The 144179-nt window shown below is 41.0% G+C and overlaps 5 protein-coding genes across 9 annotated transcripts; all 5 read left to right on the forward strand.

Annotated features, from left to right (window-relative positions):
* The first annotated feature begins 10650 nt into the window (after window positions 1-10650).
* gga3a (golgi associated, gamma adaptin ear containing, ARF binding protein 3a) lies at window positions 10651-28460 on the forward strand. Its single transcript, XM_084565034.1, has 16 exons — window positions 10651-11795; window positions 12382-12466; window positions 13380-13455; window positions 13556-13654; window positions 13747-13870; window positions 15358-15461; window positions 16746-16826; window positions 17008-17145; window positions 17505-17586; window positions 17795-17914; window positions 18195-18407; window positions 18490-18973; window positions 19616-19824; window positions 26256-26425; window positions 26529-26639; window positions 26910-28460. The coding sequence occupies exons 1-16, from the start codon at window positions 11648-11650 to the stop codon at window positions 27018-27020; spliced, it is 2355 nt and encodes a 784-aa protein (XP_084421160.1). The 5' UTR covers window positions 10651-11647; the 3' UTR covers window positions 27021-28460.
* Window positions 28461-29177: 717 nt separating this feature from the next.
* sumo2a (small ubiquitin like modifier 2a) lies at window positions 29178-32545 on the forward strand. Its single transcript, XM_084566935.1, has 4 exons — window positions 29178-29294; window positions 30188-30319; window positions 30531-30602; window positions 32017-32545. Exons 1-4 carry the CDS (start codon window positions 29274-29276, stop codon window positions 32083-32085), a joined length of 294 nt encoding a protein of 97 aa, XP_084423061.1. The 5' UTR covers window positions 29178-29273; the 3' UTR covers window positions 32086-32545.
* Window positions 32546-35209: 2664 nt separating this feature from the next.
* On the forward strand, window positions 35210-45230 carry jpt1a (Jupiter microtubule associated homolog 1a). Its single transcript, XM_084562119.1, has 5 exons — window positions 35210-35351; window positions 36775-36917; window positions 42892-42989; window positions 43213-43240; window positions 43720-45230. The coding sequence occupies exons 1-5, from the start codon at window positions 35296-35298 to the stop codon at window positions 43842-43844; spliced, it is 450 nt and encodes a 149-aa protein (XP_084418245.1). The 5' UTR covers window positions 35210-35295; the 3' UTR covers window positions 43845-45230.
* Window positions 45231-46075: 845 nt separating this feature from the next.
* On the forward strand, window positions 46076-55985 carry LOC311504006 (T-lymphocyte activation antigen CD80). 2 transcript variants are annotated; one of them, XM_084566946.1, is made up of 9 exons: window positions 46081-46767; window positions 50695-50774; window positions 50865-51200; window positions 51822-52118; window positions 52920-53048; window positions 53554-53586; window positions 53983-54027; window positions 54117-54161; window positions 54304-55985. In XM_084566946.1, exons 2-8 carry the CDS (start codon window positions 50705-50707, stop codon window positions 54158-54160), a joined length of 954 nt encoding a protein of 317 aa, XP_084423072.1. In that variant the 5' UTR covers window positions 46081-46767; window positions 50695-50704; the 3' UTR covers window position 54161; window positions 54304-55985. The 2 variants fall into 2 exon arrangements, with proteins under 2 accessions (XP_084423073.1, XP_084423072.1); XM_084566947.1 differs by lacking the exon at window positions 53554-53586 and having other exon boundaries at window positions 46076-46767.
* A 25800-nt stretch (window positions 55986-81785) lies between these two features.
* septin9b (septin 9b) lies at window positions 81786-139500 on the forward strand. Of its 4 annotated transcripts, none has more exons than XM_084566592.1 (11): window positions 81786-81865; window positions 98436-99116; window positions 121991-122176; window positions 125386-125514; window positions 127510-127591; window positions 128255-128392; window positions 132116-132233; window positions 133884-133979; window positions 134182-134278; window positions 136315-136366; window positions 137425-139500. In XM_084566592.1, exons 1-11 carry the CDS (start codon window positions 81844-81846, stop codon window positions 137639-137641), a joined length of 1818 nt encoding a protein of 605 aa, XP_084422718.1. In that variant the 5' UTR covers window positions 81786-81843; the 3' UTR covers window positions 137642-139500. The 4 variants fall into 4 exon arrangements, with proteins under 4 accessions (XP_084422718.1, XP_084422717.1, XP_084422719.1 ...); XM_084566591.1 differs by lacking the exon at window positions 81786-81865 and adding an exon at window positions 90273-90512; XM_084566593.1 differs by lacking the exons at window positions 81786-81865; window positions 98436-99116 and adding an exon at window positions 111862-111991 and having other exon boundaries at window positions 137425-139489.
* The last annotated feature ends 4679 nt before the right edge of the window (window positions 139501-144179 follow it).

A 144179-nucleotide genomic window follows, 5' to 3' on the forward strand; every position in this document is an offset into this window, starting at 1 on the left:
TATTGATTATTTTGATTACAATTATTGATTACATCCGTCCCCTCAGTGTATGTGTAAAGCATTTTCAGTTACTTTCTGACTATAAACCTGTTTTCCTACAGTTTTCCTACATGACTAAACGTCCTTGGTTGTTCTGCGCTGGTTCCTGAAATCCCCTAGTGCCACCTATGGACGGAACACCAATTACAGTGGTGAAAGCTGATTTATTATATTTGTAGAGTTAAGCCTCTGCAAGAGCTACAGATAATGCCTTGGAATTCAGCCATGAGCTTCCCACAGCTTTGACTACCAATGAGCAGCTTGACACTGAGTTCCCTGTGATGAATGAATGAGTAAATGAATAGATCTGTGATTACTTCACATAAAAAACAAGCAGAGGAAGATCGACACAATACAGTTTACAGAAATTCATGTTTGCCCTTCACAGATACATGTTTTTCCTTATCAGTTGACTTGACATGGGCTTATCTGTCTGATTTTAGACTTTGTAATTTATACTTGAAAAAGAGAATTTGTGGAATAGCAGTTGCTCAAAGAAAGGTCTTAAACTGACATGAAACAGAGAAAGCTTCACAGATTGGGTTGTGTTAAGAATTCAAATCCTGATCTTGATCAGTGTTTCCTTGTCAAGCAAACCAGTTCTACAGAAACTGTGCAGAAGGACTGCTGTGATTCAATCTGAAATGCACAAGAAAATGCTGATCGTTTCCACAACTAAATGGAACAACACTTAAATTCACACCACAGATTTTCTCAGATGTTTGCTCCACCACATGGCCACACACAGTTGTAATATGAAATAAGTGCAATGTTAATCAGTGAAAAAAAAAAAAAAAAAAAAGCATTAAGGAGCAGATTTAAAAACAGCAGAGCATCATGGTACTGGCTGCCTGCAAGAAGTGGGAACCATAAGTACATTTTTACAACAGCCACAACCCCAAACATTTGATAAAGCCTTAATCCATCCATCCATAGATCACTTATTTGGAGTTCGGCCATAGCGGCCAGGCAGTAAGATTTTCTTTCTGCTCCTGGAGGATCCCAAGGCTTTTGCAAGCCAGATGGTATCCATAATCTCTCCAGCTTCTTGTGGTATACCCCGTGGAGTTTACCAGTTGGACTAGGAGGAGACTTAGGAAGATTGTTTCAAATGCTGACTGGCTTCCTGGTTCAAGTTTAGAATGACAACATAGTCATGGTCCACAGTTCTGTTTGAGCCTAACACTGGGGGTCACCACATGCCATTAGGTGCTAGTTTTTAATATACTGCTTTAAAGATGTCTTAAGAAAGTGGTTCTCATCTGGTCTGGCTTCTGGACCACCACCACCCCTTAATAAACAGCCACAATTAAAATTGAGGAAAATGTTCAACTATTTATATTTATTTGATAAAACTAGTTGTCTCCCTGTGTCTGCGTGGGTTCGGCTTCCTCCCACCATCCAAAGACATGCTGGTTAGGTTCATTGGTGGTTCTAAATTGGCCGTAGGTGTGAGTGTGAGTGTGAATGGTTGTCTGTCTCTCTGTGTTAGCCCTGTGATAGACTGGAGACCTGTCCAGGGTGTACCCCGCCTCTTGCCCGATGACAGCTGGGATAGGCTCCAGCAGACCCCGTGACCCTTAACAGGAACAAGCGGTTACAGAAGATGAATGAATGAATGAATGAATGAAAACTAGTTGTTAATTTAATAAAACTTGAACTTGAGATGTTACAGAATACCAACTAAAAAAAAAAAAACAAGTTTAATGATAAACCAAAACAACCAACAACTGGCGATCCTAGAGAGAGAAATGCTTCCCTTTTACACTCGATTAGCTGCATTTTAACTGAAACCAAAAAGTGCATCTTAGGGAGACAAGGTTTCAAGAATATAATGTAAATGTAGCAGTAACAACCCTGTGCCAGTGGCCACAAACTAAATAGCCTTGTATTAATAGTATTCAATCAGTAGCATTTAATACAGAGGATCTACAGAGGATGCAATCTGCTCTGCCCTTCATCCAGCCCTTACTCATCTGGACAAAAAAGACACATATGTGAGAATGCTGTTCATAGACTTCAGTTCAGCATTCAACACAATAATACCGCAACAACTCATCTGCAAACTTGACAAACTAGGACTAAGCACCTCACTCTGCAACTGGCTATTGGACTTCCTCAGTCAGAGACCTCAAGTGGTGCGTGTTGGCAACAACACCTCAAGTAGCATCACACTGAGCACAGGGGCCCCTCAAGGCTGCGTGCTCAGTCCACTGCTCTTCACGCTGCTGACACACGACTGCGCAACAACTCACAGCATCAATCACATCATTAAGTTTGCGGACGACACCACTCTGGTGGGTCTCATCACCAAGGGAGATGAGACTCACTACAGGAAGGAGGTTGACCTTCTGAGCAGGTGGTGCAGGAACAACAACCTACTGCTGAACGTCAGCAAGACCAAAGAGATCATTGTTGACTTCCGGAGAGGTCACACCAAACACCTGCCTCTGTCCATCGACGGTGCCGTTGTGGAGAGAGTGAGCAGCACCAAATTCCTGGGGGTGCACATCAGTGAAGACCTCTCCTGGACCACCAACACTGCATCTCTGGTGAAGAAGGCTCAGCGGCGTCTCTACTTTCTCCGCAGACTCAGGCGGGTAGGTGCCCCACCACCCATCATGAACACCTTTTACAGAGGCACCATTGAGAGCATCCTGTTGGGATCTGAACCTGGTGTTGAGCTATGGATGCTCACCACGCATAATCAAGTTAACCACATGGCTGCCTTTGTCTTGGAGACAAAGGGAAGCCCTGGAAGCACCAGATTCCCACAATCCTCCAGGTGTGAAACTGACCAAGCAGTTCACTGGCTGACAGTGGCATGTGACCTCTGAGGTCATCAAGTCATATAAAATGCGCTGTTTTGCCAGTGTTCTCTCTCTTATTCTCTACTCTTCCACCTCTTCAACTCCACACCTCCACGTGGAGACCCCGAGCGGCTCAGCTGCAGCTGGCTGCCAGGTAGTCTGCTAACAAAGAGCAACTACTTGCAGGCCTGTTCTCCATACAGCAGCGAAGCGAGTTCCTGCTGAGGAATCTACACCAGCTCTTTAGCCAACAAACAAAAGCTTTGCAGGCTAAACTCTCAAAGAACAGGAGCCACATGGCTAGTTAGCACCGAGCTGCTAACAAGCCACTTCAAAGGACTTCAAGGAGCGGCCAGTTTCCCCTCCAACGTCTGCCATCAGGAAAACACAGCAAGGACTACAGCTTTTCCCAGTTTGGCCTTCCATCAGGAACTGCCAGCTAAAGGAGCAACACACCAGAAATTGACTTTTCCACCAAATCTGGTAGTATGACCTGGGCCTAGTTAAGCTAAGCAAAGCATAGAACTTAAACTTTGATTTGATGTGATATTTGTTTTATTGAGTGTTTAGTATAGTGATTTGATGTTAGTTTAGATTATGCAACACATAGACTCAGGGTCTCTTGCATGCTAAACTAACCATCCTTTCTCTAACCTGGCACTTCTTACCACATTCTCTTATCACATTCCACCAAGGCATTTGGCCAGCGCACGGCACATGAGTGTCCCCACTCAGCAGCCATTGTTTCCTTTGTGTTCAAGACCTCAAGGCCCAGCGGCCATCTTGACACGCCCACAACCGGCGGCCATCTTGGCACGCCCACAACCGGCGGCCATCTTGACACGCCCACAACCGGCGGCCATTTTGGCTCACACACAACCAGCGGCCATTTTGGCTCACACACACACACACACACACACACACACACACACACCTGTATTGAGTACACTGTAGTTAGCTTGTATGTTTACTTTTATTCTTGTTAATAAATGTCTTTTAAACATACCTGTCTGTTTAATATTGCACAAGAGTGAATGTTGCCAACCTCTACACTGTCAAGAACTCCAAATTCCTTCAACTGTAACTAGTTGTTAACATGGTAATTTTGGTTATAGTTATTAAGTTAATTATTAATCCGAACTCCAAATTGACAATTTAGTATAATTTATGAGACTGTTTTGATTAATTGGCTATCTTTTCCCTTCCTAGAAGGGTGGTGCCCCGAGGTGATCTAGTAATTCAGATCCAATTATTTAATAATAAATAATTATTTTTGATAATTATTAATTATTCATGATAGCCAAACCCCAATACTGAGTGCCTTAGTACCAGGCCCAACAAATGGTGCCCCGTGTGAGGCAGAGTACTGTTGGCAATTATTCATAATTGTGCAATATTAATTTCAGCATAATTTTGGCCAAAGCCAAAAATATTTTTGAACAACTTTTAGACTTGCCAGAAGTCTTAACGTTCAATCCCACTAGTCTACCACAGGAGTAGATGTCCAGTTGTACTTACGAACAGGTGCAGTGTGGTGATAATTTATGAAATTCATAAATTGATAAATTATTAATAATGCGTTATTAATAACTACCGTTTTCAGTCCCATTGTGTTACATTAAGAGTTGCTTTTGCTGCTAGCTAATTCAAGTTGAACCTACTTTTCGTAGTAAGAATTTCTGCATTCGAATACCACGTATTCATGCAATCCAGTCAAGCTGTTTCCTGTTAATTTAAGTGTTCCCCTGTTGAATTAAACCACAGCGTGCCACCGGCCCTGTGTGAAAGAACTTGTGCCAGCTGTTACTGCCATGCATTTCAGCCTAAGTAAGATAAGGAGTCTGAGATAGAGCCACAGTGTGCTACCAGCCCTGTGAAACAAAGTTATATATTTAGCTGTTACTGCCATGCATTCCAGTCTAAGTTAACTTTAAGAATCACGCCTCTAACTGTTACTGCCCTGCATTTCAGTTATTGCATGTTGAGTTTTGGTGAGTAAATTTGCATTTACTGTTACCAAATTTGTTGTGCCCACTAGAGCCACTAGATGGTGCCATAGCTACCTTTCTAGCCTTAGAAGCTACATAGCTACTTAGCATAACATTGCTAACCACATTGCTTTGTTGTTGTTGTTTTTGACACCTCCATCCCACATAACAATGGAGAACCCCTGTGTAGAGCAATTCATTTCCTCCCTTGCACAGAGCCTAAACCCAGGCTACCCTGAATTCATTAACAAGTTGAATTTCAGTGAGTGCAGGGATGAGATAGATTCTCTACTGAAGGACAGGTGTGATGCACAGACTGCATCCAAGGGCCCATTGTTAAGATGTTTGCTTCTGAACTTCCACAGGCAATCCAGCCTTGCCTCTCAGAGCAAAGGAGCCTTAGAAAAGGAGGTAGAGTCCCTTAAAGCGCAAACGGCTTGTCTCCTCCATGAGGTACAAATGGCCAATAAGAAAGCTATGCGCTACTTAGCAGACTTGCACTCAGCAGAGTCCGATCTTTGTGCACACAAAGAGGAATTGTTAAGGCTTAAATCGGGTTGTCTTTCCCCACCACCGTCATTAAGCCAATGTGATTCTGGTTATTCCGATTCACACTCCTCCTGTAGTGAAAGGTTAACGTCCCCTACAGTTAGAAAATGGGAACAATTTCCAGCTGACCCTAAGTTCCTGGGAATGGAGTCAGCTCCTCAACATCCTCTGAGAGACCGAGGTAACAATTATCTGACGTCCCATCTCCCTGACATAGACCGTGAAGAGATGTGTAGTTTATCCTCCAGAAGATATTCTGCCCAATCTTCTTTTCAGCCTATGATGTATGACACTCCCATCCGTGCCCATCTCTCCGAAGGGGGGACTACAACACCACAGGTTTGCCCAGCCCCCGCCTTTCCACCAGAGATAACTGTTGCACGTGATGCACCTGCCCGGACACCACAGTGTCCCCGCTTTAAAGTGCTTGAGTTCCTTGCCAAGGACATTGAACATTTTAATCCAGACAGTTGTGGTCATAACGTTGACAATTACGTTAGGGATTTAGACCACGCCCTAATTGATTTGCCCCATGCAACCCAAAGGGAGAAGATTAAACTTGTATGGAAAACAAGCTCTAAAGCTGTCCATAAGTTTATCCAGTCACAACCTCCCTCAGTCAGAGATGACTACACCGAGCTCCGTCAAGCACTACGAGAAGAATTCTCTTCTACTGCTGATGAGATTGACTCAATGGTTGCAGCCCTCCAAATTAAACATACCCGTCATGAGCATCCTAGAGATTATTACAAACGTTTGAGACATGTGTACTTTCAGGGCAAGAATGCACCAGGCTTAGAAGAGAACTCCACCTTCAAGTCCGTATTCTTGCAGAACCTGCACCCATGTGTACGCACTCACGTTGTACTCATGACACGCCAAGGTGACCCCTCGATGCAGGACATCAGGAAGATGACACAGGTGGCTTGGGAAACTGTTGTCACTTCCAAAACAAGAGGGAAGACAGTTGAGCCCTCCAGCTCAACCACCAAGGCATCATCCCGATCTGCCACCTTAAAACGTCACCCTCATAACAGACCAAAGGGGGGTGATAAAGGGCCACACAGGGACACTGAGCGTAGCCGCCATGTCCGCCAACTTCCCCGAGATAGGCATTCACACAGTCGGAGCTGTAGAAAGCCTTACTCCGAAATTATGGCCCAGCAGTATGATCAGCCAATAGACTGCTCAGATGATGATCGCAGCATCTCTGAGTGCAGCTTAGATGATCATAATTCAGCAGACAGTGACAATACCTCTGAATACCTCTGTGCCTCTGGCTACACGGAGCGTTACAGCCCTGAGCCACGAGTTCAGAAGAACTTAAGGCAACACAAGCTCAGAGTTCCTTCCTCACGGAAATAATAACACAGTCCATCCCTGTACTGCTAGTAGGTACTAAGTACTTTACTTTCTTTGCAGTTAAGTAGGCAAACTTGTTGATTTGTTAGCAACAGCAGCAAACTCCATAGTTTTCAACTCACTAATAGTCACACCTGCCACTATTAGCTGAGAAAAGCCTAAATTCTGGTTGGACCCAGACCCACTGTCTAACTTTGCAATTACACCTGAACCAACTCCTTGGTAGTATTTTGCAATTTATACATGTCCTTATTCAACACAAATTTTAGGACACATTTAGACAATGATACAGCCATTGACAACCAAGATTTTAAAATGTGATGACATCCTTCCGCAGCAACATCTGCATGAAGGACAAAATTGTTATTTCTGTTAAGATCAGACCGAGTACTGCATTGAATAATGATTATTCTAATAGGATCCAATGAGTAAACCACAAAACTCTTGGACATTTGGAAATGGTTTTATCATTGTAGGTGCCACTCTCTTTCTGTATCTTACCCTAACAATTTACATCACTGACATTCTTCTCTTTCTCACTAACACTGTTAGTAACTGTCAATGTGCTTATGTGTATTTCAGTTTTTCACCTGATGATTTTGTTTGCTTAGCTAAGATAGTTAGCGTTTACCACAGCCCAGTTGGTTAACCGACTGCCCAGATGTCATTACCATGAATGAACTTTTCCAACTTGGATTATACACGGACACTTGTGCTCTCACGACCACACATCGAGTGAGATCGTGAGACCAAAGGGGGGAATGTTGGGATCTGAACCTGGTGTTGAGCTATGGATGCTCACCACGCATAATCAAGTTAACCACATGGCTGCCTTTGTCTTGGAGACAAAGGGAAGCCCTGGAAGCACCAGATTCCCACAATCCTCCAGGTGTGAAACTGACCAAGCAGTTCACTGGCTGACAGTGGCATGTGACCTCTGAGGTCATCAAGTCATATAAAATGCGCTGTTTTGCCAGTGTTCTCTCTCTTATTCTCTACTCTTCCACCTCTTCAACTCCACACCTCCACGTGGAGACCCCGAGCGGCTCAGCTGCAGCTGGCTGCCAGGTAGTCTGCTAACAAAGAGCAACTACTTGCAGGCCTGTTCTCCATACAGCAGCGAAGCGAGTTCCTGCTGAGGAATCTACACCAGCTCTTTAGCCAACAAACAAAAGCTTTGCAGGCTAAACTCTCAAAGAACAGGAGCCACATGGCTAGTTAGCACCGAGCTGCTAACAAGCCACTTCAAAGGACTTCAAGGAGCGGCCAGTTTCCCCTCCAACGTCTGCCATCAGGAAAACACAGCAAGGACTACAGCTTTTCCCAGTTTGGCCTTCCATCAGGAACTGCCAGCTAAAGGAGCAACACACCAGAAATTGACTTTTCCACCAAATCTGGTAGTATGACCTGGGCCTAGTTAAGCTAAGCAAAGCATAGAACTTAAACTTTGATTTGATGTGATATTTGTTTTATTGAGTGTTTAGTATAGTGATTTGATGTTAGTTTAGATTATGCAACACATAGACTCAGGGTCTCTTGCATGCTAAACTAACCATCCTTTCTCTAACCTGGCACTTCTTACCACATTCTCTTATCACATTCCACCAAGGCATTTGGCCAGCGCACGGCACATGAGTGTCCCCACTCAGCAGCCATTGTTTCCTTTGTGTTCAAGACCTCAAGGCCCAGCGGCCATCTTGACACGCCCACAACCGGCGGCCATCTTGGCACGCCCACAACCGGCGGCCATCTTGACACGCCCACAACCGGCGGCCATTTTGGCTCACACACAACCAGCGGCCATTTTGGCTCACACACACACACACACACACACACACACACACACACCTGTATTGAGTACACTGTAGTTAGCTTGTATGTTTACTTTTATTCTTGTTAATAAATGTCTTTTAAACATACCTGTCTGTTTAATATTGCACAAGAGTGAATGTTGCCAACCTCTACACTGTCAAGAACTCCAAATTCCTTCAACTGTAACTAGTTGTTAACATGGTAATTTTGGTTATAGTTATTAAGTTAATTATTAATCCGAACTCCAAATTGACAATTTAGTATAATTTATGAGACTGTTTTGATTAATTGGCTATCTTTTCCCTTCCTAGAAGGGTGGTGCCCCGAGGTGATCTAGTAATTCAGATCCAATTATTTAATAATAAATAATTATTTTTGATAATTATTAATTATTCATGATAGCCAAACCCCAATACTGAGTGCCTTAGTACCAGGCCCAACAATCCTTTCCAGCTGCATCACTGTGTGGGGCGGGAGCTGCACTGAATACAGCAAAAAAGCTCTGCAGCGCATAATAAACACAGCTGGAAAGATCATTGGTGCCCCACCTCCCTCCCTGAAAGACATATACACCTCCCGCCTCATCCGCAAGGCAACCACAATTGTGAGCGATGCAAGTCATCCAGCTCACAATCTGTTCAGCCTCCTGCCGTCTGGGAAGAGGTACAGGAGCCTCCACTCCCGTACCACCAGGCTCAGCAACAGCTTCATCCACCAGGCTGTTAGGATGCTGAACTCTCTCCCCTCAGTCACCAGGCTGTCAAGAAGATGACCCCCCCCCCCCCCCCCCCCCGCCCCCAAATGACTGAATGACTGTTTTGCACACCCATGCTGCTACGACAGAACTGTCCTGCACTACAATGCCATTATGCCTCTATGACCATACTGTCTTTGCACTACAATGCCATTTACTGCACAAACTTGTTAAAATGTCTATTTATTGTATTTATCTTTTTTAGCTATCTTTTTTTTTTAGTTATGTTTAACTCTAGGTTACTTTTTTAACTACATGTCTTGTCTTCACCGTGGGATGGAGGGGAACGTAATTTCGATTGCTTTGTATGTCTGGAACATGTGAAGAATCGACAATAAAGCTGACTTTGACTTTGACTTTGATTTAATAAGCATTGATCACTAGGCAGTTGCAAGTTGCCTAACACTTCAGTAACTTCAGCATTTTTTAACAGACTCAACAGTGGTTTCATGTATAGGTGGGAGGGTTGTGGCCTCCTGTTTAGAACAGTTTAAGACATAGCTACTTAAAATACATATTAAGTGGAGGAGCCATTTTCACTATCCACCTGAGTGGCGCTGTGGGGGATAGTGGAAGGATATTTAAGGTGCCCACTAATTGATTCAGGTGTGGCGCACAGGAAGTCTTTTGTTTTTGAACGCAGGCTGGCGGGATTTTGAGTTCTTTTTTTGACTGCTTTATGCTTTCGTTTTGCAAGTTATTAAATGGATTGACATATAAGAACTAATTTTTTGCTTACAAGAGTATTATTGAGTGTGACTCAATGGAAGTCACGGAAGCAAAGAAGATCCTAACAGCCACGAGTGCATAACGAAGCAAAGTTGTGTCACCATTAAGTGAATCTAAATATTGAGTGTATCAAGCAACTCACAGCATTGATTGTTCACAGAAAGTATGCAGCAGTAAGGAAAACAGGCAGGGCTATATGTGAGTTGTCAAACCAAGCCTAACAATAAACCCTGTGTGTTCTCACTTGTGTACACCTGACCTCTGTGTAAAGGTGGCACAATTTATGGTGGTTAAAAAAATATTTCACACGCTAGAGATTTCACCAAAACCTTTTTTCTCTCATCAGGACAGGATGCACCTCTGCACCACAAGAGATGCTAAAGTTGGCTCATCACCAGCTAAGTCAACATTGAAAACCATGCCATGTCATGTAATATAAAGCCGTCAGAAAAATAGACAAGCTCTCTCGACTGTGAATTTTCCAGGCTCTGCATACGTTTCAGGAGGAAAGGAAGAGGAGAGCACCCTGCACAAATCAGTCATGTTCAAGGGAATACCAAACAAGGACAGCTGTGATTGCAGTAAGGGGAGAAGCTGCTTTGTTCATAGGAGGAGATGACTGGGTAATCAGGGTGTACTATGACCATGTCAAGAGAGACAGTGAAAAGAAGACTGGTAGGTCTCTACTCTACCAGAATCAGACTGACTCAGAAAAGAGCCGTGATGACTGGAAGTCCAGTGAGTAATATAGTCATTACCCTCTTTCTGTCATTCTCATCCCTCCAGATGAGAACCAGAGTTGTCTGTATGAAGGTGTATATTAGAGCAAGCCTTGGCAGGAAACAGACAAGGTGTGGGCTGGAATGATTTGGATAGAGAAGTTCAAAATATAAAGACAGCTATAGAAAACTTTCTCCTGGTACATGTATCCTGGCGGTCACACCGTTTGCCTGAGGAGCACAGAAGGCTGGATGAAGCTTGGCTCTAGAAAATATGTAGTTCGACTCTACTGTTTCCCCAGAAGCTCTGCAGGCTGGTGAAGCTGTCCCACAATCCCCTTCCTGATCTGTCTCTTGAGCTGTAGCGTGTGAAGCCACCTGTTGTTCTTTTGCTCTTATACTTGCGCTGCGGTTACTGAGGGTATCCTGAGATCAAATTCTGCCATTATTATTCTATTCAGTGATCTCGGAAAGGGGAGATACTATGATGTTATAACAATGGCAAAGGGCCAGAGTGCCAGAAAAGAAGGCCAGACATAAACATGCAGTGAAACAGAGGACCACGAGGTTAAATAATAGGTAACCTATCTGACTGAACATATTATTATATATAATTATTTCTATTAACATATCAGCTAGTCAGAGTTTGGTTTTAAAAGCAGCCTTTGAAAGCAGAACAGAGAAACGTTCAATGGACGTTGAATAAACAAGGGGATGTCCAATCCATCCAGCAGCGATTCAGCGTGACGTCTAAAAATGAATGAAAATAGAAACATACGGATACATGACAAGCGCTAAGAGATAAATGTTGCACAAATAGCATTGTTCAAATCGTCACATGCTGACCAGTGAGGAAAATTCGGATTTTACTCGCACATACAAAGCATGTCAGTCACGATGTCAATGGTTCGCTTAACGAGCAGGCACAGAGTCCTATTTGTCCGAAGGCACGTGAAGGCAGCAGGAGTCACGCGTTGTTTGCCTCAAAATACAAATATGGCGGATGATGGAGAGTCGCTGGAGTCTTGGCTTAGTAAGTACATTTAAAACTCTTTTTTTCTCAGCATTATGTTATTATTATTATACTAAAGAAACGCGCGTGTGTGCTGCACCACAATGCGCGTATTAAACGCTAGTTGGACTTGCATGACATTACTGTATTTGAAAATTGCCTTGCTAATTCGTCTGTGTTGTCAGAAGAAGCTAACACAGACAGCTGCTTGCTACTGGTGGGTCTTGATAGTCAAAATAAGCTTTGTGATTTGGTTTACCTGTGTCTTAGGTTTGTAATCCGTATGCCAGCGAGAATAAAAATGATTATATTCTGGTAGCGAACAACAGTATGTCTTTGTGTCTCTTCCTGGAGTTGTACAAACACCTCCAGGCGTTATCCTTACAAAATTACTTCAAACAGCAACAGCAGACTTGTTCAGTGAAGTGTTTTGGGGCCAATTAAGAGAGACAGTTGAGATAAAATTGTGGGATGGCAACGAGGTTGTTTAGAAGCTCAGGAGGTGACTTGACAGGCTTCATGAGCTTCCCAGGGACGTAGGGACATAACTACTGAAATCTGCTGCTAGGTTTGCACCATTGTTCATGAGAGAATGTATCGCTTTCAGACAAAGCTACCAACCCCTCCAACAGACAAGAAGACTGGGAGTATATCATGGGATTCTGTGATCAAATTAATAAGGAGCTAGAAGGGTAGGTCCCCATTCATTCAACAAACACACTCACTCCCATAACGTTGAATTCCACAAATCTAATCCAGTAGTCACTGCTGTTATGGTAAAGAACACACTGAGATCTGTATTGCTTGTGTTAGGGATGTTCTGATGAAGTTATTATTTTTATTTTTTTTTGGCTCTGATTCCCATAGTTTAATATTGAGTGTCGGCTGACGATTTGTGTGTGTGTGTTTTGTAAATTAACAGAATTTCCTCCCCTGGAGATTCGTGAAGGCAATTCTTTTCTTACTTTTATTCTCCTAGATCATGTGTGAACTGAGCAACTCTATTAAGTGCAATACATTTCAAAAACAATCCAATGTAGGCTTATATGTAACAGTTGAATAGCTCTGCCATGCATTCAGCAAAAAAAAAAAAAATAGATTTTATTTTTATATTACAGTGTAACAGTAGAGCCTTCTTTGTTGCCCATAAATGATGCTAAAGAAACTAAAAGCACAAAAAAGACAATGTTCAAACAAAGACAACACTTGGAGCTGGATGGTTTTAACAAAATTAAAATGAAACAGCTAACAAATTTAAACATCTTATGCTCTGTGGTGTACAGCTTAATTTGAACTTTTATGCTGTCCCAACAAATACTGTATCGCAGTACTGTTTAGACCAGCGTTGTAAAATAATACAACAGAAACTTTTTCTCAGTTCTGTAAGGTACGTCAATGCAGCAGACATGTGTAGACTTAGATAAACTTAGATAAACTTTATTCATCCACAAGGGAAATTGCTTAAATTGTAGTCATATTCTTTCAACTTTGGTCGCCTTGATTGGACTGGTGACCGATTGGGACACCCCTAGCTTGTGTTTTTCTTTTTTGTTTGTTTGTTTTTTAAATTTGTATCACATTGTTTCTTTCTGTAATATTTTTCAGTCCACAAATCTCTGTCAGACTACTGGCATACAAGATTCAGTCCCCTCAGGAATGGGAGGCGATGCAAGCATTAACGGTCTGTATCCTGTCACTCTGTTTTTCATTCTGATGTCCTTCAGCATAACATAACTTGCAGAGGTCAGAGATATTTATTTAAGCATGCTCTGCTCTTTTAGGCTCTTGAGGCCTGTATGAAGAACTGTGGGCGAAGGTTTCACAACGAAGTGGGGAAATTTAAGTTTTTAAATGAATTAATTAAGGTGGTTTCACCCAAAGTAAGTAAATGTTTAACACCCCTCTAATGTGGATACAATTGTTTGAATTCATGTTTGGTGTCATTCTAAGCTGTGCATCCGTTGTTTTACAGTACCTCGGAGATAAAGTATCAGAAAAGGTGAAGAAAAAAGTGATAGAGATGCTGTATAGTTGGACAGTGTCGCTACCAGATGAAGCAAAGATTGGTGAAGCGTATCAGATGCTGAAGTCACAGGGTAAGAAATCTGACATTTTGTACTATTAATTTGTGGTCATGAGGTTTAATTACACAGTAAAACTATATGCAGGGTTTCAGCAGACTCTTAATGAAGTCTAAAATTTAATAATCCCAATTTAAGGCATTAAAATGTCCTAAATACAAGCGTATTTTGCATTGTAGGTCTTAAATTACATTTGGTTAAGTCTTAAATCCTTGCGTCCATTTACCGCTTTAATCGCTTTTTGTTCAATGCGGTGGTGGGAAAGCGGAGAGATTCTTTCGTCACGTAACGTTTGTTAGTCTTATGGATTTTGGCAATCTTTTGGATTTGAGACTTCTTCCGTCACATGAACCTTGTTGTCAACTTGGGAAATGGGCAAATGTAAGTTGTAATGATTGCTGGCTTGAACTCAGTGATTTTTTTGGTTGGCTGAAACGTGTGCCTAACAGTTCTTATGAGGTGTACTGCACATTGTGCAAGAGGACACTCAAACTCTGAAGCCTGGGTGTGAAGGCACTGGAGTCTCACTTAAAAGCAGAGAAACACCTGACTGTCTTAAAAGTCTCCAACAATCTCATGCGGTCACCCAGTTTTGTTCACCGTTGCCAGGTCCAAGTACAGCCAGAGACAGTGTTAGAGCCAACTCTGTGCGAACTGTGCAAAACACAGACTCTACCGATTCTGCTGCCTGATCGCCATCAAGTGATGTGTGGGAAACCTTTGATCATCTGCAACTCTGAAAGCTGAAGTCTTGTGGATTTTAAACACCGCAACAAAGCATCATTCGAATAAAAGCTTATTGAGGAACTTTTTCAGGATATGTTTCCCTATTCAAACTGATCCAACCGATCCAAACCTTTCCTAACGTCGCTCTCTCACTGAATGTGAATTGGAATGTTAACATTGAAAATTTTGGGATGCACTACCTGTTTCAGCCCCTTGAATAGCTGTCCATTGAAAAGCAATGTGTTTCAAAGCCATTTAATTCCACTGAAATACAATGCAAAACTGTGCATGGCCCATGGGATGGAGGAAGTTGGGACATGTCTCAGTGCATGTTAAATCACTTCTAGAAGGTATAAGCTTTCAGAAAATGTATAGTTCATGCTGTTTTAAGATTTGTGAATCAAGAATGGAAAAAAAAAGTTGGTTTTTGGGTGGGGGTTGAAGTATGACCCCCTCTGGCCCATGGCCTACTATGTTTCTGTTCCTCATTAGTGGAGCCCACCCCAGGGATGTCCTGAGTTGATAGTTGCAGTAAGAACGACAATAAATGTTGTTATTTTGAAAGTAATTGTGGGTCTTTGATTTTCCTTATTTTTTGTACTTTGTGTAGGTTTTAACTTTAACCCATACTGGTCTTAAAAAGGTCCTAAAAAGTCTTAAATTTCACTTGTTCAAACCTGCAGAAACCCTGTATATGAATGTGCGACATTGGCACTCAGAAATTATACAGACAATTTACCACTGTCTTTTTTAAGGTAATGTTGTGTTTATTTTAGGTATTGTTTTAGCTGACCCAGAAATCCCTCTTGATGCTACTTTAATACCGTCACCTTCTCCACGACCCAAGAATCCAGTATTTGATGATGAGAAGAAGAGCAAGGTAAGAGGAACTATTTTGGGAGGTCTTTGTGTGAACACTACAGCATACACACTCTCTCGAATCATGCCTGTTACAGATACAGATTTTCAATAAACTGTTACTGACAATGACTGATTATTAAAAACTGACTTGTTGAGACAACATCTTACCCCAGATATGCCTAAATCATTCATGCAACCCTATTCAGACCTTGCATTAACATCAGACCAGGGCTATCTGATCACAAGTGGCCAGCTTTTAGTACCTGTGTTTAGACATGGCATTAACAAATGCGTCTCCAGCCAGCTCTGCAGATCCAATTTCAATTTCGTGCTCAGTATGTAAATAAACTGCGACATCATTTGGGGCGAAGTAGAATATTTTAACAGCTAATGGATGTCTACCACTGTTTCAGAATCATAAACAGCACTGTGTTTTGTGTGTGTGTCATGACTTGGACAAACATGTTAAGTTATTATTTATTGATCTCTGTTAGACCTGCACAAACTGATTAGAACTCCAACCCTCTATATGCGCCCTAATCTCTGGTGATAAAGGGAAATGAAGAGACCAACAAATGAGGAAATACGTAACACAATCACATGCAGCTCCTTATACATCAACGTGATCCTGTCAATAATTAACCACATGCTAATACCTTATGACAGAAACACGCACAGTGTCCTCATATGAAATGCTTTCAGTTGCATATTCTTGTTCATATTTATTCATTAATTAGTTAATGTTTAAAAAGCAGAGTTTCCCCTACCATTATATTAGAGACTAAGTAGCTCTGTATACTTTCATTTTAGACAGCTGAAAGCTAGCAGTTTGCCCATCCTAATTGTTTATAATAAACTGTCTATCACATAGAGCTTCAGAATTTTACTGATAAATGTTAAAAAATGTCTCAACTAACTTTAAATGGAATCATAAATAACTCTTTCATAGCCATATACTTTAATGTTGTTTTCATTCTTGAATGTGAATTTTGCTTAAAAGATGATATACTGAAAATTGAGAGGAACAAAAAATGAATGAGGATTTCTCTCATCTCTAACTTTTGTTGTCCCACAAAAATAAATACCAAATTTATGTGCACTTGTGACGCAGCTACCTCATTAGATACTGCACAAAAAACAAGTTATGACTATATGTTTACTTAGTGTCTACTGGCGTTGATTTGTGGATGAAGTTGGTGTTTTTTTAAGGTTGTGGGAGCTGGAGTTGTTTTGCTGCTGTCTGGTGATCTGTGGGAAACAGGCTTGTCTGTTTGGTCACTAATGGTCTCTCATCTCTCTGCAGAGATTAGCAGAACTGCTTAAAAGCAAAAAGCCTGAAGATCTGCAAGAGGCCAATCTGCTCATCAAGAACATGGTCAAGGAGGTGTGTCAGTTCCAAATGAAAAGTTTTAATTGTTGTGGTTGAGTTTTCTTAAGCCCGGCTGCTTTCTAATTTTTCACCTCAAACTAGTGTTTTCAACTCGTTATCAGGTTTTGTGAGTTTGATAAACAAATTCCACTCAACAGTTTCTTTTTTACTTGTTTTTTTTTTTTTTTTGCATCAGGATGAGGTGAGAACACAGAGAGTAACGAAGCTAAAAAGCACACTGGAGGCAGTCGACAACAGTGTCAAACTTCTTAATGAGATGCTTGCTCACTTCAGCCCGGAAGACTCCACAGATGGAGACAAGGAGCTTATTAGGGTTGGTTCTCTGTTATATAAGTTCCAAATGACCTTTTTAAAGCAATTCACTTGTTTTTTTTGGCCATAATTGACCTTTCTGGAAACACTTGCAAATGTCCAAATGTTAATGATACAACCTCAAGACATTCATAAAATAATTTGGTGTGGAGCAGGAAGTCAAAATGGTATATTTATTAGAAAAACAGTTTTTGTATAAGTACACTTATAAAGAAGTAACACTTTTTATGAAATTTATTGAAATATAAGGACTATATGCAATACAATTATCCTATATATTCTTTGTAATGGAGCTGAGTATGAGAAACATGTTACATGATACAGCAGTGGTTATTTTTTCGTATTTTCCTTTTTTTTCAGGAGTTATATGGTGATTGTGACAGGCTAAGGCAAACGGTGTTTAAGCTTGCCACTGAGACTGAGGATAATGACAGCAGCTTGGGTAAGAGATCCTGTAATTTGTTCCTGTTGACTGTGATGACAGTGAGTTTTGCTATTTTTGCTTGCGCTGACATGAGACCAACATCTATCAGACCCACTCAGCCTCTAAAAATAGTCTGCTTACATTTCACAAATACTGTGGGAAAAATTGCTTTTTTTTTTTTTTTTAATAACAAAACTTTCATAAATCTCACCCTGGTCTACTTCAGGAGACATTTTGCAGGCTAGTGACGATCTCTCCCAAGTCATTAACTCCTATAAGAAGATTGTGGAAGGACACACCATCAATGGGGATACTGATGAAGCACAACAAACATCAGCCAGACAAGGTAAATTAAAACTGTTAGGTCATTTTAGTTTACAATTAGACATCTTCACTGTAGGTTTTGCAGGATTTCATTAAATATTGTAGCATGGTAGTTTCTTAGCAGTCACAGTATTGGCTCACATTTTAAAAGCTAAAATGTCATAAGGAAGTTATTTTCATATGTTTGTGTGTTTGGGCGAAGTGTCCCTTTAAATTGTGCCTGACAGATGGCTGTATAATCTTTTGAGTACATTTGGTTACATACTTCTTTGCCAGTTCTGATGTTTTGCTCTATCTGATAGGCACTGGACGCACAAATCAGTCAGAGATTCTGATTGACCTGGTGGGTGTGGACATGCAGAGTCCCTCTCCAAGCAGGCAGCAAACCCCAGTAACTCCTCTGTCATTTCCTGTTGACCTGCTGTGCGGATCGGCAGCCACAGATGCTCAAACCCAGAGTCTTGGCACACCCTCTGCAGCATTCTCACTGCTGGATGAAGAGCTGCTGTCCTTAGGTAACAGGCAGTACGATGTACGTATGTATGATTCTTTTCTGTTATGTATGACATGTTTTTCAATATATTTGTGTATTTACAGGCCTCAATGAACCTGTTCCTGATCCAAGTGAATCAACACACATAAACCTGAGCAATCATTTGCAGGATTCCAGTAAAAATTTGGGCCTTTTTGACACCAATTTACCTACAGTTCCTGGATTCTCCACATCCTCACTCTTTCTAGATAGCCTCTCTACAACAGTTGCCCCAATTAGTCCTACCAACACTTCTACAACTGCCTCTGGCTTAAGCTTCCCGGGCCCTGTCTTTTGCACACCTCCGGTTTCTACAGCATCTGTCCCGACCACAACAGTCATTCTACCACAACCCCTCAGTTCAGTACTGACCTCCATGGCCCCGGATGCTTTTCCTCAGTCATTCAGCACGACTTTGCCTCCTCCGCCAGCCGCACATGTTACCCTACAGCAGGTCACCAGTTCACCTGGAGTCTTTCACTCACCCTCGGCTTCTATCAGTAACAATCTGCAAGACCTCACCTTGCTGGATATGGGCAGTACTAATAAGTGAGTAATGCATGTGGCATGAAACAAACTTGGGTAGAGTAGGTGTCCACCTGCCACACAAAATATCTTGCATTCTGCATCCCCTTTTCATGAAATCTCATTAAGTGCCTGCCACAGTTCTATTCTAGTGTTTTGTAAAATTGCCCTGGTTGGCCTGAGTGGGTGTCTAAACAGTCAATACTTTAAAGGTACTTCTGCCCAATGAGATGCTTTCCAGTGATTTCTCTGTTTTGCCAAACACAGGTTTGCAGTTGGCAAGATGATTGGCAAGACTGTCTTGTCCTCTGATAGAAAGTGACACTAGTAGCCACTTAACAAGCTATGTTCTGTTCACTGTGACAAAGAAACATTACTTCATGTGGTAAGATATTTTTTGGAACACAGTGCAAATTACATTTAAATAAATAACTTTTAATAACAAACCAAACTGCAATATTGGTCTGGAGTTGCAGGTAATATTTAATCGTATTCCGCTTTCTTCGCCTTGTTATCATACAGGTATATTCTTGTCAATTTAAATTTAGACATTAAGGAAGCTATAATGTCCTTGAAGGTATCAAGATCTATACAATAAAACTGGTATGATAGACTTTGGTAGCTTGTTCAAGACTGAATATCTGAATTCTCTTGCTTCTCTTCCAGTATTGGTGTTACCGCCACCACATCCACATCACTGATTGCAGGAGGACTGCAAGAGTGGTCTACTCCGCCCACAACCAAGAGTCAGGCAGATGACAGCCCTCCGTTGCGCTCTCTGTCCCCCATCCTTCCCCTGAGCCAAGTCAATCCAGGCTGGGGACAAGAGGTGTCCCTGGCCAATGTATTTGTCCCTTTGGATGCCATCAAGCCCAGTGAGTTCCACAAAGTACAGTTTATGATTTACGTGTCTTTTAAGGAGTCAAACTTTCCTTATTTCATTATTTATAATCTGCAGAAAAGCCTTTGCTGTTAATAAAATAGAGGCAGGAAAATGTGATATGGTACATTGAAGGTAGTCTTTAATCAGACATTTATGAGGCCATTATTGTAGCAAAACTATCTACAAATGTGTATTTCAATCCGTGTGTGTGTAACTGGATTTGCAAATGTGTGAAAAAAATCCGTGTGTGTAACCAGATTTGCAAAAGTGTAAAAAACATCTGTGTCTATAACTAGATTTGCAAAAGTGTAAAAAAAATCCGCGAATGCGTACATCGATCTGTATGCGTAGATAAACCTGTAAATGTGTGATCTGTAAATATCTGGCCTCTCCATTGGATGTGTTCTTACACGTGACTTTTGCTACACTTCTGCCGCGGCAGATCCGCAAATGCGCGCAGCGATTTGCAAATGCGTGTGGAGATTTGTCTGTGTGCCTCCGTAGCTATACAGCTACATACCACCAGTGGGCGCTAGGCTAGCACCCAATGATATTAGCTACCGGCTACCTGGGCTGGCTGGTACCACAGACCATATACTGGTCCCGATCCCGATGCAATGGAGGCTGGATGTCGTGCTGTAACTACATAACAGGGCTCTCAAATGAGACACACACATTCAATAAGTTCACACGCTCACACGCCACGCTGAGAAGTGATAAAATTCGCCGCAAATTATTAACATAGGCTGTTTAAAATGAGTAATGAGGCGAAAGCAGACTCCTCTGCTTGAATCAGCGACCTATCTATCAGCAAATCGATGGGACAAAATAGTATTTTTAGTCGCCAGGTGAAATAGTAGCGCGTGCACACGTCAAAGAAGAGCTGGAAGTGGAAGCCCGGGAGGATGAACTTATTTTAATGCGTGAGAGCCCTGTTATGTAGTTACAGCACGCCATCCAGCCTCCATTGCATCGGGATCGGGCCCCACCGTTCGTCCCAGCCATACAGTCTGTGGTACCAGCCGCCCACCCCAGGTAGCCGGTAGCTAATATCATTGGGTGCTAGCCTAGCGCCCACTGGTGGTATGTAGCTGTATAGCTACGGAGGCACACAGACAAATCTCCACACGCATTTGCAAATCGCTGCGCGCATTTGCGGATCTGCCGCGGCAGAAGTGTAGCAAAAGTCACGTGTAAGAACACATCCAATGGAGAGGCCAGATATTTACAGATCACACATTTACAGGTTTATCTACGCATACAGATCGATGTACGCATTCGCAGATTTTTTTTACACTTTTGCAAATCTAGTTATAGACACAGATGTTTTTTACACATTTGCAAATCCAGTTACACACACACGGATTTTTTTCACACATTTGCAAATCCAGTTACACACACACAGATTTTTTTTACACATTTGCAAATGTAGTTACACACACACGGATTGAAATACACATTTGTAGATAGTTTTGCTACAATAATGGCCCCATAGACATTAGTCTATGCCATTTTAGAAATGTGAGTTTCTGTGTCCTTGAATATACAGTTCTTTCTAAAGTAGTATGATGAAAAGCATGTACTTGTATTAGAATAAAATAGGAAAAAGAATGCACCTAAACAGCACAGCTTCTCCCAGGTACAGTTGTATCTCGGAGAAGCCAGAGTTCTTCTGGATTAATAATAATAATAATAATAATAATAATAATAAATTTTATTTATAAAGCACTTTACATCAAATATCTCAAAGTGCTACAGGTTAAAAAGAAGAAGAAAAGGTTTTAAAAAAGAAAAAACATCTAAAGGGGACCAAAAGCTTTGCTAAAAAGAAATGTCTTAAGACCTTTTTTAAAACAGTCAGTGGATTGTGGTGCCCTCAAGGTGTCAGGGAGGGCATTCCACAGACGTGGGGCAGCAGCACAGAAGGCCCTATCTCCCATGGTCCTCCGTCTGGTTCTGGGTATGTGGAGGAGGTTTGATTGAGTGGAGCGGAGGGAGCGTGTTGTGTTTTGTGGATTGATGATTTCTTTGAGATAGGGGGGTGCGTGTCCATGGATGCATTGGTGAGTGAGGAGGGAAACTTTGTACTCAATCCTGGTGGAGACGGGAAGCCAGTGGAGTGAGTGGAGAATGGGGGTAATGTGCTCATGTTTCCGCACTCTCATCAGGATCCTAGCTGCAGAGTTTTGGATGTACTGAAGCCTCTGCAGACTCTTGCTAGGAATCCCGATGAGAAGTGCGTTACAGTAGTCCAGTCTGGAGGAGACAAAAGCATGAACCAGCTTTTCAGCATCTGAGAGGGAGAGAATGGGGCGGAGTTTGGAAATGTTACGGAGGTGGTAGAAGGAGGTCTTGCAGAGGTGATTTATATGGGCTTCAAACGTGAGTTGAGAGTCCATTTTTACACCAAGATTAGTGACTGTTGATGAAAGGGGGATGTTGGCGCCAGAGAAGGTGATGCTGGTTATGGATGATGATTTGGTCTGGTGAGGGGTGCCAATCAGTATGGCTTCGGTTTTGGAGCTGTTTAGTTGGAGGAAATTGTGCTCCATCCATGACTTTATCTCCTCCAGGCAGGAGGTGAGTTTTGATGGGGATGACAGTGAGGATGGGGTTGCAGCTGTGGCATTTACATAAAGCTGCGTGTCATCAGCATAGCAGTGGAATGAAATTTTGTGACGGCTGATGATTTGGCCAAGGGGGGTGAGGTAGAGGATGAAGAGGATGGGGCCAAGGACTGATCCCTGGGGGACACCGCAGGTGACTGTGTGTGGATGTGATTTGGAGTGACCCAGGGAGATGTATTCTGTCCGGTTTGTGAGGTATGACTTGAACCAACTGAGAGCAGTGTCATTGAGTCCAGTGGTGAGGTGGAGCCGGTTTAAAAGAATGCCATGGTCGACAGTGTCAAAAGCAGCAGAAAGATCCAGGAGGATGAGGAGGGAGGGAGAGCCACCATCAGATGACATGAGGAGGTCGTTTGTGACTCTGACGAGGGCGGTCTCTGTGCTGTGAGCGGAGCGGAAACCGGACTGGAATTTTTCAAAAAGGTTATTATGTTTGAGGTGGTCCAGAAGGTGGGTGGCAACTGCTTTCTCAAGTACTTTCGATATGAAGGGGAGATTAGAAATGGGCCTATAGTTGGATAGGACGTCCGGATCAAGAGTGGGTTTTTTGAGTAATGGTCTGATTATGGCATTTTTTAAGGCAGGGGGAACGTGACCAGTTTGGAGGGAATGATTTATAATAGCGGTGATCAGGGGGGTTAGGACAGTGATATGGGTTTTCACCAGGGAGGTTGGGAGAGGGTCCAGAGGACAGGTCGAGGATTTCATCTTCCTGATGATGTTCTGCACCTCTTCTGATGAAACCACAGGAAAGCAGATTAGGGGTTGTGAGACAGTATACGCTGTAGGAACAGTTTGGGTGGGAGGACCAAAAAGGGCAGAGCGAATATGTGCAATTTTTGATGTGAAAAAATCCATGAATTTATTGCACTGCTCTTCTGTAGTGGCAGTAAGTGGAGGGGGTTGTGGTTTGAGAAGGTGATTTACGGTGGAAAAAAGCTGCTTGGAATTTCCTGGACTGTTTCTGATGGCATCGGAGTAAAACTGTGACCTTGCATCTTTGAGGGACTGAGCATATTTTTGCTGTTGCACCCGGTACATTTGTTTGTGGACAGTGAGGCCAGAGGCTTTGAAGCGCCGCTCAAGGACTCGCCCTGCTGCCTTCATCTTACGAAGCCCATCTGTGAACCAGGGAGCTGAGCGGGTGAAGGTGACTGTTCTGGTTTTAACAGGGGCATGGAGGTCCAGGAGGCTGCTCAGATGGCTGTTGTAGTAGTCCACTGCTTCATCGGCTGATGAAAAGTGTGTGGAAAGATGTTGAAAGTCTGCTGCCAAGAGTTCTGGGTTTATGTTTTTTAGGTTTCTGAAACAGATATTCCGCTTAGGCTTGGAGAGGCTGGATGGGGATTGCAGATCCATAGAAATGGCCTTGTGATCAGACACACCTAGGTCATACACCTGCAGGTTGGTGAGAGGGGCAGAATTTGTAATGACCAGGTCCAAGGTGTGTCCCCTGGTGTGCGTGGGGACATCAACAAGTTGTTTTAAATTAAAACAGTCCAGTATCTGAAGAAATTCAGCTGCAAAAGGGGAGGAGGGGGTGTCAACGTGGATGTTCAGATCACCTAAAATTATGACATCGGCAGAGGATGTGCAGAAAGTTGTGAAAAGATCTGACATCTCAGTGATAAATGACGGGTTTGGTTTTGGTGGTCGGTAAATGAGGAGGAACAGCACAGGGGAAGGGGACTTAGATTTAAATGCAAGGCATTCAAATGAAGACAGTTCAGGTAATGGTTGCAGAGATAGCTCCAGATCGCTGCGATAGATAACTGACAGGCCGCCACCGCGTCCTGTGCTGCGAGCTTTCTGGAGGTAGCTATATCCCTGGGGACAGCTCTCATTTAAAGAGGAAAAAGTATTTGGTGGGTGCCAGGTCTCTGTAATGCACATATAATCCAGACGTTTATCCAGGATATGGTCATGAATAAGGCAGGATTTGTTTGTAATAGACTGTGCATTTAAGAGTTCAATTTTGCTACTTGATGATGCAACAGGTCTTTGCACTGGCCGTAGCAGACTGAAATCCACTCCGCGTTTCCCATTTAGCTCACTGAGAGGTGTTGCCATGGAGACGCCCAAACTACTTATCCGGTGGGAGACAGCGCTCTGATGACGTATGCATGGACCGGGATGGACCGGGATGGTAGGACTTGTCTGTGAGCAGACAAACTTTCTGCGGGAACTTCTATGGATGTAGCGCGGGCGGCGGAGAAGTCCAAGTTGCTTAATCACTGCAGTGCATGGTGGAGTGAAAAAACTGTTGAGATTCATCAGCTGGTTGGGGGTGTAACTCAACATAGTGGTGGTGCCGGCGACAGCGTGGAAGAAGTGCAGGTTGTTTTTAGCCGCGTAGCCAGGATGCTAGCTACAAGGACTTCCAACTCTGCGGCAGGGGCGATGGGTGGTTTCAGACTTCCCAGATGCACTTCACGATGGCAGGGACAAGCTGAGCCCAGGTTGTCCTGTGTCCACTTTGCCAGCTGAGGTAGCAGCAGCGATGACCAATTCCAGGGAGTCTCCGAGCAGGTGTTGTACGAGCAGCAACCGCTAGACTCGAAAACTACCTGATACTGACGTTATTTTGGCCCAGCGTCAGGATGGAAAAGGAGAGACACCAGCAAGCTCGAGTCCAACACAGCTCCCACCACACAAGCAGACAGCAAGTCCAACAGCAGTGAAATAGGCCTCGCCGATGGCAACCAGCAGAAAAAAAATAAATAAAACAGTTGATCACCAAAACGACCAAAACGCGAACCGGAGACAGACCCCACAAAACGCAACAAAAGTGTGGAAAAACAAAACAAACAATCAAAACAAAAAAGGCTATCTATAACTGTACAGCTAAAGTAACGAATATACAAGAATTTAAGAAAAATAATCGGGAATAAAATAGTAAAAAATAAAAAAATCCAAACAAAAACAGGTCAGACGGAGCGGCTTGAGCAGCCAGCGTCCCCCGTTGCCATGGTTTGATTTTTTTGTCTTGATATCTATCAGAACTCTACAGGGTCTATACCACTTATTGCAGGACTCTTTGTTCCTCTTGTCACCATAGATGGTTGTATATGACTGATTGTATTTTAAGGGTAATTTTCTTGTGCTGCATTATGAATTTGGGGCCAGTCAGAGGCCTAAATGAGGATGGCTAATTACAAGGCTTTAAATGAGGCTGTAAAAATTGCATATTTTTTCTGGTAGCTCTGAAAAAGGCAAGACCTAATTATATGTGGACATATAAGTTTACAAGAGAAACAGAGTAGTTAAAATAAGATAATCCTTTCATTTATCTCACAGTGGAATAAGTGTTTTATAACCTTTAAAGTTTGACATAAAGATGGCTATTTTTCCTTCAACAACCACAGTGACTTAAGGAATTGATTGCCATAACAGTCTGTTTTTCTTGATCTCTCCACTTCATCAAAATATCCTGTGGACAAGGTAATCACAAAAAAAGATTCTGAAAAGACTTAATGGCAAAGAAACAGCTTTTTCGTGTGTACTTGACTGTAGGTTGGAAACATTAGACATTAGTGCCTCTTAGTGGCTACAGTAGCAAACTGGAAAAAAGGTTTGAGGTATTGCGTGCATTTGTGTAGTGGTCTGAAAGTAATTATCAGAGCATGTGCAAATAAAATGATGTGCATAATAAATGATTGCTCTGGAAACAACGTTAGGTATTTGTGAGTAGACTCTTTGCTGCACAACACTGGCTCAAATTTCTTTGTGCCATGTGGGTCCTTTCTACACTGCATTAATCACCTTTTGCTTTTCTCCTTTTTCTTCTGTCTTTAAGGTAAAGTGTGTCCTGTGACAGCATATGACAAAAATGGTGTTCGTCTATTGCTGCATTTTGCTACTGACTGCCCACCTGGCAGGTCTGACGTGTTGGTGATGGTGGCATCCATGCTTAACACAGCCCCGCAACCGGTTAAGAATATTGTTTTGCAGGCTGCTGTGCCCAAGGTAAAACCTTTAAGTATTAACTTAGACAAATGTTCAGCTCTGAACAAAGATATTTGAGTGAAAATGAAATTGATGTCTATGGATGTCTATGCCAATTTTCCAGTCGATGAAAGTAAAGCTGCAGCCGCCCTCGGGGACAGAACTGGCTCCTTTTAACCCAATACTTCCCCCTGCTGCCATAACTCAGGTCATGCTGCTTGCCAATCCACTTAAGGTAGAGCTCAGCCTCAGGCTTTTTTTGACGTTCATACATTTGTTAATACATTCAGCATTCATTGTATTCACTGAAAGAACACCTGCTTGCTTCAGTTGTGTCTCAGATCTGAACGCGAAGCAAAGCATTACCCTCTCTCACAGTCCTATCCCTTGTTCCAGTCTCATCCTGTTTTATGACCAGTGGCATTGTCGGTGCAGGAGATATTGTGTGCTCCAAAAAGCCAATGACAGCTGCCAGCTGAGTGTGTTATGTGTTTATGTTTTGCAGGAAAAGGTCCGGATGAGATACAAAGTGACATTCAGTCTGGGAGAGCAGCCACTCACAGAAGTGGGGGAGGTGAATGAGTTTCCACCTGCTGAAACATGGGGGGCTCTATAGCCCTGACTAGCCATTTAGGATAGCAAGACACAACACTTAATATTTTTCCCACTGGCACTTAGTATGTCAGGGGAAAGGGTGGGAAATTTATATTGTATACTTTAATTGAGAAGCTTGAGATGACTTGCTGAAGTAGCCAAAGTCCTGTAGTGTATATCCAACTTAACTTTATGACAGTGCCGGGTGTAGTTGGTGAGGTGCAGTAACAAATCATAAAAAACTGGTTGAACATGGATAAAGTTTTATTTTTTTGGTGAAGTTTAATATTGCTACGTTATTACTATTTTGCCCTTTTCCTATTTTAATGTCCACATGTACTCCTGTCTCTCCATCATATCAGAATATATTGGACTTAGACTTAAATGAAGCAAAAACACACTCTGAAGGAGAATGTAAAGCCATGGTTTTATGATCATGTGACCATAAACTCAGTTTCATGTGATTTTCTGTTGATTATATATGTTTGAAAAATGTTTTGAAAAAATGCTGAAGACTTTGGGCTGGAGCAGACAAGAGCCCCTCTGTTCATAGGTTGGATTATGGATTATATTAAGATGTCATTTCTCACAGTTGCTACTGCTAGTTTATACTAAATCATAGCTCAGACTCTCATCCTTACAACTATGTTTTTAGTATTTCAGTATTTATGGTCATGAATGTATTATTTATTTTTGCTTTGGGAGAATGATATCAGATCTGTTAACATACTGCATAGTATTGCCATCAACAGCTGTGTTTCTTCAGCAGACTCTTGGACACTCAGTAATGCTGTGAGGGATTTACAAGTCTGAAGCTGTGTCTCAGAGGCTAAACTGTTACTAAATATTCAGACAGTCATGTTGAATTATGTTACATTATTTATTGGAATCCACACCTGGGTTGCTAAGCTACATGTCCTATTCCATAACCAGGCTGTAAATTCTGGATAGTGTTTTAATGTAGAAATTCCTGCGAGATATAACTGCAGCTGGGTGCGAGAGATTTGTGTGCTGCTAAGGGCAAGAATCAAGTTTTGACCCTCTGATAATTAACCCCTGGAGGAAAAGGGGCACATTGCTGGTAATCAAATTCCATATATACATTTGACCTGTAAGACAGTGTGAAAACCATGCTGATCATTTTCTCAGTATCAAGCATATGTTGTGTTTGTGTAGGAGTGTGTGTCAAACTAAGAAAATATTCTTGTGAAAGCCTTGAGAAAACAAAGTACATCAGTGGTAAAACAAACAAAAAAGGCTTGCAATGTCACCATCTAAAACCAATTTATTTATTTTTTTGTCTTTCTGGGGTTATTATTTCCTTAGATAATAGATAGTTTTCTTATAAAATTATTTATTTATCTTTGCGTGTTAAGCTAACTCATCATTGCATATTTTTTATTTTAAAAAGCTACTTCTGTGCATGGAAAAAATAAAGACTGGGAAGGATCTATTTCTCTTACCCTGTTAACATGTCTTGCCTCATTTTCCAGTGTATAGAGACCCCTGTGTGAAGCACAACATTAAGGTATATTTTAATGTGGCAATCCTCATCAGATTAAGTCAAATCTGCTGTATCCGGGGTGTAAAAACGCTTCATTACTCGTAAAGGTCCTGCACTTGACCTTAACAACAGTAACGGTGCAGGAGAGGGATCCCTTGTATTGTGATATTATAAGATAAGATTTATTGATCCCTAAAGGGAGATTTATGGGTTACAGAGGCAGGACAAGACAGTGCAAAAATACAAATTAGATAAAATATAATATTTACAGCTGTTGCACCAACCCTAAGTCAAGTGAAAAAAATGTAGAAGTGGTGGTTAGGTATACACTTCAGACATGAATACCATGAATAATGACTACTCTTACAGTAGGATTGTACTTGAGAAAACAGTATGTATACAGTCCTGTAAGCATGGAGGAAAACCAGCAGCAGTGCCGAAATAAGGTGATGCTGCACTGAGCAGATGCATTAACGTGCAAGGAAATTATAGTAATTATCATTTTCGTACACTCCATTGAAAAAAGTCGTAGTGTAGAAAAACGGAACTACTCTATTCCCTCACAATACGGCCACGTTACAATAAAGGCAAGAACTTGCTAATGATGGATCATTACAATGTTTTTCTTTGTAAGTTGTACTATGGAAGACTTGCTACAGAACATTTCAGCAGCGCTCAGATGCACTGCATTGTCTGCAGCCGACGCAAAGTGCCGCGCAAGACAGCGCAGCCGCAGCAGAACAGGCGCAGACAGCTACAGCAGCAGCAGCCATGGCAGACGAAAAGCCCAAGGTGAGGAGCGGACTTTGTCTGGTGGTTTGGGGTTTTTTTTTTTTGTTTTTTTTTTGGTGTGTGTCCTCGTCGTCTGCGTGGTAATTGTAGAGTGTGTACAGTGGACGGCAGTCTGTGGGACCTGTTGGTCAGCGGCCGTGTAAACCAGAAAACGCTTCAGCCCAAACCCAGGGTAACGTTAGCGCGTTAGCTACGAAGCTAGGTATTAGCATAATGAGCTAACGTGCTAAATCCCCGGCGGAATGAAAGAAATAATATTATCTGTCCGTTTTACATGCTCTCAGTCGCCACTCCCCAAACGTTACCACCAGTATTAATGGCTCGAGTTGATATTAGTGAAGCGATGAAGTTATTGTATATCCAGGGAACTTTAGCAAGTATCAAAGAAAAGTGAGTTAACGGTTAGAGCCCGCAGTGTGCAAAGGGTCGGCCCAAAATGAATTGTTTGAGTTTAAATTCTTAGTTGTAAATTAATTCCATGTGAACTAGTTTCGTTGTGTTAATCACCAGCTCAAGGCAAGCGTATCTGGATGTGGAGGATTGTTGATGGTGAACATTTCCAACTTGGCTAGGCCTCTGGGCATCGATGTTCTGCTCGTAGGCCATTGTCGGTTTGCTTGTTTAATGCTAATGCTAACGTTGTTGAAGTTGTAATCTCGCTCCGTTCTTCGTTCAGTATCCTGACCAATCCTCCGATCAGTCAGACAGGTGTTTCCGTGGTTTAAAACGCAATTTCGAATTTGAATCATAACATTTGACTGTAGTCGCAGATGTAAATATCATATGCGGACTTAAATTGTGTATGGCTCCGAGGTAGCGGATGTGGAGTTTCTTTTAATCCTTTCTTTTTAAAGCGATTTGACTCCCTGTTGAACTTGTTGCTGTCCTTTCAGGAGGGAGTGAAGACGGAGAACAACGAGCACATCAACCTGAAGGTGGCAGGGCAGGATGGCTCAGTGGTGCAGTTCAAGATAAAAAGGCACACTCCTCTCAGCAAACTGATGAAAGCTTATTGTGAACGGCAGGTGAGGCAGCTACACTACTTTAGTGCTTCTCAGAATAAGTCTCCGTTGCATTTCCTCATTACCCTCGACATCACAGACTAAGGAAGTATGACAAATATGTGGCTTGTAAAACTGTTTACATTTACGGTCTATTCCTTAAACCCGGGATTACATCATTGCCCATGAAGGTGATTTGAAGTTTTAAACCTAATTCCTCTGTCTGTCTACACAGGGACTGTCAATGAGGCAAATACGGTTTCGATTCGATGGTCAGCCCATCAATGAAACAGACACACCTTCGCAGGTAAGACCACAACATATTTTCCAGTCTACAATTGTTTGTGTGTAGCTGTGGGAAACTGTATACATTCATCCTACTATTCTTCAACCAGTAAACATATCATATGTAATATATTTCAGTATCATTTAGTAACAAAGTTAGCAGGTGTGTGCTATTTTACATTACCTGGCTCTTCATACCTTTACTAAGACCTTGTAATTTCCCTTGCATTCCTATTGGAAGTTACATTAACTTGCCTCGATGCATACTTTGTAGCCTGAAATTATTCAGACTTACATGGTTTAGTTGCTCTGTGTAACCCTGTAGTGACCGTGAAGCTTCTTATCAAGGTAAGATTAAGTTGTACCTTTGTTGGTCCTCTGTCAGATTGAGGGGGTAGATATGATGGACAGCTTTAGAAAAAGAAGACGGAGGAAAACACAACAATTTGCAAATATACATTTGTTAAGAAAATAACAGTAACGATTAGAATAACAAACTATGTGTACACTAGAGGTATATTAATACGCAGTTTTATATGTACATGTGCAAGCAAGTTTAGATCGAGTGGGAACATGCTCTTGTGTTGTAGTGCGTTTTATTGTTTACAGACAAAGCACAGAATTACCAGCACTGAGGAGCTGTGAACAGATTGAAACTCATGTTGCAGCTGCAGCATCCCTTTATGTACATAGAGCAGGTATTATTCATGTTAGAAAAGGTCTTGTTTACTTTCATGTGGAAAGTCAATGACCGTCTGAAACTCTGGTAGACAATAGGCGAGGATGAGGCAAAGCAATATGGTGATAACCACGGTAGTGTTAGGGCTGGGTTTACAAAACTGATTTTCTGATTCAAATTGATCTTTGTGAAAACCACTATCTATTCATATAAACCTTGGATTGATTTGTTTGTAAAATATATGCCATTACCTACATTCCAATTACACTACATCTTGTTAGAAATCTTGCTGCCGTCTCGCAAGATGGGTTTCGTTTGGCTAGTCTTGCAAGATTGTGTAACGAGATTGATCCACGTGACGGAAGCTACAGATCTTGAGAACATCGTCAGGCTTGAAAGCCAATGTGTGGCAGCGTTTTAAAAATAGATAAGAGCTGGTCAAAAGAAAAGCCATATACAAGACGTGAAAACTAGAGATAAAATACTGTGGATTTACCACAAATCTCCAAAACCAATGGCAGCATTATTTTGTGAATTCTCTTTCATCTTGAAAGATCTCTAAATTAATAAATAGAGATGAGCTGGATTAGAATCAAATCAATTCTGGAAATCTGTGACGATTCCCAGCCCTAGTTAGTGCGGGCAGATGATATCTATGGAGGTCAGCATTCATCCAGTGCATGTCTATACCTGAATGACTTGCTTACATCTTTTATGTTGCAAACCACTACTAAAATTTCAACGTTTGTTTTTACAGCTAGAAATGGAGGACGAAGACACAATTGATGTGTTCCAACAGCAAACCGGAGGATCCCTCTTTCTTTAAAGACTATTTCCTATGAACGTCCCTACCTCCCCTTTTCGCCCCCTGAAGATCTTTGTTATGCACAGTCTTCACATGCTCATGACCAGTGTTAATACCATCCAGTGGGAAACTTATACAAAATGCTCAAATGCAGCAGGACAGTTGGTGTAGAGTTTTGTCACTCTCTCATATTCATATGTTAACGTGTGTGAACTGCGCAGTGTAGACAACTTGTGAGCTGCAGTGAGTCTAATGTGCCGAAGAAATTAAAAGCGTGACATAATGATAAGTTGTTGCTTTTTTCTCAAGACTTTTCTAAAAACAAATCCTAGACCTTGTTTTTGTTTTTATACTTATGTCATTGATGGTTTGATTCAAATAGAATTTTGTCATTGTTAAGTAAGCCTGTGTTTGAAATTCACTGACATCTGTTGTTATTATGAAAATGTATTGGAATAAACTGAGTCTTCTTTTTTTTACACATTTTGTTTTGTCTTTTTTATTTTTTTATGCATCATAACACACCCCTATCTGAACTTTTCCGCCACCATGTCTGGAGGTTTGAGATTCCACTGATCTTTCTGAGATGCTAGGCTGCATTTGTAAGGCTGTATCTTTGTACAGTCAGTAAACAGGGCCTGCTTCCAGTCTACAAAAGCAGCCCGGACGTCCCGGATGTCTTCAGAATTATTACTGTTCACCCTGCAGTTGGCCAAGCTGTAGCTTTACAAGCCGTATGTCATCAATTTTGCCTTTTATTGACACCAAAAGAATTTGGCCTCAAACTGCATTCAGTAAAGATTTAGTTTTCACATTTACTATCTGTGACAGCATGTCAGTGTATTGACCCAGTGTATTGACCCAGCAGAATAAGTCCGTACCCTAACAGCAGAGAAGCACGAGAAGTGACGAGTTATATCAGTAAATAAGTATTTTCCCTACAGGAACCATGTGCATCACTCCACCCAGTGCCCAAATTTGGCAGTTTCCAGGTGACAAATGCACCACGTATTCGTGAATTTATGTGGTTGGTCTGAGCAGCGTGAAAACAGTCCCAAAACTTAGTGTGCGTGTGCAGCCTGATCGGTCTGCGTCATAGACTGTGAATAAAGATTAGATTTCTATACAGTTTATGTATGTCACATAGTGATGCTGAAAAACTAGTTCATGCATTTGTGTCTTTCATGCTGGATTACTGTAATTCATTACTGTCTGGCTGTCCAAGCTCATTAAATAGACTCCAATTGATTCAAAATGCCGCAGCAAGAGCATTGACAGGAATTAGCAAAAGAGAATTACGTACAAGGCCCTTAAAGGCCTAGCTCCATTGTATCTTAAAGACCTCATTGTACCATATCATCCCAACAGATCACTTCAGTCTCAAAGTGCAGGCCTACTTGTGGTTCCTAGAATTTAAAAAAGTAGAATGAGAGGCAGAGCTTTCAGCTATCAGGCTCCTCTCCTGTGGAACCAGCTCCCAGTTTGGGTTCGGGGGGCAGACACCCTCTCTACCTAATTAGGGCTGTACTGAACCATCCCTTTGTTATGCTGCAATACACCTAGCCTGCTGCCGGACAATGCACTGAAGCACATGTTGTGTCTTCTACTCTCTTTTCTCTCGCTCCAGGGTTCTGTCCTCTCCTTTCTTTTCTCTGGCACCGAGGTCCCCTAATTTCTTATGATATGAAATATGATGAGCTGGGTTCTGCTCAAGTTTTCGTTCCTGTTAAAAGGGAGTTTTTTCTTGCCACCATTGTCTTCAGGCTTGCTCTGGCCGGGTTTCAGACCGGAATTTGTAGACAATGAGACAATGTGTATTGTTATTAACACAATATAAATAAAATTTTATTTAATTGACATCTGTAAGCAAGGGAAGCCTTTTGAAGTAAAAAATAATGGGCTTTGTGAAGTCACATTTGTGAATTTGCAATGATAAATGTCCATAAAATAAAATTTGTTCAGACTGCTATATGTACATTTGTGACATTATTTTGCACATGTTTAAACTGCTTGGATCATGGAACACGCATTTATGACCATTTTAAGACTATTTTCACTCCATGCATCTGGGCCAGGATGACTTGCTATCATTGAGCAGTGAAGAACACAAGTCGTTCTACAAAAGATTGGTTAAAGAAGAACAAAGTGAATGTTTTCAAGTCAAAGTCCTGACCTTAATCCAATAGAAATGTTGTGGAAGGATCTGAAGCAAGCAGTTCATGTGAGGAAACCAACCAACATCTCAGAACTGAAGTGGTTCTGTTCTGAGGAATTGGCTAAAATTCCTCCTGGCTGCTGTAGACGACTGATTAGAAGTTATTGGAGACATTTAGTTGCTGCACAAGGGGGTCACACCAGATACTGAAAACAAGGATTCGCTTACTTTTGCACCTCAGAAATCTGTACATATAATTCATTTTCCTGATTTAACAAACGCAAAAGCACAATATTTTTGTTTCATTTGTTTGTTTGGGTTCTCTTTGTCTACTTTGAGCACTTGTGTGAGTCCACTGTGGTTTTGATTTTTTTTTCATGCAGAAATATAGTAAATTGTGAGAGGTGCAAATAATTACGAGTGGCTTATATATGGCTGTATCTTCACCATCTATTTGGGACCTAAATAAGTCGTAGCCTGGGGCTAGGTACAAGACGGTGAAAGAGGCATTTGTTGACTATGCTACTGATGTTTAACGTCTAACCGTATTTGCTTGTCATGTAAATAAGTTGTCCAATCATATGCTTGGTTAATGTCGCAGGATCCAATCATAAAAGGAACTGTACTCTTGTGGGTGGTACTTAGACTGCCGTCTTATTCCGCATCGCTGTAAATTGCAACCGAATGAGCAATGGAAAACCGGAAGTGCGGAGAGTTTGCCTTCATATTATAAGCCAACATGTTACCTTTGTTCAAGTATGAATTCTTTAAAAATATATATATCTTAACTGAAAACTCGGTATTATTATTCTAACCTATTTATATACATGTTGTTATTACTTGGCATGATCATACAGTCGAAACATTACGTGGTATTGTATTTTATTTAGAAAATTCCACCGGAAGTTATATATCATCTTCTGGTTAATTTGACACTGGTCCACTCAGACAGGAGGCAGGTTGATTAGACCACCAGCTAGAACAGACAATGATGAGGTGGTAAAGTACTGCTTATGAAAGTGTAATTCGCGTGTATCCAGAGAGATTTATATATACTGTACGACATATTGTGGAAAATGACGACTACAACGACATTTCAAGGGATGGAGCCCGGTGCAAAAAACAGTTCCAGGTAAAAGGCGTCGTTTGGTACTCGTTAGCATCCATGAGGCCAGTAAGTCCAGCATCTTCTGACTTCTGACAAAACCAAGGCTACACATCTTAACGAAAATTATAAGTCAGTTTCCTCTGACCTTTTCGTGCAAGTGTTACTTAAGTGTTACCGCTTTGAAATGGTCTGAAACTGAACATAGGGCTACGAAAGCAGGACACCGCTCGTTACCACACCTTCTTGTTTTGTCCGTAAATATGGACCATTCCCATTTTAACGTTAGCCTGCTATCTAGCAAGCTAGCATGCATGGTACCCTCCCTTTTGTGGAGGAGCTCCTCAGCTAGTACACACTAGGCGGCTTAGTGATGGTACCTCCAGAGGCCTTTTGTAGTTCCGCATTGGTTTCTCGTGTTTATTCTCCGCAAAATGGGAGAAGACATCGCATCTGTCACTCCGGTTGGGTGGAGCCCTCGTAAATTCACATCAGCTGTCGATATGATCCTAAGTCTTCCTCTGGCATTTCTTTCACATGGCCTGCGAGGCCCACGGTACAGCTGGCCACACCTGACATTACCCGAGCTACATTTGTACTGTATTCCGTTTATTTTATCATCGTCATTTAGGGAGATGTATTTGATATCTGAAGCATTCTGCTGCTACCTCAGACATAATAAGACCAGAATAATGCAAGTTGAAAATTCACAATGTTTAAATGAACGAGTTTTCAGTAAGTTATATGGTAATTATGGTGGAATCATATGTCATATATGATGAATGATGAAATTTACCACAGCGTGTATACACTGTCACGTGTTAGCTCCTGGAGAAAAAAAAAAAAAGACACTTGAATGGATGAATTTACTATGTATGCAGTTCAATAAATAACTCAAAGGATGTTGAAGTTTAAAATAGTACAGTCTAATACACCCGCCCTGTAACGGATTCCACCTTTCTGGGTGTGATTTTGTTGATGAGAGTCAACATTGCTTTTGAACTCTACTTGCAGGTAGTGTTTCATCTACCTCTGTTGATTTGACAAAATATTAGAAACACATGCAATAATAACAGAATAACAAATACAGTTGCAGGCATTATCATTTTACAACTTCAATTGTACACAGCATTCATAAGGAATTAAAATACTGTGGGATTTGTGCATGATATGGCGTTTTACCTCTGCTTGCAATTTAACCACTTAGATAAGTGAAATAAATGTGTCTGATAAAACATCATTAGATTATCTCCAAAGGCTCTGAAAAAATCCAAAGTATCATTAATTCATATTGTATATATTAAATGAATAGGTATTATCCAGCATGTCCGTGAAGGTTCCCAGTCATCCAGGTCATGGTCTATCCAAAGAAGCGTTTAAAAAACGCTTTTCAAACTTTTTTGGATGTATTATCCAGCTTTTAGTAATACTGTTATCCGTATCTTTTTAGGGTTTTGCGCCCTCCCGGTGGTGGCTCCAACATTTCACTTGGTGCAGATGAGGAGAAACCTCCTGTTCGGAAAAACAAGATGGCCTCCAGTGTTTTTGCTGAGCCAGAGGACCCCTATGCTAATCGAAGGAACAACCCGCCAGGTAGAGTTTACCTCACCTCCAAACATTTGTTGCTTTAGTGTTACTGCTTAAAGGTTGCTTTGTCGTGTCTCTCTGATCTGAGAACTTAAGATTTAAGCTGCTCCAGCTTCTTGTTATCTTGTTGCCACAGGATTTATTCAAAAATTTGAAAAGTAAGTTTCATAGACGAATATCAAGTTAGCCTGTAACATGTCAATCCCAACTCAAGATGGCCTCGTATGACATTTTTTCAGTGGTGGGCTTTCCATTTTCTCTCTAGATGTTGAATGATACACAGCAGAATGTCCAAAAAAGAAGAAATTAAACATGAATGGAAGGAAATGGGATACTTGGCAGGCATATTTTATTTAGATTAGATAGAAACTGGTGTATGCACACATCAAAAAATAATTTAAGATAAGATCATTTGCTACAAAACATGTCTGTTGGACAGAGATGTTGCTGCCTATCCTAGTTGCAGATGAGGCTGTCTGGCATATAGAATGTCCAGCTCTATGTATTTGTAACAAGCGATAACCGCCAGCTTTCCAAGCTGACAGGCCAGCTTTCCAACCTTGGAATTATTCCAGGCTGTAATGACTTTGTAAACTTTACCACTGTACTCTAATATCTACAGGGCTCAGGGTCTGTAGTGAACTCATTTTAATGTCTAATTTATTAGAGGTCTGTATCATTTTGGGAAACTGGGGAAAGAGCTCAATTTTAGTAGGATCTTCAATCTCCTTAGATGTTTTCTCTTCTTGATGCATGCCAAGTATGTGACCCTTCTCAAACAGACTATCATCTTTTCCATGACCACAGGATGTGTCTTTCGACATGGTTGTTTAAGAAATGAAAAGCTGCTCATTCCATCAGTTGGGGTTAAATAACTTGTTGCCAGCTGAAAAATGATAGGAGGCTCATACCTATTTGCTTAGTTAAATCCAGGTGGCAACTTTCTTTGGCCAGGCGGTGTATCTCTCCAAGGCAGTTTTTATCATCCACATAGCCTGTATAAGGAAGAATGAGGAAGTAGTCATTTAAGTCATTGATCCATGTGGGGGTAAGGCAAACTGTTTCCAGAATGTTCCTTGGCACAGTGCAGTGTATTACCTCCTAATCTAACACACACTGATTAACACATATACAGTATCGTTAAAAGAATCTGCATAGCCACTGACTTAATGCATATTGAGGAAATTTTCATCTGCCATTTCCTTCTTTCTTTTCTTACTTCTCACATTATGAGGTAGAAAGGAACTTTAAGCTTGAACAGTATTTAGTTTTATTCCAGTCATTCTCACTTCCTAGTTTCACTTTTGGTGTTGTTGTCTATTGAGAGACATGCGCCACAAGTCCTGACATATTTTGGATGTTACTTTGACATGTACCACCCACTTAGACCAGACCAGCCACCCCCACCCCATAGCTATGACACTCCTTGATGGTAGCAGCCATCCCCAGCAGGATGCAGCCTGACACAGACACACACACAAAAACGTTTTAGGATCAACTCAAAAAACATGAAGAACAGCACAAGGTGTTGACCTGGCCTCCAAATTCACTAGATCCCAAACTGATCAAGTATCTGTGGGATGATCCACAGAGGCCCCTCCCCTCAACCCATAGGACCCAAAGGCCCCCACTAACAACATTCTGTTGCCAGACACCACAGGACACCCTCAGAAGGCCCATGTCCATTCTCTGATGAGTCACAACTGTTTTGGAGACACAAGGAAGACTTACACAATATTAGGAATGTTATTAAATGATAAGATGAATTACTACTGACAAAAGCAGCCCAGAGTCAGTCTTGATTTGTGTGTGTGTGTGGGTGTGGGTGTGTGTTTACATATGTATGGCTAAGAGCAAAACACTGGCCTATTCTGACTTGTCAGTAGTAAATCATCTTAACATCACTTAATAACATTGTTGGTTCTCCTTCTCTCCCACACACAACTATAACATCTGTTCCTGGCCATCTGTTGTGTAGTCAACAACCGGAAATGTTCTTTGTATCACATCAGTAATGTCTGAGTAATCTGTGATGAAAGCGTCTAGCAGACTCTCTGTGACATATCCTACAGCAGGGCCATTCAATTAATTGGGAATAGGGGCCAGCTCATGAAACTGAGGCAAACTAAGGGGCCAGAGAATAAAAGTAATCACGGTAACAAATAAAGAAATTACAACAACATACTGAAGGAATCAATGTATTATATTTTGTAAATGGAGAACAACATATGCACAAAGGGTTGCCAACTCCCTGAAAAATAAATAAGGGACACCTCATTGGCAGGGCCAGCTGACCTGATTGCCTTCACCCTTCCCAGCGTGGTGAATTTTTTTTTAGCTTTTTTGTGTATGAAACGATTTTTGAACTATTTCACTCGAACGTGAATTGAATTAGATTCATATTTTTGAGTGATATGAACACGTTCAAAACCAATTATTATTCAACAATTTATATTTAATACAAAATAACAAAATGAACAGAAAACTGTCCTGCTTAACTTAAAACTGTATGAATTAATATAAAACAATAGAAAGCAGAGCATTCCTCTTGTAAAAGTCCAATAAGAAAAGTTCAAACAGAAAGTGCGAGTAAATATTGTTTGCTTTGTTGTCTTCCGGTATCTTCTTCGCAAACAACAGTCACAGAGCAGGAGACGGCCTGGGAATAAGTTTACCGTAAATGTTCATATAAAGCGCCCTGTTGTTCATTCATTCCATTGACATTTTACACACTATTTTTGATTCTCACTGTAATATGGGACAAAGTGCGTCCTGTTTCAGCTCAATACGGGACATACTTTTGTTTGTAAATATGGAACAATTCTGTTTTCCAAGGGACGGTTGGCAGCCCTCTTGATGTGGACAACTACTGAACTCATTTTTTTTGACAGTAAAAAGAGATATTTTGTCTTGATAGCCAACCTTTGTGCTTGAAAGAAATAAGTCAGAGCGGTCAGAGCTAGTCGCATATACAGTCAGCGCTCCGAGCGTTGCACTCCAGCGCGAATGGCTAACGGCGACTTTGATTGGTCATGTGCGGTCCCTCAAAATATAGGTCCGACAAACATGTGCATACCATCTCCTACTGCACGAGAGAATATACAATTAGCCGTAGTCATGCGCTGTATTAGACTAGCCATATGTAATAACTACACTACACTGTAAGGGCCGGTACAAAATTCCTCAGGGGCCGGACCCGGCCCGGGGGGGGGGGCGCCAATTGAATAGCCCGGTCCTACAGTGTCACTTTCCAGAAAAAGTTCTCAAGTCATTCCTGCAACATAACCTGCCTCTCTACTACTTTTCTGTATGCTCATTAGGCTCTAAATATGTACACACTTTGTTGGAACCTTTTCATAAAGAAAGAAAAACCCACTGGGGTCACCGAAATAACTTGAAACTGACAAAAGTAATAATGAATAAAAAAAATACTGTTAATTTACTTATGAAAATCAGACATTGCTTTTGAATCATTGTTCAATAGAATAATTTAAATAAATAAATAAATAAAAAACTAATGAAACTGCCCTGGACAAAAATGATAGGGCCCCTAGAAAAGATTGAAAATATGTACCACACTGAACATGAAACACAGAATGCTAAGGAAAGAGTCGTCAGGAGATTTGAGAGAAAATATAGACAAGCATGATAAAGGTAAAGGCTACGAGACCATCTCCAACCAGCTAGATGTTCCTGTGACTGCAGCTCCACATATTATTCAGAAGTTTAAGGTCCACGAGACTGTAGCCAACCTCCTGGACGTGGCTGCAATAGGAAATTGAATCTGTGCAGTGTACAGTGCAATCTCAAGACTATCAAGGCATTCTGGAGCGTAATGTGCTGCTCACTGTCAGAAAGCTTGGTCTCAGTCGCAGGTCATTGGTTCTCCAAAGGGGTAATGACCGAAAACACACAGCTAAAAGCACACAAGAATGGCAAAGAACTAAACATCGGCCTCTTCTGAAGAGGCCTTCCACGATCCATCTGTGGATAGAGCTCAAACATACAGTCTGGACTAGAAGGCACCCTCCAAACCTGAGACAGCTGGAGCAGTTTGCTCATGAGGAGTGGACTAAAATTATCTGACAACAGGTCCAGAAGTCTCATTGAGAGTTACAGAAATGGCTTGATTGCAGTGATTGCCTCAACAGGTTGTGCAACAAAATATTACCACAATTTGACTGGGGCCTTTCTGTGTGGAGTGTGCATGTTCTCCCTGTGTCTGCGTGGGCTCTCTCCAAGACATGCCAGTTAGGTTCATTGGTGGTTCTAAATTGGCTGTAGGTGTGAGTGTGAATGGTTGTCTGTCTCTCTGTGTTAGCCCTGTGATAGACTGGAAATCAGTCCAGGGTGCACACCGCCTCTCACCTCAACATGTTGGTGGTGCACTTTGCCCTGGGTTCTTTCCCCCATCAGTCATGATACAGATACTTGCTTTCTGTGTGTGTCCCACTCACAGGACGATTGATAGAATTTGTGAGTATTTTGTCTGAAAAGAGACGCCTTATACAATAGACAATGTGATCGTGACAATAAATAAATAATGATATTTGATAAAGACTCTGAAACAACCCACTGCTCCCAGGGGTTTCCCTGCCTACACAGCAGGACATGAATGCATATCTTTATTAAAAATGAACATCACTGTGAACAGAGCTGTTGTGCGAAAGAGCAAGTGAAACTTCCAAAATTTCCTAAAAGCGAATAGAAAACTAGATGGGGAGAGACTGATGTAATTTCATAGTTCATAAGGTCAGGTCATTTCGCCAGCAGACTGCAGCTGTCGGTGTTGTTCGCCTTGTGTGAAGCTTCAATTCGGGTTGCATCACACACTTCAGTAGAAACTTCTCTAATCTATACAGCATATTTATTAGATTACTGCATCGGGTCAACACACCAACCTGCTATAAATCTGATGATCCACACTCTGCTCTACTTAGGCAGCAATAATACACCTGCAAACTGGTTTGACTACTGCCCATGAATTAAAAGAAGAAGAAACTGCAGCAGAAGAATAAATACTTCCTGTAACTTTGTAACCAAACCGCCTTAGACACTCTTGTCTGTCCGTCATTACACAGATTCATTTGTCTTTATTTCTGCGTGTCCATAAGGTCAAAAAAAATGCAGCTGTCATGGTTGTTCCCCTCATGGAATTGTAATTTCCCCCGTTACCTTTCAATTCCTGCATTATGTATTAGGTGTGCAACTACTTGTTGATGCCATCGGCGATGATGACTACATAAATACATTGGTTTGTGTAGAATACATTGATGCGTCACATTATTTATGTCCATCCTCAATAAGTGACTTCTGCTGCTAAGAATGAGAAATAACAGGAAAAGCCCAAACCTGAACGTCAGAAGCATGGAAACTCTTTAAACTGAGACCCAACATGTTGCACTCTTAGTAAAGATAAAACCACCTGCCACTATTGCCACGGCTGCTTAAGAGCTGTTATTTGCATAGTTAATGATTTTACAACTTTTAGCAATATTGCATAGGCCCAATAAATCCTGGACTTTGTCTTCAAAATTGACTTTGGCTTTTTATTCATTAATACACAGGATTAGATGTTACAATCCCTTGTGCCAAAATCCCAGGCAAAACACATTTAGAGGCCCTGTCCAACTAAACTAACTAACTAAATTAATGTGTTTGAACTGTCACCATGTCACTAAAGGTTCCTCTTGTGCTGAAAAATACCAACCTCAATAGACTTTTGTAAAAAAAAAAAAATACTGAAGTGGGATTTGCAACCTGTGTTATTTGTACATTTGCACAGTTTTCTGACAGCTTACATTTTCTGAAATATCCCTTTGCCTGATTGGAGGTTTCAGATAATGCTGATTACTGATGTATATTTGACATTCTATTTCAGCTGCCACTTTTGATCTGCCTCTGTGTCAGACATGGTAATAGTGTCACAGGGTGTCTTATTTTTAATCTTCTAACAGATTATGTTTCCTTTCTCTTCCAGGTGGGAAGCCCACAGGTGTGCTGTGTGGTGAGCCATCAGCCCCCCTGAGAAGAGGAGGAAACCACACCACCAATCACTCTGGAGACGACCCCACCACAGTAAGTCCATGTCTCAGATCATGAGATCATAAGATAGAAATGAACTGAAAGTTGAGGCCGGACAAACATAGAGGGAACTTGACCTATTCTCAAAATCTCACAGTGTGTGTGTCAATAACAAGGAAGTGAGAGATTAACAAATATCATTTAAGTAGTAAATACCCCTTTCCTAAATTTGTAAAGGTTGTTGAATACTAATCAGTTCTCTTCTGCTTATTTCTAGGATGGAGAAAGTATTGTGCGTGATCATGGTAAGCATCTGTTTGTACTTAATGCGTCATAGCTCATGGAATTTCCCTATATTCTACCCAAAGTCGGTTTTAATGTAATGTACCCAACACCTGAGCTGAAAAGGAGGAAATAAAACAAATTCTAGATAGAGAATGAAATCATATCTATGTATTTATATATATCTACACATTTTAAAAGCGTGGGTTTGATTTCTACTAACAGCTCATTCAATAAAAATGGGATGTGGGAGTCCATGTACAATCCGTGTACCATATGAGAAGAACAACACAGGAGAGAAATAAAAACTTATGTGAGCTGTAGCTGATACGCCTGGTGCAGCTGAAGTGGTTATTCAGTAACTATTCCTTTGCGATAATGTGTGTTGTAATAAGAGTCATTAGACTGAACTGGCAAGATTCCAACGGTTGTGTCTCCTGACTAAATTGTATACACTGTGTACCTGTTTATATTTCATCATTTTTTCCACATCTGTGTTCAGAAAATAGTGCTGCTGAACTGGAAGCAGTTCCAGAGCAGGAACTGCAGGCCGAGGAACCCCCTGCAGGAGTACCATCTGGTCGCCGAAATCCTCCAGGGGGCAAATCTAGCCTCATCCTAGGCTGAGTGCCACTCTACCACCCCTGCTTACCTCCACTCGTCGAACTCATCTTTTTTTTTCCAAACAAGAAACCCCATTCGTCTGTACTGCATTAATCCTCTGATGTCCAGCAGACACCAGTCTCCTCCACATCCCCAAGTGCATTGTTTTGATACCTCTTTTTTGAAAACTGTTTTGTACTGTTTTTATTGTTTGTTTATTTTGACAGAAGCACTTTATGTATTTCTATGTAAATGGTTCAAAGTCGACATTTGCCCCTGAAATGCATCAGACGTGCCATGAAGGGTACAAGGTTCACATTTCTCATATCAAACAATGGTAAAATTCCCCTAACTTTATGGCAACAGCACAAGGCTGTAGAGGATTACACAAGCAGTTTGGAGAATACAAGCAAAGAAAACCTTTGTGCTGTCTTTATTTTGGGCCCATCTTGCATGCACGTCCGGTCTTTAACGTATGAATGTGACAAGAAACATAACTGTGAATTTATTTTGACTTGTTTTTTTTTTTTTTGTTTGTTTGATTATTTTTTTTTTTTGTGGACTGATTATTGTACTGTTGTTGCATGAAGTCTTTCTACTGATTATGGTATTATCCATATAGGAGCCAAATAGGATCCATATAAACTACTGTAATTGTGATCTGAGAGATGCAGACATTTGTATTTAGATGAGCACTGTAGGTCCCATGTCCAGTAACAAATTTGGAAACAAGCCTTTTTTTTATATTGTAGTCACTAACCTTAGGTTATTGTAACCCTAGTGCCAGTTTTGAGTGCCCCATGTTTTTATAGGTGAAATTTACTCTAAAGTGCACCTCTTCGTGTGTTAGGGTACAACATCAAACAAGGTTGGGTTTCCCGACTTCATCCAACCAATGTCACAACGACCAATAAGTGAAAAGCTGTTGGTCATGACGCATGAGTGATGAGTCATGAGTGTTTCTGGTAAACCCATCCTAGATTTGACAAGTGACCTTAAGACAGCTCAGCCTTTTTCACTGTTTCCCTGATACGTTTACGAGTCTCACTGCAAATCTAGAACAATCCTTTTGTACATTTCATGTAACATTGTTCAAACCAAAACAACTTCCTGCTTCTGTTCTGTTCAGTCACGTGTGACTGCTACGTCCACAAGTTGTCACGCAAGAAAATCCACATTTTAGGTACATGATATGTCTTTCCTGTGGTGTTTTGTTTTTATTTATTTTTATTTTAAAATGTTATTTTATTTTTATTTAACGTGTGTAATGATGCCAGACGTGTCTGTCAGCATCATGTACCAATTCCTGTTGCTGGATGTAAGTCACTGCAGAAATTTGAATTCAAGAAATGGCACAAGTGGAAATTAACATTAAAATCAATTTTGACCATGCATTTTATTTGCTGTGTGTAGTATCAGTCTGAATGGTTATCAGTCATTTCATGGGATTTTTTTATTTTTTTTCTTAAAATCCTTAGGTTCACAAGATTTCAAAGTTCAAAAGGCCACTTGATTTGACTTACTGTCTTTGAATCTGTTTTTATTTAAATGATTGTTCTGGTTAGGTCCATATGCTGTATGTTTGGATAAAAAAAATGTATTTAAGCTAGTTTATCAAAAATTATTCAAGTTTTACATGATTTTGTAAGAAAAGTGTCTCAGCTTAAATTTGATGGTAAGTGAATCCAAATTGGAGGAAAGGTGTAGGAAGTGTGACCACCTGTTTAATGGACAGGTATGTGATAATTATTATTTATTCATCTGTTAAGGAGATGAAAAGGCCGGAGGGCTGGGAAGTGTTGCATTACTCCTGAAAACTGCTGCTGTCTGTGAACCCACAGCTTGTTTTCAAAGGAGCTCTCAACTTGAAGTGAAACAGACCGTGGTTAGTTTGCACAAACAAAATAAATTCACTTGGGGGGTGGGGAGATAACATGAGGACAGCTAAAAACAAAACAAAAAACGACACACTGATGAATTTGACAACAAAAAAGGCCTGCATGTACACACAAAAGACAAGGATGATTACAGGATCCTTTCCATGGTTGAGAAATCTCCATTCATTTCATGCGGCCAAATGAAGAACACTCTTCGGGAGGCAGACCATTACCCAGGTCTACCATGAAGACAAGACTTCACAGGAACAAATGAAGAGGGTTTAGCACATGCTGCAAACCATCCATACGCCTCAAGAATAGAATTATATATCATGTTCAAGCTGGAATTTTAGACTTATTTTAAACTTATACACTGACAGCATATTTGGAGATGATCTCATAATTATAAACGGGTCACGTTAGTATGAACATCATAGCTGGCAGACTTGGGCAGAAATAAAATGTCAGTCATCCCTTTGCTACTTGAGCTGAATGCAGATGAAACTGAGGGGTTGGTGGTGGATTTTCGCAGCCACAGACACATAGCACACATACTGGTGATCATCCAGAGAATAGCATTGAGACAATGGACTCTTACAGGCATCCAAATAAAAGTACACCAAAGTAAACACAGAGTCAACACAGCAGCAAGAAAAGCAGCTGGTGTAGTAGCTGCAGAGAGTGTTGAGGACTGCAGGAAAGATTATTTACATCTCACTTCCTCCCATCCAGGACACTTTGCAAAATCAGAAACACAATGTGCAATATGTTTACTAAGTGCAATACACCAGTATATTTTTGTACACAGACACGTGTTAATAATTATTATTTCTTTATTTTTGTTTTCCAATCAGTGTATAGCTGCTGTTGGGAGCCAGCTTGATTTCACTGCTGGTTTACAGCTTTGAATAAGCCACACTGAAAGTACAGCCCAGGTTGTTGGTGATTTACATCGTTTGGCCAATCATGCATCTTTCTACTCATAACGAAAGTGAAAGCAAGCATATTACCAAAGGCAGAGGGGTCCAAGCGACACATCCACATAATCCCACCGAGAGGAGCGTGTTAAGGTGAGTTAATGGGGTCATATCGATGACTAAATGTAATGTCATGTAAACATAGGCTGTTACGTTGAAGGCTATAGATAGACTACCAGTTGCGACATACATACGCACCGTACAAGATACGTACAAGATACGAACATTAAGGTTAGAAACAGTTCGTTGTTTTAATCTATTTAACTCACTTATTTAATAGTGTCTGTTTAGTGGTGTATTCATTATTTATGTGTTTAATATTGATCACACTGAATTGCGTAAATGAAACAAGTCGCTGCCGTCTACAAGGAAATAACAGTCAGCAGCTCGACACAGCAGAGAGAGAACAGGCGGTCGTAAATCTCCTGCATTCCTTCTCCATACGCTCCAGTTTCACTTGAACGGCACATTTAGACGCTTCTCATTCAGTTGAAATGGTGGGCAATTTGTTTTTTGTTTGTTAAAAGCTAGACGTATTTCCTTACAGCGCAGCAGCGCACAGCGTCGACAGGCAGTAAAACGAGGTCATAGTCTTCCGCGTAATCTCAAAGCGAAAACATGCGTTAGTTGGATTGAGCTCATATGTAATATATATGAATAAAAAGCCTGTTTTCATGAACATCTATTATTACCCGCTGAAAATTTGACATCCAAATTCTAAGTTTGCGTTCAAGTTCAAATTTTCCACACTTCCTGGATTAACATTCAAATTCTACTTTGAATGTTAGATCCAGGAAGTGTAATGCAGAGTACTGATAAGGTGTATACTGCAGTAGATAATTTAGTAGTGTGGCAAGTAATAAAACACTACTATCCTGCACAACTACACTGTTGATGCATTTTTATTTTAGATTGTAAAAAAATCTCAATAAATACTGCACATGTTTAGCCTCGATACTTCATTTGACAGCCATATTACTTTTACCTATACCCTCAAGCATGAAATAAAAGGGTCCAGGGTTTTTGGACAGGGTTGAATATAAAAATAGAGTTAGGGTTTAAACATCTTCTTGTTATTCATCAGAAAAGAATGGTCGTTTCCTCCAGGGCCACGTCATGCATCTTCTCACAAAAAGGAAAGACACTGAGAAAAAAAAAAAAGCTTTGTCTCGTGGGATACTACTGACATGTAAACAATGTTGCTACAGTAATAAGACTTTCATCCGGTGTTGTCCCAGTTGATGTTTGAGAGGATGTGCTATGGACGTGGATAGATCCCGGTGGGGTGAACTGGTGTGGGGATTGCAGATGCTGATTCTGGCATCCAACACCACGCAGCTGCCGTGGTGAAATGATTCCACTGGGAATGCATTTGAGAACAGAAGATTCTTATATTGTGCTTGTACATCTAATTGTCCAGACTGCCGCTTGTGTCATGTTTGTCCAGTTTAGTCATTTAGGAAATTGTTTGGGGTAAGTGGTCTGTCCCTGACCTTTTGTGCTGGCATAATTGTTTCAGCTGCTTAACAGCTGTTTTGATTTGAGACTGCTGAGGAAAGCCGTGTCACAGATGACGCACACATTCATGGGATAGTGGGCCAGCTCTGATTAAAAATGTGTTTTGACTGCAGTTATGCTGTGCTGTGAACATTGTTGAGGTTCAGGATGAAGAAATATTGTCAAAATGAAATAAAAGTGGGCAAACCTATAACACGAGCTAAACAAGAATAATGTTAGTGGCATGAGCAGCGTGTTATGCTTAAACTGACTTAAACCTTCTTTTGTCCTGGCAGCCATTGTCCATTTAGACTCAGTAAGATCTTTTTAAATATTGATGTGCGTTTATTGATGAACACTTGTACTATGATTATACGATTGCTGCTAGCTGAAAAAAAAAATGTTTGCCCTCTAGTGTAATAAGGGTATCCTTGATATCGGATCCCAGAAAACAAGGACACATGAGGACAGAAAGATAAGGAACTAAAAACAAATCCAGTCAGGCTTTGAAGAAAAACTCAAGCCGGAGAACTCGCTCTGAATTAAATGGCCTTGTTTTTATATAGCGCTTTTCTACCTATTACTCAAAGCGCTTTATAGTCACAGACACATCTACCCATTCGCTCACACAAGCACACACTCATTCACACACCATTCCCATGCACTGGGAGCAACTGGGGGTTCAGTGTCCCAACACTTTACAATCTGAAAGTGAAGAAGAAAGATAAACAACGGACATGGGCAGGGATGCATTAGAGATGTTAAGAGAGGATATTGCTTCATTCTTGGCAAGGTTTACATGCATACTCTGCAGCACTGGACTTTCCCTTTCAGTATGACGGCTTTTAGTCCAGAGCAAACAATGAGAATAGAAATAGGGGGTCAAACTGGCCAAACAGGTTTCTGTTAGTCCTGGATTTAAGTTACACTGATATACACTGATAGCCCTGCGTTAGACTGGCGACCTGTCCAGGGTGTACCCTGCCTCTCGCCCGATGACAGCTGGGAGACCCTCATAGAGCACAAGCAGTTACAGAAGATGAATGAATGATATTTCCAACACATGAAACAATGGGAAAACCTATAGAAGCTTAGTTGCTATGCTTGCTTCAAAGATTGACCAGGAGAGCAGTAATACGATCAGTGGTCTAGCCATCAGCCCATCAGGGCAGCAGCATGGCAAAGTAGTTCAAGTCAGAACAATTTTTTATTTTTTTTTTTGTGAATGTTCTGTCCTCATATTTGTTCCCTTTAAAGTAAACACACCCACACACACACGTAAACACACAGAAAGGGGCTTTTTCTTGTCCCAAAAAAAGAACTGAAAATGGATGTTTCTTGGAGCAAAGTGCATCTTACAGCTTTACATGACAGAATTTTTCCTGAACAACTATTTTTGGTAGTATCTGTTCCGTTTTACTGGCTTGTTTAGGGTGATCAGATTCAGCCTTTAGCAGCACACAAAAGATACTGTTTAAACAGTTTAATGCAAGAAAGCAAAATCTTGTTCGTTGATCAGTTACAGCTGTACGAACTAAATGGTCCTAAAATGGTTTATGCCAGTGTAAACACTGAACCAGGCTGTTCTCATCAGTCACAAAAAAGCCATTTGAATCTCACCCTGATCACCCTTTCTTTTTTTCTTTTCTGTCTGTCAGCTAGGTGATTGATCTCTCCCCTTTTTGTGCCAAATCAGTCATGCCTGCAAGGAGTTTCACCCAGCAGGCATGAAAAGAAAAAAAAAATAGAAACTGATTTTAAGTTTGCTTAAGACTGTAATTAAACCTGTTAATTAGACCATGCTGAAACGGTATAGTTGCTCTAAAAGATTTGAAAGTTGAAAGAAAGAGTTTTCACATGGTTAAAGTTAGCCATTATAATTTTGGTTCTGGACAAAGTCGCTGGTCCCGTTCCCATGAAAAGGAATGCTTTCAAAAAGGGAAAGAAGAAGAGGAATGTTTGCCGGGAAGAGAAATCTTCCTGTGTCGGTCTTTCAGCCTTTTATTGCACTCACGCCACATGAACACAAATTCAAGACTCTTTTTGTAAACAACTCTTAAAAGCCTTTTCAACCAGACATGCAGCTAATGAGAATCATTTCTCAGTACTCCAGCCATAGTACAGATAAGTTATAAATTATGAATCCTCAGTAGACGCTAACATAAAAATATTCATGCATATTTGTGCATGAATCGACCACTGGGTTTCCCCTAGTTTAGTTAATGATAACCAGTTATATTGCTGTGTTTGGTGAAGGTGACCTGACTGGTCTTATTTCTATGATACTTTAATAGATTCATCCCTATCCCATCAGATGTTCCAGTGAAGTGTACTCCGGCTGAGCTCCTCCTGTGTGGTGCTTTCTGTGGGTTACAAAACTACCAAAAGTGTTCTTGGTACACCTGAGTGTCCTTTGCACCTTAATTCACAGAGATACATCCATGTGAATTAAAGCGGCTGCATGTGATTGTTACATCTGACCTGAACGGCAAATAAAAATCTTCACTCCAAATGTCGTTTTAGGTAATGAAGCATGGCCTCCAGTGGTGCCATCGCCTTGATTTTCAGTGTCATCTTCATCACTGCAGGAAACGCAAAGAATTGTAAGCTCTTTTCATACGCAGACAATATCTAGTATCTATAGCTGCTTGTTAATCACATAAGTTTCCATTTATGTTTTTTCATCTTCACAGCTTTCGTTGAGGTGAAATGCAATGCTGAAAATGTGGGACAGCATGGCCAAGAGTCACTGTTGAACTGTGCTGTCCAAACCGCACCTGAGGTAGTAGATGCACAAATCCGAGCGGTTGTGTGGAAGAAGGATGGAAGGAAGGAGCCTGTGCTTTTTTATTATCAAGGGGAGATGACTCTGACTCCAGGCTATAAATTTGCGGATCCTTCCTGGAAGGACACAAAGAACATATCCCTGCTCATAACCAACACTGTGGTGGCAGACAAAGGCAATTATTCTTGCGCAGTGGTCACAGACAGTGGGGATAACAAGAACGTCACCAGCCTCAAAGTCAAAGGTGAAACTCAAACACTTTTACAACTATTTGGCAAGCAGGATCAGTACTTTATTTACCAAACGAAAATGTTGTTTATACCCTTATTATGGAAAGGATAATACTTATATGCAACAATTTACATAAAAGTAAAATATTCAATTCTTCTTCTTGAAACGTTATCATATCAAAGCTCACAGTAGGGCAATACAAATTAGTCAAAACACCTACTGCCTAATGTGTGTGCCTCCATTTTAAAGTTTTACACCTAGTGAGAACATTTAGCAAGAGAGGAAGCAGAGTGTTTGAGCACCCTTTCCCATTTTAGGGGCACACAATACAATAACTCCTCTCACTTTTTAGAATGATGTAATGTAGATACATTGTCAGAATTCTGTGTATAACTGGCTTCTCTAGAGATCATGGGACTTTCCTGGCCAATCAGATTGGTATTCCCCTTAAGCGTGTATACTTTCAGTTTCATTCTGACACATGCAGATTCGCTTCCTTAGAGAAAACATTTGGCTGGCTGTTGGATATGGTTAACAAGATAATATGTTATATGTACCACATCATTTGATGTACCACATCATCACATTTTGCATTGCTAAGTGATATTGTTTGCTTTCCATTTTGTTCTTGCAGCCAAATACAGCAAACCCAAACTCAGCTTCATCTCTGACAAACTCACCCCAAAGGCAGTGACCTGTGAAACTGAAGGTGGCTATCCACAAGCTGAGATTCGCTGGTTTGACGAAGGCTGGTTTGAGTGGACAAAAAGCTCAGAAATGGAGGTGATAAAGACCAACAATGATTTGTATCAACTCAAAAGCAAGCTGCCCTTGCTGAATGGACCCAGTTTCTCCAAGCTTACCTGCGTCGTGTTCAATTCCAGTGGAGGCAAAGAGGAGGAGACCACGTACATACCATCTGATTTTGATAGTATGTTACTGAGCACCACACTTAATACTTTGTAGGCCCATCAGTACTTGCCTGCTCCTCAGAATCGCATGCCGTCCTGTAATTCAGTCACCACACTTAAGTACACACACCTTGAAAATGTTTTTGTTGGCAGCATGGGAAGACGTAGGTGGCTGAATTTTTCAACAGACGCCAAGAGCACAGGAGCGGTTAGGTATTAAAAAAAAAAAAAGTTCAACTACAACAGGACAGAAAAAAATACATGTTGATAAAGCGTGTTTTTGTGTTATCCATAACACAAGTATTGGTGCTGTTGCTGTTTTTTGTGTAGACTTCACTAAATGGACAAGCTGGGACGTGTCTTTGTCCTAAAAACTTTAAACATTCTCTGAGATAAAACACCAGCATGCATGATGATAAGATCCAAATAAGACTGAGCAATGTGTCTCGTGTTCAGGAACTTTCTTAAATACAATTCATTTTCCTTGATGGAAAGGAAAAAAAAAACATTAACAGGTTATTTTTTGCTTCTATGTGAGCCGTTATCTAAGTTATCTAAATTCTCGGAACTACCAGATCAGTATCTGTTAATGTCTGTCACGTTGTAACAACAACAGTGACAGTGTGGTACTCAGTCAGCAAGGGAGGGATTATAACTTAGAGCTACTGTCCACACTGTGCAGACCCCCCTGTGGAAGTTAAAGTTATTACACAGGTGCCTTTGCTGCTAGTACATGTTTGCCTCGCTGAATGAAACAGATCATCCACTCTTTTGGGTCATGATTTGAATATGTTTTTTTTTTTTTTTATTTATTTACTCAGTGTGGGGCAACGAACGAGAACCAGAACCAGAACCGAACGGGACCTCCAAAATAGTGGCTCCTATAGTGGTCATTGGATCGTTGCTGGTTGGATTGCTGATGGTGCTGCTCTGGAAAAAACGGTCTCGACGTGAGTATGCTCTCATATTCTTTTTCTTTAGTTACTGTCGTATATGAAGTAAAACAAGTGATACACAACAGAACAACAGCAATATAAATCTTTTGGGAGTATGGTGCGGGGTCTTAAAATGCTACTTGAATAGTAATGTCCCCAAATGTAGTATACGATTGCATCACTTGCTTCCTGTAAACAATAAAGTGCTAAACAGAAAAACCGACCAACAGGTGAGGGGTGATGCAAATAAAAAAGTGGAAAAACCTGATGAACAACTGGCTAGCAGCCAAGTTATTCAGTATGGGAAAGTACAATGCTTTGTTTTCTTGTCATTCAGGATTGAGCAGCTTAGTGTCGGCTGTTTTTTCAGTGGCCTAGACAGATGGTCATATTTATTTTCATACCCTTATTCATTCAGAGACAATGTTCTCCAAAATGTCTGATAAATGTTAAGTAGCAGATATCTGCAGTGAGTGTGGGCTCACTGTCGTGTCTTTTCTTTTTGTTTGTTTGTTTACAGAGACACGAAGGCCCTCAGCAGCACCCCTTATGGGTTAGTCCATCTTTGGACACACTTTTACAGCTGTGATAGTTCTTTTCTACCTAAAACTTGTCTACTTGTCTTCAGCTGCATGATGCAGAGACCTAATCTCACTCCAATTTAGTTGCTCATCACTGTCTAAGAATCTCTACTGTTCTTGCACTAACTGGGAAACTGAACTGAATTTCTTCTCCTGGGAAGTACAGTGATATACCACACTATGTTTCGTGGTTAACTGTGAGCATTCAAAACTTAACCTTAAATGACTTACTTCTCCTGAAAACTTATTGCCGGTGGTTTATCTGTGCTCGCATGTCATGAACTTGCTGACAGTATGGTGATGGTTTCACATTCTACCGTTGTAATGCGCAGACAAAACTTATATGGCGTTTCCATTTGTTCCAAAAGGTCCTTACGAGCATGGAGCGTGCCCCCATGAAGACTGTAGGCAAGGTATGTACTGTATGTCTAAATCTGTCTGACTTTGTTTCATTACAGTTACTATGTGCCCTCTGTAATGCTCTATAATCTTTCACCCGTAGCTGAAAAGATGATGGACAAAGAATGCACAGACAGCCCGGCCTAAGGTAATTATAATTATTCAAACTACTGAAAAGACTAGTTTCACCTCCTTTTTGTAATGTGTGCACTGCTAGTCAGATATCAGTAAATAGACAAGACTAAAAAACATAAAATAAAAGCTCTTTCTCACACGTGCTCTCTCTGCAGGAGACATGGCATGCCACAAAAATAAACCAATTCACTGGCAACCTCCAACCTTCAACAGTTCCACTCCTCTCACTGTGATTTTCCTATTGCTAACAGCTTTGTATACCTAGGAATAACTTGTATTATTGTGATTCATCAGAAGAACTATAAGCTGTCCACTCTTTATAGCATGACTAAACACTCTTCCAGTCTAAAAAAGATGTGGCCTGAGTTTGAATTAAGTGGAATCATAGGAAAATGATCAGGCTCAGGGAAATCGAGCAGCAACATCAGACATACATCCATCTGAGGGAAATAAAGAAAGTGGTTTTAGGATGGTTGTTGGAGCGTGTGTTTTCATGTAGGTTTGTCTTTGCTCTGCCCACGCAGCAACTGTAGCTAATGCCGACTTGGCAGTTCCTCTTCTCGTGTTACTCAGTTATAAAGATTAGAGATCATGAATCATATTGTTGGTATAGTGGGAAGTTGTCATGTACACTATAGGTTTGTGTGTGTGTCTTGCAATCAAATGCAACTGAGGCCAGTATGTTGATTTTAAGATTTTTTTACAGTTTATTTTTCACTTTTATTGTGGCTCAGTCATTTTTCCAGCTTTTGTCAAGATGCTCACAGACAAGGATGATAAAGCAAATACAGTCAAAAAACCAAATGCATGTCCTCTTAAGTTGTAAAAGTTGACTGTCCTGAACCGCCTGTGGCCAGGCTCCTTTCCTTCCCGCTATAACATGGACATAGGTTCATTCTGGTTAACACTGAGGTTATTCAAACAGGATTAAGAATTGCGGAGGGGGTTCATTTATAATAAACCACATGTTTGTGTTTCAAGGATGAGGGAATATGTCATCCAGTGCAATGAAAAATACTGAACTCTATGCTATATTAAGACAACGCCATGTTTTAGTTGTAATTGGACAACAGTTTAATCAGCATATTAAAATAGAGGCATCCCACCTAAAGATCATCTCAAGTAACTTCAAAAATGATTTATCCTTTTATGGATGTATTATAGCTTTGAGGAAAACAGGAAGATGCAAATTCAGATTTCTAGTCACTAAATAAATAATGAGATGTCTGAGTACACTACATATTTGGTTTGGATTAATTAATTTATCAGAGCTCTTGTCATTTATGTTGGTTTTGCTCTTACTAGCTAACGTTAAATAGCATATGAGGGATTTTTACCCATGTCGTGTCTGATAGCTGACCACACTTTTTTGTTTCTGCTTTTGTGTGATGAATGAAACTGTGTGCTTATGTAACTTTTGGCAGTCACACTGCAACTTTATTGCCAAATCAACATTTAATCATGCCCCCTCAGGCAGGTGCCATCTCCTCTCTGGGAACTTGATTGTTATTCTGTCAGAAATTAAACAGGTCACGGAAAAACAACTCTATTATCCAGGTCTGTCACTTGTTGTGATTACGAGTGATCTGAGTTCTTTACTGACCTGATTGAGGAAAAGCAACACCAGGGTAACTGTTAACAGTTTTGAGCTTTAAGTAATAAATCTGTGAAATGTTCTTGCCTCAAATCATGTGTTGCGTAAATGTGAACGTGACTTGGGACAGCTCTGTTTAATTGCTGTGTATTTGTTTTTCTGTGTGGTTCATTTGCACTGTATACACTGTGATTTATGGTGTTAAGCTATGATTAAAATGTTTTTAACGAAAAAAAAAGAGAATGTGTGAATGATTTCCATGTATGATAATGTCATTTCAGTTTTACATGAGATACAGACAAACAATTTCCAAGGTAAATGTTCTAACTGTTTACAGCTTCATTTTCCTTGGTTACATGTGATAATTGCTGCAAAGGCCTATCAACATATCTGGAGTCTGGATGTTATGACCCTGTGTCTAACTGCTTCAGTTGGTGGCTGTTTTAAAGACGTTTGACCACGAGCTGGTTTCTGTTTTCTTCTTCATCATCATAACACCATTTGGCCTTGTTTAACATCCTGCTGATCCAGTGATTCAGATCTTTCTTTCTCTTTCTCTTCTTAGTTCACTCTCTCTTTCCATGAAACTGTCTCATGTGTGCATAAAGCCATGAACAGTAAGTGTCCAGTGGTTAGCGATGCTTTGTTCAAACCTGCAGTTTGATTTTCTTTTATAGCTTGAATCTGGTTTCAGTGGCCCTGTCTGCTATTTAGGTTGATTAGTAAAAATAATTATCACAGGATATATTAATGCATTACATGAGGTATTGATCCAGTTATGTGAGGATGTGTTGACTATTTTTTACTGTAGGCGATACCCTCACTATGGAAAAGTACCACATACTATTAAAAAAAAAAAAACGATCCCTTTGAGAGTTTGTGAACCTTCGTTGTGTCTCAGTCCTGCCATCTGTTGGATAAAAAGCGTTAGGACTGAACTATAATTTAAAATCTAATGATATTGCATAGTGTTGGAAGATGCAGAGGCAGTTCTATGCTGTTTAGCAATGCACCACAAGTAATTTAAGTATCGTACCAATGTCACAGTCAGTACATTTACAGGCAAATTCCCACAAGAGTCCTAATTTAACTCAAATCACGACAAGCATCTTTCTTAGCTTCTACAGTCATCCTTCTGAAAGAGTTTCATGTTATTGTTGGGACCCTGCACATCAAGTCAGTCAAGCAGAACAGGTTTAATAAGCCACTAATAAAGGGAAGGCTATTTAGATGGCTTCTGAAAATAAACAAGGGCACAATAAGATCACGTGCAGTCTGAGACACAAGCAGTCCACCTTTTGAGAGCACATACCAAAGTTCCACATCATTAAGGTAATAGACAATAGAAGTTCAAAGACCTTTGTAAATCAGTACCTTAGCATGGGATTAAAGAAAGTCTGTCCTCACTTCAGGTTTCCCAGCAGACACAATAAGGCCCACATTCACCTAGCCAAGTTTGATTTCCTGCACATTGCGTAATCACGTACTTCTGAACAACTCCTTATCTCTGTCTTTGAAATCTTGGAAATTTCTGCATTGTAAACTTGTGCCTACTTTTTGTCAAGACAATTTTGGTTAGAACAACTCATTTGTGTTAGGATTAATATATATACCCTTTCTTTCTTTCTTTCTTTCTTTCTTTCTTTCTTTCTTTCTTTCTTTCTGTTGTTTTGTAGTTTCCCCCCTCACATTTATAAGAGATGTGGAAGAAAATACTGAACATAACATTTATTAAAACTTTACATGCTCACATGTTCATTCCAGGGTTACATTTTATATGCAAGTGATCATCCCGTAATAAGGGTTTGCATTCCACAGTGATTCATTCATTCATTCATTCATTCATTCATTCATCCTCTGTAACCTCTTGTTCCTGCGGGGTCTGCTGGAGCCTATCCAGCTGCCACAGTGATTCATCTAGTAACTATATCATTTATGAAAAATGTCCACCAGAGGGTGATCTGGTCTCAGTCTTACCCAAGGAGAGACAGCTTGACTGAACTCACCAGGCAGCAGACACACTTCTTTCTACAATATGACAAAATGCCTACAAAGTTCTAATGAGGATGGACATGTATGTGGAGTATTATGTAGGGAGAAATAGAGATAAAGAATTAAAATTCATTCATAAAAGCATCACCCGTGTAACATTAGCCAGTCAGCCTCTTCAGTATACATACAGTATGAGTATATAAATATGGGCTCCACCACCTGTATGCCAGATTCTTTATATTTTTTCAGCCTCATTCTCCTTTGTCCTTGTTTCCTAATGTTTCCAGTGTCCACTTTGCATAAATCATTGTCTTTATGTTTTGACTTCAATTTGCCTTGAACGTAATAAACATTTAGAATTTGCTTCTTTCTGGTTCTTGTCTTTTGCTTTTTCTTGTTTTTGATTTGTTTTTCGAGTCAGATAGATTCCAACCTGTTTCTGTGCCGCAGTAAATATACGTTTTTATCAATGACACAGGGAGAACATGCAAACTCCACACAGAAAGGACCAGTCACCAAGGGAATCGAACCCAGATCCTTCTTGCTGTGAGGCATCAGTGCTAACCACCACTTCACTGTGCTGCCTCCACACTCAACACATTTCCTTATTTTTTTGTTGACTGGACTGATACAGGTAAGGCAACCATTTCATCCCCCTACCAATGACCCATCATCATAACCGGTTTTGTTTTTAGCCTGTCTGAGCTAGTGTCTTATGTACTTTAGGAAAGTTGGTGCTGTACCTCCTCGATTCATACAGGAGATTTTTGCAACTCTTGGAGCAAACATTCAGGCCATTATAAACGGTAGTCTAGCCTCAGGGATAGTGGCAGGGAATTTTAAACATTCAGTGTGGCAACCATTTACTAAAAATATCCGAGTTGGACACGTTCTAAAATTAGTACAATCTCAAAACTCCCTTCTCTAAGATATTGTAAAAAAAAAAAAAAAAAAGTACTCTCGTTGTAAGCTTATTTAAAATATGCTTTGTCCCTTAGAGGTGTTTCAGTCTGGTTTTAAGTTTCTTTGTATCACTGAAACTGCTTTTTTTTTAAAAAAATGTTATGTGATTAGTCACTGGCCTTGGGCAACCCTGCCATTCTCATGCTTTTAGATATCACAGCTGCCTTTGACATTGTAGACCACACCATCCTTACAACTCGCTTAGAGCAGTGTGTGAGTGTTAAAGCTACTGCTGTGGAGTGGATTAGGAAGGTTCTCTGTTGGCCTTTGTGACTGTAGCTTCCTGTGTATCTTACTCAGCACCTCCCTATATTCTGGACCAAACATATTCTCCCTGTACATGCTCCTCTTCGGACACACACTTTGGAAATACGGCATCCCATTCCATTCTTGTGCAGATGATGCACAAGTTTACCTCCCATTAAAAAGGAAAAGGAAAGATGCTGACTTTCTAAAACCACCCCTCAAATGTCTCATGGATGTAAAAGGTTGGATGGTTCCCTGTTTACATATGTCTCTCATTTTAGGATTGATTTTAGATCCTAGATCCAGATTTTAGAACCGTTTGTAATAAAAATGAATTTTATGGACTTAAAAACTGCCTTTTGTACAATGTTTTCAATAGTACATTTACGCATGTTAGCATTTTAACAGCTTCATATGCCTTGTTTTCCTAATTTGACATTTGTTTAGCAGATCTCATGTGCATGACCCTCATGCGTATACAGGTGATTTTTCTCTCTCGAATTTAAGAGAGGTTAGACAAGTGAAAGTCCAGTCCCAAAGATCAGCTTTTTGTTAATTCCTTCTAAACCAGGGGTACCCGATATGTCGATATCGACCGGTAGATCACAAAGGTAGTGCGGGTAGATCGCGTGCCATTGATAGTTGTAAGTCTGTCATTTATCTGTTGCACCTCCAGAACAAACAGCAAGACAAACTTTCATCTTGTCTTTTTATTGCAACATGCCATCAATTCAGTGGCACACAGCCATGCACAACATCATAAACAACACCTCAAGATTACCGTCTCTCTTAAAGGCTTAAATACACTCATCAGTGCTGGCGCAGTACTGTGGTGGGTTTTAAGCCCAGACTGGAACACCTTGAGAACGTAGTGTTCGTCTAAGAAAGACTTCAGCTGGCAGTAAACTATTTTCTCCAGAATCTTAGAGAGGAAAGGGAGTTCAGAGATTGGCCTAAAATTTGAAAGTACAGATGAGTCTAAGCCAGGTTTTTTAATCAGTGCTGTCACCACAGCATGCTTTAAGATCGCAGGTACAATCCTGTTTGCTAAGCTGCCATTTAAAAAGACGAGGTGGAATTGGATCATTGGGAGACCCAGCAGGCTTCATGTGACCAATTATCTCTCTCAAATAGGGCAGGCTGGCAAGCTCAAACTGGTCAAAAACAGCAGAGCATGTGGCAGATATGGAGGGGTCATAAGAAGGAGGACTAATGATGGCCCTAATGTTTGTGACCTTATTAATAAAAAAGCAGAAGAAGTTCTCACAGACGCCAGTTGAGTTCTCCAGACAGGTTGATTGTGGGGCATTAAGAACAGAGTTTACAGTTTTAAACAGAACACCAGGATTGTGACAATTAGACATAATGATGTCAGAAATGCTTGGACTTAGCAGCTTTCACAGTTCTCTGATTAAAACGAGAACTGTCCTTCAACATCTGGAAGGACACCTGTAGCTTGTCCTTCTTCCACTTCCGCTCGGCTCTCTTGCACTCACACCTGACAGCGCACGTAGCATCATCCATCTAGGGCTCAGGTCTAGGTTTGGAAAGCCTTGATTTTAACGGGGCCACAGCATCTAATATAGTCTGACAAGATGAGTAAAAATAAGAGTATAAGGCCTCAACATCTGAACAACATCAAACAGGCATGCATGAAACGCACGAAAAAAAGGCTTGGTTATAGAACAGGATTGAAGCAGCCTGTTATTAAAGGAGCTGCCCAGTGCTTTCAGAGTACCATCATCCCCATCTCCCACTACCGCCTCTGCTGGACGAGAGGGACATACCAGAACAGAGCTTGCCTTTCTGACCTCACTGAGTCCCTTCCTGTCAGCAGTTCAGATGCTGCTGCTGCTGCTTCAGCTGGCTGCACTGGAGTTGACAGCTGATGCCACTACAGAGCCATGACAGGTAGGCAAGAGTGTACCCACCTCCGACTCCAAAGAACCTGGGTAGAAGGTCCGCTATGTCCTTCCCTCAGAGTGCATTAGTGTTGACAGTCCAGTCCTGTTCACCATCTCGTTGTCTATGCCCTGGGTGCTCATCAGTATGTTGGGATGTATTTAACCCTGCCCTCTGTTTGTGCCATAAATGACAACTTCATTATTCGTAGGGACATTTTTCCCACAGAGGCAGACAGAATTCCATAGTGAAACCAAGTCTTAGAGTGTACAGATCTAAACTTGTTGTTGTGCAATCTATTTACTCTCTTTAGCTAACGCAAAAAGCTAAAATTGCATGCTATTCAGCATCCTAACATTATAGCATGATTTACAAGCAAAGTCATATCACTATATGAGGATGATAAGTAAGTAACAGAATTTAAATAATTTAGTTTCACAGGACGCACGTTGTCACGCCACATCAAACAATACAGGAAGCACTGTTTGCTGTAGTGCATTGTCTCTAGGTACATATAGTGTGTGGGTCCAACAAAGGTGGAAGATGCAGTCATACACTCACTGCTGCGAGATGATGCTACTCTGTCTGTCCTTAATGTTGCTCTGTGTTTCTGCCAATTCAGGTATGTCTATGTACTCACACCATCTTAAGCTTTTAATGTAGTTGAGGTCTGCCTGCTTAGTAGGCCAGCTGCAAGGGATGTTTTCTTTCACTGTTTCATCTCTTAACCAGAGTCTGCTCTGTGCGTATCTGAAATTAATGCAGCAATTCACTTCCTGCTGTTTCCAGAAGAATATCAGAAGTATATCTAGTTTGTTAGAGTAATGCAGATGTGTATGTCTTGGGGTTTGTTCTTTAGACCCTCTAATGACTTTTTGTCTTTTTAATGACAGACAACATCATGATGTTCAAAGAGTCTGGGGAGAACATCACTGTCAAGTGTTCCTGTAATAATGGTAATGAAGGAATTATTGCGATGTATCTGTTTCACCATAACGAAGACAATAAAGAAGACAATGAGGTGGTTTTCTGCAATGACAAAGGGTCACCTAAAATGCGACCAAAATACCAAAACAGGGCTCAGATAAGTGGCTCTCTCATGGACCGGACCATTACCATCATGAATCTGACCGTGGATGACTCCGGCGTCTTCAGATGCATCTACAAAAATGGTGTCCTCGTGCATTTCTGCAAAATGACCTACACAGTTTTTGTGAAAGGTGTGTTTCCGTTTTATTCTCAAAAACTCTTTTATGTATTTACTTTTTTCTTGAGTAACTCATAGTGGACTACGGTCAGACTAGTGCAGGGGCATTGCGTACATGCAGTACCTTTGCAGACTTACAGTGAGAAGTGGCTGTTGTCCACAAACACGGCAGCCACACTGATGACGGGAATGGTAACTTAGCCTTAGACTTAGATAAACTTTATTGATCCACAAGGGAAATTGCTTGGTCACAGTAGCTTAGTTGCACATAAAAAAAACACTCTTAAGAATCACAGATAAAGGAAATATTAAATAAAATAAAATAAAAATACGTAAAATAAAAAATATAAATAGTATAAGCAAAAATGTAGAAATTAGCATATGGACAAATGTACAAGAAATAGGATGGAAGAATATCTATTATATACACAGATAGTAAGGTGCAATAGTGTCCATTAACATGAACAACATCTACCTTGTGTTTATTGTGTTTACCTACCTGTACCTGTACTCGCATTACATCAAATGGGGTGTTAAGAGGTTTAACTTAACATTTTATTGGTGTAAAACTCCATTAACATAAATCCAAATGGGTGTGGGAGGAGTGGCACTTTTAAGTAATCAAACTATCAAAAGTTATGTACGGTTATCTCAGTAAAAATATGCACATACAGGATTTGTGCTTGTTGTCAGGTCTTCATTATTGTGTTTTTGCAACTTCCACTATGTAAGTGATTTGAATATATGCTGCATACAAAGAAAATATGAATATTTTCTTCTTAGTTCTAGAAGACCTCTTCTTCTAGTGTAAGTATTGTCAAAGCTCTGCCCCAAATGTTGTGGCACCTAAATTTGTACAACTTCTGAATGATGGCTGAACATTTTATTTAGCTTAACCTAAGCTGCCCTTTATTTCACACAGGAGTGGCACCATGTCCCAGAGCAGAAGCTCCTCCAGCTCAGTTTTTCACTTTCTCTGTCACCTGTGTCATTGGCGCGCTTGCTACTGTGATCGCCATCTTACTGATCCTACTGATCTACAGGAAGGTGAGTTCTGATGTTTCTTCTCAGAACTTTGTAAAGCATAACCAAAGTTCAAAGAATCAAACGCTGGAATGCAGTAATGACCATCTCAAGTATTTGCAGAGGTTATTAATGGCACCTTTATCAGTTTATCGCACAGCATCCTTCAAAAACCACAGAACTTCTGTAAACACAGTTCACTGTGCTCACACGCTGATTATATCTGAAACGGCTGCATGCTGTCTGCATCTCAAGCGCAGACATGGAAGTGAATTCTCAGAATGTAACATACCGCTGGTAAGAAAAAAGTAATGACAACTTTACATCAGGGCTTTCCCCTTTACTGCCTCTGAAGATGAGATATTTACTGGTCTCCATAGGGGATATTTAAAAAGACCTAACAGCAGCAAATGGAGTTAACTCCAAGAGTGTACAAAACTGGAACAATGAATTGGCATGTATCTCCATTATCTCTTAACCTTCTTTTTCCTCACCTTCACGCCAGCTTGAGTTCCTCACCTCGGTATCCTTAACAAAATCCTTGTAACTGGCTTCCTTTACTTTGCGTAATAGCCCGACTAGAACCAAAATACCTCACGTAACAAAATCAGTCAGAACTGACTGACATGACTGGAAGGAACTGATAATCAGGTTGAAGAAACATTGTCCATGCGAACGTAATCTGGTGGTTGCAGCATCCGTTGTGCCGCATCCTGCGACTACAAACTACTAGTTAGAAACTAAAATAAAATTAAACTGAAATTATGAATCCCCTTTATTTGATAAATGTATCATGTGATTTAATAGAGCTAAAGTGAAATGGTGCAAGAAAAGGAAAAGTGGAGCTGCTGCCTCTCGCTGCAGTTGATCCACAGGTTGTATTTACTACAACGCAACAGAAAACAAAAAAATTGCCAACTTTGGCAGTTGTGTTCAATAGCATTGTGTATCGACAGTAAAATCAGGGGCATTAGTGAAACTGTCCAGTTGGCGCTTTTCAGGTGATCATGGTTGAATTTCATCTACTGTTAACATTTGTCTGAGTTTTCTTTACATCTACTTTATTTGTAGTTTTTTTTTAACCTTCCACAAATCCTCTTAGTATACAATTAATCGATACTGTGATTTTACACTACCAAAAGGTGAAACGATCCAGCAGAAGAAGAAGAAGACAGGCCCCGCAAGTCTCCAATGAATATGTGTATGAAGTAATGACCAAGAAGGACTCCATTACTCCCCCATGAAGTCTATATGATTTTGCAGAGCAATCCAATATTACTGGGTTCTTTCTCAACTGTTCCAAGGATTCGACTTTTTAAGGGATTCCAGTCAACATAGATGAGAAGTGTTTTCTGAATATTCTCAGTATTTGAACTTCAGCATTTCATTATTTGGTCTTTATTTTGATTTGACTGATGATTCATAACTAATAGATTTAAGTTTTTTAATGGCCTCAGTGCTCATAAAAAGAGTGTTTTATTCATTTATTAACCCAAACATTATTTCAGCATTGACAAAGACACATTTTAGATATCACTGGGAATCACAGTAATTCCCTAAGATTGTAGAGGCAAACAGAATCAAATTAACACACGTTAATTGTCAAAACACAACTGAGCAACATGGAATAAAAGTAAAAGGCAGTAGAGTTAAACTAGAGCCCAAGGGCTGAAGCTATTAAGATATAAGACATTGTTTATTTATCCCACGTATGTGACATTTCCTTGTCACAGTAGCGTGGAATTTGGCAAAATATATACAAAAAATAATAACGAATTTGACAGGAAAATTACAAAAAAAAAAAAATAATAATAATTTAAATATGTACAAAAATACCAACACTCAAAATATAGAGAGAAAACTAGAAATATAAAGACATTCTGTATGTACAGTGTGGTGGATGGAAACTTTACTTTTACTTTACTTTACTTTACAAACCTTAGCTGTTCTGTTATTGATTTCAAGCATGTTTCACCTAGACATTTTTAGATATGTTAGGAGTGCGTAGGAGGAGGTGTGAGACCAGTTCAAAAACCACACTGCATGTTTTCCAGTTGATTGCATGTTTATGGGCAGAGTTCTCACATAAATGTACATATGTGTATACACATATAATCCATACATTAATAATCAAGATGTGACTATACATGTTTATGGTAAGTTTGGAGAGGATTCTGATGGATGGTGTAGGTAGTGATGCTGAAGGTGGAAGTCATTCTGTTTTATTGTCAATAATGTAAAGTGTTTTCAGCTACTGTCGTTACTCCTGCTTATGATGGATATTTCTTGTCTATTGTTTTAATAAAGCTACTGATAATCCCTACTATGTGTGATTTATGCCACAAGTGACAGCATTGAATAAAAGAAAGAAACTTATCAGAGACAGAGTGTGTTGTGTTGTTTTGTTTTTCTGTAAGAAATTTCTTTGCAGCATGCTATCTTTCTTAGTCAGCCTCGCTCAGACTGTCTCTTCCTTGCAACTCCTGATATCTACCCTGCATCAGGCTCTTGTGGTCTGACACCTTCCACTGTGCGTGACACACTTTGCTGATTTTTCACACTCTTTTATAGACGCTTACTTTTAAGCCCCAGTGTGCAGAATACTGAAAACTATTTGTTTATGCCGTCATTTGCATGTACCTTTCACCTGGTTTCACACCACTGCCATGTGGCTTTACCTTCTTGATTTTAAAAGCCACACTAAAAGGGCACCACTTCATTTACAGTTGCCATGGTGGAAAAACAAAACTCAAAATACTAAGTCAAATAACACAGGTTAGTAATCACAGGCAGCATTTTAGATTGTAATTTTAACTGAAGTGCTTGAACAATGCCTAAACAACTGTAGAAGTCCCAGTTTCAAAGGTTAACTTTAACTTGCTGCAGGCATGATATAAATGAGACATCAGGGAATAAAGTCCAGGTTTTTATGGCTGCTATAAACAGGTTAATTGTTACCTGAGTCCAGTGGCTTAGCGGGAAAGGCGTGCAGTCTGCTTTCTTGTGGTGCAGCCCATAATAAGATTGTTATCTATTCGATTTACTGTAAAAATAGTATGACACATTATTGAGGTGTGTGTGGTGGTAAATACTGTAGTGTAGAGCATTATTTCAACTCCTCAACAACCACAACCAAGATATGATCACATAAAGCTAAATTCACAAACCAGGCTTCATCTTTTCAAGGGGTGACTGCTGACAACCTCAACAATAAGACGTCAGACACTCCTTGAACAAGTGCGTCACAGGAATTAACTTGGCCTAACGACAACAATGTGGCCTGTAATAGTTTTGGAAACTTGCATTAAACATTGGATGTGCACAACTGAAGAGCAAAATACTAATCCACGAAAATATAGCCTGGATATTCTAGCATCAGTCATGTCATAGAGGAAAGTAAAAATACAGGCGCAGGACGTTCCAGCCACTGAAGAACTGCGAGTCTCACTTTAAACCGGAAGAGGGCAGCATTTCACAGTAATTTAACTGCAGCACTCAGTCACAAACCGAAACAGACACCTTTCACACAGAGGTTTGTATTTAAATGGCTCTAACACCTTCTAAATACCCTATAGTCCACTGCTGGGTATTGTTTCTTCAAAAAATTTGATCTAATTTTTTGGGGGGGCTTCAGTAGAGCACAAAAGTGTCCCACAGCGTCACGCATGTGTTCCTGATTACTCAGTCACATGTTTGTAATAATTAAGCACAATTAAAAAAAAAAAAAAAACAGTTAATTTGTCACGATGTGCAGTGTCTTTTTTTAATCCACCTGTAATAGTGTATGTTGAGTCTGTTTAGGAATGTTACCTTAAATGAAAGGATAAGCATCACCACACAACATGTGTCTGGTTGCGTGAGGTCACTCAGTAAATCTGACAAGTAAGAAAGTTTACATGTTTTTCGTAGATTCGTTACTAAACACTAAACATTTGTCTTGGACTGAGTAGCCCTACACTCATAGTCGGGATCCGTGCGTAAAAGCGCGTCAGTGGACCTCTCCACCGCCCCCCCTCGTGCGCTTCTTTAATCGTGACGCTCTCGAGACTCTCAGCAACCCACTAAAGCACATATCATCGAGCTTGACGGATTTCACGGTATATCTGCATCTGCGCTGCCTCCAGTCACACGGTGCCATCACGCACTGAGAGCTAGCTGCACGGGAACAAGTGCAGAGGAACGGACAACCAACTCGACTCCAGTTCAAGGTTTTCCTCTGAACACCAAAGCGCTGCTTTTAGTGACGAGTGAGTGAAGTGGACCAGCTGCTAACCTAGAGTATGAAGAAGACTCCAAATTCAGGTACAAATATTGAAAAAAGAACATGCGTGGACAGCATGGCGATTACATGCCGAATTCTTTTAACATGTGTAGTTCAACTCTGCAGAAAGTAATTACAAGTATGAATTATGCATGTAAAAATATGACCTACTTTTGACGCAGGATCTGAGTATGACTTCATGAAGTACTTTAAATGGTTTACCATGCTCTAGTAGGACACATGCTGTATATGAATCAGTGTATAATATTTGAATGTCTATACAACAGATTATCCTGCTTATCATATTTCACATAATCACTATTTTTTTCTTATCATTCTCCAACTTGTTTACTTAGGCTTTACCATCTCTGTGGTTTTATGCCAGTTTGTTTTGCAGCTGAGTGTACAGGACTCGGGGGAGCCCCTCAGGGTCTCCCAGCTAATACAGTCTGATGTGCATCATCATCTTACCTCCTCAGCCTGACCTTCTGTGCGGATGCACTGGCTCCTCCAGGCTGCGCTCTCTTCCTGGACTCAGTACTGTGTGTGTGCACGCTTTTCAGATGCTTTAGATTTTTTCTTGCATTTTTAACATTCGCTGTCTCATGACGTGAGTATGCACGCGGCAGACGAGCTACTGCATCAGAAGTGTGGGGCATAATATAATGTGTTATGAAACACATCTCGCGCTTTCCACAGACCCCATCTGCATGATCACTCTCTAAACATTTGGGATCTCGGGATGGACTCTGGGGAGAAAAATGAATCCCTCTAGGTTAAACAGACCCAGCAATGTGGCACAAACCAATGCTGCTGAAGCTTGTGTTGAAAACAGCTGACAAAAAGTCCAGGTTGTGATTATTTGGACAGTTACACGGTTTTTGTTGCTTTCTAGGCTCTGAGGACACCTATTTAAAGACAAAATAATATCTACTTTTTGAGAGTGCCAAGAGTTGGCTTTAATTGGATTCCATTTACATATAATTGAAGGAACTGTGTGGGAGATTGCTCCAAATTTCTATCGTCCAAAAGTGAATGGACACTTGCGTAGCGACTATCACAACACGGCAGTAGTCTGGCGTCTGGAGAAGTCCATGCTTGGCCATTTAGGGAATAGAAATGTGGGGAAGGTCAGAGGAGGTGAAGTGCTGGGCCGTTTAAGAAGTCTTATCAGTGACTGTCTGGAGATCCTCAGTGCTACACCTGCACTTACACAGCATGACTATACAAACACCTTCAAGCTTTCTGTGTTGTCTTTAGGGACTGGCGATGTGGTAGCTTAGTAGGTGGTCAGACCGCCGAGGAGGCTGTTACACAGGCTTTGTCCCATTTGGCGTGTAACGATCACGGCTTTCTCCGTCTTTTCACAAAAAATAGTTCAGATCTTTTTCGAGAGTGTTGGTTATCACTGTAAATAAGTATGCTCTTTGAGATTTTGATCAATAGTCTCTGGGATCTATGAGCAAGACAAACCATAATGCCTGGCTGTGTCACGCGCACCTCCTCAGGCTCAAAGTATTTAGCTCCAGGGGTTTTTCTCAAGCAACATCATAACCTCAAGGTGGCAAGTCATCTGTCAGGCGGGCACTTTTTCATGGCTGAACTGTGAGCGAACCCGATTACAAGTAGAAGGCTTTAAATGGGGATTTTTTTAAAAAACTTCCTCCTCCTGCATATTTGTCACTTACCCCAAAAGCAAAAACTGATGTTTGAGTGGGCAGTCCCTGTGGTAATGCTGGTGTTTGCAGCAGATGTGTGAAGCTGTGCAGATGTGTCACTGAGAGTAGCTATTATCTGTTAAAATGGTCAGCCCAGACCAAGATGAAGGAGAACTGGTGTGAAAATTCTTTCATAATGACTCTGTCCTATATTTTCCTTCAGGAAAATATCTTAAATATGTCATAATACTACCTGGAAAAAAAAAACAGCTTCAAAGCTTTTTAGGAAGAGTGCATTACATTGTGATTTTGTTGCGATTTCTCAGTCGTGCTTAATCTTACCCGTCTAAGATCGCTAACAAAATATGTTGTTGTTCTTAGTTAACTGCAAGAATCCGTGTAGTTCCGTAGTTATGTGACCCTGAATTAACAGCGATACCCAGTGGAGTAGAAGCACTGTGTTTTTTTCTTCTGCGCTTTTTTTTTTCTTCCTCTCTTCCTACGCATGAGAGATCCCAGTCAGCTGTGCTATGTATTCTGATGGATGGGCCATTTTTGAAAGCAAGCCTGTACTCAGCTTGAACAGGCTGCTTTGTGGCGGACATTTGCTGTGGGCTGGTTGTTTGTCTTTGTGGAACTTTTCATCTTTCATAGAGGATTTGAGGAAAAAGTGCAAGGGAGCATTCGTGATATTAACATGTAGGTGGAATACAAGACACTTGGCCTTGTCTGTAGGCCTATGTTTCTGTCAGTGTGATATTTTAAAATGCATTGTGCCAGCAAAAAAAAACATCTTCCCTCAAGTATTTTTTAGCCTCAGACATGTTGAAATCAGACTCCACATAAAACTTACAGTATAGACTAATATATATACTAATACATGCCTTGGGGAGACATTCTCATCCACATCGATTATACTTGGAAATGTCAAATCATCATAGTGACTCTACATGCCAGTACTCTGCAGGTGGTGATAGCCAGGATTTATCCTGCTGGATTACGTATTGTGGGCAGCATGTGCAGACTTTGGCCCACACACTACAACACAGACTGAACTGAATTTTGTCAGTGCATGCTGTAGTGTGAGCATACTTTATGTGTGAATGAGCCACTCTCATAACACAAGTTTGCCTCCAAGCTGCCAGATATTTAGAGATTATTATTGTTGATTTTTTTTGATGATATGAGCACATCATGGTGTCATTTTATCGTAAATGATTTCAACATTTTAAGTTAAACTTGACCATATGCGATATTTTAGGCTTTACAAATATTAGGACTTTCTTTTAATTTCATAGAAGGCTGCAGCACACAGCACACTGCAGTAAATATTAGAATATTTTGTATGTGATCTGCCTATTTGACATTCCATGCCAGCGTCACAAAAAATAAATCCTGTAATGTGTATTAATATTGTGAGTTTTCTTTTCTGTCAGTTTTTAGTCTGTTCTAAAACCAGAACCAGTCACCCTTCAGAACAACAATAGTTGCAAACGGAGAGAAACTGGAAGCGGTGTAATGTGTGTGTGTGTGTGGGGGGGGGCGTAAACAAGCAGTAAATGGCACAGGCTGGAATCATACTTGCGTCACTGCAGTGAAGACTATGGCCTCAGTTTATGGGGCATGACTCAACTTATCAGACATCACTGAAACAATGTATTGTCAGTTGTAGTACTAGTTACACATTCAAGTTCATTACGAGGCTGAACTTCACCTAAACCTGGCCTTCTCCACCTCTTCAGCAAGTTCTGCATACAATTCAGGTGGGGCTTTTGAGCTTCTGCTAAAATTCAGCAGATGATATTGAGATTAAAAATGTAGATTCTACAGATGACCAAGCAACACACTCGGTTTTCTCAAGTGTTGTACATCCCCACTAATAAAGTTAATGTTGTCATGACTGCCATTCAGATGTGACTGGCATCTGGTCCTCACTTTGAAGTAGTGGTATTTTATGTTCCGAACGGACCTGTTTTTGGCTGAAATACCTGGAACTTCATTTAAGAATAAGAACCAAACTATTCAATTCAATTCAATTTTATTTATATAGCATCAATAACAATACAAATCGTCTCAAGACGCTTTACAAAAACCCGGCCTGAAACCCCCAGAGCAAGCCTGAAGGCAACGGTGGCAAGGAAAAACTCCCTTTTAACAGGAAGAAACCTCGAGCAGAACCCAGCTCATATGGAGGGACCCATCTGCCTAAGGCCAGCCGGGTACAGACAGAAGAAAGAGAGAAGAGAACAGCAAAGAGAGAAGAGAAGAGAACAGCAAGATAAACATACATCTGTCATAGATACACATATCTGACTAAAGTGTACATGTGGAATCTTATGATACAAACTGATGATGTTACATGACAGTTTGAAAATGTAAGAGGAATCATAGGCAGGTTGGAGAATTGTTCATTCAGGTAGGAGTGGAGAACTGCAGGATTCCATGAAGACTGGGCAGGCTGATGAGACCACGACAACAGATGTAGTATAGAGCTCCACGGGAAACACACCACTCCAGGCCAGAGATACTCACAAGAAGAGGGGGGAAGAGGGGGGAAGGGGGGTGGGACACACACAGCAGTAAACATTCTACATAGTAATAGCACAGAATTGTATGACTAGTAGTATATAGGAAATTAGAGGGCAAGAGCTCTGTGCCAGAGAAAAGAAAGTGGAGGATGCGAGAGAGGAGAGAGAAGAAAGAAGGAGGACATGTGTTTGGTGCATCGTCTCCCAGCAGCCTAGGCCTATAGCAGCATAACTAAGGGATGGTTTAGTCCAGCCCTAACTATAAACCTGATCAAAAAGGAAAGTCTTAAGCCTGACCTTAAAAATAGAGAGAGTGTCTGCCTCCCGAACCCAAACTGGGAGCTGGTTCCACAGGAGAGGAGCCTGATAGCTGAAAGCTCTACCTCCCATTCTACTTTTTGAAATTCAACTAGTTCTCAGTTGATCGAAAAACCCTATTTGAAATGAAGCTCAGATGCAGATGATTTTCTTGAGGACTGGCCACAGTGATATGGTCTAACTGGTTTCTTTAAAAGCCCTTAACACTTGAAACTGCAGAGTCAGTCACATCATCCACCCCCCCTTAAACCACACCAGTAGGTCCCACAGAGAAAGAGCAGATGAGAAGAGTCAATACAGCTCTTTATTTCTCCTTAACAAAGGCTCCTCAGTGACAGCTAAGCTACATTCCCCTCAGTCTGACTCATATATTGGCTTGAACTAACGCTGCATTCACTACAACTCCCTGTGATAATAAGACTTTCTTTGGAGACTTTGGTATTCATTGGCGAGTGTCTGTTTAAGTGACTACATTAAAGCAGAGCTCTCTGGTTCATTAATCCATATCATATTAAAAACTCTCCTTCAGTATTAGCTGACCTTTTATCAGTCTTCTTTCATAAGTGCTAAGTACAAAAGCTCTATGCCTTTGATTCCAGTTATTCAACCAAACTTTCTCTCACTGACAGACTAGAACTTCCGAACTTTTCAGCTTAGATAAACCATCCCAGAGCCATTAGCCTAATGCTTTTCCTCCCACTACAGGAAGTGACATGTGTTTTTTTGCTCGGATTTTATCTCTCACTTTTATGCCTCTTCACAGCTGTAATTCCTATCTGATTAAACTCTGAAGTGCCTCAACAATGCAAGCATACAACAAGGAGATCAGATCTCCCTCTCAGATGAATAGTCCCTTACACCCTTACTTTTGTGAGTCCATTCATACACAGTCAGTCACGCACACATGTGCAAGCATGACGTCATTTGCCAGTGTTTCACAGTTTGGCTATAAATAGATATGAGGCTGATGATGACGTTTCAGCTTAACAAACCCCCCCCCGCGAGGAACATAAGGTTGAAAACGGGCCATGTCACTTCTGCTTATCGTGATGAGCAGCCATCCAGTCATGTGTAATCTCGCTGCACGTTCATTAAAGAAACACCTGATGTCAGGAGCAGATGCCGTTAAAGGGGAGGCGTCAATCATGACGAGAGCATCGCTGTCAATTTGTATGCTGATTATTTCATGTAGTACAAGGAATAACATTAATGATGTGTTTTCCCAATTCTTATTTACATTATTGCATTATTGCATCACCCCTGTTATTATTATTTTTTTATTCCTTTGAGCCATTTAAAACTCATCAACTAACAACACCAGTGTCTGCCTTAAAAAATCCAGCATGAGTTGGCCTCTACCAAGAATTGTTGTTTTCTAGTCATCTCAGGAAATCATAAAGCTGATGACTTGGACTGGATTAATGAATCATGTATGACAATGATGGCTCTGTGCAGCACAGATACTGTATGCGTTTCACCCTCGCTCATTTTGCATTCGTTCGAGATGTGCTCCTTTTCCAACCTCCACATGAGCAGCGATCACCACAGAGCTCATGTGTCAGGAGCTCGCTCTGTGTGTGTCATTGTGTGTCTCTGTGTATGCATGTGTGTTGAGCATGTGTGCCGTCTGGGTCTGAACTGTGGATTTAGACATCAGGAGCTTGGCATGCTGATTACAGAGGTCTGAAGCCACAGGGAACCACAGGAACTCTCCTCTCTTTCTGTCTTCGTTCTCTTTCCAGCACCATCCCTCCATCAGTTCAGGCTAATTTGCAGAGTTGGAGGTGGGTGAAAGCAGGAGGCCTCGGGCTTTTTCAGCGGGATTCAATGCCTTACGATAATCAGCTGAACAGCATAGCTTTTTCCTCTCATCCACGCTTTGTCTAAGTTTTCCTCCACTCAATGACATAACACGTTGCACGGCTTGTAACAGCACAATCCACAATGAGGTATGTTACACACTGTAGCTGGCACTAAGCAATGTTGACAGACTGTTTGTTGTTCCAGCTTAACAAATTTCATGTGGATGTGTGAAGCCAGCATTTCAAGCAGTTTTTAGTCTCGCTTCAGTGCCACTCCAAACCCCAAAATCCATTTTTTTCAGGCTGGGTGAAAGATACCAGGACATCCACAGTCACTTCTACTGTATCTGCAGTATCCACACGGTGCCCGCATATTTATCAGTCAAACTCTGAGGATATACCGTTTTATGTAGGCTGCTGCCAGCCCCCTCTCACATCTAATGATTACCTTATGGTGAAAAGGAAATAGCCAGCAGAGTTACTACAGCCATGCTGGGATGGACAGACTCACAGACTGCACCACGAGTACTTTTACAGCCTCTGACAGCCCAAATGACCTGAGAATGGGATTTAAATTGTCAGGGAACTGGAAGAGAAGGGCCTGTGTGAGTTATTGCCTAATGGAATGGGGATTTCTGTGAACTAGATGGACCGTGTGCCTCTGTATATGTGTACTATGTGTTTGTCTTGAGTAACTGGGTCATAGTTATTGTCATGATTTCTTTTCTCACAGATGATTGGTTGAGTGAATCCTAGCTCTTACTTGCCAGCTGCCGACTCAACATTGGAAATGTCTCTGGCCTTGAGTTTAGCACTGTGTTTTGACTACTGACTTTATGAGTTGTGAAACATCTTCTGGGGTTGAGGATTTGTAAGTGACTGTTGGTAATTCTAAAGCTCTTTGTTTGTGTCCACTTTTTGTTTATCTTTTGCTCAGTCCACCACTTTTATTCAGCCTGAATCATATTATCCAAAATTATTTACAGACATTTATGCTCCACAAAGGAGGAATACTACAGGATTTTGGGATCCCATTACATTTTATTATTTACTATCACCAAAAGGTCATACGTTTGCTTTCTCCAATATTTTACTTTATGGTTAAATACCAGATATTTGTAGTTGTACTGTCTTATGTCTGTGTAGTGCTGTCTAGGAAATGCTAGCATGCTAGAGTGCAGACTACTCTTATTCTCAGTTCTGATCAGTGACAGAAGAACCGCTGGTTTAAATCAGGCTCCTGCCATCCACCCTGGCATCCCTCTCACCATGCAGCTAAATAGAGAGTATTGTCGCCTAAAAATAGAGGAAATGTTAATGAGTATGATATAACTAATAGGAGACCTTGCTCACCACTATCTAAGTGTTTTGTGCTGATCTAAATAATCAGACCAGGAAGTGCTGTAGCTTCAAAACCATTTCTCTTCACTGAGCTGTTTGTCCTTTGTTCGTGAAGAGGTGCAAAAAAAAAATCAGATATCTATAAAAATCAGTGCCTGTACTTCCTCTTGCTGTACTTCCTGAGCTTCCTCAAACAATGTGAAGTGGCGTCAAGATGAAAGGGTCAAAACTATCTTAAACTCCTTCTCCTTACTGTTGCCACTGCAGCCACCGTCACCTCCTCGGCTGCACCCGTATCTGCAACATCACTGAGATTTATGATTCAGGAAGAAAAAACATTTTAAAGGACAGTAGAATATCACATAGTCAGATTCAGTGGGAATTACATGCATGCATGTGACTTCCATCAGATAGGATGGCCAGTCTGATTGGAAAATAGGGAATAAAAAGGACTGACTGTGTCTTTAATTGCTGTAATGATGAGCTGTCTAAAAGCATCCTGGGTTCATAGTGATTTAGTGCTGTAGAAGGTGGGTTGCTGTTTTGGGGTATTTTGTGTTTCAGTTCTACACAAAAGCACTTACAAAAATGAAAGTGAAATCTCTCTGGAACATGTGATAGGAGCTTTTCCGTTTACAAAAATTTACTTCCTTATCCTTTGTATGAGAGCATGGGATCCAGTTTTAAAATTGGCTCATGGAAATGAGTGACGTGAAGAGTCGTGCCGTCCGTGTACACGCCCCGGGTTGTATGTGTAGACCGGAGCAGCCGCTGTGAAGCGACGCAAATGAGGAGGACAGGGCCTTTCTATCTCTCTCCCTCGTTCTCTGTATGGGTATGAAAGAGATGATGCTGGGGGAAGATGAGTGCTGCGTTTCTCTCTGGTGAGGTCATCAGACTGTGGCTAGCAGCACCACATTACGCTGTTTTCCCTTTTTCGCTGTCCACCATCTCCTGTGTGCGCACTTTATTCTTGAACCTCTGCTTCTGTGTTTGGAGAAAGAAGATGTTTTGAAGACTTAAGGGAGCTGAGGGCTGCTGCTGCTGTGTGTGTGTAGTTAAGCATTCCCCTGTGTTATATATGAATTTGTGTTTGCGTCACAGTGTTGATGCACAGTGTGAATTTCAGTGTTATTGTGTCTGTGTTTTGATAGGTGCTTGTCTGGAAAGTAAAATTTATTCTTGTGTGTGTTATGATGTAACAGCTGAACTTCCTTAGATGGAGTCCCAAGCAATAAGCTATAATATGGCTAAAGTACACCTCCTCACACATCGAGGTTAAGGCAGCTACGTTTCAATCAGGAGAGATTTACTTCTGTGTGAATAGTGAAAATTTCTTTGAAATATTGTGCCCACTAAGACAACAGTGATTAGAACCAATCATGACGCCATGATTGTATTTTAGGGGAAGAGAGTTAAGGCCGTGCTTAGTATAGGAAAAGAAAAACGGTAGGGGCGGTGGTGATGAGAAGGCTGGAAATCTGGGTGGGATGAGTAGCAGACTCTGATGAGCTGGAGCCTGGATATAAAGACCAGAGGTGGAAGGGTTGGAGGAGATTGGGAGCAGTTTGGAAATTTTATGACGGCTGAGGACAGCAGAGGAGAACATAAAGTCTGACAGCAATGACACGATTGGCTGATTGTGATTGTGTCAAAATCGTAATAATTGCTATGCATAGTCAGCTGGTGAGAAAAGGAGGAAGAGAGTGAATGAGAGAGGAAGAATTTCAGTTTATGGTGAGTGTCATTTGTTGATCAGTTATGATTTAGTTTTTGACTACATGTCTCCATGACACCAAGCAAGTCAACTCTTTTGTTCTACTCGCCTCGCTCTCAGTCCCACTCTCTCATTGAATTCAAGTATGTCAACTCGATTAGTGACTATCTCTTATTAAAGAACCAGTGTGTAGTATTTAGTGACATGTAGTGGTAAGGTTGCAGATTGCAACCAACTGAATACCCCTCCCTCTCAAATAGGAGGAGAATTCACAATGGCCACTACTTCACACAGATCCCCCTGTATACACTCACTTTGGGATATACTCTGCAGTGCACCCTTTCTTCATAGTAGATGTTTTGACTTGTCTGAGCTGATGCAGCGTTCTTTTCTCTCTACCAAGACAACCCAACCCTGAATCTAAAGCAGCTAAATGGAATTCAGCCATCATCCATTGAATTATTTACTCCTGTGCTTTCCTGCTGTGACTGGTTGAATATGTCTTCCAGTGAAAAGCCTTATAAAACCACAGTATTGGTTGATTATATAAAGCCATTCTTTGACTCTTGCATATCATAGCACGCAAGAAAAATCCTGTCTTTAGAGTGTGTGTCAGTTCCTCCCACACGTGTTTTCACCCCTGAAGACACACAAAGCCCTCACCTTATCTCCTTTCTTCTTCCCCTCCATTTACCTCTTTTTCCAACTACCTTTGCTCGCCCCTCCTCTTTTCATTTTATCTTTTATCTTATTCTTAGTGTTCTTTCTTCTTCAGTGTGCATCATTGACCCGCAGGCATCCCTTTAGTGTTGGCTGGCATGCTGGTGAGCTTTTTGTCCGACTGTTCTATGTTGTAGCTAAATTTAGCTTGTTCAAGTCACGCGTTCGGCCATAGGTCACGCTCTGAAGTGACGGCTTACATTAATGTGCACCCCAAGGCTCACCATCCACTCTTAGTCAATGTGCAACGCACAGTTTTTATTTGGGCGGGGCGTGAGGGCCGAGTTTGTCTTGCATGAGTGAACCAGCGATAAGTGTACGCCTGCCTCATGACCATCTGCCTCGTCTGCCGCAAATATAGGCTGCATGTTTGCTGTACGAGTATGTATGTCAGTGAAAAAGGGAGTGTGTGTTTTTCAATGAGAGGAATCTGCTTGGATAACCCTTGGAGTTTGGGCGTGTGTGTGTGTGTGTGACTGGTTTGTGTGTGTGTGAGTGGTAGGAGGGTCTGGCTGTATCTCGCCAGCAGGTTTGGATGATGGAGAGGAGAGGTGGTGAAAGGTATGAGTGAGGGAGGCCCTCTCAGTTCTGTTATTTTACAAGTCAACTCAAACAACATAATTTCCCAGAACCTGACATAAAATGTACTCTCGCAGCAGAAAACACTACAAAATTTTCAAATGAGACAAGATATATTGAAAAGTATTTATTTTTTTTAGGTTTACCAAATCCTGCAAAGCAGTTCCACAAATAAGCCATCTTTCTTTTTGAGTAAAGTAGGTCTTTTCTGGGCAAATATACGTATGCTGCTAAAGAAAATAATAATAAATAAATCTGAAGGTCAGTGTCACTTTGAATGAAGCCCCAAAGCAGTGCGGTGAATAATCTAAATGAGGTTATGTAAGATTATTAGAAAAATGAATAATAATGAAATGAATGAATTATGTTATAAAATGTCAGAAACACCTTTAAATTAAAATGAAAAAAAAAAAAAAACATGCAAAAACATGCACATTGAAATAAATCATGTGCCCTAATCCTCCTTACACATTCCACAATTCCTTGATTACTTATTCCTTAACTATAGCTTCTGTCCAAATCACCGTTAGGTTATTGATGAATTGCATTCATCCAAAAATCCAAAAATCAGGAAAAGAAAAGAAATCTTCTGACACTTTTAGGTAGAACAGTAGCAGCGCCACATGTGCACACAAACCCACCTCACATGGTGGGCCCTCCATGTTTACGTCCACATCAGTACCGTGTTTGTGTGTTATGCAGATGAGAGTGAGTCAACAAATGCATAAGCGTATGTTCTGTGTTTTATGTGTTTTTTGACCCTGACCCTGTGATTAACTGCAGCTTTGTAAGTCTGGAAAATAAGCACGAGGCAGAAAGAGCCAATGGCCATCTGAGACATGTGTCTATTTTTAAAAGCGCGCTTTTGTCACAGTACCAACATCCTGTTTTCCATATGGACTCAGCACCAAAAGCACCATTCATAATTTACTCTGTTTTTGATCTGATCTCTGGTTTAAAAGATCGCTTTGATCAGATATTTCATCACCATCATGTACACTTACAATGGAATTCCTTCCTGGGTCTGTGATTATCAAGTTCAGCCCTTCAGAATAAGACCATTCAACTGTGACTGTATATAAACAGTGCTACTGCAGGTTCCAGCTAAAACATTAGCTGCCTTGGTGTATACTTTTTTATTCCTGTGGCTAGAGATACACCTGGTTTTAAACCAACAAATTGCAGTTTCTTGAATGACCACTTGAGGCCAAAAAAAGCATGTTTGCAACCTGGCCCCATAAAAAAGTTTTGGTCCCTGTCACTTAATCCCACTCCTGACAACTGTATTGGGGATCCATTTTTATATCATTTACCAGTTTAAATTATATCAAGGCCTGAAGTTATGCACACTATGGGGTGTGGCTGCTCTGGGTGACAGGCAGGTGCTGTCTCGGATTGCTAGCTCTGTGCTGCAGTGTAACTCTCTCCACTCACGCTCCACCTTCTTTGCTCTTTTTTGGATCAGCTGGGAGATTGCAAGCGTCATGTGCTGCCAAGATGGCAACAGCCAGTTGCCGTTTCAGGAATCCTGCGGGTAACTTCATGGAGGGTTTCTTTCGTCTTTATACACAGCTTGTGATTTGCTCACATCCTTGTCTATGTACAGACACATTACAGGAGGATTCCACTGGAAGGCACACCAGTTAACTCAGACTGTGCATGTCCGTGTTCGTCTCACTGGATTGGTGATTGACAACAGTGCTTAGCCAGTGTCAGACTGATGTAACAAAACTTTTTCCAATATTTTACACCATTCACAAACATAACAGTCTCAGGCTTGTTTGCATTTATTTGTGCAGGTTTGGATGTTGACCTCTAAATTGTACTGATTTCTCGCTGGCCTTTTTGTGAAAATACAGGTAACTGCAGACTAAGTCTTTAAGGTTGTCCTCATAATCCCTGCACTGCCTGGACTGTTCATGTGCATATAGCATCTTGAGGATGCATATGCTGTGGGACCCCAGAACAGAATCTCTAAGCGAAGGCAGGTTATGTGAGGCAGCCAACATATGTAGGTAAACATGTAATTAAAAGATGATCTCTGGCCTCAGTGCCCTTAGTTCATTTATTTCCATTCTTCTTGTACTGTAATTGTATGATGTCGTAACATGAAGAATTGTGCCATATACTGTAAAAATAAAGACTAAAATAAGACTAAATTAGTATTTTTAAAATCTTAAAGTAAAAGAAAAATGGCACCTAATACACTTATGTAAATCCTTTTTTAATCTGATCTTTAGAATCAGGTGCCTCGCTGGGGCCAAATCTACTCAAATTCTTACATTGCACCTACACTTGGATATCCCTTATCTGCTTCCTCTGCTCTGCTTCTCCTCACTTCTCCGTTGCAGATGTCAAAAAAGGCCCCAAGGCTGCAGGGGAGTGAGAGCTGTGTGTTCATGTCTTTGTATGTTTGTGGATTCTCCTGCATCACATCAGATGATCCAACCATGACTTGTGTTCATTTCTTGTATTGATATGTGGGAATTAATGTGAAATTCTTTCTGTTAGTAGCACCAAAATTTAAAACAAACTGAAACATTTGGCCGCACGGAACATAAATAGTGGCCTCACTGAGTATGTTTTGTTTTCCTCCGTCCAAGTGTGTTCATACATGATTTTGTGGGTAGAAATGCCTGCATGTGGGTGAAGTAAGGTTTATTTTGGGCCACACTTTTGCTTCTGTAGCTATGTGTAAATCTGGAAGACTTGTCTTAGAGGAGGGATGTTCCTTGTAAGAAAGCAGAAGAGGAAGTGAGTTTTAGTGTGTTACTCCTCCTTCTGTCTCTTTCTGACTGGAAATCACAAATTTGTGTGTGTGTTTGTGCTTTGTTTTCTCGTGACTTTCTCACTAAGACAGCGTTTCACTTAAGTGGCTCTTGACCTTGTTTAGCAGCAAGAAGAGAGTCAGGCATGACTCGTGTCTTTGAGTGGTTTTTGCTATGAAATCTTGTTAACAGAATAATAGCGCATTCAGACGATGAGAGGTGTTGAGTCATTTCCTATAGACCTCAGCTGAGAGACACTCATAGACATGTGCAGAAGGTCAACAAGCTTGTTGGCTAAGTTCTTGTAATGATGATTATTTGCTGCTTGTAAAGGAGCCTTAATGAGTAGCACTAAATGTATGAGTGCCCTGGACTGAAGGATTCTTGAGAATTCTCTTTAATCCATTTCGACCTAGTTGTGTTCCTTGAAATGATGGCTTTCAGCAGGTTTGTACACTGTGATGGTGAAATTAGTTTGCTGATGATAACATGGCAGGAATGTGTATTGTTAATATAGTAACAGGATCTCCTTGTAGTTTTTCTCTTGCAATATGTGGAGTGGGTTTATTTTCCGACAAAGACCTTTGACCAAATGGGGTGAGGCTTTATTTCAAATACAGCTTTGGGGTCAAAGAAGCAGGAGAGCGAGAAAGGAAGAGTAGCTGTAGTAGTCAAGGGAATAAAAGAGAGAAAGGGGGATGTTGAAAAAGTGTCCACTCATATGTCTCTGTGATAAAAGCCAGAAAATTCTGTGTGTAGGAGAGAACGAGAAGGTTATGAGGGAGAAATCAAAGAAACCGAGGCAGAGGGACTCCATCTGACTTGCACATGGCTGTGGACGTCTGTTGTGTTCACTTGTTATCCTGACAGACTGAAGACATTAAAAGTTGGAGGAAGTAAGAGCAAAGGAGACAGAGGGAGGAAAAGGTGGGAGGAGAGAGGGAGGGTTGAGAGAGGGGGACAGGGTGACTAAGTCAGGAGAAAGGGGAAGTCTCCATGCAGAAAAAAAAGGGAGGGAAGGAAGGAGAAGAGAGAAAAGCAAGTTACATGTGGCTTTTTGACGTAGCCGTTGAGTTATGGAGCGAGACAGAATAGCCGGTAAGTTGCAGCTTATTCCAACTTTTTTAACATTTTAACACAGGGTTTTCCGCCGGACTGTGTTCCTTTTTTCTTTGTTGGAGTGCAGAGGAACTCTTAGCAGTGTGGCAACAGCCAGCTTGAACCAACCCTGCTTCTGTTTGCTTGGTCAGTTGTCGGTGGGTGCAGCTGCTTAGAGTCCTGCGTGTGTGTGTGTCTGCGTGTCTGTGTGTGGGTGTGTGGGTGGGTGTCTGAATGTGTGTCTACATGCCAACTTCACCCCTCTTGTTTGTTTCTCATACATGTTGTCTGAGCAACAAAACTTAACAGAAAGCTCCTTCTTTCCTCGCTCTCATTTATTGAATGTACAGCCACAGGTACAGTAAGCTCATTGTGAGGAGCCATTTCTGACGGCGAGTAAACCTCATGTGATGTGCTGTCAACTATGACTTCCCAGAATGAGAAAACCTAGTGTTCCAGTGCAAAGCGGCTGCTGTACTGTAACTGGCAGGAGAGGATACTGTTTTGTAATTGACCCACATTCACAGATATAGTTAAATCTTCATGCCATCAGCACAGGATTGGACTTGAAGCCGAGCGGTCCAGTTGTCATATTAATTCTAACTGACACACACGGTTTATTTTAAGCCAAGAGCCGCATTAAGAGCAGAGCTTGTATGTCTGCTAATATGATTTTGCTTTTGACAGACAGCGGGCTCTTGAGAAATATTTAGCATGCATCAGACTATTTGCCGTCCTACATCTGCTCTGTTGTAACTATTTTAGTGAGAAGCTTCTGCTACGGAAGTGTCTCACAAGAGACTCACCATGATTATTTTAAATTTTAATTTGTGCTTTGTTTAATGCTGATGGAGATCGGGTGGAGCATCTTTTATGGAACGCACATAAATAGTGTGCTCTATGAGGATAAGACTAATCGTACAGTTATTAAAGCTCAGCAGCAAACTGACAGGCACTCTGGAAATTACTCTTTAATTTGACTCTTAATGAGGTGTCCCAGCTCAGCGAGGCTCATTATTCCTAAACTCATTGCACACTGATTTTTATTTCCACTTGGTGGCACTGTTGCAGTGTCATGTGTTTCCTCTTTAGTGCAGCCACCATTTCCCTCCTTTCTGTGAAATGTTCCATGTGCATGATTCATATTTTGCAGACTCAGAGTTTTTTTATGGCCTGTGGAAGGTTTTAGTAATGACTGACAGCAGGGGGTGAGGACAGTGGAGTAAAGAGAAGAACATTAGTTTGCTACCAAGAAAACATTGTGATCAGGAATGACTTCACCCCTCACTCTTTAAGAAGTCTTGCATGGTCCAGTTTACTTCCTGGTTTTCAACCTGTGTCTTTGTATTTATGTTTGGACCAGTTGTCTCGACAACTGCCACAGCCTCTACCCCACCTACCCCTGAGCCCTTCAGACTTTGCTTGGATAGTGATAAGAGTTGGGACTATGGTGTCTTAAGTGTAACTTCAGACCCCTTTATTGTGTTTACATCAGCAACATCACCATCTTGACTGAGTGTCTCCTGCGTTCCTTTTCCTCATCTGTTCACGGTTACAATAATATGTTCAATATGGCATGTCATCTGCCACGGCTGTCACGTATGGTCACCACATTGGCTTGTTGTAATTGCTAATTTGTCATGCGCTGCTTTTAAAATATGACAAAGGAAAGGGGATACAAAGAATTTAGTTTAAAAATAGGAGAAACAGTTGTGTCATATTGCTTTATGTTCTGCCAATTAAACAGGAAGTAAGTCACTGTCCTGTCTGTTGAGTAACTGCCAGTAACTGCAGTGCTTGTGTGGCCTTTTTAGCATCAGTTTGGCGACAATAAAAGTTATCAAGTAGCTTAAGCTGGCGGCCTGTGGGACAACCCTCTTTCATAGATCCTGAAATCCTACTTACATTCATGAACATGAAGCAACCAAGGTCAGGACCCACACAGAATTGTATCACTCTTACTGTCATCAATCAATCAATCAATCAATATTTATTTGTATAGCACCTTCCAGCACCCAATGGTTCACAAGGTGCTTTCCAGGGTAAAAACAAGAACAAAAGCAATATTACTAAAACATAATTAAGACACAGCTGCACCGCAAAAAGGTGCACAAAGTGCATTCAAGTGTAAAAACAAGAATAAAAACAATACTACTAAAACAAAATTAGAACACGACTGTAACATAAAGGAGCAACAGTCCCAGTTAGTGGCTACGTGTGAAATGCCAGCCTGAATAAATGTGTTTTTAACTCTGACCTAAAAGTTGTGAGCTCGGTGGCAGATTGAATATGAGCTGGGAGAGCGTTCCACAGTTTAGGGCCTAAGACAGCAAAAGACCGCCCCCCCAAAGCCTTGTACTTGGACCTAGGGATGACCAAGGTGGTGTGATCTGCGGAGCGCAGATTCCTAACTGGGTTGTACAGGGTTACAAGTTCACTAAGGTAGGCCGGGGCCAAGCCATGAATGGCTTTAAACACATATAAAAGGACTTTGAAGTCCACCCTGTACCGCACCGGGAGCCAGTGAAGGGAACAGAGGACTGGTGTGATGTGTGAGTGTTTGGAGGTGCCTGAGAGAAGGCGTGCTGCTGCATTCTGTACAAGTTTTACTGTATAATTTTACTTATTCTGGTTCTTTTTGTGTTTTGTGCTGCTATAAAATGCCCCCCCCCCCCAAATTTTGGATGATTTCACTATCAACAAACATCCATAAGGTTCATACAGGTATTTAACAATGATCACTTTCTACATAGAAAAAAAGCATTTAGTCGTCTTAAGAAAAATATTTGGCTACATCGAATACATTTTATGTGAGAAAATATGGACCTAACCTCCAAATATTACATAAGATACATAAGAGTGTTGAATTATTAAATTGATTTTGCTTTAACGTTTCTATTGTTCTGTGTCATGAACTATACTTGTGATTATTCAGCTAGGGGCACCTGTGTGAACTTAAAGCCAACTCATGTATTTTTTAGTTTTTTTTTTTGAAACTTTATTTTTCAAAGTTTTCACAGTACAATTAGACAAACAACAATACCGATCCCACCCATCCACCCAAGGGTACACATAATACACACACATACACGGTTAAAGGGAAAGAAAATAAAAAAATAAAAAAATAAAAAAGTCTTCCACCTTTAAGGCTAAATTTTACATACTAAAAGACACCCTACAAGTTTGTTAGTGGGTGACTGTTCATACATAATATAATCGTCAACTCATGTATTTTAAATGGAACTTGAGAACTTCTTGTTAAGAAGTTGTATACTCTAAACTTGTTAGCTTGCTAAACTGGATCAGTTTAGCAAGCTAACAACTGATGTCACCTTGAGCAAGACCTGAAACCCCAAGTTGCTCCAAGTGCATGTAAATGTGTGTTTGTGTGAATGAGTGGGTATATGTGCTGTTGTGACTGTAAAGCGCTTTGAATATCAACAGGTAGAAAGTCAATTTATAGGCCAATAAAAGACCATTTAGACCATAATGAAAAAATAAGGTAGTTAGAAATATCATTGTTTTACTCACTTCTTCATTTTTTCATCAGTAATGGTACAAAAGGTCTAAATGCTTTACACAACCCTAGTCTGAACTCATGCATATATAAAATTACAGAGAAACCTTCATACAGCTAAGTTGCAATATATTGCAATATACGAACTCACCATTTACTTCCATCACAACCAGTGAACTCTGACCTCGTAGAAATTGTCCAGTTACAAGGTTGTGAATTACACAAGAGAGGGCAAGTTCATGGACTCTTCTGGCGAACTCAGTCCCATTCGAAGGCAGCATTCATCTACCACAAATTACCTCAGAATTTGTATATGAAACGCTACTGCAAAAAAGTGGCAAGTACAAGACAAGTGATCTCAAAGAAAAAGAGTTGTTTGTTCAGGTTTGCAAAAAACTCATGACTGTGTGTTGAGATCAGTAGGAGGAAAGGCAGATGCAGAAAAAAAATAAATAAAACAAAAACAGGCGAGTAACAGCAGCAATGACGCCATTTGAGGTCAAGAATTTCCAGAAAAGACTCATGTGCTGACCATTTGAAAGAGACTTAACATGTATGCAGAAGGAGAGTGACACAGCGAAGCAGTTTACTGTATACTCTCACAGAAAGAGAAAGAGAGGATTAAATTTGCCGAAGATACACAGAATAGTAGCTTTGGAGACCTGTAGATGAGTCCAGTTTTTAACCGACGTGGGTCTGATGGTGGAAGGTTAGTGTGGAGAGTCTAGGATTGTCTTTCTTACAGCTCTGACCTAAATCTCACCTATGGGTTGCCATGGAGAAATACATATTAGGTCACTGATGCTCTGAAAGCTTTGCTGCCTGAAACATTGAAATCAACTTCACCACAAATATTACAGGAGTGTCTGGATACCTTTATAGGCCACTGCTCCTGTACGTGGACAAGCTGCATTCATAAAGGGAAGAGCACCGCTTTAAAGTCACAACTTTAATGGAACTTAAGTATGCAGCATCTGTCTTTAATTCACTCTTTTTGCACATGAGTCTGCGGTTTTACAAGGCCTCTATACCCTCACCGTAAAACACACGTGCACATATACAGTAACCACACCCACATCCATAAATATACACCAGCCCAAAGTTGGAGGAAATCAAGGAAATCACTCCGCTCACCATGTTCCATAAAAGAAGTGTACAGGATATCCTCTACTAGTAAACGCCTCACGGTTCTCCTCCCACTGCCCTCCCAGTATCTCACCTCATATTGTTTCTCAGATTATCATTCAGTAATGACAAATGAGAGAGCCGTGAAGGCAGCCAGCATGGGAGCAAAGGAAACGGACTGGGAAGCCCCACCTTCATTCCTCCTGACGAAGGATTTGTGGCAGGTGATATTATTTAGTGTGACAGAGCCACGGGTCAGTCGAGGCCAGGACAGGACATAGACACACTCCTCTGCGAAGGTTAATTTGAGAGATGACTTAACGCAGCCACTTATGGGTCAGCTAAAGGTGCAAAGAGGAAATCATCTTGAGTCAAAATATTAACACAGAGGGAAGTGTTGGGGGAAATGCATTTCATTCCCAAAATAGTCAAAGTGTTACTTTTCATGCCACAGGGTGCATGTCTCACCCTAAAACACATGTGTCCATAGCCCCACCCACACATGAAGCCAGAGTTAAAGGAGAATCACAGTTTCTGTTGCGATTTTTTTTTCTCACATTTCTGCCCATAATTATAGTATTACTGCTTCATTAAAATCCACCTTTCATGTGATGCTTGGGGTTGTGTGCGCGGACCAAGATATCACAGACTCCACATGTCTGTGTTATAAATGACACTTGGGCTTAGGAGAACAATTTCTTGCACAGCGAAAACCGCGGCAGCCACAGTCCTTCCAGCATAAATTGTCCACACAGCTTTGAAGCCAATTTAAAAATAATAGTTTTTCCGAAAGCACTGTGATACTAATAAAAACATGGATGAGTGAGTAGAGGCATAGCTTGAACTCGCTTAAAGCAAGGCCCTATGTGCTACAGATAACTTCTCTCAGTTAACTCTTTCTAGTTCTCCAAAAAGCCATCAGATGTTTCTGTTTCCTTTTGGATTTGTGCCACGTTTGCATGATCTCGTTTCACAGCACGACTACACAATGCAGTGAACAAAGTCAGGTGTGATTTTCTCATTCTTCTTGGGCACGTACTTCAAACTGATCAGCTATAAAAGGTGTTATTTACATAAACCACACACATTGCTCATCTGTGTAAACAGAAGTAATGCTCAAATTAGAAAGGCTGTTTTTGTGCAACTTCCTGCCAATGCATGTTTGTGGTTGTGCTGAATTCCTGTTTGTCTTAAACTGACCAAGCAACAAAGCTTACAATGTGAGCTGCATAAAGAAATTTCTCTGGCCTTGATGTCACTCTTGTTCATTTACAAAGTGACTTAATTGCTGGTGTGCATGAACGTGTGCCATTCATCACATGAGTTCACAGTTGTTGTAATGGTCTTGACAAGATACAGTGTATAACATGATCATCAATGATAGGTTCGGCATGATACACAGAATGAATTTTACTAATTTGGGAAACATTGTGTTTTAACTTTCTGTCTAACTCAGGCACAGGTATAAGATACAAAACAAGCTTAATTGGTCTCCCCCAGCAGCAGAGGGAGCTGAATGGTTTTGGTTAGATTCATCCTGCTATGTGCAAAGGCCTCTGTGTTTACAGGGCTATTTCAAGGGCACAGACGCGCACACACGAACACACCCGAGTCCGCAGTCATGTAACCACACGAGCACATGTATACACACATATTCAAGTAATGTTAGTCACAGTGTAAACACGCACACGCTTCCCCAGATTTTGGAGCTTTCCCTCATTCTGTCGCCCAGCTTCGCCTCACAGCCAGACCAGAGTGTGTATCCATGTTTGGATAAATACACACTGGCTGAAGGAGGTGTGTGTTCCACACAACGTGTGCTTTAGCTTAACTACCACAGAGCGTTGTGGCATATGGTTTACAGTGCAGCCCACTGCACTGCCTGCATGGTTGCAGAGGGCCCACACATACACACGCACACTTGTGTCTTTGTGAGGACATTCACTGACATAACACATTGCCTAGCCCCTCACCCTAACCATAGCCACCACAACTAAGTGCCTAACCTCAAACCTTGCGTTAAGCCTAATCTAAACCTAATGCTAAGCTTAACTCTGAAACCCAGTCTCAACCCTCAAACAGTGATTTAAAGGGGTGAGAGAGTAAAAGCCAACCAAAATGTTGACTATATGACAAAATATGCCTACCAAGTGGTCTAACACTTAAATTGGTTCTCATAAAGATACCAAAAACACACATATATGATTATACAAAATGCTTTCTTAACTTACTCATTACTCAACTGTACAACATATGACAATAAGTGTCTGAGGGGACAGATATTCCACTCAGTTAAGTTTCTGTTGGATACATGCACACCATACTTGCCATGCTCTGTTCTTTGTCCTGAGACACCTTCTCAACCTTTATGTGAAGTAATGAGACTGTGCCACAAACACACAGGGTTATTCTGTGTTACCAACGACCTCTCAGGTGTTAGGGTTAGGGGCCACTGGGTGGGCTTGGCATCCTGTAAGTGCACCTCAGAATGGAGTTTTTCATTCAGATAGGATTCCCCAAAGCCTATAAGCTCATAAATGGGCCAGGCACTGTTTTGTGCATGCTTGCCTTCCCTTGCGGTGATATCTGACTCGTGACAGTGTCCCTTGACTATCTGAAAGTGGAAATACATGCTATCCATGGCCCAAGTTTTAGTTTTAGGTTTTGTTTGATTGCTGACTGGGGATCACCCTCTACATTCACTGTTATGACCTTAGCCATTTTTATGGAAATGGAAAAACTAACCCTGGATTATTCATTACAAATCTCATCTGCAGTCATGTCTGGCTCCAAACAGGAAGCTGGGAAAAGCAGCTCACTCATAATCAGTCAGCAATTACACTGATACTATTGCGTTGTTTCAGTAGATTGCAGTACATTCACGGAGAAGAAATTCTGCTGCACATCCCACAGGGAGATAGTAAAATTGGTTAAGCAAACACAGAGCTGACTTTGATATTTCATCACTTTGGAATATTTTATCAGCACCTTTTCAACAATGTTTCTCCGTCACAGCAAAGATCAGTCACTAAATTGACCGCAGCAGCTTCAAGGACGAGCAGTGTAACCATAAGTCACCACATCAAAAGCAGGCTTTTCATCAGCTACCCTGTCTAAAAAGTGCAGCGGTGCTAGTTTCGTTGGTCAAACGTGTCCGCAAAGCTCAAATTCCCCCATTGTCACTGATAACACATTCACAGAGGGCGGGTTGGTGCACGAATCACTTGTTGATTGCCCAGAGGCGCCATTGTATATCCCTAATGTCAACTTTCTCCAGGAAGTCTCTCAGGTTTTCATGTCACAGGAAGTCAGTGTACAGAAGTGACTGCACTTTAATTAGCACGCCAGACAGTTTGTATGGGGTGTTTGCTCTAATTTAAATATAGTCCCCTTTAAGTGTAGCTGTGACTAAGTGAAACTATTCTTTATGAAGGCCATCTGAAGAGCCGCAGTGAATAGGTGGTTGTCTGATTGCAAATTAACTTGGTTAAAGTGACTGTATGACATGTTGTCCACTTTCTCTGTCAAAGCTGCTCAGACTCTTAATGAGGAAATCGGACCTGAGAGCCACTTTGGTTGAAAAAGGGTCTCGGGGTATGACAGCGCCTGTTGTCTGAACGCTTGTGTATGCATGTATGAGTGTGTTGGGGGCAGGGGAAATACACACTCACACACACATACACAGGACACTATGAAGGGGGGTGTGTGTCTAACTCTAGGGAGGAGGAGAAGGGAGGAGGCTTTCCTTTTCACTCCCTCTGAAGTCAGCAGTCAGCAGCACAGAGAAGTTAGTGGAAAGTCAGAGAAAATACGTTGCTCCTTTAAGAGAGAGTTGTGGGCTCAAACTTGTTTCTCACTGAATCTATTTTGGACTTGGTTCAGAATTAACAGGGAGTCACTTCACAGCTCAACGAAAAAGAAGCTTGGTGAGGTTTTGTGCCTGAAAAAAGATGTCTGATTCTGGAGTCAACCCACACTTGGAGGGAATTATTTCAGATTTTGAAGGTTTGTGATGTATACTCAGCATTTCTTTCTCTTACGGTGTTCATACAGGCACTTTATTGTAAGCCACAACATCTGTCAGCCATATTGTGCCTGTAAATGGTATTGATATTGACCAGCATCTTTCCTCTTGGTGTGTGTGCAAGTCTGTGTAATATCTCACATGTATTTTAATAGCTGTACGTGTGTGTATGTGGTTCTGGCTGTGTTAAAAACAGGGCGGTGGTGATACACTAGCCAAGTCCTGTAGCGTATCGCCTGTTATTGATTATGCCCAAGTTACGTCAATAACAGAAGGAAACACAGAACTGACAACACACTATTCCAGTACCGGAAAGCTTTCAGCTAAAAACACTAAGAGGGAGACAGTGGAAGCCTCAGCACTAAGAGCTAACATCTGGCTAACCCCTCAAACTAAATCCACAACTGTGTCTCTCTTTTGTTTGTCAAGCCTGTGTGGAGCTGGCATTGATTCCCTTTATCCTCCTTTTCCTCTGCCATTCTATCTTTCTTCCTTCCTCTCTTCCTGTTCCTTCTCCAGCTGCTCTTTGGCCTGATGCTTACTGTCAGATGTCATGGACTGATGACATTTTACGTCAACAATAGCCAGATTATTGGAAGTGCTCTGTTTTAGGTAGTATTGATGGCGTGGTTTGAATAGATCCGGTAACACAACTTATCTTGTGCTCTATTGTAACGACTCATAGAGGAAATACTGCTTCTCTATCAAATCACCTTTGTGTTCTCTAAAGTGATGTACTATGTCTGACATACACAGATGGAAGAACTGGAAGGTGTGTCAATAGAGGCATGGCTATTGTCTCATTTGTCACTGTGTTCCTGTATCTGACTTTACTTCCTATTAATTTAGCCAGAGCACTTTTTTAATGGAACTATTTAGACCAGAACTATTCAAGCTTTCAGTCTATTTCTGCTAATATATGTACTGAATATGTACTGAACTTTTGCTAAAACAGTTTGTTCTAGCAATATAGTTAGAAAGACATAGAGAAAACAAATATTTTGTGTAACCGGATGGGAAAGTCTGTGAACAGACAGAAGAGTTTTACATTTCATATGATAAAACTTTACATGTGATTTCATCTAGTACTCAGTTAGTAGTGGCCAGACATTCTCCTGTATATTTTGGTGGCGTTTACTGCCTTATGACAATAACGTGAGAAGTAAGGCCATGCATGATCAAATGCACTGATGGCATCTAATATTACATACTGTACGGTTATAAGGTTCTAGATACAGAAATATAAATATCACTTAGGATATAGTCTCCAGCCACCTCATTAGATACAATAGTGCAAACAAATGCCTTCTAACGCAGCAGTCCTGGATTTCATCTTGGCTTAATGAAGGCTACGGCATTTAGTATTTGTTTAAAATAACGGAGAGAGCTGTTGATTCAACTTTGTTTCCATTGTGGAGGCTGTGGTTTGTACTTCTATTTAATTGTATTGTGTGGTACAGACACGTGTTTCTATTATTTTGGCAACCCCATTTTAGTCAGTGGGCTAACTGATTAAACTTGTGTTTCTTTCAACACAGTTTAACAGCACCACACACTATATCCTTCAAAATGACCATATAGTTGAATTGTCACCTTTCTGATGCTGCTTCAACATAAACGGAACATAGTGACATGTCATGAAGTGGTATTTAATACAGGACTAGTGGGTGTATGTTAATAAATCAACTTTTGATTATGTGAACAACTCAGGTTTTCCACAGAGGGTTAAAAACAACCATACAAAGAGCTGCAGTGCAAACACACGACTGAGTAAATCCTCATTTTATCCCACATCATTGTGTTTTCCAGTACATTGCACTGCAGTGTATCTCACAATGGGGAGGAAATGGGCTCAGAAAGCAATTTAATTGGTGAGCATGCCGAATATGTAATCATACCTCTGTGGATGGACACATGTGTGGGACTATTATGGAAAATGGGTGATAGAGACTACCATAGAAACTGCACACTGGAACAACATTGTGATTTTGTAAAAGGTAGAAAATGTCTCTGCTGAACATAAACGTATGAGTCACCGGGGAACAAGCTCAGAGAAAGCCCTTATTTGTATATCCACGGAGGCTTTGCAGACTTGTACTTGAGCTCCTTCTGTTTTTGCCAACCTAAACTGAGCCAAGTTATTTGGACTGATTGTCTGCTTAAAGGTGCCATGTTGTTGCTCCAGCAGGACATGTGGACACAGAGAGGAAATTAATATTGAAATGAAGAAGGTGCATGTGTGGGGTACATTTCCTAAAGCTGGCAGAGAGGCTGGTGTGTTATTAAGTGGGTTTGAGAGTGTAAATGCAACACATTCTTAACTGTTCTCTGTGGTCCCGTAGTTTCAGGGCAGATATATTAGAGCACAGGTGGCATGTAATATAAGTCCTTGCTAATAGGCCTTGTTAAACGAGTTCAAGAAAAGGGCAATTTGTATATGTACTGAATGTATTTTCTGACATGCAGTGCAAGTGGTTGTTGTTTGTTAGTCAGTCTGTGTTTGCTGCTTGTACCATCATCAAACAAACACACATAAATGTACACACACACATTAAGCCCCCGAGGCTGCAGATAGGGCTGACAGCTGTACATCATCACCTAGTAATATACTGGTAGATCCAGTGTACAGCCTTCTTGAAAAATGACTTTTTTGACATGTCGTTCTGTGTGTTGTGATGTGATTCATACTGTAAAAAGTGCTTGGTCTGAGTATTATCATTTATGCTTTGAGGTCACCAAGCTCCAGTTAATCACATGATAAATCTTTTCTGCTTTAGTTCATGCTGCCAACCTCTATCTCTCCCCCACACTCCCTTTCTATCTAGCCTTTACATGAAGTCCAAACACTGTGTGTTAACAGGTGGTAAGTGGAATGCAACCACTCCTTTTATACCTTCACCTGGACACCGATATAAATCAATCAGTTCATGTGGAAGATGGTTAGGCTGATCAAAGGAGCAGAATGAGGCTTTACCTGTCAGAGGTTGAGGCCTGGGAAGCCTGAAGCTAAGAACCAGGCCAGTTATTTAGCAGTTGCCTCAAGGACTTTGCAATTGTTTGTGTGTGTGTACTCTGAAATCTGCAGTCAGGGGTGAAATTGCCTCTTGATTCTGATTAGGGTTCGGATCCTCCTTTTAAACATCTGGTTCTTATATGTAACAAGAACACAAAAAAGGGAAATGTTCATGTGATTGATCCAAGCTGCTAACTTTTCCTATCACGTCTTTCCACTTCACCAAACACCTATAGCTCTCGCAGAATTTAATTTTGTCTACGCCCTGGACAGCAGCCAGACCAGTAGGGAACCATGTAATAAATCTGACACAGTGAGCTATGCTGCTGCTGGGCAGCATTAACAACTCAGGAACCATCAGTGGGCAGTGAGAGGAAGTGTCTGCTTGACAGTGTAACATTAAGGTTTTCTCTTACCAAGCAAAATACCCTGGTAAGAAATTGTATCGTTCATTGTTTGGCCTTGTCTTGTCAGTTCAGAGGTTTGGTTTTTCCTTGTCTGACCACATCGACTTGTATTCTGTGGCTACTGACATCAGTTAAACTCCACTGTGTACTAAATTGTTCTGTATAGAAGCAGTGTGGGACAGAGAGTAACTGTCTTGATCACTTGACTTATTGCCTGAAGCTAGAATTACAAGGCCCAGTCATGAGTTCAGGGCTATGTACAATGAAGGACATTCTTTATTAAATAGCGCTGTCTTATTTACAGTATTTCACATGTATTCCTCACCCTCAAACATTTACAGATGTTGAACTAATCAAATAATTGAAGTGTTTACGTCTGCAAAGTGGAGCTTGCAAATTCTTAAATGGCTTTGATCCTTTATTCAATTTTCATTCTGTTCAAACTTTCCCCCGTTCGTCCATTCTGTTTATGCAGTTCCACATTAAAAGCCTTCCACCTGTTCATGGGAACTTTCTTTTCACGTTCCAAAAAGACTCTTATTGTGATAGATCTGGAGGATCTGTTAAAGCTTATTAACAGGAACTTGACATGTTAGAGCAGCTGAGGGGTGGGTATGACCTGATGATGTCATACTGCATGAAATAATGTTGTTGATAACAATGTTGCGTAATATTCTGGGTTTACTGTATATTGTGACTCATCATAAGACCGATGTACTGCAGCTTATATGATTTTTCTCTCTCCTTATATGAATCCTGGCCTTAATCCGAGAATTCCATAGTTATTGCTCATCAGTTTAAATAATACCGTTGCCATGTTGGTGCATTATTGTTCTAGCTTCTCAAAACTAATATTTTGATGTTTATCTTATCTGTCATTGTCAGTCATGTTGTAACAATGTGTATTTTTAACCTCTAAAGAATTAAGTAGACTGTTAGCGTTCTAATCTTTGCTGACAGCTCAATACCAACTCATTTTGGTTAAAGACCACGGCTTGTCACTTGTCTCACGCTTACTTGTCTCTAAGCTTGACCTGTTTTACCCTTGTCATTCCTCACCATGCAACCTTTTTGCCCCTTTATCTCCAGTCTCTTTTTCTTCCTTTCCCTCCTGTCTCTCCTGTTTGTTTTGCTCACTCCACCCCATGACGATGCCTTATTAGAGCATCTGGGCTGAGATGATACTGAATGTTTGTGTTCATTGCTTAGACTGTCCTTGAGTGTAAGTGATGACACTGATGATAAAGAGGCAGCGTGACCCAACACCTGGGCTGCAGTAGGATAAATGACTATGAACAGCTGCTTCCATCTTTGTTTTGTTTTGTATGCAAGTAATCCTAAACTATATTGTGTGTGCTGCATTATCTGGGCAGTGATACTAGGTAGTGGAGGGATGTGGGGATGGGAGGCCTGTGGCTGCTGTTAATAAGGTTGCTCTGAGGTAGACTTCTCGTTTCTAGCTCATAGTCTGGGAATGCTGTTTCACTGGGAACCATTCTCCATCCATCTGTCAGTCCCACACAAATACTCTTCCTATCGCCCCACCATCATGTATTTAGGATATTAATGTGAACAAAGTCCCTTTTTCCCCATTTTCTTGAGACAGCGAACTACCACTGACCACATCGATAAGCATGACCCTTGAAAATAGAAGAGCTGACTGATTCAGTTCTCTTGTCACTGCTAAAATTGAAGCCCAGATAGATTCAGATTTTTTGTTCTTAAACTATGTACACTTGGCTGCACAAACTTTCAATACAAACAACCTAAGAGCAAAGTATTCAAGTCCTGCAGGAAGTGTCAGGAGAAGTCGCATTGTACGGTTTCCTAAAGTGTTGGCTCTCAGAGGAGATTAAAATGAATGTTTCACTCACTGCACTAAGGCATGCATTGCAGCCTCTCAGTCTCTCATGAAATCTGCAGACCAATTTTGGCAGACCAACTTTTTTCTTTCTGGCCAGAGTTGTAAGTAGCCAAAACCTTGGACTTCATCTCAGCAATCATAAAACACAAGACAGGAAAGCATGGGTAAGAAGGACACAGTCCAGCAGTGGCATGGGTTTGAACACTGGTTACAAATTGCAGGTTTGTTATACTGTGTACACTGTGTATACTTTTAGAAATGTGATGGAAGAAGTATTTAGATCATTTACTTGTTTTAATACTACTGTATAAAATACTGTTACAAGGAAAAATTCTGCATTCAATATCCCACCCAATTAAAAAGTATTAGCATCAAGTTAAATAAAGAAGAAGCATTTAGTATGCAGACTAGTCCATTTCACAATCATCATTATATTACTGGTTTATAATTAATGATTCATCACTTTAAAGTTATATATTATATTATATTATATTATATTATATTATATTATATTATATTATAGATAATTATCCAAATCTGCAAAAAGCTTTAAACATGGAGTGTAATATTTTCTAAAATATAGCGGTTAAGGTAGAACGTGATGTGACATGTAAGTATTTTCAGAACTGACAGAAAAGTACTAATTACATCTGACACTGGATGGATTTAAAAGATGATGTTTTGGTGTGTGGCTGGATAATAAACTCAGATCATTCAGCACAGAAAATAAGAAATGGTATTGAGAAAAGTACTTCTAAAGTTGGGAGTATTAGTTTACTGTTTTTGAAGATTAATAAAGGCCATTCATGGATGGGGGTTGATGAGAGGGGGTAAGGCAGATCATCACCAACTCCAAGATGTGAGATCAGACCTATTCATTTAAGAGTTGAATGAGAATGTCCTTGGCATGTCAGACTAACACTAGACGTTGGCTGTGGAATGAAGTTTTGTTCCGGAGTTAACTGTATCATATGTCCATTGTGTTACAGTGAGGCATCTTATAGCAGTAAATCAGATTAGTGATGCTGGCTGATGCGTGTGCAAAAACAGCTTTGATGTGATGGTGTGGAGCTCGACATCCCTAACAGAGATTCAGCTTTACACAGACAGCAGCAGGGCTGGGGCATGATGGTATTCTCTGTAAGCTGTGGGCATAGTTGCTTAAAAATAAATGTGTACAATCCCGTGACACTTTTTTTACAAGCATTCAGAACAAAGCTACAAGTAGTTACATAAAATCCTAGGCGCACATGAGCACGCCACAAGCCACAAACAGATCAAATGATCAGCACCGCCTTTTGGATGGAAGAAAACTGGAGAAGTTCTTAAGAGCCTGCGTGAGTGGACTAGTCTAACTAGTGTGTCATTACGATGTGGCAGCTCCTGGCCACTGGCTTGGCACAGCAACTCCTCGATGGAAGTCAAATTCAAGTTGACTTTCAGCTATTGCACTCTCCTCTTAGGGGTTATTCCATCCCTTAGTATCTTTGTCTTGGACAGTGCAGCTATTTTCTCATGTCACAAGTAACCTTGGGGAAGGATGTGCCTCTGTGTGTGCTGATGTTGCTCTAAAACAGGGAGTCCTGGGACTTTTTTGCCTAAACGCTTGGCAAATCATGTTTGGCTGATTGCATGCATCATAACATGCCATGAAATGCTTCAAGTGACTCTGTGTAAAACCACTTTATATTGTAGTGTACCACACACATAGCATTCGAGTCTACTGATACATGTTAGATGCTAGTGGAAAGCTGATGGTGGATGCAATGAAACTGGAAAGGGAAGGCTTAATAGCTAACTTTTAACTTTTTACACTGCTCAGTTAATTGGTATGACCTTTTTGATGCATATTTTATGATATTGTTCCTACTTCATATAAACACTAATTGCCCCATAAATTGTTTATAAAGGAAAGATTAGTTTGCTTTGGTTGAGGAATTGTAATGGCAAATCAATTTGTGTTTAGTATATTGTGTTCTTTTTTTAATGGCACTCTTGGAAAGTACCAAAGTCTGTATATTTATGTGTTTCTTGCAAAAACAGGACGCTAGGATGTCTGCTCACCTCCCAAAAAGCCTACTCTGGTTGGTCGCTGCAATGGCCTGAGAAAGCGCTGCCCTTAAATATGCTGACGTTTGAGAAAGCATTTCATTGGACGCAACATTAGTATACGCCCTCTAGTACAGGATGACTCGTAAACATTCTTAGATCATCAAGGAAACTACAAAACAACTTTTTTAATCATTGAGAGTATAATTAGAAAGTATGCTGCCATATATGACATGTATGGAGCAGAATTAGATTCTGTTACGTTTCCTACTCCATAAATTAATCTACAACTCCTCAGATTTGTTTTGTGACACATCTGTAAGAAGTAATCAAAAGTAGTTCCACCTCCACCAGCTACAGTAAAACAGTAAAATGCTGCTTATGATGCTTGTGCACTTATGTGTCACTATAAACCCAGTTATATAATTCATTTTCAATGAATAATCAATTACATTATCCATATAAATCTGCGGAACACTATAAATTTTTGATACTTCTGTTTATTTGAATGACGGTGTTGGCTTGTAATGACCTAATTACTGATACCCTGTATCTGTTCTTCTTCATGCAGCCCTGAAGAGATCCTTTGAGGTGGAGGATGTTGACACCTCATCTCACTCTTCACCCGGATCACGTCGGACGACCAATGCCCCTCAGCGTAATGCCATGTCTCCCACCAGCATCTACTACCGAGACCTGGGCACCGCCACCCCTGCCACCAACAACAACAACCTCAACTACACCCAACCCCGCTCAATCTTGGGTGGAGGAGGCACCAAGACTCCAGAGCCTGTGTCACGCCGCTCTGAACTATCCATCGACATCTCTTCTTCCAGCAAGCAGGTGGAAAATGTCACCAGCCCCGCTTCCATGCGCTTCGTGAGCAATAGTGCCCTGAAACGCCCTGAAGTCCTGGGACACTCGAGGACCCCCGAGATGAGCCACAAGAGGGAGGTAACATTTGCTAAGGCACCTACCGACTCCCCAGTGATACGCCGCAATGAGGGCAACAACAACAACAACGGTAGCAGCCGAATCCCTGAGCAGAATCATGCTCGCAAGTTTGAGCCCCCCAGTCCCGGGGATGTCCGTAAACCTGACATCAGCATCACCAGAGCTCCCCCGGAGAACAACGGACACCATCCAGCAGTGCATCACCCACACCACCCCAACCCTCACCACAACACCATCGTCACCACCATCCGGTGCTCCTCGCCTAACCACGCTGGACGCAAATCCCCCAACCCTGAGAGTAAGTCTGCTTTAATGTTATATCAGTCCAACTCACTGGTTCTGGGCATACATTACCTTAGGTCATATCCTGAAGGACACTTCTTCTAAACTCGTATTATAACAAATCAGATGGGGATTTCTTTGTTGGTAGTAAGTGGTAATACTGACAACTACAACAGATGTTTTCTTCACTGCTTTCTACAAAGAAATGGTAAATTGTTTGTCTTTTACAACCCCACAAGAAAGCAAAAAAAAATGATCCACATATGTGTGACTGAAAAGAGGGAAAAGAGTTTCTACTGTGATTGAGTACGCTGAAGTTCAGTCCCTGTTTGTATCAATTTATACCATATAGACCTACATCGTAGCTTTGTTGTTATGGTTCCTGCTGTTGTGGATGGATGTTGGTTGTTGTCGGTAATTTATTAACTGTTGTTTTGAACCTGTTTTTGGATGAAATGCTCCCATTTATACACATTTGTTTCTTTTTTTTCCTATGTGTTATGTAAGTACTTTAGCATAGCGGTGCTTTGGTTCTATGATTTGGTCCACCAGCTTTTGTGATTTCTTTTGCATAGACCTAGCAATTTGGTGTGGCAATGTCATCAGTGGAAAGTCAAAGAGATTAAAGTGAGTCGTGTCTTCAACTCAAATAAAACCAAGCTACATTTTCTCGTGTGACGAGCAAACAGCGACTCTTTGCTCTTGGCTGTTGGTTTCCATTCACACTGAACTGGGTAAAAAAAAAATTGACACATTTTCCAGACTATGTTAGATGTTGACTTCCTGCTGGACTTCAAATCTTTCTGCTCATTCTCCTCTCACATTACTGTAGCAGCCTAAACGAAGTATCAGGTCTCTCACAAAGAAAAAAGCCAGGATTGGGAGCTGCTTGTTTGATTAATCTGATGTCTGCATGTCTGTCAGTAATATAAGTAGCCATGTCCTTGGAGGCTTGTGCAGACTGTCTGTCTGTATTTGCGGTAATCCATGTCTCTTCTTAATGCTGTACTGTAGCCTCTGTGGTTTTTCTGATGTGATGAAAACTTAACCTTTGCAGCCCCAGCACAGTAGTATGGAAGTTAAATAGTAATTGGTGTTGTCTCTGAGCAACTTTTTGTTATTATTTTAGTTTTTGATCGTGCAGCTTAAGGCTTTATTTAGTTAAGTCCAATGTGTAAAATAAGCACACACATTATTTTCCCATGAATGGAACACGTTTACGTGTTTTAACATTTACCAGACATTTTTCTGACATTTTAACAGCAGCCCACTATACTGTAAAGTTAACCTTTTAGGGTATAAGCTTTAAACCTCAAGTACCAGCTTTACTTGGAAGCAAATAATGCGCACTACTGATACATCTAGCTTTCAATATCAAAAAACAAGCTCCAATAACATTTCCTCATGTGATAAGCCAACAACACTGGGTAATAAAACTTTTCACATTTTCTAGATGTTGACTTTGTGCTGGAATTCAAATCTTTCTGCTCATGCTCTTCTCACACTAGCAGCAGTAACAGGAGCTGTTGGTTTAATTCATTTAATTTTCCATGGCTAACAAACTAAGCAACACTAACATTCATTTGTAGACTGTGGTTCATTTGGCGTTATATGGTCCTAGTTTGTACCGTAATGCGAGCTTCAGATGAAATACCGCGCTTTGCCATTTGGCAGATGTTTTGTCGACAGCTTTTGAGCAGTGTCCCATCAGCCATGTGCCTGTGCTGCTGAATATCACGTTGTATCTGTGGTGTTTTTACAGCATATGACTGTAAATCTCATGACAGTTTCTGTGGTGAAAGTTTTACACGGTTCTCTTCAGGATTATGGGGGTTGTAGCCACTTATTTGTCCACAGGGAGAGGCCCTAATAGGGGTCTGAAATGAAGGGTGACCTGCCTGGAGGGCCCAATGGCTGTGACTGGGGCCCACCCTGTTATGCTGTAACTCACGAACTGGAGCTGCCCCTTATGTCCACCGTATATCTACTTCAATTGTAAATGCTTTTACTTTACTTTTTCTATAGTGATATATATGTATTTTCATGACACAACAAGCAAATATCATTTCGTGTGGTTCTATTATTTTTCCACATGTTGTTTGTGTTTTGGGAGTCTCAGATAAGCTGCTTTCCTGCCCAGATTTTCCAGGAGGAAATGACATCACACACCATCCGTGCATTCACACACACATGCACATAGGGTACGCTGTTCTTCCTTCCGTGTTCTGTCAATGTGATTGTTTCCCCTGCAGTGTGACCTCACTGCAGAGCACTTCCTCTCTCAGGGGTCATGTGATCTGAGTAAGTCAGCTTCCTAACCAATATCCCTCTTGACTTTGATGTAAGTATTTCAGAGAAATGAGATATACCAGGATGTTTACGTAAAAGGTCAGCATGAAAAGAGCTGTGGACATACATTCACACAGTTGTTGGTCGTCATTTTGAGAGATTAAAGAGAACTGATGTCACAGAGTTCAATTAAATTTCATTTATGTTAGCAACAAATCATAGCATATGTCATCTCAGGAAACTGTACATAGTGAGGTCAGCAGTGTAGAGAAACCCAACAAGTCCCACTTTTGAAGGCATTTGCGGCTGTGGAGGAGAAAATATCCCTTTTCACAGGAAGAAACCTCAGATAGAACCAAACTCAGGGTGGGTGGCTTTCAACCTCAACAGAAATGCAAAGACACAAATTCTCTTTTGGACATGAAATTAGCACAAACTGTATGTCGTGACACAGACACACACAGAAAAATGGTTTAGGAACAACTCAAAAAACATGAAGAACAGCACAAGGTGTTGACCTGGCCTCCAAATTCACTAGATCTCAAACTGATCAAGTATCTGTGGGATGATCCACAGAGGCCCCACCCCTCAACCCCTCTGGGTCCTATTTTTAAGCAATAGGACCCAACAGCTCCCCACTAACAACATACTGTTGCCAGACACCACAGGACACCCTCAGAGGACCAATGTCCATTCTCTGATGAGTCACAGCTGTTTTGGAGACACAAGGGAGATCCACACAATATAATGTCATAATGTCATGCCTGATCGGTATACATGTTATGACTTCCAACTGATGTTAAATTGCTTTAGCACATTCACTAAGAATGACACGAAAACCCAAGCGTCACTTCAGGCTACAGACGCTAGACTCATCCTGATTGGTATCTGGTCTAGTCCTTTGTGGACAGCCAGACAGGCAGTCTTATCTTGACAGGCCTGCCTGCTGTTCATCAGTTTATCAAACACTGCAGAGAGACATCTATCTAACTTCTCTAGGCAGAAACGCTTGAACCACGTGTGGTCAGAGATGACACATCTCTCATAATTTTTCAGATCCAGCTTTCATATTTAAAGCAGTTTGTCTCATCTGGAGACCTTTATTTCCAGCTTCTTTACGTTTTTTCTATGGAAACATAGAAACATAAGCTGCAACATAAGAAGGCTTGTGTCCTTTATGACATTGATAGATTGGAGCATGAAAACAGAGAGCTGCTTTCATTTTAACACTAAAGAAGGACTTCCTCCTTTATACAGCAATGAAGAGGTCATTAAACAGAGCAGCTGACCATAAATACTGTCCTTATCACTGGGGTGATGGTACTGCTAGGTTATCATTAGGGTCGCATCCAGTAACTTCATTTAGTAGCTTCTCTAGTGTTTCGCAGTGATAAGGGCTGTTCAAAACATCAGAAATTAGTCTTTTCACTATCATCTTGTTATAGCACTAAAGAAAGTTTAAAAGGAAATGAAGACTGTAGATGTTTCTGCTTTCCGATTAGAAATGTTTATTTGGTGGGTGTTACTGAGGAGTCACGGCATTGCCATTGTGTCCTGTCTTCCTGTTGTGATGGTTAAAAAAACAAAAGATATATTCAAATTTTCAGCTGAACAGATCCTTGATGCTGACCTGGAACAAGTCTTTATGTGGCCTAAATAAACTAATTATCTATATTTGTTTTGTATAGTCATTATGGAAGAAAGTAGCAAATGAAGCTATTTATCTTTTATTTGGAATGACCTTCTGAAAGTGCACAGGAGAGGTTTGTAGAGAGTGGAGGGTGATTTGTCTCTGCCTGTCCATGAGTCAAAAAAGGACACACAAACACACACAGACACACACACACACATGCACACTTTCTTCATGTCAGATTTAGTTTAGTTTTTTTCTCATCTACACACCTACGCAATCACAATCACAATCACACACACGCACACACACACACACACACACACACACACATATGCACCCTCGGGCAGAGGCACATCCGAGGTCAATCCTCTCCCAGTGTAATTACTCTGGACTGATCCCAGACCATTACTCAGTGTGACCTGTTGGCTAATTAGCCAGAAAAGAAAAAAAAAGAAAGAAAGAATTGCAAAGAATAGGAAAAGAGGATCTTGCCTACGTGCTTGTGAGGAGGAAGTGTTGCTGACAGCAGAATAACATTAAGTTTCTAATGTGGTGTTTTTCTCTGTTATGTAATTTAAGATTTTTGATTGATTCTAATGATTTATACCATGTTGCTTAGTTTTGTGTGACATGTCTTAAATTCTTAATGTTCTCATTTTCATCAGTGTTTAATGCTATAAACCCCAAATGACTCTTTTAGAATGAGAATGAGTTTAATACTGTGGTGGTTGGCACTGATGCCTCACAGCAAGAAGGTTCTAGGTTCGAATCCATGGGCCGACTGGACCTCTCTGTTTGGAGTTTGCATGTTCTCCCTGTGTCTGCATGGGTTCTCTCCAGGGTTAGGTTCATTGGCGATTCTAAACTGGCCGTAGGTGTGAGTGTGAGTGTGAATGGTTGTCTGTCTCTCTGTGTTAACCCCCCTGCGACCCTTCACGGGACAAGCAGTTACAGAAGATGAATGAATGAATAAATGAATGAGTTAAATACTATATCATCACCTGACTGTTACCAGCAGTTCCGTATTAATAATGGGCAATTTTTGAAGACTCGTCTGATGAGGTAGTATTCATAGTATTGTGACTGATTTTTATGAACAATTTTTAATCTGCAAGCCTTCTTATCTGTAATAAGTCATCATCATCATCACTGAGTATCAAAATAAGTAGATGTATGTGGTCTTGCACTGAAGCACTGAGTATCCAAGACTATGTGTGCCAAACTGAGTGCAGTCTTTGCTCACTTGAAGTGACTGAGCCTATACCCTGCTATATTTTCAGTTAAAAAACGCCCTGGAGTGGCAACAGTGCACTCCTCGTTATCTTGAATAAATGATTGTGGAAGTGATTCCCTTACGAGCCACCAGGAGGCAATGTTTGATAGGTGCTGAACCAGGTTGGCAAGTTAAAAAAAAAAAAAAAAAAAAAGTATTTCTTCTGTTTAACTGCCCGTTTCATTTTCAAGTGAAAAGGAAACATGTTACTCTCAGTATCTCTGTGCTTGCTGTCATGGCTCAGGCTTGCAACAGCTCTGGGGTCAGAATACGGTGTGACGGCTGTAGAGATGCAGCAGGTCAAGTTTTTCCATTCGTATCAGATGAAAGATTTTAACACTCCAGTATATCACTATGCTGTTTTGCAGCTCTTTGAAGTGTGCAGACACTAACATGGTTTTACTTGAAATATTTTCCTTATTTGTAATGAACATCTTACACTGGAGGAAGGGGGTGGAGCTGAGTAATGGGAAAGGGACAGCCCTTCTGCCCCAGATAAATAGACTTATGAACACACACACACCACCACCACCCTCACACACACAGTTCCCCTCTCCCCCAGATAAGGCTTTCGGAAGTTGAAGTTTACGTTGAGCATCTGGTGGAAGTCATGGGTTAAAGAAGTTTCCCACCACTGCAGAGAGACCTTTGTCATCATGCCAAATCCCAGAACTGCTTTAAACAGCTACTTTTCATCCAGTTTGCACGCTGCAGATCTGACATACTTACACATTTTAACTTGCATACATTCAAAAGCATACTCAAGCACAACTTTGGACACACACAACGTGCAACCGCCAGCCTCGCCGTAAGATAAAAGACAGTAGGATATGGACCATCTGAGCCTGATGAAGGAAATCAAGATCGTGTTTAGTCTCAGCTGACACTATCTTCATTTATCTGGCCTGTCTCTGTGAATCCTCCCTCATGTTTATCCAGATACAAGGCTCAGCTGTGATTCCTTTGTCCAAGAAAATGATGGAAATATTAAGTCTCTTATATTGGCAATGAAAATGAAGAAATTAAGTTTGGTCTAGCTGAAAAAATGACCATGGCAGCATGAGCCATTGTGTGTGTGTGTTTTTTTTTTAGTGTCATCTGTCAAACTTGCTGACTTGGGAGAACTGAGATGGAGACCAAATATACTAATACTCTTGCGTGGTACACATGTAACTCAAGAAGAGTAATAATAATAATTTTCTCCTTAGCAATCATGGAGTTTTGACATATTTTTATTCATCATTTTGGAGACTGTATATGGTTGACATGCTCAGACAGTGTGAAAAACAAGCGGTTCATACTCAAAGTATTTTTAATGAGGAAGAAAAGTTTTCAAAGTCTGCTAATGATGTTTTGCTCACTTGTTAGCTGACAGAGAAAATACTAAAAAACAACAATTGTGTGTATGTGTGTGCACGGGCAGACAGATGGCCTTTTGTGCCACGGCCCTGCCATCTGCTGAGATGAGAAGATAAGGGAGCAGAGGGATTTGAGTGTGTTCGTCTGAAGTGAATGAAAAAAAAAAAAACGAAATAAGAGGGTACAGTTTTGTCCCTTATGTTGTACCAGCTACAAGTGGTCATCTAGTGGAGTGTGTGTCCTACGCGACAATGATACAACAGTTTGTGTTCTCTTGACACCAGGCTAAAACTGGCTGGTGGGCTTGCCCTGTCCTTGTTTTGATCATTGTCAGTGTGTTTTCCCTGCTTGTTTGGTCAGTGCAGCTGAATAAAAATGCGGTACAAGGTTCTCATCCGATGCACCCGATAGTGCAGATTGATCTTACGAGCTTGTTTAGATTCAGCAGGAGGTTATCACACATTTTATCTGTTGGTTGCATATTTTTCTCTTTTCTGTTTAAGAGAGAAAATATCTCAAACATGGTCATGTAGATGACTACGTGATCTTGGAATGTGGGAGCACTGGTTCAGCACAAGTTATAAAGAACTCTTAACTTTTGAAATCTACTGTTAGACTACAACTGTATTAGATCTACGGAGTTGGTTTTATTCAGTGGGTGCAGCGGGCTGCAATGCTCCTCAAGTGTCATTTTAGTGCCATTCACTCTGCTTCCAGGCTGTTGACTTATGTGAAATATGAAATGTATCTCTTCAAATTCTCATCTCTCTGTACATAGGCAACACAGTGTAAATAATACAAATGACATTTGTTAAGCAACAGTTCAATCTTACCTTTATTCATTATTAACCCATGTTGCCTCTTCTTTGTTTAGGTGGTCTTACCATTTTCACCTTGCAGATTACTGCTTTCAGCTGAGCAGACCTGCATGCAGACACCCTGCTTAGCTGAGTGATTTGTTCCTCTGTTGGGAATGGAAATGCTTCAAAGTATTAAGGATGCTCAAGTCTCAACTTTGTGATAATTGGCAGACATTTATAAAATGTCTAAAACAGATTTGGGAATGAGTCTAATGCTAAAATTCTATAATTTAGGGACTTATATAATAAAAATGTAGCTTTGCGGTTTATGGGCAACTAGCTTCAATGAAAAATGCCATCATCTGCTGTGAAAAGACAACAGATCTTGGGGGAACTCTTGGTGAACTTTCACCTCCAGTCTCAGTGGTGTGAGGTTGGTGATGCTACACAGCACACTGCAGACATCAACATCACTCAGGACGAGAAGAAGCAGACAAAAGAGAAATGCATAACTGAAGGGGGAAAGGGCAAATTGCCTCGGATGAGCTCTTCTTCTTGTCCAGTCCTGACAAGCAAATTCTGAATGTAACACCACTTCAAAAAGAGTATGGTTTATAATCTAAGAAGCAGAAATTCTCCCTGTCTCTATCTGCTGCCTTGCCTTGCCATGGAAGGTTTCTATTATAGATAATTAGCATCATAACTTGGTTAGCTGTTTCTGGAACGCACGCAGTGACCGCACAAAGAGTTTAATCACAGAGCTCCTTCCGTCCTGTCTTCGTTTTGGAGTTGAGTCATCTTTATCCCTCGCCCCCGCAGTTCCAGCGAGGGGCCAGGGATTCCCCACAAGGCCGATCCCCTGGAGTCACTCTGTTTATTGTTCATGAGGGAAGGCTTCTACTCCAGAACATCATGAGAGAGCACATGTTGGTGCGCGTGCATTAGAGAGGGTGCTTAGTTCGATTAGTTCTTGTTCATCTACAGAGTTCTACAGAATTTAACCGCAGCTGCCACATAGATTAAAGCTGGGAGGGTTGGAGTATTGCTTGTTAAATCCGTCGAGAGAGAGAGACGAAACAGGGCTTACAGGAGAGATGACTTCTACTTGCAGTGAGATATACAGCAACCACATGACGGAAAATCTTTGTGAGTATCTGTTCGGTTGCTGTGCTTTGTGTCTGTGGGAGAGCTTGGCTGTTCTAGACCATCACTCTACAGAGGTAGGAGAGCTGCTGGTATCCATTAAGGCCAATCAAATCAAGGCGTGATGAATCCTCTTCAGATGGGGATGTGGGAAATGTATGCAGAGAATGCTAGTTGAACAGCTAGTTTCCACTTTCTCTCATAATCCTTGTTTTATACTCTTACGAAACCAGCTCTTATTGCTTCAGTGTTGCTGTGCTTTCATTTAAGAGAAAACTTCAAGCATGGGAGCTGAAAATGGTACCCTCACCTATTTTTCAGTGTCCTTGGTGCTTGCTCTCAGCATTAAACAGTCCAGCTGGGAAAGCTTTTGGTGGCTTAAAGTGGACAGAAAGTTATAACAGGCTAACACTTCCTCATAAACAAATGACCAGACCACAGTTTATCTTCTTGTGTTTCTCTGTTAATGCAGTAAAACCCGACTGAAAAGCAAACACTGCTTTTAGTTTTTATAACCTTGACATAAAATGTTCAAGATGGGGTCTGTAGTATGAACCTGGACGAAGGAAGTGTTTTACTGTCGACATGTGAAGTGGCTCAAGATATATACACAGATGAATCCATCTGCACTGTTAATATATGTTCAGTGGTTTCAGGCAGAGTCTTGGAGGCCACTTCAGGGTGTCCTCACTCATCGCACATGCTGTCTCCATCTGCACCACAGGGGAGCCGAGCAAAAAAACACAACAGGAAGTCTCCAGCAGGCCCAGCTATCTTCCCTGTCGATATCCAGGCCAAGCCAGATGTTCTTCCTCTTTCCCCTTCTCCCTCTTGCGCTTTAATTTTCACCCCCCCGTCCTTCTGCTATTTCATCTCCTTTTTTTCCTCTACCTCCTCTTTCCCTTAAATCCTTCCTTCTTCTTGCCTTCTGGCCGTCCCTCAGCTCTCTCCATCTCTAGGCAAGGATGTGTCACCAAGTCACTTGATCCGCTGAGTCATGGAGGCGACTCTTTTAATCAGCTCCATATGTGCTCTGCCCTGATTGGGTGGCCTTCAGCAATCAGCCCTGACCTTTGGGCCAATAACTGATTCCCCCCAATTGAGTTTACGGCATGCCACTTATCACAGCATAATAGCTTTCAGTTACCTCTTCAGCCCACACGCTTTGATGATTTGAGCTGAAATGAACAAGGCAATAATTTCAGTTTTGCAAAGCTATATGAGTGCATGGCTCGGGTCACTGGTTGAATTGCGCGCTTCAAATATGGAAGGACACATTGATGAGATCTTGTGTACTATATTCTTTTTCAAGTGTTGCCACCAGCGCTTGATCTGTTGTGAGTGGTGGTGCTCTGAACAGAAAAAGAGCACATACATTAATGCTTATGCATGTGCATGAAAATGATATTCACTGTGTTCATGCACAAATACACATCCTGTACACCTCCTGCCTCTGCTCAAAGCTGCCTTTAAAACTCATCTCAGAACTAATGAACTAATGTTCCTACCATACAGCAGACATCTGCTTTGATCTTCGGTTCCCACAAGAGGAAATGGCAACTTCAGGCACAGGGTTGTCGTGAAGTTCATACTGAAAACATTGTTTATTGTATGGTGACAACCGTATGGAAAATATTTTCTTCGATTAAAAGAGATTTATAGATGGAATTGATCAAAATTTGGCTGCCTTGTTCTGAACACGAGTTCTTTTTGTAAACGTGGTTTGTAAATGGTAACTGATAGCAGTAATGAACATGTTCGGATTGCAGTGCAGATTACCTGGTACACCCTGTTAGATGCTTTCATGCTTTCGTACATCGCAGGGAAACCACAGCCAAGTGTGAGATTCAGCTCCAGTTTTAACAGGAAGGAAGCGTTTCTGCTGAATGTTATGAAAACCTCTCTCAGACCTTCAGCCCGTGCGCTGATGGAAAAACAAAATGTTGAGCCATGTCAACAAAGGAACAAATGAATCACTCTCTGCTTCTAGTCAGTGCGGCCCAAATCCACTTTGTAACCCGAACTTTTCTTTAATCGTAAAATCTATTGTTAGAAGACGTTTCTTCACATGTTGACTTCATTAGTATTTTACAGTCAGTGGGTTGGATGTGATAAATGTGATTCTCTCTGTTGTGGGAGAGCTGAGACACAGGAAGTAGGAGCAACACAGATTTCACTTTAATTTGTTGTGCAGCCAGTATTGACTTCAGAGTAGCTTCACTCAAGAACAGCAATCTAAAATACTGGTTGCCATTGAGACCCAGATCCCTGTCAGATTCAAGTGAGAGTCATGATGACATCGGCGTCACAGGAAGAAGTGTGGTTTTTATTGTCAACATAGATGTCTGCTGAATAGTATGCAGAACTTTATAAAAATAAACAACTGAGTGCCTTGTAAACAGGTTTAACCACCTACTGGACTGCAGTGCAGAAATGCATTGGTTTGCTGCTAGGTTACTGGTTCTGGTGCACAAAAATAAAAGATTCTTTGTTGGTCGAAAATGTCCTGTGATTGGTCCAAACGAAAAACTTTCATCGACAATTTTGCTTGAACTCCTCTCTTAAAGGAATAGTTTGACATCTTATGAAATATGCTTATCCAGTTTTCTTAGAAGTAGATCAGAAGACTGATACCTTCCTACATACCATGTTTGTCCCTTAAACACTGTTGGGAAGGATACTTTTAAAATGTATTACATTACAGAATACAGAATACATGTCCTAATATGTAATTTGTAACGTATTCCGTTACATTACTCAATCTGAGTAACGTATTTTGAATACTTGTATTACTTCCACGTTGAATTGTATTTTATAAGTGTACGAATGCAGCAATCACACCCTCCAGTCTATAAACCCACACAAGTTAATTTCATCTAACATTAGCTAGCATGTCAAATAGCCACAGCAAATCACCACATAAGAGACTGTCATTTGGCGTGTCAACTAAGCATGTAGCTACATACAACAATTTTAAAATATAGCAAGGTAACCAGTAGAACTGCAGATGACTACTCCTGACTAATTAAAAAAAAAGTTACTTTAAGATGCTTCTACGGGTTGGAGGTGGGGTCTTTGGATGCTGAAAGGAGGTTGGCTGCTGGCAAACAGAGGTTGGACTGCGCAGTACTGTTACATTCTCCATCTCCTGCTCCTGCTCCAACTCCATTATCGTGCTAATCATGGAAATAGATCAGCTGTTTAACGCTGTAGAGTCTTTGGTTGCACGCTCTACACTAGGGCTTCTGGGAGATGTGTAGAGTTGCCCAAATTTATTTAGGGAGTGACTAAACATGTAAACATGTAATCCATTGATTTCAACGATAGCATCTATTTCAATACAGTTGCTTTTAATTGGTATTCTAAATACGTAACGCCGGTACATGTAATCCGTTACTCGCCAACGCTGCCCTTAAATGTAAAACTAAAATCTGAACAGCCTTAGCTTTGTAATTGGAAACACAGCGGACACAACCAGTCTGGCTACACTCAAAAGTAAGATCTGAAGGGTCTCGGAGGCTTAAAAAGTCATCTTATGGAACCCTTTATTGGGATTTTCTGATCTTTAGTTGTGCTGTTAGCGGACTTACTTAAACCTCAGCTGTCTCCTCCTGCTCCAGGTGTTTACACTATGCTAAGCAAAGCTAATCCCCTGCTTTCTCTAACTTTACAGAGGAGTACAAATAAGTTGCAAGCATTACAATGTGCTCTTTTAAGGATTGCTTTATTTCTCTAAACTTAGAAATGTTCTGAGTTAGTCATGGTCATGAGTCAGCCACAGTACGAGCCATGGAGACATGTGAATGTGTGTGTATTTCTCGGGAAGAGAGAGAGAGGGAGAGAGAGAGAGAGAGCTGTGGAGAATTGAGGAGTGATGACCAAATGTTTTCAGCATGTACACACACACACCCCCACCCTCACACACACACACACACCCACACACACACATAATCTAATACCCTCCTCTAACAAAGCAGTGGGAGGGCAGAGAACAGGGACACGGAAGTAGGGTATTGCTTCTTGTGCAAACATACAGTTACACAGACACACTTTTACGCTCCCTCCCTCACGGACACACTTTGCCATAAACATACAGTGTCTTTTATTTGGATTCAGTCGCACACACGCGCATATGTATATACGGCTCGTGGGTTTACTGAATCACACGTGGTTTGAGATAGCTTGCTATATCCACAGTACTCTCCATTCACTTTCTCTGAATGGGGGGTGTGGCTGCCGAATGCCTTCCTAGCCACTTGGGATGGTAGTCACATGAGCATGTGTGGGCGTGGCCAGGGAGCAGCAGTAGCCCAGCCACACCAGCTGGAGCTGTGATTGAGAGAAGAACAGAGTGGGAGAGGAAGAAAGAGAAGAGAAGGAGAGGAAAGGGTTGGGTGAGTCCTTGATTTTTGTGTTTGCTGTGTACTTTTCTTCTTTGCGGCGAGGAATATTTTCTTGGAGAAAGGGCAAAGAGGCAGAGTGAGGTTTGAAGAGAGAGGGAGGGAGGGAGGGAGAAACAGAGAGGGGGGAGAAGAATTTGTGTTAGTTTGCCAGGTGTTTCGTGTGTGCTGTGCTGAAAATAAAGTTTTGAGTCTGGGAGGTGGCGATGTAGCATGTTTTGGCTATGGAAGGACCCCACTTTAACATGAAGGCCTCATGCTTTCTCTCTTTTTTCTTTCGTTCCTTTTTCTTTCCTATTGTTCAGCCATCAGGGAGAGTTTGGGGGGTCAGCCCTACCACTCACCCCCTCCTCCTCACTCTCATCCTCCTCCCCTCTCCTTTTTTTTTTTTTTCTTCCTTTCCCTCCCATTGTGCCTTCAGCTCTGGAGCATGCATGGATAGTCTGTCTCCCATAGCGTTGGCCAAACAGGATGGCCATGTTACAGGTTTCCAGGCTTCTCTGAAGTCAGGTTCTCTTCTTTGGCCTCCGCTCCAGTCACATCAGAGTTTCCAGGCCATGTTTGATCCAGTGCAGTGGATTAGCCAAGCATTGATGGAGCCAAGCTGTTTTGACGTGATTTAATTTTGACAATCCCTTGTGTCTGCTCCCTAAAGAGTTTGTTGCCAAGTTCAAGGAGAGTTGAAGAGCCCTACAGGTCCTAGCCCGAGAGTTGCTCTTCCACAGGGAGTACAAAGAAGTCATCTCTCTCACTCAGTTGCGGTTAGTCACTAAACTTTAACTTCACCCCCTGGAGGCAGGCATAACTTTTGAAATATCAGTTACATCCCACGTTTTCAATGCGTCACATGGTCTACTTTTTGCAGTACGTAGGCTGAATAGTTGCTTTGTTGGATGCTACGCCCAGAAAGTCTAAGCTAAAATAACCTAAAAAAATATTGCAAAAGTATCTTTCTGTTTCTTTTGTAGTGTGGCCATGTAAATGCATGCTACCCTTGAGCCACATTAACACTGTCGCAATACCAGTGGAGCATTATTGAATTAGGAAATTAATTTACATGAGTTTTCTCACAGCAGGTATCTGTGTCTTGCAGTTTAACACAAAATACATTTGATATCACTAATTAGTAATGCTGCCTTCAATCCGATATACAAAATGCTTGAAGCACCAAAATCAGAAAAATTAGCAGCAATTTTGTGACCACTGATAAACACTTGGTTTGTTCAGGTTCAGCAGAATGAAAGATGGGATAAATAAAGAATTATCGTATCGTATCTTATCTTAACTTGTCCTGACTCTTCAGGAAACCATATGCTGTGCTGCCAGTACACACAAATGGATTTCAAAGGTGATTGTTAAAGACAAAACCACCCGTATTTTGACGTCTGTTGTTGCCATCATGTTGGACATTTAGTACACATTTGGCCCATGTGTTTGACCAAAGAATTCTCCCTGAAGGCAGCAGTGCTAAGGGGGGGGGGGGGGGGGGGGGGGGGCATGAACATGTTTCACAGTAAACAACCTGACTGTCTGAAAATATTCTTTCCCACATTACAGTATGTCTTTACAGTCCTTTAGCTAATTGAATCCATGTGTGAGAAGTTCCTATAGACTTCCTTTTCCTCTCCAGTTTGTAGTTTTTATAGATTTGTTTGTGCTTTTGTCATTGGGTGTTTGTTGTGAGGAATAACTTTCTTGTTCAATGCACTTCAAAGGTGACTAATTTCTGCATTCGCCTCTTGTATTGTTGAACACTGTAGCTTCCCAAGATGACATTTTCTTCTACATGTATGTCAGGGATGGGAAAAAGTCAGACATGCCATCTTCTGTTAAGGTTTGACAGCTTGTGGACTTGCCAGCAGTGGATTGGGGGAGGGGAGATGGCTGAATGTGCCAGTTTGTGGTGGTCTCTTCTATGTCAGTGTAATGGCTTGAGGCGGTATAGGTCATCTTTGATTCTGGGATGGTAATCGGAAATTGTGGTTATTCACATTAGAATGGATATTCAGTTTGAACTTTGTACTTTCATATTACACATTGAAAGTGACTCATTGTCACTACATAGTTAAATATTTCAAAGACAAATGCACCTTGGACCTTAGTACACTGTATCTGCAACAGATCTGTTGGCAAACGAATTAAAATTTATTTGTATAATTTATGAACAACTAAAGTTTTATTTTCACCACAGGAACTTTCCCCAGGGACTAGGAACCTTGAAGAAATTCTGTGTTTTCACTGCTTGGGTCTAAATTAAGTTAAAAAAAAAAAAATCGATTTTACCCCCCCCAAAAAATAACAAACTTACGCCAAATTTATAAAGACACATAATTGTTGCCCAGACACCAGTAAACTTTTGAGAAACTCCAGAGCTGGGGTCTAAATGAATGAAACAACAACAACAAGAACAACAACAACAAAAAACACTGGTTCCTGGGTTAGTACTTTTCAAACGTACGAATCTTTAGGGGTGTGGCTTGTAGTGCTGAAGAAGTACTCAAAACATTTTTACTTGTGGTCAAGATCTGTCTTCTTACTTTAAATCTAGCATTTTAGAATTTTGAATCCCCTTCTGTCATTATATGGTAGAGTTGAGTATGACTCCATCTGCAAAGCAGTAAATCACGTTCAACAGCATTTTTCCATGGCGTAATTGTCGGTGTGGTCTTCTGCATTATCGCCACCTACTGGATTTCAGTGGAGCAGGTTGTATTATAGTCGTGTGTAAAAAAAAATACAGATAAAGGCAGCCATTGCTTCATCATATGTTGGTGGGCTAATTAGCTGTGTCAGTGCAGGCTAGACTGTGACTGTTAGACTGTGGTCTGCAGAAAGTCTGAAAGAAGCTTTAAATTCCTAAGACCAAAGGTTCTGGGTACTTTCGGTAGAAACATCCTCATCTTAACTGGTGCAAGTTGTAATAAAGATTCAACCTACCTTCAAGTAAAGAAGTCATCTCTGAAAGTGTGATGCTTCTCATTTCTTCTCATTAAGTGCTAGGCAACGTTCAGTATTGAAATATGTGAACCAGTCGGCCCCTTTTCCCACTCGATACTTAGTGGTTGTTTGATTTACTGTACTATGGGCTCTGTTTGTCCTCTACCCTATACCAGTTCCCTTTCTGCAGCTGTGGATAGGTCTGCGGCGGGACCCTCCTAGTTCCCCTTCCATGTTTCTCAGAAATGTTTGGGCTTTGAGTTACAGCTGTGGTCCCTGAGTCTGCAGTACTGAGGGCTGCCCAGACCAGCGGGCTCTCACAATGGTACTCAGTCTTCCCTGCTGCGCTGTGCTTTACTTTCACATTTTCTCAGTCTCTGCTTACAGCTATTGATCCAAACCATACTCAGTCTTGTTAATTTTTTTCAACTTGTCACTGTTATTGTAACACTCATCTCTATATCTCTTTATGATTGAGCCCTTTGCCTCAGCGACCCTCCACTTACAGCTCGTTTTCTCTGTTTCTTCTCTCTCTTTAACTCTTTTTGAGGTGTTTTTTAGACAGGTCGTTATCTACACTACCAGAAGTTTCCGTGTAGAGAGCTGTATTTTAACACCGAGCAGCACACCATCTGCTTTGCTCCACATTAGGCCAGGGGTTGCATTCTCAGTGGGCCGTCACAAGTGACAAGACTGAAAGATGAAGTAGGCCAGTAGCATTCTTCAGACCCTTTTTGAAGTACTGATTCCTGTTTATGTGAGCTGTAGACATCACCGAACCTCATCCCCTGACAAGTCAGGGAGGTGTTATTATGGAGAAAACACAGTTTGATTTTTAATAAAAGCTTTCCTTTGGATTTAAAGTACAAATGTGGGACTGAGCGAGAGGGATTTCCTCGTGGATGCACATGACAGTCCTTCCAGCTTCCTTCTTTTGACCTCACTCTATCCCTACCTACTGTCAACACGGCATAACATTATCGGCATCAAACAGAACGCGGTGCAGAATTGAGGCTAAGGGCCTGTTCTCCTAAAAGCACGCATGCACTTGACCTTGTAGTCCGCAACACTAGGCAAACACTGACAAATGCTTTCCTAGAGACTTAAGAAAGCCTGGCTTCAGACTTGTGGTCGGCATAATATTAGAGAAAATGAGGGTGTAAACTAAATAGAATAAACACCTCCAAGAAAGAAGGAAGAATTATGAATATATGCGTTGTCAGTGTAAACTTGTGACTGCCACCCTGGGTTTGTACTTAGCTGTCACTGACAGTCACTTCCTGTGACTTGGGTGCAGATGAAGTCTTGTGATTTGTTTCTTTGAACACATAAATACTTTATTAGTTCTGAATAAGGCCTCTATGTGTCAAAAATGCTTCTAGGTATTGCATCCATTTTTATTTTTAATTTTGCTTATCAGCTGCTATAATCATCATCGGAAAAATAAGCATTTAAAATAGGGCTACATTTAGTATTGGTGTTTAGTGAACTTCTCCCAAGATAAGACTGTGTAACTACTGGATGCTAAATGGTGCATATGTTAATGAGTTGACTGTCTTCTTCTTGTCGGACTCTCTACCCAACTCTACAGCAGTGAGCATAAAACTTGATTATCTCTTCCTCTTTAGAGGATGCCACCAAAGGGCCAGTGGAAATGTCATCTCCGGTTTTGAAGAGAGCGAGCATGGAAAAATAAAAGACAGTGACAGAAAAACACATTAGCACATGGGACAGGAAAGGAAATTTAAGTAAAAGGAAAGGACAGAAAAAAGGACAAATTAAAAGCAAAAGAGAAAAAGGAAAATGCAACTTAACTGCACCAGGACAGATAACTGGAGGGAGCGTTCATCTCACGGGAAGCATGTTAAAAAAATAAATAACGGGGCTTCCAGATAGCAGACGTTTTTTAAGAGCTGTCAGTCACAGTGTGTGAGTGGAAGAACAGACGTTATACTTTGTTTTTTCCAAAGATCAGCCCCATTAAGAGTGACTGGAAAGCGTTTGAACACAATGAGGATAACGAAGAACACAATGAGGATAACGAAAAACACAAGTTTGTCTACAAATTCCGAATGACTTGGCACATTTTAAAGTAAAAAGTTCATTTGGAGAAAAAGAGCTTTTTCAGGGTGATGATTATTAAAACTAAAGATTGAGATTTTGGTATCCCGTTAATCACAGTGTCTGATCAAATTTAATGTTGCTTGATAGTTTCCTTTGTCATGTTTAAGTCTGGTTCTTGGATGAGCCCAACAAAGGATGAGCACAACACAACTTCTTGACACAGAACGTTTAAACAAATGCTTGGTTAATGTTGAGCATGTACCTTAAACCTGCAGGACGTCCATTATGGTCAACTATAAAATCCTCCCACAGAGACCAGTTCTTTACGTGTAGTGTCAGTCATCAACCACACCATTTAAACAGTTTGGCTGATTTGCGCTAATTACATGCCGTGCTGTGCACTGAATCATTTTACTCTCCTTCACCTCCTCTTTTCTTTCTCTCCCTGCAGCATATTTACTGACATTGTCAGAGTCTGGGCTCCAGTTGAACACTAACACGCACAAAATATTTCTCATATAATTTAAAGCAGGGCTGAAAATGGGGTGACGTGGCATTTGTGGATCGATGGGAGACTGAATTTCTTTGGTTTCAGCGGGGGAGGCTTCCCGGGAAGACAATGAAGGCTTTGTTTCTGTCGATGGCACGTTCCAGTTTCACTTGGTCAATATTAAATGTAGGCCTGGATGTGATATGCCTGATGGGATTTTAATGAAGGGCTTGAGCAGGGAGTGTTGAGTTATGTGTGAATGTGGAGTGGGCAGGGGATTCTCTGTTACAGAAAAACAGAGAATTATATCTGATCGAAGGGGAACACTGTGTTAGTTTTCCAGGAGGGTTAGGTTACAGGTCAGTTTAAGGAAAGAGCAAAGTGGATTGGATTCTTTGGGACAGTGGTTATTGATATATGTAAGTTAAATGTTTACATGTTACATTCTTTTGGAAAATCCTAGCATGATGTATTACTCTTCGACGAGGGTTGAGGCAATGCAAGAGTGCTGCTTGAAAGTAGTTTTGTGTTTTACTGGTCTCCACAGAGAACATCAACAAAATATAAAATGTGCTAAGGTATGTTGAATTTTACTTTAAGAGTGTGTCACTGCTGTTTGCTATGATTACTAACGTGAAATTTCACAGGATTTGTGTGGTATTTTCCAAAGCTTAGTCCTGTAACGTAATGACAACACTGAACCGTAATCATCCATAATTTCTTACAAGAGGCAACCCTCAGGGCTGAAAAATGAAGCCAACAGGAACACCAGAAACAGTTCCTCGAATAACCACTTGAGGCTGCTGAGGCGAGTCTGTCCCATAGACCTCCATCTTAAAATAACCAAACAGAAGTAAAGATATTTAAAGACTGGAGCAAAAATGGTTTTGATCTCTATAGCTAATTTCTGCACTGAGAGTAATTCTTTTAACATAATCTTCTTTACATTCTATTCAGGCTTAAAGTTTTGCATAATTTAGAGGGGCCTACGCCGAGTGACATGTGAGTGCCATCACAGGTTATTAGCTGTCTGCCTAGGTGTCACCCATCTGCCACTGCTCCACCCACGCTCCACCTCTTTGCCCATTTTTGGAATAACTGAGAGTCAGAGTCAGGCGCTGCCAAGATGGCGGCAGCTGGAGCCGCCACCACACCTACGTAAGAAATCACTGAGTGTATTGCTGTGCAACACACCAGGAACCAGGAGAAATCAGGACGGAAACTAACCCTGAGAAAGTAAATGAAGCAATGACAGTTCATTGAAGGATGACTCCACTGCACTTAGCAAACACTGCTTGTAAAAAGTTCCATATCGTGCATCGTGGCAGCATTTTGTCATTGTGTTTTCCTTTCAGACTCTTAACACAGAGCTTTTTGTTAAAAAACTGCAAGCTTGAGCTGAAATAACCCTGATGACATTACAGCAGGATTAATTTCTACACGCTTGACAAAACTCCCTTCACATTTGGAGAAGATATTATACACCTGTTTTCAGAAATAATACTTTTTCTTTAATATAAAAAGATCTCTGTGTGTAAATATGCTGGAGTGCGCCTTTAAGCCTTATAAACCGTTTCAGTGCGGATGTAAATGCTGTGGTTTGTCTGCTGTGAGGCCCTCGGCGACAAACAGGAAACCAAACATCTACCAGATAAAACGGCAGAAACTCAGTTTTTACAGAGCACAGAATCATGTGAAATATGAGCAGCTGTGCCTCTTTTCACAGGAGAAAATGGGCTTGTACACTGCACAGCATGCTGAAAACATGAAACGGCCACCAGGCGAAAATAAATGACTTGAGAATGGAGTAATCTCTTTGATGGGATCTAGCTACTGATGCAAAGAAAAACTCATCTCCATTCATTAGACAAAGCTCTGAAAGCAGCTAATCCTAAAGCCCCGCCCTTTCATGTCATGTGTCAAAAAGGAAAAAAGTCTAATGCTCAGTGTATTTATTTGATTATATTCACAACGTCTGTTTGCTGTTTAAATAAGGTGTTTTCATTTGGAGAGTTTGTACTGATGATGGTAGGTTAGAGTCACATTAAAGAACAGTTTGGATTCATCTGCTGAGACAAGTAAGTAGTGATCTGAGTCATATGGTATGTTTCTGTTCTGCTGAGAAATGAGCTTTGATGCAGGCATGGTTATTAACACTATCGTTGTGGAGGATCAAGATGCTTGAATGCAGATCATTGATGAAAAAAACATATCATGAACTGTCACTTTATGTACATGGGACCTATAAATAACCTTTGATAACAGCCAGCTGATCTGTAGCTCTGAAAGGACTGAAAGATGTATCATTCAAAAGCAGCGTTTATAAAAATGAAAGTGGATCACAAGACAAGGAGAAGTGAATATCAAAACAGCAGGGAGGCTGTTAGACTGGGTACATTTTCGACTCCTGGTACTGCTTCATCATCCCCCCTCACACGTGTCTTGCTTTTGCCTGTTTTTGCTACTACGCCTGTGTGTTTGCCTTTGCTAGAGTGTGACTGCTTGTCTATTCTTAGAGACCAGCCTTGTAAGCCTGTAGATGGCCCGGGGCAGGCATGGTCATGTTGCCCAGAAGGCAGTTTGGCTGCAGACCTGGAATACGTCATAAGAGCTAATCTGCACTCTTGTCGTGCGAGATGGTTCAGATGCATTCGAGGTCAGTGCAGAGTTAGCCAAATGACAATTTGTGACTCTGTGCAAACATTTGTGAAGTGAAGATAAATTGATCGAAATACCTCGGGATTATTGTTGATGGCAGTTTTATGTGGGGTTTCTTGAGGACAGCGGCACTACTAAATCTTCTCAAGCTCATTGTGATGCGATGTTACCAGAAGGTTTACATTACAGCATGGATTTATCTGCACTCCTGGACTGTGATGTTGGCGTTTTTCCTGATAAAATGAATATCTTGGCATATAATAAAATTGTGTCTTTACTTGTGACAAATCCTTGTATAGTGGTTATTTGCTGACTAGTGACAATGAATTCACTGAGTTTCAGCCAAGCCTGAAATGGTTCACAGCACAGTTCATCAGTTAGCTTTTAAGAAAATGGAAAGTTAGAAGGAACGATGGCTATTATAGCGTCTGCTAAGGGTGTGGCACGCTTCATCGTGCCTGAAAACTTGACCTCTTTTGTCTTTCTTGGGGGTGAAGCAAGGGTTATGGAGATTTTTGGCTCTTTAAGGAAGTGGTTGAGGCGGTTATGTCTGTGTATATTAATGGGCACATGTATGAAGTACAGAAGACTGTGATCACAAGGCACACAGTTCAAGATGTTTAATTAAGAGGTGGTTACACTGTATCTTTTAAAAGATAGCATTGACTTTCAACCTCCTTCAGTGTGTTTCTCCAGTAGGCCTCTTAGACAACCATAAAAGCACTCACAGTGCTACAAAGGCTGCACAAAGTGATTCTAAGACTTTTCCCAGGACAGATGCACTTTGACTACAAAGGAGGGCTTTTACTCCTTGTGGTGAATCTGTGGAAAACTGATACTTGGAAAACTCCCACTATCTCCTTCACTGCCATCGCACACATTCCATCTTAACTAAGGGTCCAATAAGACAAGGGTGGGGACTTGATGTCAGAAAATCTGTCTGCTTTCTTTGTATTCATATTGTCATGCTCAGTGATGCAAAAATGTGTTACTGGCATATACGGTCATGCCATGTCAGAGAGAAAAAGCAAACCACAAAAGTTTCCAGAAAAGCTAACAGAACCCAAACTATTACAATTAGACTGTACATGTCGTGATATAAGAAAGATGTTGATTCAGGCTGTCTGTATCCATTCAGCTTCAGGTGTGTGTGTCTGTGGTTTGTAGTGTCTATGACTGCAAACCTCACACAGACACTACCACAAGTTTCTGTCGCAGCACAGGAAATGTTGTCTCCTCCTACATGAAGAGGAGTTAGTCTGCTGCTGCAAGCACATACTAGCATATTTGGCAGAGCTGAGCAGCGTTTTAGCTTGCTTGTTGCAGCGGTGCCTTGGCACACACAGCCTTCGTCTTCTAGCAATCGATCCTGTTTAGGTAAGCTGTGATTTGAATTTGGCCGCTTGTTCTCCCGACAAAGTCTGCACGTTTAGTCCTCGTAATTCCTTTACAGCCATTAAAACAAAATAGCTCCAGTATTTTACCGTTGTTACAAGTTTCACATCATTCATCTCTGAAAAGTCAGGTTTTCTCTTGTGTGTCTGCTTGGTTATTAACTTTGTCACTGGTCAAAGTTCATGCAGTTTTAAGAAGCTGGAGAGTTTACATGTTCACTTGTATAAAGGGCGGCTGCTCATAAATGTGAATTTCAAACCTGTGGTGTCCTCTTTCACACAGGAAATGAACCGCTCAGATCTGTGTCTTGTAACTCACACTTTGTGCACTGCAATCGATATGATTCTGCTTGCTTCTGTGTGCGGTGCAGCTGCTTTTTAAGTCACCACCTCTATTTAGAAACAAATCACCTCTCTTGATTTAATTTCTTATGTCTTTCTCTCCCTCAGGGTCAGAGGTCAATCTGAGCCATAGCAACATGTCTGAGTCCGCCAAGCCCAACCACCCTAACCCACAAGGTAAGGGGGAAAAGACCCATGGCAGCGACTTCAGCTATGTGGGCATTGATGCCATCCTGGAGCAGATGAGGAGGAAAGCCATGAAGCAAGGCTTTGAGCTCAACATCATGGTTGTGGGTGAGTTTGAAATAATTTAATAAACGCTTTTGTTATTATCCCTAACCTAGTTCTCCACAAAGTGAGTAGGACGCTAAATTATGGCATTTAAATATATAATTAAAGTGAGAAAAGGCAGTCATCTGGTATGATGTAAAGTAGCCATCCTGACCTTGAAATTGACTTTGTGTCAGTTTAGATTTTAAAACAGTTTTCAAACATGAAACATGAAGGCATAATGAAGCTCAGATGTATCCAAGAGGACCCAAAGCTTTAATTGCCTCCAAATGTATTGTTTACATAAACGCAGAAAAAAGATGGGAATTTAGTTTTCAATTTACGCACCAACATCTACACAAAATGCAGAACAGAACACGTTGCAGGCTGATGGTGCTGGCCTTCCACTAACACAAGAGTTGGCACTAAACCGACACTACATTTGTGGCTTCCAGCTGTCATGTAAATGACACACAGCATGTGCAAAAACCCGAAAAGTAACAGCTACATGTGTTTGTATGCATTGATCGACTTCACTTGCTCTGGCGAGTGTCAGCCAACATGGTGGCTTCCTCAACAAGCTCGCTTGAGTGGATAAAAGGAGGCTGTCAAGCTGAGAAAGTGGCATAACGATGGCGATTACTCTGACATGCTGAAGCACACACTCCTGTGGGAGCTCTCGTACTCCCCTGGAGAGCAGCTATACACTGCCAATTAGATCCTACCATCATGTCTGTGTACATTAACATGCACCCACATTCAACTATAATTGCACCTGTGTGCATGCATGTATGCATGTAGGTGCATATGCAACAGAGGCAAACATGTTCATGTGTTTTGCTCAGAGAAAGGAATGTCAGGATATGTTTTATCACCCACTGACTGCCTTGACTGCATCCCAATCAGTTTTTTTTTTTATTATGGTTTTATTCTTATTGGCATTTCACTGTAGAATGCAGCTGGTTATTTTCATGCCCTGCAGGGAAGTGCTATGTACACACAGCTAGATGGCATGTCTCGCTCCAAGGAGACACCTCCTAGCATGACAAACAAGGACTTGTTCCATAGACACTGTTCATCAAAACAGGCATGCTGTTTTATAGAGAGAGTGAGATTTTAGTGAGAAAATGATGACAGTGCTGTTTGCCTCTAAATGTTTATTTGTGGGGATGAACAAAGTAAGCCAAAGTAAAACAGTGCTGCCTTTAATTAATCTTTCTCAGATGTGCATCTGAGTTTTTTTTATTATTATTGCAGGCAAACTGCACTTTTCTGCTGACATGTATCTACTTGCAGTACTCCAACAACTCGAGAAGAAATAAAACTTGTGTAGTGAAACGAAATACTGTGTAACAGTGACACTCACCCTGACTGTAATGGAAAATCATAAAGGTCCATGACAGAAAAGAACAATGATGAGTTAAAACCTGCATGATGTTAGAAAATATTTGCCTGACACATCACTGGAGTCCTGCTCTTCAGTGTCAGGCCAGTACTGACCTGCCTTTGTTTGGTATATCAAATTCTGAGAAATATTTCTCAATCCTTTTTTTTATTTCATGCACAATGCTACAGTGTGCAATCAGATACCTATTCTTACTGTATATTTGCCCAAACATTTTGATTCCTAGTTGCTCAGAGTTATAAGATCTCTGATGGCTGGAAAAATTGTCACTTGGATGACTGGTTAGGACGTGAAAGGTTAGAACAGCTGTGGTCTTGGGCCTGTCCCCTGTGGAATTGTGGCATTCAGGCAATGCATTTGCCTAATCCCTCCCCTCAGCTGGCTGCCCTCAGCCAAGGTGTCGGGAGTGTGTGTGTGCGTGTGTTAGAGAGTGAAAGAAAATGTGAGTGTTTGCTCGTGGGTGAATGCATGCAATTGTGTGGACTGCACATGAAGTGTGTGTGAAAGAGCAAGTGTGTGTGTGTGAAAGAGCAAGCGTGCGCATGTGTGTATGTGTGTGTGTGTGATGTGAGAGAGGTGGAAAAGGCCGCTCTTGGTGTCACAGAAGGCCTGGCAGCTTGGCACCCACATGCCACAGTGGATGACCATAGGCGCTGCAGACAGAAAAGGGAAAATATGTGTCATAGGGTCCAGAGGCTCTGTGTGCCTTTTCTAAATACAGGGATTACTCAGTCAAAAATAAATAAATAAATCAGCACTTGTATGTATTATTTTGACCACTCTAGAGCGCCCTTTTTATCTGTTGTTCTAGCCTTGCACAAGTAAGCTCAAATTATGCTTCGGTGGACTGAACAAACAACAGATGTAAAGTAGAAAGTACAGTTTTTTGTATTTTCTTCCACTCTGTAGACGTGTCTTCCTGGATCGACTGAAACTTATTATGTTGGTTAACACAGTAAGCAAAACTTGACTGATGATGTGTCACGGATGCACAAATAGTTCACGTGAGCAGCTCTGAGGGGCCCCTCAGTGTTAGCTCCAAACTAGCAAAATCTGTCATCTGTCATAGGGGGCCCTGGAGGGGTTGTAGAGTATTGTTTGTGCACTGTAGGACCTTCATAGATTTCAAGGGTTTAGGATTGTCATCACAAAATATACCAAGGCCCTTTTCTCATTTTTTTTCATGAGGCCCCAAACAGTTGCTTAGGTTAAGACTCTGTTACTGTTATGCAAGACTGACTCTTATTGTAGCTAATAACTACCAAATATAACAGAACCACTATTATGATAATTATACATTACACAAGGGAAAATAACATTAGTTTAATTTAAAATACATTTAAGACTAAATGAAAACACAGGTGCTTTGAGACCTGATATCAACTACGGTTTTAAATGATAATAATGGTACAAAATGTATTTCATACCTCTTACCTAAATAATAGTTGGTTTTGCTTAAGAAAGGGGTTAAAGGTGCCTCAATAGCTCCCCCCACCATGTCAAATGCATGTTTACTTTACAATATATCACCAAGACAGAAAGTCAAAGTATATATTACTATAGACGTGACTCAAGGTAGTTCATCCCCTGGTGTGTGATGTATCTTGTGTTGGTGTGTGGTCCATGCAATACATCTGTCTTCTTAGCCTCCACAGGTTGAACCTTTGACCCTGCAGTTGTCTTCCTCTGCTTGTGGTCTATTGAGATACATGCACTCACTTGAAATCCATACACTATTGCCTTCAGAAAGGTTTTCCTTGTGACGGTCAAGGGTTACAGACTCTTCTCTAAATGTTGCTGGTGTGTCTTTGTGTATTTTTCTGACCAGGGCAAAGTGGCCTGGGGAAGTCCACTCTGATGAACACACTGTTCAAATCCAAGGTCAGCCGTAAGTCAGTGCAACCCAACCCGGAGGAGAGGATCCCCAAGACAATTGAGATCAAGTCCATTAGTCACGGTGGGCCAATGTTCATGCTGAGTAGCCTACAGCTGTTGTGCATACTGCTTCTCTATCATGATAATCTTCTCTTTCTTTCCAGAATAATGTCTCCTAAATAATACTAAGAACATGGTTCTGGCCCCAACAACCTCCCTTTTCTTCGTGGCTTATATTTTTTTCATTCAAAATGCATAATTGTCCAACCTATATATTTATACATTAGCAGCTAACTCACATGTAACAGAAGCACTGATGTCACTGACAGTTTTATGCTCCTGTGATCTTGATTATTCCTAGAACAATAACTTTATGAGCTCTCTGTATAGTCACTAAACATTTCTAAAATTAATATTTTTAATGCTAGCTCTGTCCATTCTTTTCAGTCATTAACAGTCTCCCATGTAAGATGCATCAGCTCTATCTTATACTTTTTAATTGCTGCCTGTACGCTTTAATCAGATATACTGTATGTATGACACACGTACACTATATTACCAAAAGTATTCGCTCACCCATTCAAATGATCAGAATCAGGTGTTCTAATCACTTGGCCTGGCCCCAGGTGTATAAATTCAAGCACTCAGGCATGCAGACTGTGAAACAAGACATTTGTGAAAGAATGGGCCACTCTCAGGAGCTCAGTGAATTCCAGCGTGGAACTGTCATAGGATGCCACTTGTGCAACAAATCCAGTCGTGAAATTTCCTCGCTCCTAAATATTCCACAGTCAACTGTCAGCTCTATTATAACAAAATGGAAGCGTTTGGGAAAAACAGCAACTCAGCCACGAAGTGGTAGGCCACGTAAAGTGACGGAGAGGGGTCAGCGGATGCTGAAGCGCATAGTGCAAAGAGGTCGCCGACTTTCTGCACAGTCAATTGCTACAGAGCTACAAACTTCATGTGACCTTCAGATTAGCCCAAGTACAGTACGCAGAGAGCTTCATGGAATGGGTTTCCATGGCCGAGCAGCTGCAGCCAAGCCACACATCACCAAGTGCAATGCAAGGCGTCGGATGCAATGGTGTAAAGCACGCCGCCACTGGCCTCTAGAGCAGTGGAGACGCGTTCTCTGGAGTGATGAATCACGCTTTACCATCTGGCAATCTGATGGACGAGTCTGGGTTTGGAGGTTGCCAGGAGAACGGTACATTTCAGATTGCATTGTGCCAACTGTGAAATTTGGTGGAGGAGGAATTATGGTATGGGGTTGTTTTTCAGGAGCTGGGCTTGGCCCCTTAGTTCCAGTGAAAGGAACATTGAATGCTTCAGGATACCAAAACATTTTGGACAATTCCATGCTCCCAACCTTGTGGGAACAGTTTGGAGCGGGCCCCTTCCTCTTCCAACATGACTGTGCACCAGTGCACAAAGCAAGGTCCATAAAGACGTGGATGACAGAGTCTGGTGTGGATGAACTTGACTGGCCTGCACAGAGTCCTGACCTGAACCCGATAGAACACCTTTGGGATGAATTAGAGCGGAGACTGAGAGCCAGGCCTTCTCGACCAACATCAGTGTGTGACCTCACCAATGCGCTTTTGGAAGAATGGTCAAAAATTCCTATAAACACTCTCCTCAACCTTGTGGACAGTCTTCCCAGAAGAGTTGAAGCTGTAATAGCTGCAAAAGGTGGACCGACATCATATTGAATTCTATGAGTTAGGAATGGGATGGCACTTCAGTTCATAGAATGAGTAAAGGCAGGTGAGCGAATACTTTTGGTAATATAGTGTATGTATCGTCCTGTTCCTGGTACTGCTCTCCTCTTCTCTCTCTTTTCTGTCTCTACCTGGCTGGCCTCCAGCAGTTGGGTCCCTCCATATGAGCTGGATTCTGCTTAAGGTTTCCTCTTGTTAAAAAGGAGTTTTTCTTTGCCACCAGTGCCTTAGTGCTTGCTCTGGGGGTTTCTGCCTCTGTATTCTGTGAAGCGTCTTGAGACAGTTTGTATTGTTATTGACCCTATATAAATAAATAAACTGAACTGAAATTGAAATATATTTTCTTTGCCTAGATATTGAGGAGAAAGGAGTGAGGATGAAGCTGACTGTTATTGACACTCCGGGCTTTGGGGATCAAATCAACAATGAAAACTGGTGAGCTCAGGTTACCTAATCTGTAGGCTGCTGTTAGCAAAAAGTCACATCCCTTCACTGCACTTGTCCATCCTTTTCAGTCCGCTTATCATAAGTCGGGTGGCAGTGTAACAGGCTAAGCATGGTATTCCAGACGTCTCTCTCCCTAGCAACACATTCTAGTTCCACATGAGGAATCCCAAGGCTTCTTCTGAATGTCCCAGCTCCTCAGCTGACCCCATCCGCCCTACGGAGGAAACTAATTTCAACCACTTGTATCCAAGATGCCGATCTTTTGCATCCGTACCCAACATTCGCGACCATAGCTGAGGGTGAATATAGCTCAGCTCCCTCGTCACCACAGCGGTTTGGTACAGTGCCTGCATTACTGCTGCCGCTGCACTAACCACCTGTCCAATTTCTCATATAAACAACACCCCAAGATACTTGAGCTCCTTCGCTCAGTTAGCAGCGACTGATCCCCGACTTGGAGCGAGTAATGTTTTTCTACACTGCACTCATCTCATATGGCTACTTATTAATTTGATATAGTTATCTAGTTTGACTTTAATTCCACTAAATAATTTGAATGATTTTTATAGTTTATGTGAAGATTTAAAACAGTTACCAGTTCAGGTTTAAATTGTGGATGAATAAAATATTAATTTCTCTTTCCTTTGTCAGCTGGCAGCCCATTATGAAGTTCATCAATGACCAGTATGAAGTGTACCTGCAGGAAGAAATCAACATTAACAGAAAGAAAAGGATCCCAGACTCCAGGGTGCACTGCTGCATATACTTCATACCTCCCACTGGCCATTGGTAAGAACCCATATCGAAGACACACATATCCTTGTGTCCGAGTGTCCCACTTTTTCCTCCCACAACTACAGAGATGAATCAGGCCTTCTGGGAATCTCCCCTGACCTATTATCTGTTCACAGCTGTTTAACCACATCCTTCTTCAGCTTTTCTTTTTCATCTCGCTCTCTAATGACTACATGTGGAACTCATTCTCTCCTCAGAGACACTTAGGAATACTTGAGGAGTCGCATTTCACTAAGAAAGTGTACTGTTTCCACTGCAGAGAGGGGTACAGGAACAGATAATCAGGATGTAGAGTGTTTTATGTTGAATAAAATGAATATGCCTAATTTTAGTATGATGACTGAATAGGCTGAATCTGCCAGCGCCCTAATCTAATGTACTTGTGTTTTTCTGTTAAATCTAATTTGAAAAATAACAATGTCAGTGGTCAAGATTCAGTTACTGATCTATGCCTTGTGTTTAACTAAATATTAAGATGTGATATCAAGACGTTTTTAGGTCAGGAATCCAACATGACAGCAGTCAGAGACGAGCACATTTAAATGTGCCTGCGTGCCAGCAAAAGACTAAACTGCCAAATCAGAAAAAAGACTGGTATAGAATGATGCAAACAGACCAAAGTAACAGGAGTTTACAGAAGTAAAGCTGGTCATAACTCTGTCAAGTGTGCTTAAAGTGCAGTCGGAGGTTGTTTACTTCACTCACATGATTAGATTTGATTCAGTTTCATGATGTTTGCTTTGGTGCAGTTTGTGGAGATAATACAAGCCACATTTCTGATGCTGCTTTGTCAGTGATTGTAAATGTTGCCTTCAGTGTCTTCATGTGTGCGCCGAGGGTCAGAGAGGACATAACATGCACACATGGAGAAGCAAAACAACAGACTGTCTGTGGCTGGTAGAGGCATCTTGGGCTTGTCGTGCAGTGCATGTGTAGATGAAAACACTCGGAACATTTATGTGCACCAACTGTAAACATGCACTCATTCACTAACCTTCATACCACACATCCAAGCGACAGACCCTATCCACTGCTGCCTCATATTTCTCTGCACCAGTAACTCAACAGTTGTCCACTTAGACGTTCTTTCTATGAGTGGGGGATGACATGTGCCCCGCTGCTTGACGGACCCCCTCATCATCTGCTCATGTCGCTGCAGCTGCTGCCCCAGAAAATGTGTGTGTTTGTGTGAGCACCCTTGTTCTTGTACAGCAGGCTGCAGTTAGTGGACTCCAGTGGGCAGTGGGCATGCTAACACTTGTTTAACAACACATATGTGGATGTGCTAGCGTATTGTCATGCTGCAGAGTTCAGCTTGTTAGACGCTCAAACCGCTTTTATTCAGAATCTGCATTGGTTTTCTTTTTTGGTCTTTTATCATTGAATGTTGTATTTAGGCATTCTTTAAGCAGGAGTATCAATTCCACACATATACCACACATAAGAAGGTCTGTAAACTTTGCAAGAACGCTTTTGTGAATACATAAAAATTACACTTGTTTTTTTGCAATTAAAGATAGAAACGTCTGTCAGGAAGTGAGTTGCTTGCAGCCAACCAGACAGCTGCAGGCAGGAGTCAAAGAAGACATCTGTTGGAGTTACAGTTGTCGCTTGACGTATAGAGATGAATGAATGTTTAGTTTCAAATATATAAGTTTAGATCTTCACACATACAAACCTACAATACACAGTATGCAGTCCATGCACCGAAAATTTAGTTTGAACCTTAACTAAACAATAGCAGCAGAGATCCTCCCACAGATTTTAGTTTGGTTTACGAAAAAAACAAAAGTTCTTGAACACATCGAAAAACTCTTAAGATCTTACTCTAATATCCCCTTTTTGCTTATTTCTGTTTTTCAATTCATGCAGTAATGTCGGCTGAAGTTTTAATTTGGGGTCTGTTACCAATTACGCAGACACTGTTCCAAAAGCTTCTGGAATCCTCAGCCATGTGACGAGCTGGGAAATGTAGAGGGAGGGAGCTCTTAATGGCCTCTGTCATTGGAGATATCCAGTTTCATACTGTCTTTTTGTTTGGAGCGTTTTAAACAACAGTTTGTATTTATCAAGCCCCAAATGTGATTTGCAAGTAATTTGCTTTTAAGTTACATCTGTGGTTTTGAATAGAAGAACAGTGCTCAGTGAAGCAAGACCCAGTCTTGGCATCAGCAGCCAGTTCAGATAATGGCGGAGTCAGCCGCACTCTTTTCCCCCTCTGTGCAATTCTGTTGTTACCTCATTTAACATTTCTTCGTGGAAAAAAAAAAAGAAGGCAGCACTTTGACTCTCAACTCGGAGCTGGTTTCTGATCCATTACTGAAATGGAGGGAGGAGGAGTGCTATTTGTGCTGTGGTTGGTTGTTTTCTTCACATTTTGTTTGACCGCAGAACTTACCTCAATTTATTCAAACATGACTGCTATTTTTTATTTTTGTTAGCCACATGAATACGTGCAGCATGTGAACATAAAAGTGAACATCTGCACATGCATGTACACATACACATTTCATGTTTACTGTCCGTACAGCATATGTTCAAATGTGAGGATACGTGTGTGCATGTATGCTCAGTCAAACACAAGATGTAGCACACATGCATCTGCATCTGTTCATTTCATTTATGAGGTCACATAATTATATTCAGTAAACACTGACACGCAGCCATATTGCTGTCTTTCCTCTATGCATTTGTATTTCCCCATGACAAATGTCCCCTGAGCATTTGATGCATCACTTACGCTGCATCACTCATCTCTCTTTACCTTTCCGCTGCTCTGTTTCTCCTTTCCGCCCTCTATGCTCCATGTAACATGCTCACCAGCGTTTCATCCTATTCTGATGATGAAATATTTGTCAGTCACTGTGGAGAACTAGTCAGGGTTCTCCTCGAGCTGCCCCCGGGTCTTTGAAGCAGGCTGGCCTGGCTTGGTTGAGGCTAATTGGACAGCAGAGCAGATAGCATGAAGGGAGTTTGTCTGGAAGAACAACTGGAGGCAAAAATGGGACCAAAAAGTTTAAAACTATAACATAGTAACATAACATCAGAGAACAGGGACACATCATTGCTGCACAAAGCACAATTGTAGGCTGTTAAAAGAAAAAAGTGAAAGCTGTAATTGCAAACACAGTGGTAATGCAAGAAGGATCCATTGAGGCGAGCACGCTTTGATCCAAGTTTGGTTCGAGTTAAACACAAGCGGAAAATGAAGGACAAATGGGAAAATGGCAAACAAGGCCCTGTAAGTGACTGTTTTATGGATAAACCCTCGAAATAAATAAGCAGGCTCCTCTACAATTTACTGAAATCACACCTTACACAAGAGAGTGCAACAGCAAGATGGTTTCAGTAACAATAAGTACATACTAACAACAGGATATGTTAATGCAACAAACTGCCAACCTGAGAAACCAACCTGAATGTAGACCATGATTGCCCTCTAATGGTTGATCTGTTTAATTACATTCAAATGATCCAGTAACTTCCTGGAGAAGAATATATTTTCCTACTGCCACACAAGGTAAACCAGTGAAAATATTTTGAGAAGAGTGAAATAATACCAAAAAGATACCAGAATGTATGGTTCTTTTACATTTTCATTGCTCCCTATAAAAGAAATTTTAATTTTAAAAATTTGCCACACCCAAACACACTCCTAGTTATAGACATGCATGCATAAAATAAGGTTGTATTCTCCTGTCTCTTTAAATCCCCCAGTCTTAGGCCCCTGGATGTGGAGTTCATGAGGCGTCTCAGTAAGGTGGTCAACATCGTCCCTGTCATCGCCAAGGCCGACACGCTCACCCTGGAGGAAAGGGACTACTTTAAACAGACGGTGAGAAGAGTGTGTCAGGATGTGTTTGTGGATGTGCGTAGGTGTTTGGATGACAGCGCTGTTTATACAAGAAATATTTTGTACGTGTGACCTGGTTCTCATTTGTGACATTATTTGGCTTCATTTTCCTGACATCGCTCCTGCAATGACCTGCAGAAGCTCTTCAGTGTATGTTTAAAATAAATATATGAAGTGCATCTGCAGGTCAGTCAGCGGGGTAAGGATTAGGGCTTGAACTGTAGAGAGCTGCCAGACACCACAAACAAAAGCCATCTGGACGAAGCCACATCGTAGCCATCCTGGCTGTAACACTTTGATAATATTGGATTATAAGAACTATTTATCTAAAGCATTTGTCATCTAAGTAATGATCCACCACTCTTACATGTGAATCTTTATTTAGACATGGAACCTCGGCCCACTAGCCAGCTGAACAGACAGGCTCTTCATTACCCAGGAATTAATGCACAGCGTGGACAAGTTCAAAGTTTTTTCACAGTTTCTTATCTGCTCAATTTTTAGCCACAGGCGCTTTCACTCTTTTACCGTGAGCGTTTATCCCTCAGGTCAGTTCATATATCAACATGCTCTTCATATGCAGACATATATATGTTTCTGTAACTTTTGGATATTACTTTGGTGACCCTGATGTTTTATGTCGATAAGTGCCACTAGCAGGTCAAACATTCTATTGGTCCAACACTTAATATTTGAGATATGCTTTAGCTGTTAGTAGTTTGGGATTAATGCTGCTTACAAAATAGCATAGCACAAGAAAAAGCTATGAGAAAACATTTAGCAAAGGCAGGGTTTATAAAGATGAGCAAGGTTTCATTCATTCATAAAAAAAAAACTGATTTGAATTTAGCCCTAGTCCAGGCTTTCTCAGTCTGATAATCTAATTCCACAGCCCTCATCTTCTTATCATGGCTTTCCCCACTATTGCCGACTTGTGCTGAATCGCTTCCTCAGTGTGTTTCTGTTGGCTAATTCTCAATCCACAGGAGGCACACAGCCACCTGCCTTCCTCCATCATTTCTTTTATCTCTCCCTCCCTTCTTTCAGAATTCAGCTTTATTCATTTTAGGTTGGTTGAAGCACAACGGGTGTCTTGGCTACCATTTTTCACCCGGATGCCCGTAACACCGTCCAATACGAACAAAGCAGGGACCAGTTCAGGCCCTGGCACAGACTAGAAGCCGCAGTGCTTGTAGTTGAATTATTTCGGTTGGCCACGCATGCTCTGAATGACCCTGAAGATTATTGACTAAAAGCTTCTTTTGCCAAATGTTTTTTTTTTTTTTTTTTTCCACCAATTTCCCTGCAGCAACTTTTTATTAAATGTTGTGGCTCTCCATGTCCAGCTGTGAATGTCTGTCCTCTAATCAACAGTTGATGTGGCTTTTTGTCAAATTACACTTGGTTTGCATCCTATAATGTGACCATGAGGATAAACAATGGAATGTTTGATCAAGGACCAAGTGGAAACTGTCAGAGTAGTAATTGTGGGAGTGAACGGTCATTCATTAAAAGAACATTTCTCTCAGAAACCTGTCTATGTTCCTTCATCCATGTCTACATTTCAGTTATTCTAAAGACACAGAACAGACATAGCCACAGTGTAAATAAAAATAATATTTTTGTGTGTAGATTCGGGAAGAGCTGCGAGCCAATGGGATCGACGTTTACCCTCAAAAAGAGTTTGACGAGGATGCGGAGGACAGGCTGATCAATGACAAAATCAGGGTAAGTTCAGTGCGATCACTTTTTTAACTGCCTCTGTAGAGGCCAGCCTCCTGTGGCGTCGACACAAATGGGTTGTTAAATGTCATTCTCCTATTATTTTCATTTTTCTTTGGGAAATTTCAAAAACCAGGATTGCCACAATTACGGTATAGTGTTCTGGAAACACTTTGAACATTTGTGTGTGTGTTTTCATACTCAACAGGAGATGATCCCGTTTGCTGTGGTAGGCAGTGATCAGGAGTACCAGGTGAACGGAAAGAGGATTCTGGGAAGGAAAACAAAATGGGGCACCATAGAGGGTAATACACATGAATCCTAATACTCACATACAAAAGCACAGCTGGTTACTTGTCCTGCAAAAAAGGACAGTCGAATGTGAATTACTAGTTATAATAACGTATGTTTCCACACAGTTTGAACACAGATCAGCCTTTATCATATGTTGCCATCACCACCAGTGTCAATTCAAGCAGAAATCCTTAAAAGAAGGTTTCTACAGCTTGGCCTAATAATATTTCATGATGTCCATCTGCATGGGTTGATAAAACAGTGAGACGGTCCATTTCCCATGCTCATAACTGGGTCACACCTGTCCAGATAACGGTGCCAGAGCTGTCTAACTTCTCTCTAATAAATGCTACACTCACATGTGTGTTACAGGTCAGTCAACTCACCACAGGTCAGTGCCTATAATGTGAAGCAGCTCTTCAAAAAAAACAGCGCAATCTGATTTTTGTATTTTAACAAGTGGAACGTTATGGACTGCAGCTTTAAAATCCTCGTGTTTGACCACCAGATGCCTGTTTACATAAGTTTCTCTGGGTCTGTAACTAGGGAGACGAGGCAGGAGGAAGAGATTTACGGGGTCTTTTCACGTCCTTTGGGATGAGCTGCAGAAACATAAAACACACACATACTGCCTCACGGACACACTTGCACGCAACAACTTTGAAGCAGTTTACATTCTTTGGCCTGTGCTGCACACTCACACTGCCAAAGTAGTTCTTAGCAAGTGAGAGTCCTTACGTCACTTGTGTGTATGTGTGTGTGTCAGGGAGAGAAAGAGGACATCTGTTTGGACAGTGAAAAGACCTAAAGACAGCTGAAGGAGGCCTGGACAAGGGATATCGCTGTTTAAGTAACGCCGTCTCCTTCCCAGGACTCCCTTTTACTCTTACATAGAGCATACTGCACTCAAGTTTACTGGCTGTCCTATAAAATACATTGTAAAATACAAATCATTCACACATAACATTTAATATCATGTAAATTATTCAGACTGTAGAGCTGAAGTATATTCATTGTGTGAGTCAGTGTGGTCGAGATGCACCCTACAGCATAGTAGGACCTTGAAAGACATAAGAAACCAGTGAAACCTAATAAATATTCTTATAAATGAGAATTATGCAACTCAGTGTGGGCTTCTGAGCATACAGTTTAGCATAAGACTTTCTCAGAAGTTTGCTTTTGGAAATTAGAATCTGAAGGTGTGTAGTGCTCTTCAAGCCTTAAGAAATCAGCTCCACAGAGCTGCAAGGTGAGACAGGGAAGTTAAAGAACTGTAACAGAAATGCAGTCTTGTCCAGCTTAAAGAGTCTATTCTAGTAAAGCCAAATGGCAAGAGAGTGAAGGGAACAAGGAAAAGTAGGAAAGTGGAAGCCGCTACACTGGTGTGTTGGCACCGACATTATAAATTAGGCCTCGGAGGCGAAAGCCAGAAGTCTCTGTGTGGAGAAGAAACCGTTTATTTTCAGGAGTGGGGAGGAGAGGGGAGAAGAGCAAAGCATGCACTTAAATATTATGTAGGGACTACCCCAGGAGCAGAGAGCATAGATACCAGCAGCTCAGCTCCTTACAAGTTAGTAATGTGTTCCCTTGATGCTACTAATCAGCGCTCATAGACTCAGCAGTTATTCGACTCGCCTCCTTTCAAAGAGAATTTAATTTCCTGCCCTGGCTTTCAAAGCTGTTCATAAATAGCACCCTTCTTTATTTCATTTTCACACTTGACATAATCTATAATTCATACATGTGTTAGCCCTACTGGAGGCACCGGCAGCTTGTCATGGAGAGTTTGTTAAAACGTCTCACTTAAAGTTTTCCAATATAGCTGAGATGTATTAAATTACGCAAAAGTGGAGGATTGTGTTATCTTGGCTTGAAAAAATGACTGGAGATGTCACATTAGAGGATGGTCAACAACACTGACATCTTGTGGTGATGTTCAAGTATGGCAAGCAAGACAAACAGGAATGAATTCAGGATTCTCTTTTTGAGCTCTCTCAAGTTATGTCATTCAAATCTTTCTTATTTTCTCTGTTTCTCTCTTCCCCAGTTGAGAACATTGCACACTGTGAGTTTGCTTACCTGCGAGACCTCCTCATCAGGTGAGCCTCCATCACACTCCAGTGTTTATTTTAAGATATGTTGGAGTATAACATGATTTGAATAAAAGCCCTGCCATAGACTGAGCCTCCTGCTAGATCATAAATCATTCACTTAATCCTGTGGAGGTGTTGAAATGAATTGGAAACAGCAGTGACTATATGAAGCTTCGCTTCCCCAGTAAAATCAATACAAATGAAATTCCTTTTGATGTTTTGAGTGCCTCCCACGACAGTATTGCGACAGGCATTTCCACTCAGGTCTTTTCCTGTGAGTCTTTTGAAGGACTCTTGTTCTGTGCATGACTAAAGGCTCAGGCAATTGTTCTAAAACTTTTGATAAACTTTTTCTTTAGAGATTTTTTAAAACAGATTGTTTTCCAAGACACTATGCAAACCCATTCCCACCCAACTGACCATGAGTAGTTCAAATGAATGCTACAAACATGGAAATGTATAAGATAAGCCAATGATCTGAGCCACTGAGGTACTACACACATTAGTAGCCGCACAATTGAATGAGTAGTAATGGAGAAGAAATTAGATAAGAAATTAGAGGACAGGAGCTTGGTGCGAGAGAAGGGAGTAGAGGACAAGTGCTCAGTGCATCGTCCCCCAGCTGCCCAGACCAATATCAGCGTAACTAAGGAATGGTTCTATCCAGCTCCAACTATAAGCCTTGATGCGTTGATTGTCTTGGCGGATGAGACATATTCTAGTCCAAGACAACCTTTCGTTGAACGTTCAGACTTCACAACATAATTTCCCACAACATGAATGAGCTGCTCTAATAACTCCTGCAGCCAAGCACCACTTTAGCTTTTCAGTTTACCTTCTGGCCTGACCTAGTAAACATTGGTTCCTATTTATAGATTTGTGTGCTACATCCCTTAATCAGACTTGACACTATTCAAATACATGGGCTCCCATATCAGATGGTATAGTGACATTCATTTTGGAAACTGATGAACTAAAACATGTAAAATTACACGAGCACATTTGTCATGTATAGGCATTAGTTTGCTGTTTGCCTTTTGGTAACACTAAATCCTTATTCGCAGGACACACATGGAGAACATCAAGGACATCACAGGCAGCATCCACTACGAGACATATCGTGTCCGCCGGTTAAACGAATCCAATGCCCATTTCAGCACTCAATCGTCCGACCATCCTTCTGCTCAGCCAAAGGCCAACGGTCAGTCCGAGGAGCAGCCCAGCGCCCTGCAGCCCAATGGAGTGGCCGCTCAGCATGAAGCCTTGTCCCATGAGATGTAGAGTGGAGATCACCAATATATGATATCAGGACACAGCCAGGCACAAAACATGCATTCACACACATATATTCTGTTTACATGAACAAGCCCACATGCACGCAAACACACAGATTCATGCTGTGAAGCCCTTTTTTTGTTAGCCAGAAGGACTACCTAACTGCAGCTTTTAATATTTCAGGAAGTTCCAAAACACAGGATGAAGAGTAAATCCCTACATTTTCCTTCCATGGGATTTTCTTGTCTTTTTCCATTCTGAGCTAAAATTAAATTGGGTCCTCACTGTAGATGCACATTTATTTTTCCCAACTGTTGTGCAGTTCAGTCTACATTCAGACTTGTTTACAATAAACCACACAAGTTGTCAAATCGTGGATAATCAATGATATACATCTTAAAATGTCTCAGTACTGTCTGGTCTATAGTGGAGTGCATCACAGAATGCATGTGAGTAACTCCGCTGTAACACAAGATTATGATCAGACTCCGTTTGTACGGTTTATCCATCCAGAGGTGTCCAGAAGATGAGATCTGGCATAATTCAAAATGAAGTACAGCATTTCAGTTTATAACGGCTCTAAACTAGCAATAACTTGGTGCCATTGTCCTGGTCTGCTTTGTGTTGTGGTGTATAGTATTGTATAGTTAGTTACTAGGGTTACGTAGGGATAATTAGACTAGATTTATAGTGTTATGGAGAAAGTAAAAGTATTTGTTGACACCTCCACACTGTGAAATGAAAAAGAAAGCAATAGCAGTGTGGAGCAGGAAGAAAACGACCCCCCCTTGTCGTTTTTCCATTGTGTTCTGATGTTTTTAAAACCCCTTTTTGCCAAACCATACTGTCTCTTTCTATATAATGCCAATGTTGTGTAATGCAGTCATGTTTCATTTTACATTGCTCATTTACTGTTGTATTTTTATTGATGTTCATGTTCTAATATTATTGTGTAAGATGGGGGGGTGCACCTGTTGTCCCATGCAGCCGTTTTGTCCGTTTTCCTGACTGTAAACCAAATAAAAGTTGATTTTCTGTTCTGAAGAGAAGCACATACAGAATATAGAGTTGATTTATGGTTATGTATTTATGTGTATGTTTCATGTAATCAGTTTAATTCAGCTTTCATTCCTCGTTCTTTTCATTAATTGCACGTCTTAATCGGTGATGATGATTTAGGCTTTAGACTGTTTTTCTTTCTTACTGTATGTTTCACCATGTTTGCAAGACTGCACTAATATCTAGCAACGGATTACTTCGCCTGCTAGTGCAGTCTAGTGGTCTACATTTGTACAGTGAGTATTAATACCAGCACACAATTACTGCCCATAGATAATGGTAAAAACAGACATTTACACTGAACGCTTTTTTTTTTTCAGTGGAGGATGTTCTGCAACAACTGTGAGAAGGAATTTGTGCCTCAAAACCTAAAATAAACCCCATAAACCCCAGTATTTTTGGAAAACATGTGCATTCATATGAGCTCCATGGGATATTTTACAAAGACTACATCTAAATATAGCATTCTAATTTGAAAAAGAAGACAACATTGTAAATCAAAAATATTTTTCTTACGTGAGGGATAATAAATTCAAAAAGAGAGCAATTGTGATTTATCCAGAGAGAGTTATTGGGCTACACTTGGTTTACCGTTGTATAGTTCTTGTGTAATTTGTCATAGTATTATAGATCAAGGTTTTATCTTTAATATGCTATCTCGAAAAATAAAGATTGATATTTTTATTGTTGAAAGTTGATTGTCTTGATTGATAGAAATGCAGACAAGAAAGGGGGTGACAGAGCTGACATTTGTCTGTGCCCTTTATTCTTAAAATGGAACTACTTAGACCATATGTCAGCGTTTCATCACATAGGAAGACAATTTGTTCAGATTATTTTAATATGAATCGTTTATAGCATGCTTATTTACTAAAGTATCACACCTGTATATACTCTGCTATTCACTTTGCAGGATATTTATGTCAAAGAGATGTGACTTTTTCAATTTATTTCAGACATTATAATTGATAATCTACATCACTTCAATAAATAAAAAATAGCTTGCAGTGTTCTAACTAGAAAAGCAACCAGAATCACATTGAGTCAATGATTATTTACTGATATATTGCAGTCTATATTGAATAGGTAAAAATAAATCGCAGGGCATAGGGAAGCTATATCAATATTATACAATGTGTTACATGATTTACAGAACAGAAAATAACGTTACGACCTGTCCAGGGTGCCTCTCGCCCCGTGACCCTTAACAGGAATAAGCGGTTACAGAAGATGAATGAATGAATGAATGAAAATAACGTTACAGAAAGACTGCAGTTCCCCTGTATTGAACACAGCAATGAGTTTGCCATCATATATGAAAACATGCAGGACCACATTCACAAAACAAGCCCATCCGAGAGGGACTGTGACTTTGCAGTAGCATCTCACCCTGCCCACATAGCACTGGTTTAATAGGGCCTCTCATTTGCACCTCCTGTGACACTCTCTCTCAACTACCCTGCCGATTGTAATGTGTTGACACTGCTGCTTGGTGAAGGTCATTGTTATCCTTTTCACACGCTGGAGCTCCTGCTGTGGCTTCCGCTGGCGCCGCTTTGTTGGATTCGTTGGTTTGAAACTCCTCCATGCCGAGGATGACACTGCTGTGGTGACAAATGGCATATATGAAGGTGAGAAACAATGAAACTTGCAGAAAGATCAGTATCTACTGAAAACTCACCTAACGTTGACACCTTTGTATAAACAGCTTCCCAGGCAGCTAACCCTGAAGCATGAAGCTGAGTGATAATGACATATCTGACACTGCTCTAACAGTGCCAGATCCACTGGCTGGCACGGATACTAGACCAATTTAGTGGTGCATATGGACATCACTATTTTCTCACTGGTGCGTATTTTCATCTCATAGTGTGAGTTTTTTCCAATGGACATCCATACAACATGGCAATAAATTGGACGGTGAAAAGTGTTTCAAAGATGGATTTATACCTAACAATTCAGTAGGTTATTAACAAGCTGTTTCTGCGTGACTGTGACAAGGTCTACACTGCATTTTACATTGTGTGACACCAGAACAGATTTGTTGCGAAACCAGATGGATTACCTTGTGGCACAGAAAGAAACTGTCGAAGCCAAAAATATGTGAAAGATAATGTGAAAGATAACTTGGAAGGACGAAGCGGTTTACTCGAAGCAGCTGCACTTTAACAAGCCAATACACTGCAGCACATTGCCTTCATTAAGATTTTTAAGGAACGACAAAGTATTATACAATACACGAAAAAGTACATTTCATACTGTTAACATTTAAGCATTTCTCAAAACTAAAATACACATCTGTACTAATATATATATATATATAATGCATGAATTTTTATATTTATATGTGTATTCAAATTCATACAGAAGCAATCTGATAACGTTTATTTTGAAAATCATCTGCGATGGGAGGGGCCATGTTTGGGGCGTGGTTTTAAATGTGTCCAGCCCCCAATGACAGAAAAGGCATTGGAGGCTGGACATGGGCACTAAGCTAACTAGTGAGTGACAAAACAGGCTATGGTTGTCCGTAATTACTCGTGTCACTTGTAGTTGTAGAGCTTTCTTCATTAACTACCCTTTTAGACGTTGTGTAGTTTAACCCATTTGTTGGGGAATCTTTCTGAAGTTTGGTTTTCTTTGTTTGTTTTGCATGTTTAGCTTGCTAGAGGATCTCGACTTTTGCATTAAGTGAACTTTGTGAGCTAGTGCGCAACCAAACTGACGGATTCCCTGGAGTGATGGGTGAAAAAATATTTTCTAAGTAATGCATTTATACCATTTGTAACTACCCATGTACATGAACACATTTTATTTTCCAGTGTGCTACTTAACTCTTACTGAAGGGCCAAATTCAATCAGTTAAAATATTATTTGATAAAAAGTTATAAAAAATAATTCGCTTTCAGTCTTCAAGATAGCAATCAAAAGGTTTGATTTTTTTAGCTGCATTATTTCATACCAACTACAACTATATATAGGTTAGCTACATAGCAGAATTAGCCACTTGCTAACTTGATAAGTGACTATGCTATTATGTGAACTGTCTGTGTTTATATTCGTGGGTTCACATCACTGTTTCACAAAGCACATTCATGAGATTATAGTTTTTTCTGTGTTTTTTGAGGAATTTCACGTTTTGCAACTTGATAACATGCGGTACTGTCATTCATTGCTGGACTACCTGATATTATGAAATAGGACATGTTTGCTGGGATACTGATACCTTCTGATCCAGATTTCCAGTTTAAAATGTCCTAAAATAAATTTATATTGTGATGATTTACAGATAGAAATATTATCAAGTAAGAGCCATGTGAAATTGTGGGACCCCCCCCAAATCATTCAGTTATCACTTCTGATCTCACCTCTGGAACTTACCATTGCATATATTATGAATTCTAGTTCAGAATGGCTTCTGTTTGGATCATCTGAAAAACCAAAGCTAATGGGATGACTGACTCTGGGGGCTTGAAAATGGCCTACTCAGCACTTCATAGAGGTTTGGATCAGCACTCATCAAAGCCCTCGTTTTCTAACAGATATGTTGACATAAGTCACAAGAATAAAGGGAATGTTCCCTGGGGGGGGCTTCAAACATGTTTTTGAATATTCTTCAGAGTTAGCAGATGCAGCACATGTTGAGCTACATTTTGTTCTTGCAGGCAACTAATGCTCAGCTCAGGCAATGAGCCAGCGTGTAGTAGCACACTGTGAAACTGTGGGATGTCTGAATTAATTAGCCATTCAACAACACTTGCTACATAGCATTATTTTAAGTTTTATCAAAACGAAAAAAGTAGATCTGACAATCTTTTAAATTTGACAGCATGGTGAAATATGTTTTGTTGCTATCTTTTAGATGATGAGCGGCATGTCTGCAGGTGGCTGTCCAGGCTTCGGGGTCAGTGATGATTCTTCGAGCTGAAGGTACGAAGGTAGGAATGAGTGCTGTTTTCTTCTTAAGTGGGCTTGATAATAATTCACAGGGCTTATTTTTCAGTGGAATGAAAAAATACTCAACTGCAGCTCTATAGTGATTAAATCTGAGGCAGCACTGGCTGCCAGACTATCCCTCCACCACAGTGTTGCTTTAGAAATTAAGAAATTCATGCCAAATCCAACAGCAGGTACATTATGTGTCTCAGCTGGATCATATCACCTACTATATCACTGCACTTTACCCACCACCATATTGCTCTGTGGTGGCATGTTACCAGTGTTTACTGGCAGGAAAACAGTGATTCATGTTGCACTCATTTAGGATTACAGCCAACACACCATTCAGCTTTTTCAGCCATTGAAGGGTGGTGGGGCCTTGGTCTTAATGCCATTAAAATACACTTAGCATGTGTGTGTATAAATGTAAATCTAAGCAATGTCAAAGCCATTTTTAAAGAAAAGAAAGAGAGCAGAAAAACAGTGTTCAAAAACACAGCTTCCCTTGTTCCCTCACTGGCTCCGTCGTTACCAGGCAGAGTTCTTCCAGCCAGACAGCCAATGAGCCACAGGCTAGCCAGACAGCCAGCAAGCCAACCAGATAGACTTCCAGACAGCCAGTTTACCATCTGGCTGGTAAACCTTAACGTTGAGCGAGCCAACGCCTGTCTGTACTGGTGTGGCACCAGTGGCTACTTGTCCCAAACACACACACGCACACACGCACACACGCACACACACCCACACACACACACACACAAACACATCTTCCATCAGCCTCAGTCTCCTTCAGAGCAACAGAGGCACATGCACAACAGGAGCGAACTCTGTTATATCTGCCTGTTCCTCAGCCCTCAGCTGCAAAAACAACCCAAAACAAAAGACTTCTACCCGTTGCCCAGCTCACACATCCCCTGCCTCGCTGCACAGCACCTCCAAAGTAATCGACGCAAGGTAATTTGTTGGTAATTAATAGTCTTTCGTTAATGGATTTGCATTTATTAAAACTGTGCATGCTGACAATTGTATTTTGTGTCATCATGTTCGCTCTGGGATAATCAGCACCATTAAATTCACCAACCTATTCTCACGAAAACAAATATGTGTACGCACAGACCCATGCACACGCTAGTATTCTCTAATCCTCTGCACGGTTTACCCTTGAGCCCTGCTGGACATGAAGCACGGCACCTCTGTTTGTTGTTAGCGTATGCTAATGTGCCGCATCCATCTGTTTGTTTAATTTGGATTTTGCTTGTTTCCAGCCATGTTCCCGCCCCTCCTACTCCACTATTCCCTCCCCTTGCCCCCGTCCACATCTTCTGTTCCTCCTACTCCGCCTCCTTGCCGTCTCTTTCCTGCTGCTTCGACATCAGGGTTCTCATCTTCCTAGATCGCTGCCAGCTCTTGCACGGTCGGGGGGGCATACGCCCCATTCTGTCCGTATGCAAATTGGCCTTGTTTTGATTAAAAGACGGTTGCATATTTCATTAAAGTCACCAGTGGAGGTAGAAAAGGAAGAGGCATACCTCTCTAGGGAGGCGAA

The sequence above is a fragment of the Chelon labrosus genome, assembly GCF_963514085.1.
Source record: "Chelon labrosus genome assembly, chromosome: 2".
Classification (NCBI taxonomy): domain Eukaryota; kingdom Metazoa; phylum Chordata; class Actinopteri; order Mugiliformes; family Mugilidae; genus Chelon; species Chelon labrosus.

Coding starts and splice junctions, on each gene's coding strand:
- gga3a (XM_084565034.1), top strand. CDS start 11,648: ATGTCAGTCACGATGTCAATGGTTCGCTTAACGAGCAGGCACAGAGTC. Junction 15,462..16,745: donor ATGATGAGAAGAAGAGCAAG/GTAAGAGGAACT, acceptor ATCTCTCTGCAG/AGATTAGCAGAACTGCTTAA. Junction 17,587..17,794: donor GGATAATGACAGCAGCTTGG/GTAAGAGATCCT, acceptor GGTCTACTTCAG/GAGACATTTTGCAGGCTAGT.
- sumo2a (XM_084566935.1), top strand. CDS start 29,274: ATGGCAGACGAAAAGCCCAAG. Junction 29,295..30,187: donor TGGCAGACGAAAAGCCCAAG/GTGAGGAGCGGA, acceptor CTGTCCTTTCAG/GAGGGAGTGAAGACGGAGAA. Junction 30,603..32,016: donor AAACAGACACACCTTCGCAG/GTAAGACCACAA, acceptor TTGTTTTTACAG/CTAGAAATGGAGGACGAAGA.
- jpt1a (XM_084562119.1), top strand. CDS start 35,296: ATGACGACTACAACGACATTTCAAGGGATGGAGCCCGGTGCAAAAAAC. Junction 35,352..36,774: donor GGTGCAAAAAACAGTTCCAG/GTAAAAGGCGTC, acceptor GTATCTTTTTAG/GGTTTTGCGCCCTCCCGGTG. Junction 36,918..42,891: donor TCGAAGGAACAACCCGCCAG/GTAGAGTTTACC, acceptor TTTCTCTTCCAG/GTGGGAAGCCCACAGGTGTG.
- LOC311504006 (XM_084566946.1), top strand. CDS start 50,705: ATGGCCTCCAGTGGTGCCATCGCCTTGATTTTCAGTGTCATCTTCATC. Junction 53,049..53,553: donor CTGGAAAAAACGGTCTCGAC/GTGAGTATGCTC, acceptor GTTTGTTTACAG/AGACACGAAGGCCCTCAGCA. Junction 53,587..53,982: donor CTCAGCAGCACCCCTTATGG/GTTAGTCCATCT, acceptor TTGTTCCAAAAG/GTCCTTACGAGCATGGAGCG.
- septin9b (XM_084566591.1), top strand. CDS start 90,458: ATGTCTGATTCTGGAGTCAACCCACACTTGGAGGGAATTATTTCAGAT. Junction 99,117..121,990: donor CAAATCCCCCAACCCTGAGA/GTAAGTCTGCTT, acceptor TCTCTCCCTCAG/GGTCAGAGGTCAATCTGAGC. Junction 122,177..125,385: donor GCTCAACATCATGGTTGTGG/GTGAGTTTGAAA, acceptor TTTTCTGACCAG/GGCAAAGTGGCCTGGGGAAG.